The 142,880-nt window shown below is 34.4% G+C and overlaps 5 protein-coding genes and 1 long non-coding RNA gene across 6 annotated transcripts; 4 read left to right on the top strand and 2 right to left on the bottom strand.

The window, feature by feature from the left end:
* Positions 1–317: 317 nt before the first annotated feature.
* LOC123705476 (protein obstructor-E-like) lies at positions 318–59,044 on the top strand. Its single transcript, XM_045654263.1, has 6 exons — positions 318–444; positions 19,531–19,572; positions 45,438–45,677; positions 47,761–47,949; positions 55,142–55,371; positions 58,053–59,044. The coding sequence occupies exons 2-6, from the start codon at positions 19,539–19,541 to the stop codon at positions 58,122–58,124; spliced, it is 765 nt and encodes a 254-aa protein (XP_045510219.1). The 5' UTR covers positions 318–444; positions 19,531–19,538; the 3' UTR covers positions 58,125–59,044.
* LOC123705485 lies at positions 41,087–54,186 on the bottom strand. Its single transcript, XR_006753310.1, has 3 exons — positions 54,172–54,186; positions 43,289–43,292; positions 41,087–41,157 (listed from the first exon to the last, which is right to left on the bottom strand). It is a non-coding gene; the product is annotated as an uncharacterized LOC123705485 (long non-coding RNA).
* Positions 59,045–63,572: 4,528 nt separating the features above from the next.
* On the top strand, positions 63,573–71,276 carry LOC123699051 (trypsin-3-like). The gene is made up of 4 exons (XM_045645913.1): positions 63,573–63,624; positions 64,224–64,404; positions 65,120–65,375; positions 71,087–71,276. The coding sequence occupies exons 1-4, from the start codon at positions 63,573–63,575 to the stop codon at positions 71,234–71,236; spliced, it is 639 nt and encodes a 212-aa protein (XP_045501869.1). The 3' UTR covers positions 71,237–71,276.
* A 22,103-nt stretch (positions 71,277–93,379) lies between these two features.
* LOC123705470 (chymotrypsin-1-like) lies at positions 93,380–98,469 on the top strand. The gene is made up of 5 exons (XM_045654252.1): positions 93,380–93,576; positions 94,963–95,137; positions 96,226–96,469; positions 97,153–97,311; positions 97,904–98,469. The coding sequence occupies exons 1-5, from the start codon at positions 93,525–93,527 to the stop codon at positions 98,048–98,050; spliced, it is 777 nt and encodes a 258-aa protein (XP_045510208.1). The 5' UTR covers positions 93,380–93,524; the 3' UTR covers positions 98,051–98,469.
* A 4,260-nt stretch (positions 98,470–102,729) lies between these two features.
* On the top strand, positions 102,730–105,279 carry LOC123699068 (chymotrypsin-2-like). The gene is made up of 4 exons (XM_045645936.1): positions 102,730–102,896; positions 103,505–103,751; positions 104,005–104,163; positions 105,130–105,279. Exons 1-4 carry the CDS (start codon positions 102,730–102,732, stop codon positions 105,277–105,279), a joined length of 723 nt encoding a protein of 240 aa, XP_045501892.1.
* Positions 105,280–108,439: 3,160 nt separating this feature from the next.
* Positions 108,440–112,948, bottom strand: LOC123699078 (chymotrypsin-2-like). Its single transcript, XM_045645948.1, has 5 exons — positions 112,897–112,948; positions 111,422–111,842; positions 110,959–111,205; positions 110,635–110,790; positions 108,440–108,667 (listed from the first exon to the last, which is right to left on the bottom strand). Exons 1-5 carry the CDS (start codon positions 112,946–112,948, stop codon positions 108,518–108,520), a joined length of 1,026 nt encoding a protein of 341 aa, XP_045501904.1. The 3' UTR covers positions 108,440–108,517.
* Between the last annotated feature and the right edge of the window lie 29,932 nt (positions 112,949–142,880).

Genomic DNA, 142,880 nt, shown 5'->3' on the forward strand with positions numbered 1-142,880 from the left:
TACAAAATTCCTGCATATACTATAAAAAATCCCTTTATTATTGCGTCAAGTAAGGTTCATTCTTGTAGAAACAGTTTGTTTTCCTTTTACTGACAATGACAGGATAAAGTGGGCCGGTCTATTTTTACCGAAGATGCTTCGCGGAGCCGTTGAATAAAAATGAATTTACTCGCGACGCATAACAATTCAGACAAATAGACCGCGAAGTTCAACGCACAATAACCCAGCCAAATTAAGGAGTACGGGTGTTATATTAATGGTTGAATGGTAGCAGTGTCTGCGCAATCAGCCGGGTAATGCTAGCGAAACAAGAGTGGTAAGTGACGTTCACATTCACCTGCGCCGGCGACGATACCCCAGTCATACTTGGTGTATCGAGCAAACCACTTCTATACTTTGGAATTACTTTTTTTTTAATTGTGTTGTGCCAGTATCCTAGCAAATGTAAGTTTTTTTTCTGTATCTTCTGAATTGACAGTTCCAAATTTAAAATTTGGCGGTTTATTTGTAAATGGCTTTTTCTCAGTTTTCACGAGAGATTTCTCCTCGAAGATAAATCAATGCATATATTATGTCATACGTTCGTGCATGGATAGTGAAAGTTGTAGATGACAAAAGATGTAAGAACATAGTTGGGATAATTTGCAGTCACGACATGTGTAATCAGTGAAAATACATCAATAATTATTGCTCTATATTATCTTCGACATCTTAACAATTTGCTAATTAGTTTTTTAACCGTTTAGTAAAAGTTTATTTATTCAAACATTTATTGTACCACACCATTTAACATTACAATAAACAGTATACATATTATATAGATGTATAGATGCGAGGTAAAGTACAAAAGGTGACCTTATCGCTTAAAAGCGATTTCTTCCAGGCCACCTAAGGTAGGGGATGGATATAAATAATACGTTTATAATTAAGATAACTGTTTTATTTATAAAGGAAAATTTATATAGTTGTTTTTATAGAGTCAATAAAAACACAGGTATAAACTATACAAGTTTTTCGCATATATTAGCAAATAATTACAAAAACGAAAAAGGGCAGCTTAGACCTTTAAAGCCGGTTTCTGTTATATAATCTAAATAATTGTTATTATCGCTATCAACAACCTACCTTTGCTTATTTGCAACTATTTTATATAAACAGCTTACTAATAAGTTTACAAACTAGTTTTCTGTATGTGTGTACACTCGCGTGCAATTAATGATAGTTTTCTGTAAAATTTGTCGTCCCCTATTTAACCCCCTTCATAAAGAGCTATAATATATTTATATTTTTATAACTTTCGTTCATTTAATATTTTAAAAATCATCTGAACCTGATCAATAATTATTCAAACATTATTAGACATTGGACATAATAATTATTTTTTGTAAGCCATTTATTTAAATATCCGAACAATTCCATTTTACATTTACTAATAATGTAGAAATACAATTAAAGTTATGACAACATTATTCCTAGCTTTGCTCATATCATTTATTCCTAGCTCAATTCGAAGTCGAAATTAGTACGAAATCTGCTCTTCCACCCTTCATAAATAAATTAAAACATTGTACAACTCCAACTAGCCTCAGATTAATTGAGTTTGATAGAAGGTTCCAGACTCTCCCTAGAGAATAATTCCATATGAAGAATTTAGAGATTCATAAGCGTATAATTGTTTTTTTTTTTATTTTTTTATTTGTTGTATTTCGAAACAAAAAAGAAGGGATACTTTTTTGTTAAATGTCATTTGTGAAAATATTATTTAACTAGCGGTCTGCCCCGGCTTCGCCCGTGGTACATTTTTACGTTTTCTCTCCATAAGAACCATCCTCGTACTTCAAGAAATGTAATAAAAAAAAAATTAACGAAATCGGTTCAGTTGTTCTCGAGTTATGCGCTTACTTACCAACACATTTTGCGATTCATTTTTATGTTATAGATTTGATATTTTTGGTTTAATGCAATCAAATGCTTTATAAATATAATTTATATAGCATATAGGGTTCGAGTCCCGCCTCGTGATCGAATTTTTAACATATTTTAGTCGTTACTTTTAAAATAGTGTGAGTCTTATCCAGAAATTTTTTTATCTCTTTTGACTTTCAGAATATTTGATCAAATAAAGAATCAAACACAAGAATTCCAAATAACGATTTAAAAGTTTATAAAGCGCCTACATTAACAAAATGATGTATTATACCTACAGTTTATAATATTTCTAGACCAAATTTCAAACATATTTTATGCGTACCGGTTTTCCGTATTGTAAGTAAAACACATTTAGTACCTGCATTCCTAAATAAAATGAATATTTTAGTGACATCGGCGCGCATTCTTTTGTGTCCCTGAACGTTGACAAGTAAAATATATCGTGTTATTTGAAATTATTTGTTTGCCTTTTCATAAAATAATGGATTTATTTAGTAAAAATATCGTCCTTGAGTTTGATTTATTTTCGCTATTTTTGAAAAAGTTACAAAAAAGACGCTTACACAGAGAGAGTAGCTTAATGGACAGATAAACAATGGACAATTAAACTTTACCGTAATTTTAAAGATTACGATTATGCTAATAATAAACTAAAACGATAATTATTATTCGTAGCTCTATATATCCAATTATGCCGAAACACATAGGAACGAACAAATATTTTCCCCACACTTAATTACTGTCACAAAAAGTTTCCGACATTTGCTGCTATTGGCAATACATACTTTCATGGGTAGTTATAAAAAAAACTGGTGTATGTTTCCCAAGTAAAAATATTATGAAAGTTAATTGTAAACCGTTTCTTTAAAAAAATAACAACGACCTCTGGCAGAACCGTAATCGATAATTTAAGCTGAACTCAAACTCAACAGTTAGGTATTTGAATTGAGGGTAAAAAATAACTGTGCTATTTCACTTGCGAATAATTAGGTATTCAAGTTTGAACGAATATCAATGTCATGGTTGTTTTTAAATATTGGTAACATTCTAATGTTAAAGTGATATTGCTAAAGTTACGTATTTTTTAACATTTGAATATTATAGCCATTGTCAAAGTAGGAATATTTTCAATTTTTCTTCTTATGATAATATGAGAAACTCCGATATAAATTAGTGGGAAATCCAAAGACTTGTTACCTATTTTGCATGCTTTTAAACCTTTTTTAATATGGCCATTCATAAAGTAATAGATGGATGATTTAAAACGCACCGAATGCATATTATAAACGGATAATTAATTTACAAGTTTATTTTCTTAATAAGCGAACTAAGTTACCGTTCATACTTATTATATTGCAACTTATAAGTTAATGACAATATAGATACTATTTATAGGACTAGATGACGTCATAATTAATGACAATAATATAAATCCTATTTATAAGAGGACTAGATGACGATAAAACCCGCAAATCTATATTTAAACGTGGCTATTAATGTAAATACAGTAATACAGATTCTCACGCCTATTAGCGATAACATTCTCTAGTATTTTATAAGCTATCAACTGATTGACCTTTAAGATATAGACTGGAATACATCTAGTACTGCGTCCTGTTTGTAAGGCCTGGGATAAGGCTGCGTTTACAACTATTATTTTTCATAAATCTAACCATGTTGTGCATAATATTTTAAGTGGATTTTAAATTGAATATGAGATAATTTAAAGACACGATTGATGATACAAAATTAATTAAAAAAACTTTATAACTATCGTGTTGACAGGAACATTAAAATGCGTGTTTTTAAATCAGTTCAAAAGCTTTAAACAAAAAATAATTGTTAATATTATGTACACGGGCTTATTTATTCGATACTAATCTTAGAATTCATTATCTCATTGTGTAGGTCATGGTACAAAAACATTACAGCATGAACTGTAATAAGACCTTTTTCCATAACATGTTAAACGCCCATATACCTATTTAAAGAAAATGGAATATCTTGAGCTATAATTTTCATTATGCTTAAACTAGCTTACCGCCTGCGGCTTCGCCCTCTTTGCTAAAACCTAATAAATTATATACTAAAACCTTCCTCGTGAATCACTCTATCTATTAAAAAAACCGCATCAAAATCCGTTGTGTAGTATTAAAGATTTAAGCATACAAAGGGACATAGGGAAATAGGGACAGAAAAAGCGACTTTGTTTTAACTTTGTAGTGAAGAAAAGAAGATCTGACAAGTCTTAATACCCAACATTTTTCTTTAATAAAAGCCTCATATTAATTCAGTTGTATTTTAAAGAGTTACCTCTACGTATCGCGATGATTCATCTTTTCATATTCAAGTACTACAGAAGATTTATCGAATGTATGTTTCATCGCGATACGTGCAGTGGAACGCAGGTGATGGCTAAGGTGATGGTCGTTAATATTTATTTTATTTATATTTTACAAGCTGCTCCGCGCCGTTTCACTCCCGTTTCTCCACTCCTCTTGGCCGTAGCGTGATGATATAAAGCCTTCCTCGATAAATGAGCTATCTAACACCGAAAGAATTTTTCAAATCGGACCAGTAGTTCTCGAGATTAGCGCGTTCAAACAAACAAAGTCTTCAGCTTTATAATATTAGTAGAGTTGACTCAGTAGATAATTATTGTATTATATTTTATTATACACCATTAATGTAATTGTCTTTTTTATACTTATAAACCATTATTTTTGTAATTTCATAATTGTAATGACAAAGGTTGACATTTCTTCCACCTGTTCATTAGATCATCTTCATATTATAGAGCATTAACAATAAATACCACAGTATAAAAAATCAATTAAATACACGTACAGTAGGTAACATCACTAGTTGACATTTTACAGTATAATTATATGAAGATTCCAATGTAATTATATTTCTCACGGAAGTAATGTTTTGCGGTAGCAATGCATTTATCGTTTATTGGTTAAAAAAATTATCAATTAGACACAAATGTATGAAATATTTGTAGAATTGCAATGGTTTTTAGAGCTTCGAATTGTGCAAAGAATTTAAAGGCATGTGTAATACGTTTGGATAATATGTTCTAGTCTCCGCATTTCTCTGAAACTATTTTGAAGTTTCTTTTTAATTATTGTAAGTATTAACACTATTGAGATATTTTGTAAAATATAACATAGTAGAGAATGATTGCGTATCTATCAATTTAAGAATTTATTTTTTACTAGCTTTCCGCCCGCGTTTTCGAAGAAAAACCCGCATAGTTCCCGTTCCCGTGATATTTCTGGGATAAAACTTATCCTATGTATATATTATCTTCTATCTGTGTGCTAAATTTCATTGTAATCGGTTCAGAAGTATTTTCGTGAAAGAGTAACAAACACACACACATCCTCACAAACTTTCGCATATTTATAATATCAGTAGGATAGGATAGGATAATAGGAAGGATGTTTTTAATTTATATTTATTCCAGAGTACTTATTGAAGTTCATGGAATAATTTAATATTAAGAAAAGATTATTAGCGTTGCTATTAAATAAAATGATTGCAGATCATTAGATTGTAGATTAAACCTTTAATAAGACTAGATTCACAACCGGTTTTTGTACCAAGAGCAAGTGTTTGTTTCCTAAGAAAATTAATATATTTTAGATTTCTGTATTTATGTTATAAATAAATTTTATATATAATAATCAAAATAAAAGCAAATTTTTATTCAGAATACAAATATAAATATATCATAATAAATAGTAACTCCTTTAGAAGTTCAACGTAACGTAAAATATTTAAGCTTTGTCCTTTTTATCAAAGAAGCTTTTTTGAGAATTTAAAATTGAACTGATTTGAAATTATATTTTAAACATTATTGAGAAACGTTTATAAATAAATAATAACAACATTTTTATTCAAATAACATAACATACTTTAAAAAAAAACTCTATACAAGAATACAAAATAACACAAATAAATTATTAAAAAAATAAAATTGTGTTCTAATTAAAATTTATTAATATTTCTACCGAAAAATATGAGGTCATCTTCATTATATTTTACTCGCTAAATTTGTTACCCGATTTGGCTAAAGGAGGACAAACGCATTTAGAATAAATATTGAATTCCGTAATGATTTCACGACTGTTATACTTAGACAAGCATTTGAATTATTCAAGGTTTGCCGGACTTCATTAAACTTTTAATTTCAAAACCTTTTTTTAAATAATAAAGATATTGTCTTCGGTGCTGGATTCAAAAATTATTTTTTATTTTGAAATAACTTTTGAATTATTGCAAACAATAAGAAATAAATAGAAATAAAACTAATATATAATCTTTCTATTTATCACAAAAAAAATATTCAAAAACCCAATTCTAAAAGCAAACACAATACTTATTCCTGTCCACAATGTAATACGACACACTTGTTAAACAATTTATTCCATACACATATTTTGGATGTAAATGCTATGTGAACGCTCGTTACATTTAAATATATTTTTTATGGGGATCGTGCCGTAAAGCCGGCTACTCACGTACCTGCCGCAGGAGCAATATTAGAATAAACTCGGTTGCACGGCGGTTGGAGCAATTTCAGCTTTTCTCTAAATCCTGCTTCTGACGCACCTGCCGCAGGGGCAATGTTAGAACAATCTCGGTTGCACGGCGGTTGGAGCAATTTCAGCTGTTCTCTAAAGCCTGCTACTCACGTACCTGCCGCAGGAGCAATATTAGAATAATGTCATTTCCACGGCGCGCCGGTCGGAGCAATTTCAGCTGTTCTCTAAGTTGCCTATACACATCACAATTAAGAGTGCAATTCCAATATTGCCCCTGCTGTAGGTACGTGAGTAGCCGGCTTTAGTTACATCGTGATGTCAAAAAGTTTCTAATGTATAATATCGAAATGTTACTTTTTAATTTTGTTAGCTAGTTGCGTACCGTGCTCACGTAACCAAATAGGAGTTGTTAAAAACAATAAAGAAATAGCATGTGTTTGTTGGGTTATTATGAAATTTTGGATATTTACTTGGGAACCGAGCTTTCACTTATACTTACTTACTTGAACGGCGCAACGACCCAAAGAGGATCTTGGCCTCCGACACCAAAAGCTTCCAGGTATCGCGCCTTAGCGCCCTGGTGTTGAGGTCTTCTACTTGAAGGATGTCCAGATCTTTTTGGACTTCGTCTCTCCAACGGTGACGAGGTCAGCCGACGGAACTTTCACTTATATGAGCAAATATTATATCCTAAAATATAGGAAACTTTAGTTTTAGTGTTAAAATATATTTTTTTAATAGGTTTGCTAGGCCGAGTTCTTTTGTTCGAATATAATGAATAAATTACACCCATCAATAAACTGACCGCGCCTAAAATTGCTTAACCCGCAAATCATTATACCGTTTATGTGTAAAACAATCGTTAAACAATAATATGTACATAACAGTAAATACTTAAGTGCTTTCTATGAATACTAATTATTAGGTTTCAACTTAAGCTATTTGAATTCCAGTTATTTATTTTTAGAGTTCCGTAGCTGAAAATTCTTGATCGTAAAATCTTGCTCTTCTGTTTTCTGTTAATTCACCGTTTTTCTCAAAACGCACGGAAGTGAAAAAGTTTAAAAGTTGTAAAAACGCTCACTAAGAACTATGGAAAAAGTTTTTCGTCGGTTCGATTCGATTAAAGTTTTTCCGAAATACGTCAGTCGACCAAATAAATAATACAACCGTTTATACTCGTATGAATAAAATTAGCAAGTTCAATAACCTTAGACGTTGCTAAAAACATTTTGTAAAAAGTACTATAAGTAAAGGAAAAAGTAAAAGGATTATATGCGAAAGTAATACATTTGAGTTGGTAAAGGTGGACTTCCGACCAGCGCGGCTCTATCGCAACGGCCGCAGCGTCTAAGCCGCTGCGTCATTGTCGCAGCGGCTTAGACGCAGATTGGCTTCCGAGCAGCGCGACTCCGGCGTCAGTCACAGTTATTAGTCCATACCTGACGGTTGTGTGGTACAGTAGGAATGAACCGATCAATTAAAAAAATATTATTAGAAGAAGAAGTGGATGATGATCTTTTGCTTCGTTACTACTATAGTATGGAGCGAAGCCCAGCAGACCCAATTTTCAAAAGTCGAAAGGAGCCCGTTTCACTTAAAACTTACAAAATTGCATGTTGAGACACTAAAAGAGATTGCTCTGCGCCCATACATTGTTCGCCCTGGAACCAAGAACATCCGAAAATTATATTTTGTGTTGTCGATCATTAGTAAACTCCTAAATGATCTTATTTTTATAGCGGACTAGCTGCAGAATAGATATATTCCAAAAAAAGAATCAAATTTTGAGGTTATAATGGAACCATAACAACGAATATTAGATATTAGTTTTTCATAGCTTAGTGATTTTTAAGAAACTGAAAAGCAATATCATAATATTATATTTAGCTATTTTAAGCACCTCCCTAGATAATTGGGTAGGTACCTATGCAGTTTTTTTTCTAAAGCCTAAGTGTATAATGTAAGTTAAACGTTTAAATGCATAGAATCTATTAACAGGTACCTGTATTCTAAGAATTCGTTTAGGAATGAGAAAAAATAGTAAATAGAAGCGGCGCATGCTTGAAACTTGAAAAATAAAATAGATTTTTATAAATCGATCTTTTAGACCACGATTTTTTGTGAGTCGATACATTGGCTTACGATTTGAATCGATTTAAAATCGATTTAAATTATACTTTATGGAAATTAAAAATTCAGTCGGACGATTACAATCAATCGTCCATCCCTATTCTTTATCGACACGACATGACGTTTGGTGAAGATGGCGGCCATTAATGTTATTAATCGCGTAAAATACTTTTTATTGTTCATTTTGGCATACAGCTAGTCCGTGTTACAAATGTATTTGCAACTAATATAATAAAATAGACAGTTAATTATCGTGTATTCCAATCCATTTTGTTGCATAGGGCCATTCCGGACATTGTCCTTTATTAGTGCCTCGTCTTGCTCATCCGTAAATATGTTACTAACGTCCATTTTTAGATATTCTCTCGAAAATAACTCGATAATAACCTAAAAACAACGTGCTTTCGCAGCCTGCCACGCGACAGTGCTTGCGCGTAGGGAAGTGAATAAATAATCGATTATTACTTTAATCGATTTTTTTTTTTCCATTTTCGATTTTTTATAATCGATTTTAATAATGGTAAAAATCGATTTTTAATAAATCGATTATAAGAATTACACAGTTTACATCGATTTTTGTAAATAGTGCTATCCTCGCCGAAGGTGAGTAGTATATTCTTTGGTGCTATCTGTGCGATGGATGACAAATTATGACACTAAAGTTGACAGACTAAAAATATTAATGATATTTGATGGCAATTAAATTATTATAAAAAAAATGTGTGCGTGTACTAGTGTACTAGTGTACACACGTAAGAAGTGAAACTTCTTTATGACCTTATTTTTCAAAAAATAATTTACTATATTATGCAACTTTACTGAAATACATCGAATCACGCGTGGTAGGGATAAGAAAAAGATCGCGCGTAACGGAAAAATGTCATGCGTAACGAAAAAATGTTACACTACATTTTTTTCCAACCCCGATAAAGAAGTTTCACTTCAAAAAATTAATTCAAAAATTTCACATGTGAAAATTAATAAAAATTACAAATGAAAATTTTTAGAAGCTTTTTTTTACTGTAATTAATTTGTGATAAATTTTAAAATTTACACGTGACAGCTAACTTCAGTATTATGAAAAAATTGGTAAGTAAGTTTACTGAACAAGTCGATTAAAAATCAGCGCCATCTGTACTCCATGTATTTGTATATCTATATTCACAAATATATAGGTATATATATTATAAATGCATGGAGTGTTCTGGTACTGGTACATGGTCCGGTATTGGGGCTTTTACCTTACATCGAATAGGTTTTTTCGCATAAAAAGTCGAGGTGAAAAGAAAAATCGATTTTTTTTTTTTTAAAATCGATTTTTCACAAATCGATTTATTTCTAAACAAAAAAAATCGATTATTGAGTAATCGATTTTTCTGAATCGAGGTCACATCCCTACTTGCGCGAGCATTGCACGGCCGCTTAAGTCGCAAAATATATATTTAACTAAGTAGGCACTTATATATATTTGCATACGAACATATTATTTTAAACGCGCGAATCGCACTTGACTGGTTTTAGTTGAAAACGCATCACTTGATCCAACAACTACAAACCAATACAAATATTAGCTTGTAACTCTAATATATAGATATTATATAATATTAGCTGTTAGCTCCGGCTCTTCTCGGAATTATAGCTTATGTGAGCAAAGCATATATAATAATATATATAGCCGCTTTCTGTGTAGGTCGCGAAGGAAGCCGCGGGCTTACGATATCCCTAGAAATGATAACAATTATAATAAACTAGCTTTCCGCCCGCGGCTTCGCCCGCGTTTTCAAAGAAAAGCCCGTTCCCGTAGGATTTCCGGGATAAAAACTATCCTATGTCCTTTCTCGGGTTTCAAAATATCTCTATACCAAATTTCATGCAAATTGGTTCAGTAGTTATGGCGTGATTGAGTAACAGACAGACAGACAGACAGAGTTACTTTCGCATTTATAATATTAGTATGGATTTCAATTTGATAGAAAATATAGTTTGTCTTCGAATAGGCTAATGAAATGAGAAGAAAAATAAAAATCAATAAATGTAGGTATCAACTTTATAATGATTTAAATGTAGGTAAATACTAAATTATGCAAAGCTACGCCCAAACCGAATTATTCCTAAAGAATGTGAAAAAAACAATATAGGTATTGAAGCAATAACTTCATTGATAAACATTATTCGGTATAATTCTTTATTTTATTGTAATGTAAATACATTATAAATTTAAAACGCGTGTGTAATGCCGTTACTATTTTTATTGCTTGGAATTAACTGGTGCGTTGCGAATCCATTGAGAAAGAGGTTCAAATATATTATGCAGTATATGTATTAAGTAATATACTAAGAAGAAGTTAGGTAAACAGATTTTTGAAGTGAAACTTCTTTAGCCGGGTTAATAGTAAAATTTAAAGTTCATGGTAATGCCATCACGTCATGGAGTAAGGCGACGATTTTGGTATCTTTGAATCTTGCCAAAGAAGTTTCACTTCCGACACGATTTTTCCTATTTTAGTAGGTACAGGTAAATCTCCTGATTGTTTAATTTTAACTTTTGGCCCGCGGTAAAAGTTTTTACGCAAAAAAACAGCTTTCACAAAACATATTTGTAAACGTGTCAACGTCGTATTATTTTTCATAGAGATGCATACACAATGGATATGTCGCAAAAAACGGGCTTTTTTAGAGTAAATGATGCCATTTATTTACCGGCACACAGCAAATTTAAAAGCTTTTAAAACATACAAACTCCAACCAAAAATTTATGACTAGCACTCTGATATGACAATTATTTTATATGCATGTATTTTACTTAAGAATAATTTTACTACGGCTTCGACTGTATTCTGAAGAAGATTGGTCGTAGCAATGTCTCTAATGGTCTCTATGTATTCTGAAATATTTATAACTACGCAATGGATTTTGATGCGGTTCTTTAATAGATAGAGTGATTCGAGAGGAAGGTTGGTTGTAGTTTTAGACAAAGCGAAGTTAGTGAAGCCGGGGACGGAAAGCTACTTTATATGTATAAATATAAGATAAAAAAACACCAGGAGATGTGACATAACAGCTGCTAATTGCCTCGTTTTCACCGCAACCTCGTTTTTACTGATGCAACAGTGTGAACAAGCTCTTACGAGAATCTTCGCATTGTCTTTAGATTCGCAGTCATTGAACTATGATTGTAACATGGGTTTTTGGTATAATTTTTTATGCAATGGTAGTTGGTACACGCAAATTGTTTGTTGTTTGAAGAAAATGTTATAGGATACGAAGCTTATTGTAATTTATGCTGGGCAAAAGCTTCCCCAAGACATATATCGCAATTTATGCGATTCATGTCATTTCGTAGGAGAATCTTCATTACTACCTAGTATGAAAAATTCGATTTCCACTGTATGTCTGTCTGTAAACGGTACGCATGCTTAGTTCTCTAAAACAACGCAACGGATTAGGATGCGGATTTAATTTTAATAGAGGTAGATAGAGCCATTCAAGAAGGTTTATACATCATCCGTGCGCAGCCGAGGCGGTTCGCTAGTGAAGTATTTTAAACATTTCTCCTAAATTTTTATATGTATGTTTAGATTTTGTTATAATATAAAGACCGCTGACCTACTGAATTAAATTAAAATAAATTTCGCACCCACGTTAAAATGAATTATGTCATAAACAGACCGCTTCTTAATACTCATTATTTTTTGCTAATTTGTCTATCAATTTAAACCCAATTACTATGATCGTAAATTGTTTGTACATCCATTTACCTAATAATTAATTAAATGAACTAGATAATACAGTTCTAGAAACTTTATTTACGAGAATGTGTAAATAGTTGACTAAAGATGTAGTTACTGCCAAGCGAAAAATGCGGATTGAAATCAGCATTGAAGCTTTTGAAAGAAGTAACTTTTATAATAATTTTTTACTTAATTGTAAGAAACATTTAGTATGGAAAAGAATAAATGTGTTTGAAATGTTTTATTTATATAGGCGTTATAGTTCCTTTCTTATTCTTCGGAAAGTTAGTGTAAATACCAACGAAAACACTCAAGGAAAAACAATAAATATGTTATTTGTCCAATAGTTTCGGAAGAGATCGGTTACACGTGGAAAAATATATTTGTATATATAAATATAAATATATAAATGAAAAATATATGTATTTGTATATGTTACAGTCAAAACCCTGAACCAGTCAATAACGTTATTGACCGGTAAAATCAGTTAATAAGGATATTGACTAAGGGCGTCGGTTAATATCCTTATTAACTGATTTTATCTGATTAAACCAGTTAATAACGTTATTGACTATGGGCATCGGTCAATATCCTTATTAACTGATTTTAAGTCGAGACATCTAGTCAATATAGGTTTTAACCGACGTGCCCAGTCAAAACTCATAAAAAGTTAAGGACGTTAGTGAAATTATACTAGAAAGTCATTTAAAAAGGTTCATAAAACTTTTTAAAGTGTAATATTTAAGAGTTTTATGTTTTATTAATTAATTCGGGGTATTGTTTATAAACTGCAACCACGCGAGAATACGTGCTCCAAAATATTTTTGAAGATGGCAATTGTGTTTTAATAACAACTAGGTTTCCGCCCGCAGCTTCGCCTGCGCAGTCAAAGAAAAACCGAATAGTTCCCGTTCCCGTGGGATTTCCGGGATTGCGTTAGTTTCTGATTTGATGGAGTGACCTGCAGGTGTACTTCGAAGACTGCTACTGGATCTAATAGATCTAATAGACGAGTAGAGCTAGGAATGCCGAGTTTGGGCTCGTTTTGTTAGTTATGTCGAGACCTTACCTCCGGACTTGATGGAGTGACCTGCAGGTGTACTTCGAAGACTGCTACTGGAACTATTATACGAGTAGAGCTAGGTGTGCCGAGTTTGGGCTCGTTTTGTTAGTTATGTCGAGACCTTACCTCCGGACTTGATGGAATGACCTGCAGGTGTACTTCGAAGACTGCTACTGGAACTAATAGATGATTAGAGCTAGGTGTGCCGAGTTTGGGCTAATTTTGTTAGTTATGTTGAGACCTTACCTCCGAACTTGATGGAGTGACCTGCAGGTGTACTTCGAAGACTGCTACTGGAACTAATAGACGAGTAGAGCTAGGTGTGCCGAGTTTGGGCTTGTTTTGTTAGTTACATTGAGACCTTACCTCCGGACTTGATGGAATGATCTGCAGCTGGTGTACTTCGAAGACTGCTACTGGAATTTATAGACGAGTAGAGCTAGGTGTGCCGAGATTGGGCTCGTTTTGTTAGTAACGTTGAGACCTTACCAGACTTGATGGAGTGACCTGCAGGTGTACTTCGAAGACTGCTACTGGAACTATTCTACGAGTAGAGCTAGGTGTGCCGAGTTTAGGCTCGTTTTGTTAGTACCTGCTGGTCACTCCATCAAGTCCGGAGGTAAGGTCTCAACATAACTAACAAAACGAGCCCAAACTCGGCACACCTAGCTTTACTCGTATAATAGTTCCAGTAGCAGTCTTCGAAGTACACCTGCAGGTCACTCCATCAAGTCCAGAGGTAAGGTCTCAACGTAACTAACAAAACGAGCCCAAACTCGGCACACCTAGCTCTACTCGTCTATTAGTTCCAGTAGCAGTCTTCGAAGTACACCTGCAGGTCACTCCATCAAGTCCGGAGGTAAGGTCTCAACATAACTAACAAAATGAGCCCAAACTCGGCACACCTAGCTCTAATCATCTATTAGTTCCAGTAGCAGTCTTCGAAGTACACCTGCAGGTCATTCCATCAAGTCCGGAGGTAAGGTCTCAACATAACTAACAAAACGAGCCCAAACTCGGCACACCTAGCTCTACTCGTATAATAGTTCCAGTAGCAGTCTTCGAAGTACACCTGCAGGTCACTCCATCAAGTCCGGAGGTAAGGTCTCGACATAACTAACAAAACGAGCCCAAACTCGGCAATCCTAGCTCTACTCGTCTATTAGATCCAGTAGCAGTCTTCGAAGTACACCTGCAGGTCACTCCATCAAATCAGAAACTAACGCAATCCCGGAAATCCCACGGGAACGGGAACTATGCGGTTTTTCTTTGACTGCGCGGGCGAAGCTGCGGGCGGAAACCTAGTTGTTATTAAAACACAATTGCCATCTTCAAAAATATTTTGGGGCACGTATTCTCGCGTGGTTGCAGTTTATAAACAATACCCCGAATTAATTAATAAAACATAAAACTCTTAAATATTGCACTTTAAAAAGTTTTATGAACCTTTTTAAATGACTTTCTAGTATAATTTCACTAACGTCCTTAACTTTTTATGAGTTTTGACTGGGCACGTCGGTTAAAACCTATATTGACTAGATGTCTCGACTTAAAACCAGTTAATAAGGATATTGACCGATGCCCTTAGTCAATAACGTTATTAACTGGTTTAATCAGATAAAATCAGTTAATAAGGATATTAACCGACGCCCTTAGTCAATATCCTTATTAACTGATTTTACCGGTCAATAACGTTATTGACTGGTTCAGGGTTTTGACTGTAACATATATATTTTTCAACGTGTCGAATAAATAATCAAAACTATTTATTCTAGTGTCACTCCACATTCATAGATTCAATCATGGTAGCAATTATTATTATTAATACAATACATTTATTTCAACGGCAAATATGTACCTAATATACAGGGTGTCCCACTGTTGGTATACTAAGCTCAAAGGAGGTTATAGTTTTGCATACGCCGAGTTCGTAAAAAATACTTATAAAATCTCTTAAAAATCTATGTGTACACCCCTAACAAACAACCCGCCAAACTTTGCCACCAGCACGTTAGCTATCGTTTAAGATTATGTTTTCATAGACAAAATGCTCACATTAGCGAAGCGGTATAGGTATGCCGGCTACGCGAAGCTAGAAAACATGGATTTTCAGGAAAAAATTAGCAAAAATTTTTGACGTAATTTTGTTGTTTAAGTAATTTTTACGTAATCAGTGTATGCAAGACTACAAGTCCCTTCGCGCTTAGTATACCAATAGTGGGACACCCTGTATAGTACTAGTTTTTTTGCCCCAAGCCTCCGCCCTCATGATCAAAGGAATTTCCCATAGGAAATGAGATGTTTCATTGCGGTAAAAAGTAGCCGATGTCTAGTCTCCTCACTATTTCAAGACTCTTGACTGTTACGACGTGAAGACAAACAAATAAACAATAACACTCATAATTGCTTCCAATATTCATGACAAGTTACATAAGGCGAGTTAATACCAATACAAGAAAAACAAATAACCAACGAAAGAACCTTATTGGATACAATCAATATAAAACTATATTCGGCAAACTTTCAAAGTCCAACAAACTGTATCAATAAACCCACATAATAGTTTGATCTCTCATTATTATTGTTTGGAAAAGTCCTGATAAATAAGTATATTTTTCTGATATATTATTACCATTTTCAACCGACTTAAAAAAAAGGAAACAGATCTCAATTCGATTGTATTTCTTTGTGTATGTTACTTTAGAACTATCGACTGGGTGAATTGATTTTGATTATTCTTCATAATTGTAAGCTAGTGCCTTCTGTTTGGTCCTATAAAATGTTGTCCAGTTCCATCGACCATTTGAAGATGATAATATTATATTGTTTAATATATGTAATTATTGATTTAACATATATTTATTATAGGTGCTTTCCACGTTTTATCAATGTTTACGAGAAAGCTGTGCTAATTTCTCATCTTGCTAAAAAATGTTATATGCCCTTGTAAGGTACGCCTTTCACGTCTTCACTCAGCAATTAGGTTCACGGCAACTAATTAATGATCCCCTTTAAGACTAATTAGTTTTTGTTTGTCTGGGGATTGAATCTTCACTTGGAACGTTTGGTAAAATATTCACGCCTTTAGCACTTAAAGGGGCATCAATCTGAAGTTAAAAAATATTTCTAAAAATTACGTAATTTTAAATAGCTGTTCTTCAATGGAAATGTACTGAAGGTATTATGCCACTAAATTCAAGAGGTATGCACAAACAGATCCTATCCTTCCTACTTATTATAAATACTAAAGTTTGTGAGGATGGATGTATGTGTATGTATGTAATATGTTTGTAATTCTTTCACGCAAATACTACTGAACCGATTACTATTAAATAATACACATATGGAGGGTAACTTGGATTAACATATAGGATAGGTTTTATCACGGAAATCCCACGGGAATGGGAACTATGCGGGTTTTTCTGTGAAAACGCAAGCTAAGCCGCGGGCGGAAAGCTAGTCGTTTTATATTTGAGTGTTGTATTTTTTATTATGCGTTACTTCTTTCTACAACTTCCTTTACATTCACGTCATAAAGCCTACCATTCAGACACATTATTATGTCACATGGGCATCCAAAATATATAGTAGGTCAAAGTCGTATTGAATTATGTATGAGAGTGAGTGGAGGTCAAATAACAGACTGGTGAAAATTGTATAACGTAGCATAACTCTTACAGGCTGGGTTTTGACCTGTTACTTAATAAGTTACTTCACGATTCGGGGCGTAAGTAAAATAACTTAGTTATTTTATGGTGCCTCTAGCTCCGGTTTGCGACTTTAGATTCGTATAGATAGAATAATAATTAAATAAAGTATATCTTACACATAAATAAAGCTTACTAGTGGAATAATTTATGAAATCCATCGAAAAATTTGGACTTTCTTCATAAATTTTTTTGAAAATACGAGTCGACCCTTTTTGTAATTTGAATAAATTATTAACTTGGTTTCCTGGTAAATTGTTCTACAAAGAGAATTTCCACCTATTTATCAGCTGTTTAGTACTTAAAATCTTGAAAGCATTATTTCAAATAACAAAATAACCTTTTTATTCTCTATCGAACCTCACGCGGTTTCATCGATACAAATATACCTACAGGATGTCCCACTGTTGGTATACTAAGTTCATAGGAGGTTATAGTTTTTCATACGCTGAGTTCGTAAAAAATACTTATAAAATTCCAAACACGTTTTTTTTTTCAAAATTAACAAGCAACCCGCCCAACTTTGCCACCCATGTATGAGCTATCGTTTAAGATTATGTTTTCATTGACACGGATATATTCCGGCTAAACATGGATTTTAAAGCAAACATTTGCAAAAAAAAATTGATGTAATTTTGTTGTTTAAGTATTTTTACGTGATATCATGGTGATATATACTAAACTATACTTATCTACAAGTCCCCTCGCGCTTAGCTTGCCGATAGTGGGACATCCTGTATAACCTAACTTCACTAATTATTCCGTCGATCTAGACTTTCAAGTGTGTAACAAATATTGACTTTGTAAAACATGTTAATTAAGCCATATAACTAAGGCTAACCTAAATATTTACAATATATAACTTACAGAATTATTGATTTTCTCCGTTTATATTGGGCCTTTGTTGATCCTAAATGCTATTCGAAATTTCTTGGCGGAGATCTATCTATAGTCAAGAGGTTGTTCACCTCTTGACTATAAAATGCTCTTATAGTCCTGTTTGTTCGAGAATATTCTAATTTTATATACTAGCTGTTTCCTACGGTTTTACCCGGTTGTCTCTGCTCTGGTCTTAGCATGATGATAGAAAGAGCTTGTAGCGTTTGTTAAATGGGCTATCTACTAAAACTATAAAAGAAATATGTTTTTAAATCGGATAAGAAGTTTCTGAGATTAGCGCGTTTGAAGCAAAGAAACAAATTCTTTAGCTTTAAATAAGAATAGATATAGATGCGAAAGTTTGTCTGATTCTGTGTGGTTTTCACGGATAAAGCAAAACACCGACTTCAACGAAATTTGAAATGAAAAAAGTCGAAGCATTAATTTGGCTTCAACACAAATTAAAAATAGCATAGTTCAATACCTAAGAAATGTGTTATGTAAATTTATAATTACCGTTGTAAACAGGGTTTTTGGGTTGTTGTTGAACTAACAAAACCCAAATATAATTAAGTTGAGCCCTAGTTAAACTTCCGGGCGAATGTAAACTAATCCTTAGCTTGTTTACGTCTAAGCAGAAACCATGTAATGAGAGAAATATTTTCTGACTATATTTATTAAATTAAGATACACTCGTAAGTGACACCGACTTTGTTTTATACTATGTAGTGAAGTATATTAATATTAATTTAATAATACTATTCACCATCACCTAATAATATTATTCTTGTAGTTTGTTATTGGTACGCGGGGGGGGGGGGGGGGGGCTGGTGACTTGTACTCCAGGTTCCTCGAAACCTATTTCAGGCACTAGTCTCTCACAATACTAGTTGATAAGCTCACTCACTCACTATTAAAATGAATGACATTAATATATTCGGTTCCTATTAAATGATAAGAACTGAGCTTAAAGCTTTAACATAAATTTCTCTTTATCGTTCGAAATCCCTTTATCATACTTTCCTATAGCCTCTTAAAATATGTTGATAAGAAAAGAACGATCTCTACAATAATTCCATCCCTTATGATATTATGAAAAACTAAGTAATAGGTAAGTACATTGAACTCTTACATATTTGTTTTTATGATTTTTTTTCTATTCTATCATAGCTGTGCCCCGCGGTTTTACCCGCATTTCTCCGCTCCTATTGGTCGCGAGATGATAATATATGTATAACAGTGATTTAGTTTTTCAACTCGGACCCGTGCTTCCTGAGATTAACACGTTCAAGTAAATAAAGAAATAAACAAATAATAAATTTAAAAAAGCTCATTTAATTTTTAAATAATTCAATAAAGCTCAAATTAATATGACATTGTAATTATAAATAACACATTAAACTGAAACCTTGTTGCTGTTAAATAAAGCATTAATTAAATTAATGACCACTCTTAACATCCATGAAAACAAATTAATTATATATTATATATCATTTTATTGTAACGTTTGTTGAATACAAATTATTTTGTTTCAGAATTCAAAATGGCGACAGGGCGGCATTGGGTGAATGTTTTTGGTAAGTGGAAGTTTTTAATTTGTATGTTTTTCTTATACGAAATGAAATTACCGTTGGTAAGAATGCATAATTATATTTATTTATTTATAAATATTTATTTATTTATATTTATTTATTTATAATTCAGGTAACAGACAATAAATTGTACAGACCCATATAATAAATACCTTACAGACTAACATACATATATAATAATTTATAACTAAAACTAAGAACTTATAATGGTGATAGCTACAAATAATATACTATCTGTTTCACTCGAAATTGGAAGGATAAAAAACTAGTTTTCCGCCCGCGTAGTCAAAGGAAAAACTGCATAGTTCCCGCTCGCGTGGTTTTCCGGGATAAACCTATTTTATGTCCTTTCTCAGGTCACTAACCCTCTTAGTACCAAATTTCATTCGAATCTATTCAGTGGTTTAAGCGTGAAGAAGAGACAGTCACTTCATTTATAATATTCTTTAGGATATAATAGATATGTACCTATTATGTATGCCATAATGTAGTTTTTATTTGAATAGTGCAGATAATATGAATATTAATTTGATTGTTTTATTCAAATACCACTCGATTTTAAACCGTGATACGAGAAATTCTAGAACAATGTCAAAGGAATTCATAAAAAAAATAAACGTACAATATTTCAACGATTCGTTTGAGCAAATAAATTTTCAGAGCACTCGGAAATATTAGTTTTCACGGAACATTCTGGAATGTACGTTCACTTACTTCTATTAAATATTTTTTTAATAGCTATAACAATTTTTCCGGATTATTGCAGTTTTTATTTGGCTTTGTTTATAGAACTGTCTTTAATTTTATTTGTATAGCATAAATATATACTATTTATTTTCTATAGGTACTTTGCACTTTCAATTAATTTTTGTATCAATTGTACATACTTATATTTAAAAATATACGACAGATTCTGTTACATTTTCACATCTTAATCACGCAACCTATTTTGATGAAATTATTACTGAAAATAGTTGAGAATCCGGACACATGTGTAAACACTACACTACTTTTACAAAAATTAACCACTTTTGCGTTGAAATAGCGTATTAAAGTTTTCGCCTGTGATGCCGCTTGTAAAATAAATAATAAAAATAAATATTCAAAAATAAATAATTCTATTAAGTTGATTTTAACTTTTCCTGTCAGAAACAAATAACTAATTAGCAAAAGGAATTAATTAAATGTGGTTCACGGTAAATTAATCTGTACTCATGATGATATTCAGATTTGATCGTTCATTGAAGAAAGCTTTGAAGAAAGTGGTGTCTGAATATGGAAAGTAAATTGTCTCTGACATAGGTATTAGCGTATTATGAAATCAGTGAAGCAAATATAAAATAATTTAACTTATACTTTGTGGATTGGTCAAAATTTTAAAGAATTTCATATTGACAAAAATTAAGAAAGGTTTATTAGAGGTAGGTACTATTCAAAAAACCTTGATAAAACGTTTTATTACATTAAGGTGACTAAGTTTTTACCATATCTACAATAATTATTATTACTGTTAAAATAAAAACTACAATACATCTAGATTTAAACCACTCGACCCAATTTTCACTGATGTCACTACTATCGTCAAATGCAATAATAGTTTATGACTGGATCATAAACCCATAAAACTTTTATTTTTCAATTCATTTTCGTATCCAATCAGGGTAATGTAGGAAGAGTTAGTTTACGGCCGAGCTGTATAAAATCTAGGACTATTTGCTAAAGTGCTTTTACAGTTAAATGTGGCTATATTTAGCATTTATGATGGAAAACTTTGATAAATATTGAGAAAAATGTAATATGACACCGTAGTATGACACAATATTATTATTACTATATATTTCATTCAGAAATTAAATATTATTTATCTATTTTATTTAACAATTTTATGTAAAATAAAATGAATTTATTTAAGGATTAATTGCAAAGCTATTAGGCACTTGATTTGATTTTCAGATATCGTTCTATAAAGAGATTCAAATAAGTTAATATTATCTGTAATGTAAAATAGTAGACACATTCATAGACAAACATTGAAATTTTTTTCCTCAGTCATTAACAATACAATGAATAAATTTAAAAAAAGGCAAATTAAGATAAACACGAAAACTTACTAGCAAACTTCTCGTAAAAATAATCTAACAAACTTAAAGGAACATTAATTAATCTTACATTCAATGCACATATAATTATATAATGCACAATTTTTATCCATTGCCCTATTTTTTTCCAAAACTTTTAAAGCACTTCAACAACTCGCAAACTATCCAATCACGACCATTCTAAATCCAAACCAAGCTCCTATATTATATACTAGCTTTCCACCCGCAGCTTCTCCCGTGCAGTCAAAGAAAAACCCGCATAGTTCCCGTTCCCGTGGGATTTCCGGTATAAAACCTATCCTAAACCTATCCCGGGGTAAAAAGTAGCGTATGTCCTTTCTCGGGTATCAAAATATCTCTATACCAAATTTCATGCAAATTGGTCATGTAGTTACGGCGTGATTGAGTAACAGACAGACAGACAGAGTTACTTTCGCATTTATAATATTATTATGGATAGTATGGATAAAGCATCAATCCAAGACAATTATCATTAAATAAACCGATTCGTAGATTACTCTGAACAATATACACTCACAAGGTCATGTGAACATACATCACCTACATACATTGTTGTATCACAATGGTCTCTGTTTTAAGTGGATTTCGCAAGGCAGATTTATTATAGTTGGTGCAACTAAACTTCTGTTCGTTGTGTGAATTAAAATTTATGTGTGTGTGTATCGGGTTTTATGTTTTTGTTAATGGTAAAAGGTTGATATGTGTTTAATTTATTTGTATGTGTATCGGTTTGTTTTATCGGTAACTCTATTTTGCGAAAATATTTTTTATTAAAATTATCTTTTTAGACCTATACGTATCTTATTTATGGGTATGAAGTTTCATTAAAATTGGTTCAGTCATATCGAAGATAAGAACTTGAGAAATTTATGTAAAATAAGTGCGACGTAAAAGCTCTAATCATATTATTATACATTTGTATTTTTGATGCCATGCATTTTTTTGAAAGTTGATTCATTTATTTCATCTGCGTACTTTACGTAATCGTTATGTAAAGCTTAAGTATAATTGTTTTAATAATAATTATATAATAGTTGTATAGAAATGTCTCATCATTAGTCTAAATCATAAAAGAGAAGGAAGGCCGCTATATATCAATTTAAAACATCAGTTTCTACATTAAACGTAAAAGCTTTTAGTGTTGATAAATTCACGTTGTAATTTATTAGGTTATGTTTGACAAGGAGAGCTTAATCGTATTATTAGGTTATATTAAATCGAGCTAAATAAAGTAGTTTTGTTAAAACTTTTGTGTGGAATCTTCGGAGGTGATCCGCCATGAAAATGATTTCACTAACAGAAAGCTACAGTGGTTTAATTTATGGTCATTCTTTCGAAGCTTTTTAGTAGGTATGCAAAAAAACAAGCACAGAAAAAAAAGAGCGTGTGTGCCGAGCACACGTGTTAGAAGTGAAACTTCTTTAGCAAGATTAAAATCGTCAGATACTGAAATCATCGTCACTCCGTGACGTAACCTTGAAATTTTATTCTCAACGCGCCTAGAGAAGTTTCACCTTCTTACTCTTTTTAGTACTGTAACTTTAAATACTTCGATCTACAACAATCAACAATTTATGATTAATCATCAGTATTTAATCCTTTATTTTATTAGTGACATTGTTTGTCTCAGTCATTGAGATAATAGTACTACGTATGGAGAAGGCACCACGAACAAAATCTATGCGCCATTTTTTTGCTCGAACTAAGTTTTAAAAATTATTATCTAGTTAGGTACTTACCGATGAAAGTTATTCCTTTGCACTTTTCCGTATTATTTGTGCAATATCGTAACACACACGAAGGCATATTTGATGCGTTTCACTTTAAAACAAATAAAAATGAGCGTGCAGTTACGCCTTAAGGCGTATGTTGAGCGGAACATAAGTGATGTAGGCGGTGTCGTCTGCATATGTATATCTCAATTGCCTCAGTGTACCTTAATATAGCTCTAGGCTAGATTATATTGAAGATTATATTTAGACTGACGATTGTATCTTAATTTGGAACACATTAATCTATTTATAGATACAATTATATGCTGAAATTGACAATATTTGTATTCGACACATTTCTACCTAATTAACTGTCAGTATATGTTCGATTAATTAATTTTAGGCAACCTAGGCGTCAATATTATTCTATAAATAACTTTTCAATACAGCGTGTGGTTTTGAGCTATGTTTGGTGATTTGTTTATAAATATAAATTTATAAATATATAGATGTGTTTATAGTTGATTTTGCCCTGAGATTCCATATAATAAAAATGAATCGCCAAATGTGTTGCTAAGCGTAAACCCGCGTTTTCAAAGGAAAACCCGCATAGTTCCCGTTCCCGTGGGATTTCCGGGATAAAACCTAACCTTTGTGTTAATCCAAGTTATCCTCTATATGTGTGCTAAATTTCATTATAATCGGTTCAGTAGTTTATGCGTGAAAACCATACATACATAAAAACCTCACCTCTTTATAATATAAGTACTTAAAGATAAATAATCATAGCTTTACTTCCGAAGATTACCTTATATACAAAGAAGGCTTTCTCTAAAATATTATACCAAAATGTAGACTACAAACATACGTGGTCTATAAAATGAGGAAAATATCTTCCATAATCATGTGGGAGTAATGATGCGTAATTAAAATGGATGTTCCACAAAATTCGTTGATTTAGAAACCGATTATACAGATCGTATGAAAGAGTCATCACTCGAGTCGAAAATCGATTAGACTTCAAGCGATTCGAATATGTCCGATCACATCCCGTTCCAACTACATTAGAGAGATTGCGCAATTTATAGCAGTATAAGTGATGAGCAAAAGCGTTTTTAACATTTTCCTACTTTAAAGATGTTGCATAAAAATAAGCGCTACTTAGGTACAGGTCAGGAATATTATAGTCTGTAAAAAAAAAATACTCATAAATTTGCTGTTTCGTCTGCAGTAGCTGAGGTAGAAGGGTGGTTGTGTTTGTATAGCTCTTTGACAGATTCATCGATGCTGTCGTTAAATGTGCTTCAATTCTGAGAATGAGATTTGATGATCTAAAACTATTAACTAATTTAAATCAGGATTTTAATATTAGCCCAAACATTTTTTTTTCTATTTTTTGTAGCCACTTTCGTTATTTGACAACAGATAGTGATAATAATGTGTAAAAACTGAATACATAACTTATAAAACTTAATGTATTTAAATATAAATCATAGCAAGTTAAATAATGTTTGTGTATTTAGATATGTTATTAGTAGGTATGCTAAAATGTTTAAAATGTCATTTATCTAATGGAGAAACATCTCATAACTTGGACCCAACTATAGGATATTTAAACATAACATATTATTTTATAAGGCTTGAACTGGCTTCCTCTCATGGTAATGACTATGTAATTCGTTACTCAACATAGAAATGTGGCACACGTAACTGGAAAATTGAAAAGAAAAATAACCATTTAATTGTGATGTAATATGTAATTCTTCAAATAATTCGTTTTATGTAATACTAACTATCCGCCCGCGGTTTCGCCTGCTTAACAATCTTTCTTACAACCTTCGTCTTGAATCACTCTAGCATACATAAGGACAGAAAAAGCGACTTGGTTTTATACTATGTAAAGTGGAAAAAGCGAAGAAAACAGATTAGCTTTTATTATTTCAATTATATTTGAATATACCTAAGATTGCTTCTAATCTAATCTTGACACCTGATCAAAACTACTACAAAAACAAGGGTGCCAAAATGACGGTTATTATTTATCTGTGCCATCAATATTATCTGTTCGCGCCAAAACACATGACCTTTTGAAAATGGAACACTTTCTTGACCATAAACTTGTTTTGCAAATGCCGGCGTTTGTGTAATCGTTGAGTAAAAACAAAGAAGACACGACTTCTAAATAAATTATATAACTTAGGAAGTCTTGAGTAATGTACCTGTTTGAATTAGATAATTTTATGAGGATCTTATTTCAATAATAATAGTAATGTTAAGTATCTGGTTATTTTTTACGCACTGTTTTTTCGATATTGCTCAAAATATAATAAATGAAATTGTATTGTATTACCTACCTGCTTTTGGATTTCAACACATATAGAAAAATTGCGTGAGAAACTATGTTTGTCTTGTCTCAATGTGAGAAGTTACATATTATTTCATAAATACAACAGTACAAGTTGATAAAGAATAAATATATAATTTGCTGTGACCAGTATTCTGGCAAATTACTAACAAATTGATTAACAAACAATCAAAAGGTAAGTTTAATAACATACGCGTAGTAAAGTACCTAATTATTTGTAAAAATTTAAAACAGTGCTAAAAAGCGCAGTGTTAAAGAGCCAGACACTTCAATTTTCTTTTTATGTTCGTATATATGTATGTTCATAGATATATAATAGCTTGAACATTACGCAAATACCTCTGGGAGTACAAAATCGTTGCTCGGCTCGATCATAAACCTAATAACTTAAGTGAATCCTTAAGTAAAGTGCGCATACAATGATTAAGTTGAGTGCGACCGCTTAAGCCAATTTATTAGGCATAAAATTAATAGAACTGACCTTTCACGAATACGTTGCATTCCGGGGTATTTTAGCTAGCTTTTTGTGTTATTGGATGTTCAATGTGACCTGGTTGTTTTACGTAATGTAGTAATGAAAGTAGACTATATTCTGTATTTATAATCGTTTAGTTTATTAATAATATTGGGTAACTAATTGGTCTACAATATTTAGTTATAGTTTTTATAGTTTTGCGTACATTAATAGTTGGTAAATAATATTAAATATTTCTCATGTGTATCGTGTAAATACACGATTGGCCAAAAATGCATGTTATAATATTATGATCTTCTAGTGTTTGATTTTACGCGAGTATTATACATGTAGAAATTAAAGATTTTTTAACGGATTTTAAACGCGATTACATTATTTTATTTTTATATTATTATTTTCCCGACGTTTCGAACACTTCAGCGAGTGTGGTCACGGGGAGACCGATATAATGGGTATAGTAATATAATGAATAAATCGCGTTTAAAATCCGTTAAAAAGTCTTTAATTTCTAAATATTATGATCTTCAAATTTTTTTTTAGTGATCGTGAGAGTTTTCTCCATCTAGATATCTTTAAGACGCAATAACATAGCAAAACTCTGCCCTACCCGGGTCGACCACTTACCTACGACCAAACATTTGTACATTGTACGAATGAAGGCAAAAGCAATTGTCTTCCTACATCTGTTTCATACTTCCTAATTGCTTGTTGAAGTGAAACTTCTTTATCGGGGTTGGAAATAAATTTAGTGTAACATTTTTTCGTTACGCGTGACATTTTTCCGTTACGCGCCATATTTTTCTTATCCCTACCACGCGTGATTCGACGTATTTCTGTAAAGTTGCATATAGTAAATTATTTTTTGAAAAATAAGGCCATAAAGAAGTTTCACTTCTTATGTGTGTACACTGGTACACGCACACATTTTTTGGATTTACGTATTACCAATATGACTGACCGGTATTAGGATATATAGGATGTTATATTGATAACTTTTCCTCAAAACTACGGATGCAATTATGTATGTAATTCCCGATCACCAATGTCATAAAGTTATGTAAGTCGGAAGAGCTTTCACCTGCTCCATACATTCATTTTATAGTAATCATACTGCGTGGATAATTCTAAATTATGTTATGTATTGGTTGTAGAGATGAGTGAATTAAATGCGGTAATCCATACTGTTCGGGAGAATTTTACATTATTTGAATTTTTGTTGTGTATTGACTTTACATAATGATCTAAGTGTATTGATAGATGCGATGCGATGAATGTAAATCCAGTATGAAATAAACAGTCAAAGTGAATACACGTATTTTACTTCAATATCCCTCTGCTGAGCTAATTTGAACCTTAACACAATAAACATATGGACCATCGATGCCGGATTATATTGAACGGAGGGATTAGCGAGCTCGACCAGCGAAGACAAAAGACGACACATTCCTTAGATAACGCAGGTGTTCTTTGCATCGGTATTGCTGTAAACAAGTTAGAATTGGATAATTACGTTTTTATAACATTTGTGAAGATTGATTATTGGAAGATTTACTTACTATTTACGAATATAAAAAATGTCGCCGCCTACTATGGAACAAAGTGGATATTTAAGCACATTGGAAGACTTAGCTAGCACTTTACAAAAAACACAAACTAATTTAAAGAAGTGTCCTAAGCAGCGATTAACGGAAGGGTATATCACAGCGCGATTGCAGACAATTGAAGAATATTGGGCATCGTTTAAGCAAGCTCACAACGGTCTTGTTAAGTGTACGCCACGCGAACAGAAGGGAGTATTGACATACTTCCTGAACGAAGAATATTACTTATATGAAGATTTGTATCTAAACTTAGAAGCCGACTTACGGGATTTATTAATTAAATTGAAACAACCGAATCAACCCGCTCCGCCGTGTGATATGTCAATAGCATGCGTAGAAGGTCAACAATCGGTTTCTAAGTTACCCAGGATACAATTGCCAACTTTTTCGGGAAGATATGAAGACTGGCCCTCTTATCAAGATTTATTTAAAGCGCTCGTTCATGACACTTCATTAGGGGATGTACAGAAATTACATTATTTGAAAACAAGTGTATGTGGTGAAGCCGAGATGTTGTTAAGAAATATACCTATTACCGGGTCGAATTATAAACAAGCGTGGGATACATTAAAGGGGCGATTTGGAAACAAAAAGATGATAGTTACTTCTATTTTAAAAAGATTATTTAACCAAAAGAAAGTAGTGAACCAGTCTGCAAGTCAAATTAAAGCGATATTAGATACAACAACAGAGAGCATACAGAGCCTTAATAATTTGAATATTAACACCGATTCTTGGGATCCTATAATTATATTTCTGGTGGGGCAGAAGTTGGATACAGAGTCGTTAAAGGACTGGGAGGAACTTACACACAAGGACGGAAGTGATGAATTATCTACATGGTCAGAACTGAAGAAGTTTCTTGAAGCTAAGTTTCGTACACTTGAACTTGTCACGCCAGTAACAACATCTACTAGGGAGAAACCTTCAACATATAAGTCACATCACGCCACAGTCCAAGACGGCCGCCGGGATATTTATCAAACACCACATGTTCATGTTTCAACAGTATTATGTACATATTGCAACGGTGAGCACTACATATTCAACTGCAAGGAATTTGTGAATCAGTCGGTTGATGCGCGACAAGAGTTTGTGAAGAAGAATTATCTATGTTACAATTGCCTTCAACCGAATCATAATGTATACCGATGTAAACAAAGGAAAACATGTCGAGTTTGCGGAAGAAAACATCATTCACTTTTACATAAATTTAGACTGACACATACGGACGAAGATGAACAACCACAACCAGAACAAAACATCACAACAGCACACTTCTCTAGAGAACAACCCGATCAACAAGTATTGTTAGCGACAGCACAAGTTATGGTTAAAGCGAAGAACGGTTACACACACATGCTTCGTGCTTTAATTGATCAGGGATCAGAGGCCACATTCGTTTCTGCGAGAGCAGCGGCACTTTTGGGTTGTACAAAATCCAAAATCAACGGTGTAGTCTCAGGAGTGGGAGAAGGAAATCGTATACAAATACAACATCTAGTCGATCTCGCAGTTTCGTCAAGATGGAAAGAAGAAGATGAAGTGAATATTGAAGTCAGGGCTTACATTCTTAAGACTATTTCAACAAGTTTGCCCTCAACACACATCAAGACGAACTGTTCAGAGCTCCAAATGTTACCATTGGCTGACCCTACCTATCATACACCAGGAAGAATTGACATGTTGTTGGGAGCGGATGTCTATTGCAAAATTATAGAAGAAGGATTGGTAAAATTGTCAGATGGGTTAGTGGTGCAGAAAACACGTTTGGGATGGATTATATCAGGTCGAAGAGATGAAAAGATTATGGATAACAAACACAATATAATAACACTACATATAACAAGGATGGTTGAAGAAGATAATGATTTACTTAGAAGGTTCTGGGAAATAGAAACAGATGTCTACAAAAAGAAGAAGATTCAAACAAAAGAAGAAGAACTATGTGAGGAGATTTACAAGAATACAGCAAGAAGAGATTCAACAGGACGATATGAAGTACATTTACCGTTAAAACAAAGTATAGAAGACACGATTAAATTATGTGGAAAAACAAAAGAGCAAGCTATGAGAAGATTTACACAACTAGAAAAGAAATTCGAAAGAGATGAGAAGTTGAAAATAGAATATACAAAGGTTATACATGAATACAAGGCAATGGGTCACATGAAACAAGTAAAGAATGTCAATGTCAATGCTATTTATCTGCCGCATCATGCAGTAATACGTGATGACAAAGAAACGACGAAGGTACGAGTCGTTTTTGATGCATCGGCTAAAGGTTCTAATGGCTATTCATTAAATGATTGTATGATGATTGGACCTGTGTTACAGCCAGACCTCAGAAGTTTAATTATAGCGTGGCGAATGCATAAGATATGTGTTGTGGGGGACATCGTTAAGATGTATAGAATGATCAACATGACTGCTAAACATACACCTTTACAACGTATCTTATGGCGAGATAATCCTCATGATCAAATTGAAGAATATGACCTAACAACTGTAACCTTTGGTACAGCTGCAGCTCCTTATTTGGCTGTGCGAACTTTAATACAATTAGCAGATGATGAGGTGCATAATTATACGGACACTGCTGTTATTAAAAGGGCTTTCTATATGGATGACCTCATGACAGGAAATGAAAATATTGAGAAGACAAGGAACATGTGTAAAGAAATAACAGAAATATTAGCTAAAGGAGGGTTTCAAATGCAGAAATGGTCTAGTAATTCAGAAGAAGTATTGAACTATTTACAAATAAATGATATTGATACAAGGGACAAGATAAATATAAAGTTAGATGATGTAATAAGAATTCTCGGATTAACATGGGATAGAAAGGATGATGCATTCAAAGTATCAGTCAACTTACCAGAAATGAAGCTTCCTGTAACAAAGAGGACAATTCTATCTGATGTGGCTCGACTTTTTGATCCTTTTGGGTGGCTTTCGCCTGTAATTGTTACTGCGAAGATTTTAATACAAAGATTATGGTTATGTAGCCTAGGATGGGACGATCAACTAACTCCGGATTTACGCGAAGAGTGGATAAGATACAGAGAACAACTTACACATTTGCAAAACCTCAAGATACCACGTTGGTTAAAAACTACACTTGATAATGACAAAGTTGAATTGCACGGTTTTGCAGATGCATCTGCTCAAGCTTACGCTGCTGTAACATATCTGAGAGTTTTTCATGATGACAAAATACATGTAACTATACTTGCATCACGAACCAAGGTTGCACCATTGAAGCAAATATCAGTACCAAGATTGGAACTTTGCGCTGCAGCCCTACTAGCGGAGCTGATTGAAGATCTTGTGGAGGTGCTAAAGATACCTAAAAATAGAATATTCGCCTGGACGGATTCAATGGTTGTACTTTCATGGTTACAATGTCAACCGATTCACTTGAAGACTTTTGTTGCAAATCGGGTTGGAGGTATAACACGAGTCTTGGATAATGAATGTTGGAGACACGTCAAATCTGCAGAGAATCCTGCAGATATTGCAACCAGAGGCATTGACGCATGTGATCTAGTAGATTCTGAGATTTGGTGGATGGGACCGGTTTGGTTACAACAAACAAACCTTCAACTTGAGAGATGTGATGTTCCAAAAATAGATTTAGAAATGAAGAAGCTAAAATGTAATGTTATTATAGAAGAAAAGCCAATTTGGGAGAGATTTTCCACTATGTCAAGAATGAAACGGGTACTCGCATATTGTAGAAGATTTGGTAAGAAACGGACAACACAAACACATCATTATTTAACATCACATGAAATGGAATACATATTAGAAGAATGCATAAGATATTATCAAAACTTGGTTTATGAAAAGGATATAGAAGCGCTAAAGAAAGAAGGAAGAGTGAAGAAAAGAAGTACACTTATAACACTAGCTCCATTCATAGACGAAAGAGGAATTTTGAGAGTAGGGGGCCGGTTGCAGAATGCATCACTGTCAGATACAACTAAACATCCTATTATAATACCGAGTCATCAACACATTACAAGGTTGTTAGTTAACGAAGCACATACAAAAACGCTCCATGGTGGCATACAACTAATGTTAACTTACATTAGAACAAAATATTGGGTGATTGGAGTGAAGTCGGCAGTAAAGCAATGTATTCGTAATTGTAAGATATGCATTATAGACAAGGCTAAAGTGAAGAGCCAGTTCATGGGTCAGCTACCAGCAATGCGAGTCAATCGATTTGTTATTAAAGAGGATAATATGCCTCCCGCTAGATGGCTAATGGGACGAGTGAAGGATCTACATCCCGGGGCAGACAACCATGTCCGTGTGGTGACAGTACAGTGCCAGGGTAATCATGAGTTTAAACGGCCATTATACAAATTGATAGCGTTGCCTAAAGATTTTTAGTTTATTTGGTTTACATTTATACACAATTGTTATTTAGAATTTTACAGTCCACTAATATGTTATTTACAGTTGTTGTATAAAATTTATTTGAATGTTATTAGATGAGTTCATGTTGATTTTACTACTGTATAAAAAACTATTGTTTTTTGGCCGCCGGTATGTTCGGGAGAATTTTACATTATTTGAATTTTTGTTGTGTATTGACTTTACATAATGATCTAAGTGTATTGATAGATGCGATGCGATGAATGTAAATCCAGTATGAAATAAACAGTCAAAGTGAATACACGTATTTTACTTCAATATCCCTCTGCTGAGCTAATTTGAACCTTAACACAATAAACACATACTATATTAATTTTAATATTTTAATATATATCCATCCATACTAATATTATAAATGCGAAAGTAACTATGTCTGTCTGTCTGTTACTCAATCATGCCTTAACTACTGAACCAATTTGCATGAAATTTGGTATAGAGATATATTGATACCCGAGAAAGGACATAGGATAGGTTTTATCCCGGAAATCCCACGGGAACGGGAACTATGCGGGTTTTTCTTTGACAGCGCGGGCGATGCCGCGGGCGGAAGTCTAGTTTGTTTATAAAATTAAATTGTAAGTGTATGTTTTGATACTTGAAGAATAAAGTTGTTATTTGTAAGCTCTATATAATTAATATTAATAGAACTTACAAATAAAAAAGCAGTCATAGAAGAAAGTTGAAGTTAGAGCTCTCATTAGTCTGCACAATAAAATGCTGTTTCTCTACCTTCGATAAAAGGGTTGATAATTTATTTAAATAGAAATGGTAGAGTGTGAGCAAATAACCGAGGCTTTCGTGGGTTATCGAGGGTTTAATTCACGGAAGGTAGCAATAAAAAGGCAAAGCCAGGTCACAGAAGATTGATCACCTATTTGTCAGTACAAAAAAAATCGATCAATGAAACACACGTGTAAAGCCAAGCTCTTGCCACGGATTTTTATTAAACAAGCATACTTTCACTGCCTCATTTTATAGCTGCAAATTGGCGGCAAAAGTGAGGCATAGCGAGCCATACCATAAAATGTGCTGAATTTATTAGGAAAATTAACGTGAAAATTGTTCAGCCACGTGTAAAATATGAACTGGCCCAATCTCAGTGATTGACCCTCAATAATTCGAGTTTAAAAATTTTCGGCACATGCTTCATAGCGGCCATTTTGTAATGGAATACACGAACACGTGGAAATAATTGGCAGTTATTTCTTGTACGTTATGTTGAAAATTTGTTGAACAAATAGGTAAGTATATTTGTACGGGCTAGCCGTACATCCTGACTCAGCGCTTTACACGATCCTATTTCATTACGGTGACAAGAACATCGTCACCCAGTTAGTGTGCACTCGCGGTTCCTGTAAAGCGTTCGGGGTGTACGCGCTATATCAACTATCAATTAATATCATCAACTATCAAATATCAAATTATATCATATTATCATCATTAGTTTATATTAATCAACAATAAAGTAGTGATCAAAAGCTATAACTGCTATAACTGGTTTTACATCATCCTATCAAACTATCAATCATCATATCAACTCATGAGCCGGGATATCATATCAACTCAGCAGCCCATACAATATTTTTACATTTAACAGTTTATTTTTCTGTCAATCATTCTTTGATATTGTGTAAGTATCTTACTTATATCTCTTAAACAACTGGACTAATATATTTTATACGACCTCTGTTCTCAGATAGTTCGTATTATATAAAGTTCTAAAAAATTTTACAATCTTTACCTACTTTTTCAAACTTTGTACGCTTAAATCTTTAAAACAACGCAACGGATTTTGATGCGGTTTTTTTAATAGATAGAGTCATTCAAGAGGAAGTTTTTCGTGTGTAATTTATTAGGTTTTAGACAAAACGGGCGAGGCCGCGGGCGGTAAGCTAGTAATTTATAATAGATATCACACCCCATATATTAATACAAAATAAACAAAGAATTTCCACCTCAACCATTTTCCGAATCTTCAAAATTAATTAATTGAATTTTATCTTGAACGTCATCAAAATATTAATAATAATTTTATGCTAATAGCCTGTACAAACATTAATTAATATTTCATAATCATGAATGATCACGATTTCATTGAAATCTTCCGCTCCATAAGTTCAAATTTAACTTTGACAATTAATTTGTGCCAAAATAGACGGGATACGACATTTTTGTTAAAATATCGGCAGTCATTTCAGAAGTACACAAATAATTCAAATTAACAATATTATCTTTTACAACTTCTCTTATAAAATGATGCCGCACATCTATATGTTTCGTACGAGCATGATACATAGGATTCTTACACAATTTTTGTGCTGATTGGTTATCATTAAAAATCGTAACAGAACAATGCCTACCTAACAATTCATACAACAGAGTTCTTATGAATAACGCTTCTTTACAAGAATCTGATAGAGCCATATATTCTGCTTCTGTGCTAGAAAGAGCGACTGTTCGCTGTTTTCTACTTTCCCACGATACAGAACAGTTCCCAATTTGAAACACAAACCCAGTGTACGACCTACGATCGACCTCACACGAAGCCCAGTCAGCATCAATATACCCATTGATGTCTAGACCACTTCTACTAAAAACAAGTTTGTAGTTTACAGTACCCTTTAAATACCGTAGTACGCGTTTCGCGGCCTTCCAATGACGCTGATCATAACAATCATTATACTGGCTCAGCATGCTTACCGCGTGCGCGATGTCTGGCCTGGAGCTAACTGAAATATAATTTAAACAACTAATTAAATTTCTATATTCCAAATTCTCCTCCTTTTTATCAGCCTTTATAAGTTTCAATCCCGATTCCATTGGAGTTTGAGCTGGCTTACAGTCAGTCATATGAAAACGGTCTAAGACATTCTTTATGTAACTAGACTGATCAAGATAGATATTATCTTGGTTTCTTGTGATGCGCATACCAAGTATATGGCTGGCTGGCCCTAAATCCTTCATTTCGAATTCTTGCATGAGTTTCTTCTTTATTTCAACTTTAATTTGTGAATTTCTGGTTGAAAATAATAATATATCGTCCACATACAACCCAATGATGACTAATTCTTCACCATTTGATTTAAAATACACGCAGGGCTCTGAGGACAGTCTTCTGAAACAAAGTTTTGTAACCAACACATGGTTTATCTTTTCATACCAAGACTTCGAAGCTTGCTTTAGGCCATAAATTGCTTTATGCAATTTATATACTTTATGCTCACTAACCTTTACTTTATAACCTTCCGGTTGTTCCATGAAAACTTTTTCTTGCAAATCTCCATTTAGAAAAGCAGTTCTTACATCCAAATGATCGATATCCATCTGCTTTTCAGCTGCTAAAGCCAATAATATGCGAATAGTGGAATATCGAACCACTGGAGAAAAAGTTTCCTCGTAATCAATTCTATAGCGCTGTGTAAAACCTTTAGCTACCAATCTGGCTTTATACTGCTTTAGATTTCCATCAAGATCTTTCTTTTTCTTAAAAACCCACTTGCACTTAATCGGTTTTTGATCTTTAGGTGGATCAGTTAATGTCCAACATTTATTTTTAATAAATGATTGATACTCATCAGCCATTGCTTTCTTCCAGTGAACAGCTTCAGCCCCTCCTAGAGCTTCTTGAACTGTCTCTGGTTCATCTCCAATGCAGGTCAGCATTGCAGTACACGCACTGTCATATTCCGATGTATCCATCGCATCTTCAAGTGTCGATTCACCTGGAATGTAAGTGACATCGGAAGGATCAACAGAACTACTGCTGTCAGAGTCATCTAACTCAAAAATACACTGTCTTCTGGGATTAGTTACAATCTCATTTTCTTCCCCTTTTTCTGGTGATAGTGAATTTTCAGACTGTGCCACTTCAACATGAGAATCATTTGAGTTTAAATTCTCATTCTGTAAATTATTTATCATCATGAAAAAATCACCATTTTCACATTTTTCAGTGTTTTTTGTATAGAATTTGTTTTCAAAGAAAGCAACATCCCTTGATTTAATAATTTTGCTGAGATTCTCTGGATCAATCAATCTATAACCCTTACTATTTTCACAATATCCTACAAAAATGTAAGGTTTACATTTTGAATCTAATTTCTTACGATTCTGTGTCAAGGCATAAACCACACAACCAAATATACGTAAATGGCTAAGATTCACCTTCTCATTAGTCCATTTTTCCTCTGGCGTGCTACCGTAGACTGCTTTTGTAGGGGACCGGTTCTTCAAATAAACAGCGGTATTGACCGCTTCTGCCCAGAACTGCCCATCTAAGCCTGCGTCTCGTAACATGCTACGAGCCTTCTCGACGATTGTCCTGTTGGCCCGCTCAGCAACACCGTTCTGCTGAGGCGAGTGCGGTATGGTAGTCTGGTGAATGATGCCGTTATCCTTCAAATATTCCTGGAATATAGAATTGACATATTCGCCTCCATTATCCGTCCTCAACAATTTTATTTTTCTATTGGTTTGGTTCTCCACCATTGCCTTGAAATGTTTGAAGTTATCGAAAACTTCACTCTTATTTTTCAGAAAATAAATCCATGTTTTCCTACTACAATCATCAATAAACGTGAGGAAGTAACTAGCACCACCGAAAGATTTCACTGGCATAGGCCCGCATAAATCACTGTGTACAACACCTAACAGTTCATTTGACCTACTTTGTGCCTTCTTAGGAAAAGGTAATTTGCTAAGCTTCCCCTTAACACAAGCTTCACATTGACTGAACTGTGATTTATCATAAGTAATACCACTAGCCATACCTTTCATTAACAAATGCATACTCCTCATATTGAGATGTCCTAGTCTCCTGTGCCATGTCTCCTGCGTAACAGAGTTAGCAGCCGCCTGGAAACTCAGCTCAGTTTCTTTCTTACAGCTCTCAGATGCTTTCTTCTGCACTAAATCTTGAGCTTCTGTATTTACCTTGGTAGTTGCAGATTCTACACTATTCCCTGAAAACATAGAACAGCCACCACATCCTACCACACACAGATCACGCTCTCTAACAGATTCTGCAGTTTCTATAGGTCTACCAGAATCTGATGGCATATTTATATTTATGAAATAAAAGATTTTCATGTGGCAACTTATTTGACAACTATCAAATTGGTTGTCAAATTATTTGTCTTTTTTGCAGTTGATGAATAATTTATAGGATTTTGTCTAAAAAATCTTCGAAAATGTCGAAAAAGCCGCTACGATCACAAGCAAGAGGTGTTGTTTATAATGTGTATAGAAAAACATTCGATGAAGAAGGGTCAAACACATCACAATTTTCAATTTTGAAGATTTTATTGGTAAATTTGACTTACCCGTTTTGATACTTTAAATTAAAAAATATTATATGTAGGTAACTATAATATTGTTTGTTGATTAGAATATAATTTTATGAAAACTTATTACAGGAGTTTCCAATACGGCTATTCGTCAAGTCCAAGCTGTCCAAGTCAATTTTATAATGTGTGTATCTGTTAATACTTACGAAAATAAACATAGTTTTATTTTATTTTATAAAAAATTATAAGCAGTTTTGATCTATGTTATCATTATATCAATATTTTCACATGGCATACTGGTAATGAATATACAAATATAGGTATGTGTAAATAATAATATGTATTACCTGTATAAAAGTAATATGTACAATTGTATATTAGGTATACATGTAAGTATGTACCTACATAATATAGTGGATATCTCATTATTAAGTACAGTATTGTCCACTTATGTAATGTGACTAATGATATTGAGGACAAAATAAAAAATAAGCAGTATCAAGATCATTCAGTCCATTTTCCCTAGGGTTGCACACTCAAAATTTTGATTTCCCTAATTGCCATCAGATTCTGGTATACCTATAATTGATAAACACCATTTTTATGTACAGCTGTAGCTGCTAGCTTTTTACCATAGAATATATTACAACATTTTTCATTAAAAATAATTCTAAAACCCTTCCTAGTTAACGCACTGACTGACAACAAGTTTGTAGCTAAGTTCGGTACATGATAAACTTCACTGATTGTTTTGACGCCTAATTTTGGTAAAACTGTACATTATAGGGCGTGGAATTTGGAGGTGGTGGGGGGTGGAGGGAGGGGGGGTGGGTACTAGGAACTTCCCCTATTAAGGGGGGGGACCGGAAATTAATAGTTTTCGAGATATTTACAAATGTAGTTTTTGAGGTTATGTTGGATTGTTAACACTGTTTAGTTGGCAAGGATGCAAATTAACATCCAATTTATAACTAAAGCACTGTTTGGGTTTTAATTTCGGTTCGGGTCTGTTCGGTCGGTCGGTTTAATGTCGGTTCTAGCACTTTTTGAGAAGCTACGCTCGCTACGCTCAGTCAATTAAAAAAAGCTAACCTAACCTAACCTTGTATGTTTAGGGTTCGGAGTGTTTATTTATTCAGCCCTCCCCCCCCTACCCCCAGATTTTTAATGTTTCGGTTATATACATATTATATCTATCATAACAGTAGGGTAAAAAAAAACTTGTTTTAAGTAATAATTTATTAATTCATTTATATACATACAAAATAGCTTTAATTAACTCTTCAAAGGTGTCTTTATGACTTAGTTTTATCTTTCTTCTAAAATAGTATTCAATCAACCAGTCGTTGAAATCCATTTTATTGTGTTCTTTTCGAAATTGCTTTTTTAAATCTCGCCAATGACTCTCTATACGTTGAGTGTGTGTCCCATCTGGTGCCACAAACTTATTAATAGGATCACTGTGGTTCACACGTTTGTGAATGAAACCATGTTCAGAAAGGCTTGAATATGCTTTCCAATAATCTGTGTGTATTATTGAACCTTCCCGAACATGTTTTTTTATGAGTGGCACCAATATATCAGCCGATCGCTCATTATCGGGACATACCTCTAGTCTTAAATCATCTTGACCATCCTCTATCATTCCTATGACCCAATGTCCTTCTATATTTCGGCCTCTATTATACTTACGTTTGCCAAACTTAGATTCGTCTATTTGGACTACTTTGTTTGGTCCACCGATTTTCTCAAGACCCGTTTGGTGCTCTAATTCATAAATAACGATCGTCTCTCGGCAGTAATTAAACCAATCAGCTATTGTTTTTGCTGAGAGCACCGGGTCATTATCGGTGGCCAGTTGAATTTGGGTCTGTTCGTAAGTTAATCCAAGACTATACGCATACATAATTTGCAGCACAAGAGAGATATTTAGGCGCACATTTTCGAAAAAAGTCCCTTGCGCACGGGCAACAGGTTTGGACCTGCAGTTACTCTTACGGCAGCGAAACCTTCCGAATTGCCCATTAGCTTCCAGACACATAGGAGTTTTGTGAAAATGGCATTTTTTATTCTTGGGAATCATTCCTCGCTCCTCAACAAACTGTAAACATTGTTCTTGAGTCCCAAGTTTACTGTGTATTTTTTTCCAGTTCCACATTGATCTGAAGCAATTAATATTAAATTATTACATTAAAATAATAGTTTTTAATTCTAGTAATATTGCATTAGCTCTTTGATTTGAAATATGACAGATTTAATGTAATAGATATTATGAATTTCATTATTTTAGATGTCTAATCGATAAAGGGTCGTCACTTTTCATAGTAAACTGCTTTTCTTTTTAGTTTCTTAACCTACGTAGTTTTTTTTTTTTTTTGTTTGAGTGAGAATCGCCCTAAAGTCGCTTCTGGCACTCGCCGGCCGCTGCCGCGGCACGCTCGCTTCGCTCGCTCGGCTCGTGCGGCAGTTCAGGAGTTACCTAACACGCTCGTCGCTTCGCTCCTCGCTACCTATTTCATAACTAAAACTAAAAGTTTAATAGTTTTTAAAAACTGAAGCAAGTGAGCTATAAAAATAACATTAAATGTATCATTTATACTCTATGATAAGCTCTATGACTAATTAATAACTTTTAAGCTATACCTTATTTCATCAGCGTAAAGATGAACACGTCTGCCAGAGGAACCTGTCTGTTGTCGCTGTTCGTTGACATCGTCAACATCGTCAGGCGAAGATGTATCTCGGATAGGCCTAGGCGTAGCAGAAGCTAACCCACTAGGTCCAGGCATAGCGATAGCTAGCCCGCTAGGTCCAGGACGCGATGAAACTGGGAGCACAAGTGGCTCGTAAGAGTCCAACACTTGCACTCGCGGAGTTGTAGCCAACAGCGGCTCACTAGAGTCCAAAACTGATGCACTACTCGAAAGCAATGAAAAGGAGGCCGTGACAAGCGGCTCACTTGAGTCCAACACTTGCACTCTCAACTTTTCAGGCGAAGAAGCGGAACTGGAACATTGAGACTCCGAGGACACCATGGTAGCTACGTTGTTTTAGGGCTTAACAGGAGTACGCACGAAACGATCTCGACTGAAAAGCGGCAAACGAACGGTAACTGAAAATGGCGCCATTTTTTTTTTTTTTTTCACGGTACAAAGCGTACAATTAATTTGTTAAATTATAAATTGCGAATATTAATAATTTTATTTAATTTAATCTATTTTACAATAACTATACTTAATAATAATTATTTTTAATGTTGTTGTTAAAAAATATACAAATTTCATAAATAAAATTTTAATTATATTATTTTTCTGTTAGATAGAAATGTTTTGCCTGAAATGAAACGCGTTTGACAATCGCTGTATGTCAATTTGACACTGTCATAACAGTAAGTTCGCGTTTCAAAGCTAAAATGGAGTAAAATTTTCCGATTTTCAAAAATTCGTGACTCAAAAACTAAAAGTTTTCGTAGTGTGAAATTTCAGATTTAGGTTCCATAGGATAATAGCTAACCACAAAAAAATTTACGACTCTCAACTCCACGCCCTATAATGTACAGTTTAGCCCTAATTTTAAATTTACTTTTACATCACCACGACCAGCAGTAAATAATTTTTCACCGTTAGCCACCTTGACTTCAGACACATAACCAGGAACAAAGTTATTTAGTATATTCTTGTCATGACACATATGACTACTCGCACCAGAGTCTATTAACCATATATCATTCTGCACACAAGCTGATAATGCTGTCAATAGTAACTGGTTTGTTGAGCTCTCCGCCTTAACTGGTTTCACAGATTTACAGTCCCTCGAGAAGTGACCAAGCTTCTTGCACTTAAAGCATTTGATTTTCTTACGTGCCGCCACCAAAGCTGTTGAACTCGTGTCACCTTTTTCATCACGTCGTTGCTTCTCCTGCATGAGCTTCGTTTTGACCACTTCACTCGACAACTTGATATTAGAATTTTCAAGTGCCATTATGAGTGGATCAAAGTCTTGCGACAAGCCACTCAGTAAGAGAACTGCAACGAAATCATCTTCCAGAGGTGAACCAATATCGTTCAGCTGTTGACTTAGGTCGCTAATCTTCGCAACGTAAGCTTCCATGCTTTCACATTCGCATAATTTTGTTGCAAACAAAAGACGAAGCAAACTCAGTCTCCTTGACAACCCCTTGTCTTCGTACGCCTTTTGCAAATTAATCCATGCATCCCGCGCCGTCTCTGCGTTCCTTACATGCGTAAAAACCGAGGGCTTTACTGACAAACAGATCTTAGCAAGAGCTTTCTGAGATCTCTTCATATGAGCCGCATCTTTGACATCTTCAGTTTTATCTTCCGAAACGACGCGACGTCCCATAAGTCCTCGTGAATGAGTAGCATTTTCAGTTGGAACTTCCAATTACTGTAGTTTTCTATGCCGCTCAACTTCTCCACAGGAGTTAAAGTCGAAACCGATGTCGATGTCGCCATTTTTACATGTATGGACGGGCGTTTTAGTTTATTTATAAAATTACTTTTATTCTGCCAAAACTCAAAAATAATTATATACAGAGCAAAGATAACGTCCTGGGCCCATAACCTGATGGGTTTTGGGCAGGAAAAAGCAAAGATTGTTAAATAAACTTAAGATTCTTTATTAGACGATGCGCGTAGTACGAAGGGTAAAGACGGAAGAGAGAAATTATAAGATGACACATAGGTATTTGACATACACATTTGTTTATACAAACTCTTTTCACCAACAGTTATGTGGTGTTATGCAATCATCTATACATATAATAAATCTGTAGAAGGGTCAATTCTGTACATTGAAAATATTGAAAAAATAAATAGCAGGGGGTGTTACTGGATCGATATTCGATACCAAGCCCAAATATGTGATTAAAAAAATTTTTGTCTGTCTGTCTGTCTGTATGTTCAGGCATCACGTGAAAACTAACGGTTCGATTTCGATGAAACTTGGTATAAGTATACCTTATTATCCTGGGCATAAAATAGGATACTTTTTATCCCGGAAAAATACGTAGAAAAAAAATAAATCTTAATTTTTCTTAATTTTTCCGCGCGGACGGAGTCGCGGGCGGAAGCTAGTTATCACTAATTACAATATGCAATTATAAATAGAGAGGATATACGAAGAAGAAATAGATTTGTTTTTGACGTGAAACCTCTTTAGGCGTGTTGATAGTAAAATTTCAAGGTCGCGTCATGACAATACTGTCACATCATGGAGTAAGGCGACGATTTTGGCATCTTTGAATCTTGCCAAAATAGTTTCACTTTTTACACGTGTGCTCGGCAACACGCTCTTTTTTATATTTAAAGACAAAGTCAAATCCCGTGTAGGGGACTTAACTGGGAAGTGCGGGGCATGGGTAGATGTATATGTTACAGTCAAAACCCTGAACCAGTCAATATCCTTATTGACGGGTTATTAAGGTTATTGACAAAGGGCGTCAGTTAATATCCTTATTGACTGGTTTTATCTGCTAAAATCAGACTCAGATTAAAGAGCAGACATTCAGTCAATATAGGATGGAATAGATTTTAGCACTTAAATCTTTCTGTAATGGGCAAGTAAAACTCGCTATTGTTTTTTTATATAAGAGATATATGAGACATTTTTTTGTTTGTCTCCGGGGGAATAACAATAGGTACCTAGGTACGGAAGAAATCGACCACTCAAAGTCACAATACTCTATCTATCACACACGATTCTCTGAATATACTTTGCAAATAATCGATTGTCTTTAAAAACACGCGATCAAAGGTCAAACTCATCAACTATTGGAGTACTTTCTCCATTGTTACAAAGATTACAATCATGCGGTTCATTGAACTTTCATATGATTTTCAGTAAAAAGTTATTTTAAAATATTACTCAATTCGTAACACATTTTGAAGCAAAAACTCTCATCAAGCATTTTATTGTTTTAGTCGTTAGGGTAATCCTCTCCAACCACCTTAATTACAAGCCAGATGCTAACGACTTTTACTCGATTGTTTAAAACATTAATAAAATATAATAAGTAAAAAAAACGACGTGTGGCACTCGGGGACTGACGCGGTAAAGCTATTGCATGCTATGCCTTCAAGCCACACCTCCGCCCATCGGAGTGGGGAGCGTGAGGGTTTTCGTTACGGAATTTCTCGATTCGGTCCCCGCGCTCAAGGCCCGCGATAGAAGCTATGCAATAGCTTAAAAAAAAGACACTGTAATAAGATAAAATCATGAAATTATTGTATTGTTACCGATTCTTGCTAAGTGTACAAAGTTTGAATTAAATCTGTACTTTTAAAGTGGGTCAAAATCGAGTCTTAAAGAGTCGGTTACATACAAACATACAGGTAGCTAATATAAAAGCTTGATAATAAAGTCTACGCTAACCGGTAAGGATCTTTCATTTCATAATATTTCATTTATTGGATTTTAAAATAGTGTAGTTGTTGTCGAGTTAAATTGTTATTTACAAACAAGAGACCAAAACTGTACTTTTTAAAATATTAATTACTAGCGGTCCGTCCCGGCTTCGCCGTGGTACATATTTTGCAATAAAATAGTAGCCTATATTCTATCTCAGGGTCTAAACGTTGTCTGTGCCAAATTTCATCAAAATCAGTCCAGTAGTTTATGCGTGAAAACCATACATACCTACATACATAATTACAAACCTTTCCTCTTTATAATATTATATATTAAGTATAGAAGAAAATACCCAAAATACTAATACATACATAATTGTAGTTTTTATTTTATTTTATAAAAGTTAAAACTTTACTTCTCGCCTCAACTAAATTTCATTAAATTCAAATTAAATTCAAATTCAAATTGAAATTAATTCATGTATAATTATTACCTATTTCTGTGAGTTTCGAAACAAACAAATGTTGTTTAGGGTTCAAAAATATTACCTCCCTTATTAGAGGAGGCGGGAAAAATTAGTCAAGGGATTTATATCTCATTATTTTTGTATTTAATGAAAGGGCAAGGGAGAGTGAATTACAAGATCGAAATTAAAATTGGGATATCACAAATTGTTTCATTATTTCGAGGTTTACATCTCGTTCCTTTTGAGCATCAATTACATTTTAATTAGTGTTGTAATAAGTTGCTTTTATTGAATTATATGAACATGAATATTATCTATGTCGTATAATAAATTGGAAAGATTGGATTATTTTTTGACATCAGGCAGTTTAAATAAAATATTATATAGTTGCACTACTTCCTTCTTTTTTTCATTTCATAGATTTAACTACCTAAAATAGGTCAAATTTAATTTTTTGTAGGCATGTAAGTAATCAGTATTTTGTCTCCACTGGGATCAAACCTAAGGCCTTTCGGTTGTTAAACACGCGATAAGATATCAATACCTTAATGCATACAATATTATATTATATGAAAATATAAATACAAAAACAAAGAAACAAAAATATCCTGTAGCTTGGGTGTTAGTAAAAAATAATTTTGAGTTTGTGAGAATATGCTTCTAAAAATATTTAATTACATAATTTACTATAATAATGTAACATTATCTAATGATATACAGCGGGTTTAAAATAAATAAAAATATTTTTTAAACCCGAAGAAATTGCATATGCACGAAGATATTTTTAATTTTCTTAGTATCAATTTTTTGTTTTTATTGGGTGATTAATTAATATGAATAAAATGAAAGGCAAGCTTAAAAGTAAATTAAAAATTTCTATGTCAGAAGCTTTCGGATTACGTTGTGTGGAATATCCAGGGTTATTTATTTATTTAATTTATATATAGAGTGGTCGTATGTATCTCTGTGGTCTTCCTACTTTTCTTACTTATTTGTATCTTTTTTTTACAGCACTATTGGCCACCATCACAATCGTCGCGTCCGTCCAAGTAGAGGATCCTTGCAAGCTGAAATCCCGCGTCACCGCTGATGATAAGTACTGTGACAAATACTGGGAGTGTGAGAACGGTCAAGCGGTGCAGTATGATTGTCCAAACGGTCTGGTCTTCGCGGGCAAGCACAGAGGAGTGACGGAAGGCTGTGACTACCCGTGGAGGTCTAATTACTGCGAGTACCCTAAAGTACAGATAAGTGAGTATGCTTCAATATATACTAGTTTTGTTTAGTGTTTAGTTTTGTTTGTTCAGTAAAATACAGATGAGTAATGCTTTTTAAACTGCTTAAAAAAGGATGTTCTCAATTCGACTCTATTTTTTGGCTTTGTTAACTCAGAGCTTTGACTGGGTTTGCCGATTTTGATAATTCTTTATTTTATTTGAAAGTTTTAAATTTTTAGTTTAAAGATGGATTATTTAAGGAAATGGTTTTTTCTAATATACAGGGTGTTTGATTAAAATATGTTTTACTTTGACTTGTGATACAAACGGACCACTGAATAAGAATGCCCGTGGTTATCAATGACGCTGGACGTTTCAGTAGAGGTCGTAAAAAGGGAAAAATAGTAATTATTGTTACTATTTATTGTTTCCTGCTGAATTTATTAAGTTTGTTCATTGACTTACGCTTAATATTTTTACCATTTTTATTTCAAAGCGAAGTTATATTTATTTATATAATATTCACGTTTTCAAAGTAGTGGTATCATAATTCGTAGAATATAATATAACTAATAATATTTAACTTTACCTAGAAATTGTGGTTCATTGAATCCACACGTAAATTTGTTGGAAATGTGGTTATCGACCGCAGTATTATTTTACATATCTGTCTATGACATATACCTATAATTTTGGCGTATATGACCGTAGTATTTGACTCGTTAAGAACTCGTTTCATTTAGTATTGATCCCGAAATTCGTAGAAAAAAACGACGTGTGGCACTCGGGAACTGCCGCGGTAAAGCTATTGCATGCTATCTATGCTTTCAAGCCACACCTCCGCCCGTCGGAGTGGGGAGCGTGAGGTTTTTTCGTTACGGAATTTCTCGATTCGGTCCCCGCGCTCAACGCCCGCGATAGAAGCTCTGCAATAGCTTAATATTTCTATTTAAATTAGGATTACAAAGTTAGCTTATTTAGAAATCCGCCTAGCGCAACTGAAGTCTCAAAAAGTCGTTATGCTATAGAAGTACCTGTGCCAAAAATAGTAGAGAGCGAAATAGACCATAGTAACTCGCCTAGATTATAACAAATAATAATTACCATAAACTATTCGGTTTATTCACAGACTATACAACTTGTTCTAATAATATTACGTCATACCGATATCTAGTTAATTAATTGTTATCTCAATTGGGAGGCTATTGATGGATAGCTATCAATAATTATCCAAAGATCTCAACTATCTCGATCGTCTCCTTGAAGTAATTAATAATTAAGCGTAGAACTGAGGGGTTCTGAGTTTGATTCCCAGTTGGAAATACAAAAAATAGTGTATCTTCCCCATATGTTACCAGAGAAAACTAAACATCCCCTGTCGATCTAAAGCATTGAAATGTTATCTACATTATAATAATGGAGAGCATGTGATGGGGACGATATTTATAAGCCTTTAATTTAATCTTATTCATTGTCAGTATATGTACACAAAAGCTATCTTAAATTCAAAGTCATAAGTCATAGTCATTGTATACCCAAGTTGGTAAGGCTTGTAACCTTTAAATCTATACATCTATACATATATAATAAATCTGTAGAAGGGTCAATTCTGTACATTGAAAATATTGAAAAAATAAATAGCAGAGGTGGGTCGATACCAAAACCAAATATGTGATTAAATAAATTTTTGTCTGTCTGTATGACGTGAAGGCATCACGTGAAAACTAACGGTTCGATTTCGATGAAACTTGGTATAATTATACCTTATTATACTGGGCGTAAAATAGGATACTTTTTATCCCGAAATAATATGTAGAATTTTTCTTAATTCTTCCGCGCGGACGGAGTCGCGGGCGGAAGCTAGCAAATACTATTTTTACACCAATTCGAAATGTACAGTCGGTAAACTATTGAATTATATAACAGCTTTAAACCCTTGGTCATAAGTAACATTTCTCCTAGCTAGCATAATGTCTTTGCATTTTTTATGTTCAACCAAATAAATGGGTAGGACATAAGTATCATGATCATCATCACCTTAACACTAGTAACACTGGTGGTGTAGTTACTTATCCTGTAATGGTCCTTCCAAATGCTAAGTTCTCAATCTCTTGCAGATCCACCTCTCGGCACTGAGCACTGTGACTGGTTATACGGCATCTTCGGGCACGAGACCTCCTGCACCAGATACTGGACCTGCTGGAACGGTACAGCAACAGAACAGCTCTGCATTGGCGGTCTGCTATATAACGAGAACGCTCATTCCTGCGACTGGCCAGAGAATGTAGACGGCTGTCAGAAACATCGTAAGTATTTGGATCTGTTTGTGGAAATATACTGTAAAGCGATACGTATAAGGTTGATATTGGTTTGTTGCAAGACTGGGAGATAGGGTTCTCACGTAACTGTGTATCCTAATGGTGGAGGTGAAACAATAATACACCTATAATATGCAGTAATTAAATTGATAGATTTATATATTGAACATGGAAATATATGTATACTGGTAACAAGCTGGTATAGTTATACGAAGCAGTGCTAAAAATTGGAATATATATTTTGCACAAAGGCTGAATGTGTGAATATTTTTGCAAAGGATAGAGGCTTCTCAAATACATGAAGACTTTGAAAATATTGGTAAGAGAATCTCAATGAAGATTACTTTTGATGTTTACAAAGCAATGCTTGATAAACAACTTAGAGGAAAGTTGATCATAGTTCTTTAAGCAAGAAGTTGTAATTCTCTGCAGTTATTTACCGCAACTCTCCTAAAAGTTTGTTATACTGTACTTATATAATAAGTTATAATGATTAATGAGTTGAAAGAAACCACAAAAGTTGGAAATAGCAGTCGCAGCTAATTAACTCTGTAAATGAGAAATTAAATGGGGAATAGTTAACCGAAAGTTGTTGGTTTATTTAAAAACATGATGTGAAACATACTGGTAGAGGTATGTTTCTCAGTTACTGTTTATAACACAAGTACGATACGGCTCTACCAATTTTCATGATATCCAAGTTCCTTTATAGTTCAGGATACATCGCCCATTTTTGCAAGTGACTACTATCAAGCTAATTTTCCGTTTGTAGCTTTATTTTGATGAGACGCCCAATAATTTCGTGTACGAAAGTCTCGATTGTGGTAGCTAACAGAGATAACAAGGATAAAAAATTTTGATTTGATGGTTCTCAAATATTTATTACTAACTGAATTTTTTTTTTGTTCAATCTCAAGATAATTACCTAAATTATTCGAAAAAATATTTGTCCTACAAAATCTATGGTTTGTTCAAAGAGTCCCCCTTTCCAAAGTGTATCGATAACGAGGTCATCATAAATGATTACTAACAAGCTGATTTTTTTGTTTTCACTTAGTTAATGTTTATATAATTCAACAGACATATTGTCCTACAAATTGCGTAATAAATATTTGAGAACCATCAAATCAAAAAATTTTATCCTTGTTATCTCTGTTAGCTACCACAATCGAGAGTTTCGTACACGAAATTATTCGGTGTCTCATCAAAATAAAGCTACAAACGGAAAATCAGCTTGATAGTTATAGTCACTTGCAAAAATGGGCGATGTATCCTGAACTATTAGTATTTTTTTACCTGTACGACTCACAAATTTAACAATATAAATAAATTTAAACAACCTGACGACACAATTTTTTTATGTTTACAGAAAATAAAAAAAAGCTGTGCAAAGGTGTGACGGGTCACCTTGTAAAAAAATAAAACTACCTATCATAAAGGTATCACTACTATAAATAAACTTAGGTACCTTCTTTATAATATAATACTTATTTAAATAAATAACAATCAAACACAAAAATACCCATTGTCTCAGAATTATAATAATAAATAATAATCTTTATTTATTTCTTCCTTTTACAATACATATTATACATACAGGCAACATATACAAGGTGTAGAAAGCTGGTGCCTGTGGTAGGTGTAAAACCTGTAATACAGGTCACCAGGTCTCCACCACTCGGATGAACAGAACATTATAATTAAGCCAAAGAAAGAAACTATGTAGCTTAAAAATTAAATTACTTTAGTTACATTAGCAAAAAAATATAAAAAAAAAAAAAATAATACAAAAAAAAAAATAATAATAATAATAAAATTAAACATGCAAAAGTCTACCCGGATGAAGTGTGAGTGATTGTGACGAGTGAGTGAGTGTGTAGTGTGAGTAAGTGTGAGTGAGTTTGAATGCGTGTGGTAAACATCTGAAATCTTAATTTGAACGAATTAGATAAATGAGTCTAAAAAGGTCTCAGTCTCAGCGTATGAAAGTCCCTGTAGCCAGTTATCAAGTAAAATTTTCAGTTTGTGATAGTTTAAAGAATGTACAGATAGAATATTTTGGAGTTTATTATAAATGTAAGGGCCAAGAAATAAAAAGAATCTGTGACTGAAAGAAGTATTTAGTCTAATTGTCGGAGCTAATAAATAATTGCGACGCTCAGTAAGGGGATTGTAAGGAGTAGAACTGTGTTGTTTTAACGCGATTTTAAGAATAAATAATTGGCGAACTGTTAGTACTTGAGATAGTTTGTATAATTCTGCTGTTGGATATAACCGAGGCTTATGAAAGCAAACCTTTAAAGCTGCCCTTTGGGCACGTTCAAGCTGAATTAGATAAGATTTATATGTACCACCCCAAGATTCAATTCCATACAATATAACAGACTGGCACAGCGCTATATATACCATTTTCATAATTGAAATGTCAGCTGATGAGCGTAGTTGCTTAAAAATGTACATAAGTTTTCGTATCCTATTACCAACAGTTTCTATATGCTCCTTAAAAGCTAGCGAAGAGTCAACAATGATGCCGAGATATTTGATAGATGATACTCTTTCGATAACAGCTGGACTCGATGGATTCATGATAGAAGGAACTAAAATTTGGAGGTGATTAATATCAGATTTGTCATTGCGTATTGCAAAATTTACTAATTTTGTCTTTTTGACATTTAAGGTCAGCACATTTTTATCTAACCAATGTAAAACAGAATTGAAGCCTTGCTGTGCAAGATTATAAGTTTCGAGCCAGGTTTTAGACGAGAAAGCCAATGCCGTATCATCTGCATAAGAGAATATAGCACCATTTTGCAATTTAATATCACACAAATCGTTCACATAAATTAAAAATAGACTCGGGCCGAGGATGCTGCCTTGTGGCACGCCATAAGAAATAGGGTGCTCGGAGCTTGTAAGAGATCCAATTTTAACACATTGAGTTCTGTTAGTGAGATACGACTCAAACAGCGATAATTGAAGATCTCTTATTCCAAGGGCCTCCAATTTCGTCAGTAAGATTGGGATCGAAACTGTGTCGAAAGCTTTAGCAAGATCCAAAAACAAAACCATACATTTATTATTTTTGTCCATTTGTGAAACAAGGTGATTAACTAAGTTGTGAACGGCGTCTGTGGAAGACCGATTTTTACGAAAACCATATTGATTAGGCGAAAGAAGTTTGCGACATTCTAAATAATTTACGAGTCTATTGTTTATAATCTTTTCTAAAATTTTGGACATAGCTGGAAGAATGGAAATAGGTCTATAATTTTCGACACAGTTCCGGTCCCCAGACTTGAAAATCGGAAGCACAAGGGCTTTTTTGAAAGCGTTAGGGAAAGTACCGGTAGTAAGGCATAGATTGAAAATATGGGTAAGTGGGGCAAGAAGAACCTTAACATGTTTTTTTAAAAAAAGCAGACGAGATACCATCCCATCCAGGGCAGGAGTCACTCTTGATACAATTTATGATATTCTGGACTTCATTGTCATCCGTCGCTAAGAGAACAAAAGATTCAGAGTGGTGAGCAGGAGCAACGTAGCTATGTTGAGAAGACGGGATTGCTTCCGCTAAGTTTTTTCCAACATTGGCAAAATAATTATTAATGGCGCAGATAGAGGTATATTCATTTTTAGATATTAGATTGTGAGCTGTAAGTTGCGGTTTATTAGAATCAATAACAGATTTAATGACCTTCCACAATTGTTTACAGTTTTTGCCTGCCTTAGCAAATTCAAGTTTCTCATAATCTATCTTAGCTTTACGTAATAACGCGTTACAAAAGTTGCGATATCTCTTATAGGTCAGCTTTAATAAATCATCATTTGGGGATTTTTTATGTTTTTTGAAAAGATTATCTCTATGACGCATGCATCTCAATAATCCTGGAGTTACCCACGGTTTGAGAGGCCTACGTCTACGGGGTAATGAAAGGACAATAGAGCAGGATAAAATAACAGAGGTGATAATTTCTATAAATACGTCTGCTGCCTGATTGGCATCTAAGGTAGAAAGAACAGGGTGAAAGTCAATTGAGTTTAGAGCAGAAGTTATTTTATCTTCATTTATTTTGGTGCAAAGAGAGTCATTCGCTACTTTCCGTTTTTTTTGTGATAAGCATAATACAATAGCAAAGTGGTCGGTAACCGTTGATTCCAAAACAAAGATCTTTGCCGGAGAACGGGTCTTAATGTTGGCATGGTCGAGGCACGTTAGTCCGTGAGTAGGAAAAGAGTGGCCCGGAATAAGACCGTGGTGCCCAAGAATTTCGAGGTAAGACGATGTGTGATTGGATGTATTATTAGGCCTAATATCAATGTTAATATCACCAATCAACACAATATTCCGATAAGATTTTAGGTCAGATAAAACTTTATCCAACGAGACTAGAAAATTTGAGGGATCTAGAAAAGCATAGGGTCTGTATAAAGCTAATATAACTAAATCACAGCCAATATATATAAGCAAACAGTTTGCTTCGTCAATATGAAATTCAACGATTTTTACATCTTTTATTGTGTTTTTATAATTTGTGATAATATTGTAAGGTTAAGATGATTATTATCAGAAGACAGTAAGTGGGAGCAATCCTCAGGGGAGCAAGATATAGCTTCACAAAAGGAGGTGTCGTCCAAATTATTTATGTAGTCATTAATCGCCGCGAATTTGAAATAAAAATATACACAATGTATCTACAACAAAAACCTCAAGCCAAGACGCAATAATTTTAATCAAAATAAATAATGTAAATCGATATACAATATAAGTTTTAGTTAGCGGTGTATTATAAATGGTTTTAATTTTACGATCCTTAAAAAATAATACTATATACGTTACATAAGTGTCAAACACAGTAAAAAAGCAGATGAGCATTAGGCCGGAATAAAAATTTGTCACCAGAAAACAATAATTAATCCTTAGTGAGTTTATGACGGAAATTTGATAAAATGCAATTTGTGTGTCAAATAAATAATTTGGACATAAAATTAAGTTATTCGAGTAAGATGAATAAATACTCACAAACAGGTCCAATAACTTAGATCGATAGATTTTTAACATAAACTGTTTTAAGTTATAAGTATAGTTTAAGTCATTTTCTGGTACCAAAAATCTAGTGAGACGACATTTATCTTTATGTAACTGAGCTTTGAATAAAAAATGATAAATGAGGTTATAACTTGACTTACCAGAAATATCATGATTTATAAAATTAAATCTCAAGGCCCCGTAACCGTCGAACACACATGATGAAGATGACTGAATTTTAATTTCCACCAAACACAAAGCAATTGAAAAATCTATAATTATTGTATTTAGTATCAAATAAAAATCCATAATTAACTTCGTTGATTTTTTGCCAAACATATTATACCACAGTATTAGTGAAGAGACCGAAATCTGTTTTAGATGTTTAACAAACTGCAATTCAAATAAATGATTTAATAAGACTTTAGTGTAATATATATGTAATGTCACCACAAAACTATTGAAGGCTATAAAGGCTACAAATAATATTATAATGCACTCAAACTGTAATGTTAAACGCTTGTTTTGAATGATGAAGAAATTTATAATTTTACGATTTGTGTAGTTAAACATGGTAACTGTATCTTCTGTAATTGCAATAGGGTACGGAATGTAATAAGTACCTATGTGAGTTAGTGCGGGTAGACGTAAAATACTTTTACAATGTTGAAAGATTGTGGTAAGGATTTGGATACACTGAGAAAAGTACATTAAAAATATATCAAAGACTTTAAAATACATTATTGGAAAACTAAACACTACAAATGTAAATTGGCACAAGTGATATAGTCAGGTTGACTTTAACTTTAACAAATCAGAGTCCGTTTTAATTTCATAGCGAGGGTTACCTTCAGATTTACGCACAAAAATTCTTCCCTTATTAGTCCAACAGAATTTGAAACCTAATTCTTTACTTTTGTTACGCGCTACAGCAAATAGCCTTCTGTCTTTGTCTGTTAAACTCTCAGATACAAATATTGGTGAGCTTGGACCAGGTAGTCCTATAGACGAGGAGGTTAATTTTTGTGAGTTATCTTTGTTATACTGTTTCACTGCACTTAGAATGTTATTTCTAGTTAACACGGATGTAAAGTCTGCAATAATTGTTGAATTACCAGATTTTCCCTTAATTCGAAAGATATCCTTTATGTCATATTTTTGTAATTCGATATTTAATGCATTACTCATTCTTTGAACAATATCAAATAAATCTTGTTGTGTCTCAGACTTTATTTGTTGTGCTTGAGGTAAGTTACGAAACTCCAAAACTGTGAACTTCGCCTTTTTTGCATATCATCAATTCTATTATCTAAAGTAGAAATGTGTAGCAATTGTTCACGCCTTTCTTTATCCATACAACTTACAAGAGAGTTTTTCTTTGATATCTTCATACTGTTGTGACAAAAAATTGATAGACTTTTCTAATTCTATATTTTGGTTTTGTATTCCAGTTAACTGTTGTTTCAACTCAGCAATTTCAGTTCTCATAGCTTGGAATGTCGTATCTTGATCCTTTTTCCAAGTAGTAAGCATAGCAAGTAGTTCTTCTTTCAAAGATTTCTCCTCGGAGGAGTGAACATCGGTACGAAGCCTCTTTTGCCTTCAATTCCCTAAATTCTTTCCACGCACGCCGCATAGAATATTAAACAACATGAATTTTAAAATAATGCCCTTTACATGGAACTGTGGAATTTAATCATTTTACATGCTAAAAAGTCTATCCATTATAAAAATGGAATAATCACATATGACGTATTGTAGATTCTGTAAAAAGTAGTCAAGGTTCAAAGAAAGGCTTTTATGTTAATTGCTTTTCTTCTAAAGGTCGGAATATTTTTTAGGTTTTTAAGGTATTAGATTGATGAGAATAAAGGTTGTTTACTTAGTTGAAGTGATGAGGTGATAATGGTCTAACAAAAGATTAATGGTCTTTTCCCATTAGACATGAACATATTTATGAATGGGGTACATTACATATTTTATGGAATTACATTTAATGAATATTAGCGGAAATATTATCATTGTGGCATGATCTGTTCTTGGGCTGTGTGCTGATAGATCAATCAGTCACCTATTCGTTTTATTTATTAAAAAGTTAAATGAAGATTTAGCCCTTAAATAATTTAGATTTAACCTTAACATATAATATTTCAGCCCTCTGCAACGAGGACCCCAACGGCAACGTGCCACTTGGCAAGTCCTGCAACCGCTACTGGCAGTGCCAAGGCGGCTACCCTCGGCTGCAGCGCTGCCCCGCTATGCTGGTGTTCGACCGCCGCTCGCTGCGCTGCGTAGTTCCTCCCACAGAAGAGTGTGACATTCCAACTACCACCGGACCACCACCAGAGGAGGAAGAACAGCGCCAAGCGCAACGGCAAGAGCAGGTTCGTTATTTAGATATTGAGTAGACTTGGCAATACTTGGCTAGTTTTAAAGCTGTCCTGCAATGCTGATCTTCGACCTCCACTCGCTGCGCTGCGTGGTGACGTGCCCACAACCACTGGATGTCCATAGCTGCCGCACCATTCTGGTATTTGGACGCTGCTCGTAAATATTTTAAATATAATTAGTATAGCATATATGGAAAAAATAAAAATGAACAATACAGAAGTTGGGAGAATAATTTAAAAAACTCATACAGGTATACTCGAAAATTACTATTTTTGAGTAAAAACAATCATGTGAACATATTGTATTAATCCAGTATTTCAAAATGCATCGTTAAATAAAGCAAGTGGATTGCACTTTGATTAAATTCCAACATCCAATTCTACGTAATGCAATATCATTGAGATAATTAAATTTTCTTCTCGTATTTTTCTGAACAAAGAATAAATCAAAAACAAATTACGAACTGTGACTTTTTGATTCGTTTTTTATTAATACATGCAGAACCCTCTTCTGGCTTTAGATTTTATTAAATCTAATAGAAATCCATGACGTAGGTACTGAATAATCTAACAAGACATTTAAAATTTATAGGTACCTATATGCAGACCTATCGTGTCTGAATCAGAGATTACCTCTTTCAGAGATTAAGATAATGAAAAGTGCCAGAGTAAAAATGAACAGAGACACTTTTACAACAGTGATATATAAAATACATAACAAAATGTTCAAATCGGTTAATCCATTGAGCCCCAGCGGCCCGATCGGTGCACGACACAATAGATTTTCTATTGTGTCTGTGATTCCGGGGGCTGAGTTATTAAAAAGAAATCGTGATAGGAGTAGAACCAGAGCACAAATCAAAAATATCTAAGGAATACCAATAAAACCCGCCACATCGTCAAAATAAGGTATCGTTCCAAATCCGTCCAGCCAATTGAATATCCCATAAAGCCCTTTTAAGGCACGTAATCTATTACGTATTAATGTTTTACGATTCCAGATATATTTCTTTAAGGACCAGAAGAGGATTTATTGTCCCTTTATATAGTTCCCTTATCACAATGAATGTGGGTGATATCTTTATTAATTTTTATTGCTTTAATGGTATGTAGGTTCAACTTGATTTTTTTCATAGAAAAACTGTACAATATCAAAAGAAATTGAGAAATAACACTTTCTCCCTTCTTGAGCTGTTCTTTTGATAACTAAATTGAAGACAACTTTACAAATGTCTAGATTCATAGATTTTTTATAAGTAAAATAATCCTTAGTTTCTTTATTACATACTTCATGCCCGGTGTGTCGAAGCTAAGGAGTTTAATTTCTTCAAGCGAAGAAATCGGTACCTTCCTTCTAGGGAAGTGCGCCATCTTAGGCCACATCTCAGCTTACCATCAGGCGAGATCGTGGTCAAGCGCTTCCCTATCATACAAAGAAAAATAAACAAAATAAAACCTATGGACTTCCCTCAGAGATATTAAAATTCTTACAAACAACGACTAACCTAAAGACTCAAGACAAACTCTTGAAACCAAAGACTGCAAAACTTGTCGACAAGTTTATAATACTTGAGAGTACTCTGTTAAGAATTTCTAGAGCTATTATTATATTATACTAGCGGTCCACCCCGGCTTCGCCCGTGGTACATATTTACGTTTTCTCTTCATAAGAACCATTCTCGTACATCAAGGAATATAATAAAAAAAGAATTATCGAAATCGGTTCAGCCATTCTCAAGTTATGCGCATACCAACACATTTTGTGATTCATTTTTATATTATTAATAGATGAATGCTATAGATGTATGTTTGTAACTGTTTAAATCATGCAAAAACTGCTGAACGTATTTTGATGAAATTGCTGACTTGTAGCCTATCTACGAAAGTTTTAAAAGCTATTCAAATATAAACATACGACCCGTAGCAACCAGCCGTAGTAGTAGCATTGAGAGCTTTCAAAGTAAAGTTTATTTGTTACTAGTGGTCCGGCCCGGCTTCGCCCGAGGTACATATTTCGCAAGAAAAGGTAGCCTATGTCCTTTCCCGGGTATCAAAATATCTCCATACCAAATTTCATGCAAATTGGTTCAGTAGTTTAGGCGTGATTGAGTAACAGACAGACAGACAGACAGACAGAGTTACTTTCGCATTTATAATATTAGTATGGATTAAATGGGTCAAAAATTTTAAACTGATAGAATATTTCGTAAAATATAGAGGTTTATTAAAAGCAAGGCTTGTAAAGCTAATTAATAACCATCTTTATAAAAACCGGATTTAAAACGTATCTAATTCATGGTTTAAAGTCTAATTACAAAACATGATTTACCGTTAAACCATAGACAAGGACTATTGTCCATCTTAAGTTTACTTTAAGTAAACTTATCTATTGCTAAGAACAAGATTAAACCTCTGTATTAAAGTTAAACCATGACTTTATCGACTGGGCTTAAACCAGGTCTATTTAAGTTTTGAAGTGAAACTTTAGGCGCATTGAGAGTAAAATTTCAAGGTCACTTCATGGAGTAAGGCGATGATTTTGGTAAATTAAATCTTGTCAAAGAAGTTTCACTTATGATACGTGTGCTCGGCTCTTCGTTTAATTTAATTATGTGTTTGTTTCTATTAAAATATCCTGAAAATATGTATTCTTATAACATTTTTTAATATTTCAGAACCCGCACAAGTCCAACCGGCCAAGCAAGGAATACAACCTGGACGGCCAACGCCCGAGACCCAGAAACTAAAGATTATCCAAAGGCATCGTATTTATTGCCAAATCTAATTTAGACTTTAAATCTATCTCCAATAGATATAAAATACACGAGCAATAGAGTTGATTGAGATGTATTGAGAATGTGAGGTTATTGGTATCCCTTCTATTTTTAGACTTCTTTATTTGTAATAGAAATGAAGGTATAATTGGCTATTTAATATTATTTATTATAAGACCAGATCAGGACCATTATCTTACTTTGCTGATTACTTGGAAATTGATCGAGCCTAGTTTCTTAAAACACTAGTTCTAGAATTTTCTCTTAAAATAAACATTTGTAAACCCTAAAATATTTTGAGTAGGAACATTCCAATATGCAAAGTCTATTAAAAGTCTTTTATAGCAAACTTTCTTTCATCTTGGTGATTAATAACGAAGTATGCTACTCCAAAGGCTAAAGGGAAAAGTTTTATCGTTTCTCCCATCTTTACTTTCCAACTTCTCATATTCCATATGTTAATAAATTTCCCCACCCGTATTTGTTTAGGCGTTTTATCAACGTGCGTTTGAACCACAGTTTGAACCGTGGCGGTTTCATTTCCAAATAGTTCAAAGACCAACAGTTTCATTTTAGAGACATTTTTTCACATCATTTCGGGTCAAAACGTTGTTGAACCTTTTAAAAGAAATACAAACACACATATTTATGAAATATATCTGAGTTATTGATACGTTACATACACGAAATAAAAGTCATTTTCAATGATACTAATGAAAAAACCGAAGCGATTCAAACGTTCGTTCTTGAAACGAAAATGCTGTTTAGGCTATCTAGAGTATATGTAAATTATCTTCTTAATGATTTGTCAAAGAAATACTCAATTAACGGACAATATTCATTAGTTAAGAGTAAGTTAATTTTAAGTTAAATAAAAGTACTTTATAAATTAATGATTGGTTGTTTTATTTTAGAATAAGCTTTTATTAATTAACTTGACTAGCTCTGCTCCTGCGGCTACGTTCGCGTATTTAAATCTCCTATTTCACTCCCTCAAGTTTATTGAAGTGAAACGACTTTAGGCGCATTGAGAGTTAAATTCCAAGGTCGCTGCATGGTAATGCCGTCACGTCATAGAGTAAGGAGACAATTTTGGTATCTTTGAATCTTGTCATGCTCTTCTTTTATTTAAACAAGTAGTTCATATAGAAGTAAGTTTTATTCTAAGGTCAAGAGGTCTATCTTTGCACTAAATATCATCAAAACGATTTACTAGTTTAAGTGTGAAAGTCTAATAAACTGACAGAAATACTTCTGCATTTATATTAGTCTGTAATTAACCTTAAAAAAATAGTTTTTCTTCGATGGAACCAAAATATACTTTTTAAAGGGTGTTCTTCTATCGACTGAAAATCAAATATACCTTTTTAAAAGTGATTTCCACGCCAGTATCGGTCTAAATTTGTTTTGCCATTATTTTTAACTTTCGTTACTATGGATACTATTTTGAAGGTGAAATTATTAATTGCTTGTAAACAAAACATAATTAAATTGCGTTAATGGGGCATTAAGGCGGGACTGTTCTCTCTCGCTTATTCTTTATTAAATTATTTTGTTTCTTACAAAGACTATGATTAAACCCGAATGGCCTCTGGGTTATTAAGTTTCTTCGTTAACGAGTAATTTAATAAAAACTTTTTGTTGTCCTCTATCTAAGCGGTAAAAAAATCCTACTAGGTAATATTAAAAATGTTAGATGTATGTTTGTTACTCTTTTACTAAACCGATTACAATGAAATTTAGCGCACATATAGAGCGTAACTTGGATTAACACATAGGATAGGTTATCCCGGAAATGTCACGGGAACGGGAATGGGAATAGGTTTTTAGCCACGGGCGGAATAATTGAACAATATTTTAAGAAACGTAAGAAAGTTTGTATGACATATTAACTACCTACAACAGAGGGAGTGTTATGTTTTTCAATGTACATATTACCACAATATACAGATACATACAGTAAGGAAACTTCATACAAAATGTTCGAAATGGCTCCCCCCCCCCATAAAGCGTGTTTTCGAGGGTATTGAGGGGGATCGATAGTAGCGGGTGACACATCCACAGATTTTGAATATAGTATGGAAAAAAGTTTAAAGTGATGTCATTTCACATTAAATAAATATCGATTGTTTCAGTTTGTAGCCCTTTCAATAAATATATTTATCTGTATCGTATCTGACTACAAGTTAAAAAGAGACTATTTTTTAATTTCTATAGATATGGCAGTATGAGTTTTAAATTATGTTGACATATTTTCTACCAAAATGATAGCTACAAATAGTACCTATTAGGAGTCCAGTCTGCTTAAAGACCGCATCTATTTTTTACGCAATCTAGAAGAGCACGAAAATCTAAAAAATGGAAACCTTAAAAAATCTTGTTTAAATTTATGTGCATAATTACGTAAATATTAGGGAAGAAAAAGATAGATATTATAATAATTATTGTATTTTTATCGATACGTGACTTTACCACTTTGTCAAGCACTAAGCCTGTCAAACTATTTTCTTTTTCATCCTAAAACAAAAAGGTTATATATAAAAGGAGGTTCTATGTTCGTATAATAATAATTTTAATTTATTTTTGCATATTTTGTGTTTTTTAATTTAATTTAATTTATCGTTTTAAAAATAATTTAGTAGGTATACCTACATACAAGTATTGTTAATTCTGGTTTAAAATAATTATTGAATACTTATATGTATCATACAAATATCAAGCATTATAAATAATTTAGGTAGGTACCTACATTAAAATAGCCTTCGGCGTCCAAAAAAGACAAGATTTCGAAATATAGCACTGAAAAAAACGTACCTATTTACTTTTACAAGGTATATATTTTATTGAGATTGTTTCTTCTTGTAAATTCATATGTAGGCTACACCATTTTTTAATTTTAACGGGTTTTAATCTCAAAATTACCACAAAGTCAACTGTGAAAAAAAGCAAACAGAAATATACAGGCCGAATTGATAACCTCCTCCATTTTTGAAGTCGGTTAAATATCAAAAAGGTAACAGCCCTATAGCTATACGTCATAATTTCATCGCAGGGGCTTAGTTTCCTAACTGTATGTACGTAGTATATAATATATACTACGTACATACAGTTAGGAAACTAACTAAACTAATAATATCACAGTTGACAGATATATACTACATACAGATATATATATATACTATATATACAGATATATATAGTATATATCTGTCAACTGTGATATTACCATCCATTATTCTAAAACATCTAAAGCCATAATTTAGCTACAGACAGTTTTTTTTCAAGCCTTGTTTAGAAACAATATGTTCTTCCAATAAATAATTAGGTACCTTCTAATAAAAATATAAAATGTCACCTGAAAATAGCGCAAGTGAATTAGAACACATTCATGAAATGGTTTCCACGGTATTCCACGAACACACGTAACCAATGTCACTTGAAACACAAAACTTCATCCAAATAAGGGTTAACTTCTTTTTTTAGAATACTTCCTTAGAAACCGGCTGAAGGGTCATTTAGGCCTAAGTAGCAACGTAATATGGTCTCCCGGGCCCTCTACGTTCACGGAATCAGATTAATGCTATAAGGGTAAAAGGGAATATCAAGGGTTCTCTGAGACACGAAAACCGCTGATACTGAGGAATTGTTAACGTTATCACGATGATGTAAAAGTAATGTTTTTTTTAAACTAAGTACTATGCGCTAGTCCTGGCTTCATTCTAGTCATTTTTCGTAAGATGTAGATTTGTAATTGAAGAAAATTTTTCAAAATCGGTACCGTAGTTTTTGAGGTAAATTCACATATTATATTTTCTTACTAAAAATGGTGAAAGCCCATACGAGTATTGGGCAAATTACTTGGGAATTGTGATCAATGAGCAAAGTTTATATTTTACAAAAGGAAACCAATTAAAATTAAAAAAAAATCTAATTTTAAATTTATTTGCGTGTGATTAATGAAGAAGTAATTAATGCTCTTCTTTAATTGAATATAAATGGTACCTAATTCACTCAAACTTTCATCAAAATAATAAACATAATATTAAATATTTGTAAGGTATCAATCAGTACAGATGATATAATATTAATATTATTTTCATGAAGCTCAATATCAAATCTATTGAAAAATGTGTCATTTTGCGCCTTCTTTTGAAAAATGTTTGGTACCTACTCTTCACACTTTCAAGGGCGATACGCTCTCATGGTGAGATTATGGTTCCAAATGTAATTCTTCATTTATGGGTGTCATTGTATTTTGAAATATTGGTAATCAAGGGTCAAAACTTGACGTCTATACTAAAGTTACGTTATTAGACTAAAGTTTAATAGATTTTAACCGCTCATATGCTTTGTGCAACCACAGTTGCAAAAATGAAATACGCTAAATTGCTTCCGAAAAAAATAAAGGTAGCCTACTTTGCTAGTGCTCTGGAAAGTGCGCCGCGCGTTCGACCCACCGCTATTAAAACTTAATTTATGAGTTCCGCGTGAGGAGTACTTCAAATATATTGATTGTAATCGATTGCTATTGAAATAATACTATACAAATCTGTGTTATTTTAACAATATATGATTACCATATACCTTTAAAAGTTATGAAATCGTCCAAAGTCTACTAACTTTTAAAGTCGTCTTAATTACATATTTATTACAACGGTCACTAAAATATTACTTTATAACAATAAAACACATGTTAGAGAATAATTTGGTAAGTAAACACGAGTAGAAATCAATAAAATACAACAATTACGGCATATTTTAACACTTCCTTTTAAGACACGTAAGATACAAACTAAGATATTCTCAAAATTCTGTTTGAAAGGTTGGTAGTATTGGATAGCAATAGATGAATCAATTAGTTGTCTTTGGTTTAAATACGTAAAAATTAGACTCTGAGAGAATGAAATAAGGTTTATAATCAATTGAAATAAGAGAGTCGCTTTGCAACCACAGTTGCACGAAACAAGATTTGCGATCGTGTTATTGCAACTGTGGATGCACGGAACAAAGCAAGGGGTCATTTTTTTTTTCTGAAGCATATGAGCGGTTAAACAATATTAGTTTTTCCTGATTAGATCAGTTGTAAATAATTTCGAATAACATCCCATTATACTCGTTCGTTTCCATTTATGGCATAAGAATGAATTTTAATTTTAGGTCGCATTTTAAACATTAATTGTAGTAGGTAGTGAGCGTAATGATGTACAATTTTATTTGACCTCTGATAAAAATAAATAACAATTTAATTCTTAAACTACAATTATACATTATTAATTAAACTGTAAGTAATTCGTATAGTACTTACGTCACTTCTAAGTCGAGAGAGTTTTGTTTAAATTAAGCCAACAATTTAAGGTAATTCAGTCAAGAGAATACGAAGCATTCGAAGTGATCAAAAGTTACAAATAACATTTAATTACAATGTTTAAAAATTTCATTTTATTCCTTCTTTTTGGTCCTTGGGTCGCAGAAGGTAAGGCATATTTTCATTTGTAATTTTATGATTTATTTTAATAATATAGTTATATCTTATGAATGCATATAATATGATAAACATAATAAAATAGAAATAAAAATTAAAGATTTTAACGAATTTTAAACGCGATTTATTCATTACTAGCGGTCCGCCCCGGCTTCGCCCGTGGTACATAGTTCACAATAAAAGGTAGCCTATGTCCAAATTTCATCAAAATCGATCCAGTAGTTTATGCGTGAAAACCATACATACGTATACATAATTACAAACCTTTCCTCTTTATAATATTAGGTACTATAGATATTATTTTCCCGACGTTTCGCACACTTTGCAGCGAGCATCGGGAAAATAATATAATGAATAAATCGCATTTAAAATCCATTAAAATTTTTAATTTCTAGAAATAAAAGTTCCATAGAAACCTAAACATATAAAATTAGTATGTTAATACAAGAGAGTAACATTGTTTAACATTGGTTAACAGAAAACCTTCCACAAGCTAGAATGCAAAAATACAGACTATAACACTAATTCGCTTACTGATTGTTGCTAAGAAATAGTTTCAATAGAGGTTAAATAAAAATTTGGAATTACAGCAGGAGCTTTTCAAGCATCAATTGATCCCGATACTAAAATAATAGGTGGAGAAGACGCACCAGAAGGAGCTATTCCATCTCTAGTATCATTGAGGTTGAACATCTACGCTGAGTCCCACTTCTGTTTCGCCTCCATCATCAGACCGACTTGGGTAGTGACAGCTGCGCATTGCACAGTCGAGTAAAGTATTATTATAAATACTTTTTATGAGACATCATTTTAGTTACGACGGTTCTATTATTTTTTAACCGTGCTATAGTTTTATGGTAACCGCTTTCGGCTCATCACTACATAGTATAAAAAAAAGTTGCTTTCTCTGTCCCTATGTCCCTTTGTATGCTTAAATCTTTAAAACTACGCAATGGATTTTGATGCGGTTTTTTTAATAGATAGAGTAATTCAAGAGGAAGGTTTTAGTATATAATTTATTAGGTTTTAGACAAAGCGGGCGAGGCCGCGGGCGGTAAGCTAGTTTAGAATAAAAGTCAGGCCAAATTTTTGCAATAGTTTTATGGCAACCGCTTTCGGCTCATTTAAGGGCTAGAATAAAAGTGAGGTCAAATTTTAACAAGACTTAGAAATGAAAGATTTGATAGTTCCAGTATCTCCTAACATTTAAAAAAACGCATCAAGTTATAAAAGAGACCCCCTTAGAGCTACATCACATATTAATTATTAACCCTTTTTTACTCAATAGTATGGCTTAATCATATAATTATAAAATAAATTAACAGAGGAATTAACATGTAAAATAGAAGTTTATAAATTAACATTTAAATTGTTTCCACTTGCAATAAAAAAAGACAATTATGGCGGATAAATGCATGTTTATAAAGGATTTTTTGTATGTACAGGAAATTTTTGAGTAATTTTCAGATATCAAGTTTTTTTACAGTCTCCGTGACGCCAGAATAGCGGTATATATAACGGTAGTTGGAACCAACAAACTGTCGTCAGGTGGTGATACATATGCTGTGAAACAAATAATAAACCACCCGAATTTTAGTGACACAACTTACGTAAATGATATCGCTCTTCTTGAAGTAGCTGAAGAGATTCAATACTACTCTAAAGTAGCTCCCATGGCCTTGCCTGATGAGGATACTCCTGCTAACACAACCTGCGTAGTTTCAGGATGGGGATTTACAGATGTACGTTATGTTTAGTATCGTTATCTTACCTATATAATAAAAATTAATTGCCAAATGTGTTGGTAAGCGCAAAACTCGAGATCGGCTGAACCGATTTTGTTAAATATTTTTTATAATATTCCTTGGAGTTCAAGGATCGTTCTTATGGAGAGAAAAATTAAACATCTAGACCACTAGTTCTCCATAAAACTTTGCTATCACCAGGAGAGAGATTTTGGAATATTTATTTAGGAACAGGATCACATTCAAAGACTTCTTAGATCATTTGAACGAATTGTTTAGTATTACCCTATTCTGTGGTATTAATAATAATCACTCCTTGCCGATTTCGGCTACGGCGACTGCTAACTATTGTCAAGTTTTCTGCGGGTCAGCCCTTTCATGGCTCATGTAGCCACTTTTGGCTAAAAATGTGCGGTCACATTTGGGGCACGTCAAAACACCACCGCAATAATTATAATTGATTGCCGCAGTTGATCGGGCTTTGAGCTCATCGCGTTTGGCGTCTAGCTCTCTGCAACGTATCTCCTCAAAAGCGTTGATGTTTTGCTTAAGTAGGTGTCTCCATTCAGATCGATCATTAGCCAATGCCTCCCATCTGGAGGAATCGATCCCACATTTTTTCATGTGCCGCTTTAGCACATCCTTGTATCGAAGGAGTTGACCACCACGTTTTCGCTTGCCTTCTTGTAGCTCACAGTAGAATATGCTTGGCTACTCTTTCGTCAGGCATCTGGAAAACATGGCCACACCATCGCAGCTGTCGTTGCATCAGGAATGCTTCTATGCCAAAGGTGTTAGTGCGACGAAGTATTTCCGTATTTCTGATCCGATCCGTCCACTTGATGCCCAATATATCCCGCAGGCATTGCAAGTGAAAGCGATCAAACATGCGAATTTGTTTACGGTAAAGACACCAAGTCTCCGATGCGTATAATAGGTTGGGTAGGACTATAACCCTGTAGACCGAGACCTTTGTTGCCATTTTCAGGTCGTGAGAACAAAAAACCTTTCGTCTTAGTTTGCCAAAAGCAGCCGATGCGGCGCTAATTCGAGCATTTATTTCGCCTTCAAGGTCACATTAATACTGCGAGCTTGAACATAAAAATAATAATTATTGACTGCCAATTTACCGTGTTGTAATATTTCAGGATTATCGAACAAGACCTGATAATCTCCAAATACTTTCTGTAAGAACCATATCTGTGAAAATGTGTCAACAAAAGTTAAGATATTATGAAGATATAGGTCTTATTACGCAAAAACATATTTGTGCTGTAGGAGAACGTAATAGACGAGGATGTCAAGTGAGTATAGAAATAATAATTCACAACAATGCATATTTTTTTTGTTAAAAAACAAATTTTAACAAAAAATTTAACCGCACGTTTTGCATTTTGTCAATCTCTATATTTTATTTCCGCAGCATCGTAATAATTTCTTTTCATTTTCATGACAAATTCGAGATCAAAATATGAGTTTTGGAACACAAGAATCCCAATTATTGTCATCAAAAGAACTATAATAATTTGCCAAATCGCGATCGCATATTAATATATAATAGTACTAGCAATGCCCTGCGGTTTCACCCGCATAGATAGCGATAACGTGACAGTGAAAAGTCTACTATAGGTCGGACTAGGTTTAATTTTTATCATAATATGAAAATCACCTTCACCCCATCCCGCACTACGCCTGCTCATTGTATTAAACAGTATACTTACCTACTATTTTCTGTATAGATTGACACTTTTAAAAATTCGTTACCTATATCTTTTGAATGGAATATCTATTTTTTTTAATTTAAAAAGTATTTGCTAGTATTGAAACAGTCTATAATAAAACATCATTTAATGGGATAAGGATTAATATATTATGTGTAAAAACAGCCAAACACATTATAAAATTTATCTTACAATTAGGCAAACGGCGACAGCCTCAGCAAAATTTGTGTGAATGAGTTCAAAAAGCAAGTATATAATTACTATTTATCTTTATGAAATGTATATTTGTGTGTATATGTATATTATTTTAATATGTAGTATACTCATTTATTTAACTATGTATAGTATATTCTTATGTGTATATATGTATAATTTTATTATAAATTGTGTTGTGCACCATCGACCTCAATATATTACGTAATTCTCATGATCCTTGACCTAAGGTTGCCTGGAAGAGATCGCTGTATTAGCGATAAGGCCGCCTTTTTGTACTTTTTTTCTATTTTCTGTGTTTTTTTGTTATTATTTTGTTACTGGTGCAAATAAAGTATTCATTCATTCATTCATTCATTCATTCATTCATTCATTCATTCATTCATTCAAAATGCTGCACAAAAGCAGCGCTGATTTTCAGGCTGTACCGGCGATTGCGGTTCGTCTTAATATTAAAAAAGAATTAAGTCTAGGTACTTAAAATAAATATATAGATAAGGAAGTATATATAAATATTAATAATAAATAAATAAATGCATATAATTTATATTACGGCAGAAACATATAAATAAGAATAATATAATATATTAAAAGGCATATAATGTGTCATATATATACATATACAATAAATCTCAGGAAAGTCAAAACAGTACAACATGTGATACGATATGGAAGCCAAGGTTATATAGGTATATCATCACGCTTCAGCTATTGGGTTGAAGCACGCCAGTCTTCAATTTGCTTCTTTAACAAAATCTCTTTTAATTTCCTTTTAAATGTTAAGAAGGAGATATCCTGTTTCAATTTTAAAGGTGGCGGTAAGTCATTTCAAATTTTGGACGCGGCGTACTTAAAACTACCCTTGAAGCCTGAGGTGTTATGCTTCGGTATTACCAACTGACTGGTATTCTTACTACGCGTATTGAGAGCGTGATAGTCGTCTATCCACGTAAGTTTATCGTAGAGGTATGCAGGTCGTCTTGCTTTAATCAGTCGAAATGCGAGTGCCGCTAGATGCAGTGTCCTTCTTTCTTTCATCTTAACAATTTTTTTGTCGTTTAGATACGGTGTGATGTGTGCTCGCCTGGGTATTTTGAAACAGAAACGAGCGCATGCATTTTGTACTCGCTGAATGGCTTCGTTCTGTTTTCCCGTAAAGGCGTGGACCGTACACAACGTCACAATTATTGAAGAGTGAAAGAATTAGGGACTCTGTAAGTAATATTCGCACTTCTTCTGACAGATGCTCCCTGAAGCCATACAGAACCTTAAGCCTATAAAAAGCATTTCTAATTAATCCCTCAACATGTTCCTGATACCTTAGTTGGGAATCTAATAAAATACCTAAATTCCTCGATACATCTGCCCTACCCACTGCATTATTGTCAAGGACGATAATATGGACATTGTTCATTAGTATTTGTTGGCATTGTTGCTTAGTTCCAAGTACCATGTATTTTGATTTAGCGGGATTTAAGACTAAGGAATTCTTCTTCACCCAGGAGGAGATCAGTTGCAGATCTTGGTTTACCTGATCTATAGTCGGTTGAACATTTTTAGGATCCACATCGTAATATATTTGTGTATCGTCAGCGTAGAGGTGCACCTTGCCATATTTAATTTCATCAACAAGATCTATTGTGTAAATAATAAATAAGAGAGGACTTAATATCGAACCTTGCGGACATCCGCGGTTTACCTCCTTTATTTCCGACTGTTTCATTTGGCCCTGCGAATCAATACTGACGTATTGTTTTCGGTTAGATAGGTAAGAAGTAAACCAATTGCACGTTTCTTCGTTTACACCATAGTGCATAAGTTTCGCAATCAACAGGTCGACGTCTATACAGTCAAAGGCACGAGTAAAGTCGAGTAATATTAAGAAGCTGCCCCTACCCTTATCACTATTTGACAGTATGTCGTCGGTAACATGGGCCAAGGCCGTTGCAGTCCCATGCCCTCGCCGAAAGCCAGATTGAACCTCGGGAAGAATACATTCATCCTCCATAAACTTGGTAAGTTGCCTACAAACTACCCTTTCTAATACCTTCGACAGAACGGGGAGTATACTGATGGCTCGTAGATCGCTATAGTCACTTACCGTAGACTTTTTAGGCAGTGGTTTAATTTTTGCTAATTTCCAGGTGTCTGGAAACTTCTGTTCTACGAGTGAGGCGTTTACAATTGAAGCGATTATTGGTAATGTTACCGGTAGTGTCATTTTAATCATAGCAGATGTTATTGTATCATGGCCTGCAGCATTTGTATCAATATCTAAAATAATTTTATTCACTTGATCCGCTGTGCAAGGCTGAATTTTAAAGGTGGCATCACTACGTCGAGAATGTTTAAAGTGATTGATATAGTTATAGTCTTTTTCGGTTTGACTTGGGATCCGCGTAAAGAAGTCTTCAAGTTTATCTGGGTCGCTCACATGATTCGGTAGCATGTAAGAATTTGAATTGCCTTTCACCGCAATCTGTTTTAGATATTTCCACAAAAATTAAGATTTTTTATAATTGTCGTTGATGCATTGAGAAAAAAATGCTGACTTTTCTCGATGTATCGCAGTATTCACCGTATTTCTCAAATCTTTGTAGTATCTGTAGTGTATTCCTAATTTAGTGCGACGCGCTTTTGCCAGAGCCTCATTACGGAGATTGATCATGGCTTTAACTGTCTCTGTAATCCAGGGTCTAGGCGATACGTTAGCTATTATTTTATTAAGCGGTGCGTGCTTATTAAATAGCGTAACAATGAGACTGTTGAAGTTGTTCACCATTTCGTCGACATTTATTGCGTATTGGACGGTGTTCCACGGAAGAGTTCTTAAGTCTTTGTCAAACTCTTCTTGGTTAATTTTGTTCAACAGCCTTGCATATCTGTATTGGGGTTGAGGTTTTAGTTTTTTTATTGAAAATTCAGTTATAACCAATGCATGATCACTAAGCGATGGGTTGTGAATAACATTTAAACTTTTACATAACTCCGGGGCATCAGTTCATAACTCCGGGGCATCAGTTTACTGAAAACGTAAAAAAGTTGTTATAGTAACATAACTACTGAAGATGGACATATTATGGTGTTGCGGACTTTCTTGTAGGTATTGATCCATTCTATAATACCGTAGAACATTTTTTTGTTCTATCTTCAATAGATTCCGCAGCGCACGCGATGACAGAAGTTTTATTTAGGAATTTTTTACACCTTGGGTTACATTATTGCATTTTTGGTAAGGATCTCTATTTTTTTTGAAAATGCAATATAGTCTATGTTGCTCAGTGAAGAGGCAGCTTTCTAATGGTGAAAGAATTTTTGAAATCGGTCCAGTATTTTATGCGTGAAAACCATACATACATACTTACATAATTACAAACCTTTCCTCTTTATAATATTAGCATAGATATAATTGCATATTTTACTTGCAGTGTAACGTGTTGAGTATCATCGTGTCTCTATAGTTCAATAAATGCAACGTTTTTGTAACGGTTCATCCAGACCAAACGAATATAAAGCTAGAGAATTATTTCGTGATCTTTTAGTGTAGATGAAAATTCGTATTCAGTTTTGTTCAGTACATTCAACATGAGTACATGAGTACATTCAACAACAGTACATTCATAGAATCTTTTCAAACGCACTAAGAACAACGAAAGAACGCTCTACGCCTGTTTACACTAAAAGAATTTGACACAGTGGGGTAAGAATGAGCATTCGCTCGTTTGGTCTAAATGCACCGTAGTAGAACATTTGCTCATTGGATTGTTATTTCAGAGTGATTCCGGTGGTCCATTAGCAGCTGATGGAAAGCTTGTCGGCGTCGCCTCCTGGGGTGTAGGCTGCGCTTCTAGGTACCCGGAGGTATATACAAGAGTGTTCTCCTACCTAGATTGGATTTTGGGCATAGTGGACTCAAATGAATAATATTTTGTTTCTTTATTGAGCTCTTGTGGTAGTTTATTATCAACGGTAGTTTATTATTAATCTTCAGTTGTTGTATTCACGGGAGTATTCTTACCGGGATTGAATTTTGGGGATAATGTATTTTTACCTTATTTCCTTGTATTTTGTTTTAGTTTTAAATATTTTTTGTTTTTGATACAAGAATAAATTATTTCTTTCTTTTGGTAGTCTATTATTAACGTTTTTCGTGTATCTTATTATCAGTTTGCCGTTGATGAATTAAATGTTTATTGAGCAAATGTGCAGTTTCTTTAAAACCCTGAACCACCCAGCCCCTTTAGCCAAACGTCAAAACGCAAAGGAATAGAATCCGCTAGCGATACTTATTATTGTCATGTACGATATTTCGCTAAGGATTTGTTCACCCTACCAACGACGAAGACGACCACTAACAAAATTTTCATCCAATTGTGAAAAACACACTTCAAAATAAAATATTAAAATTTCCTGTCGTTCTGGTGATTGGAATATTTTTTTTTTGAGATCAACGAACGAAATGATAGATTTTTCGTAGAAACGGTGGCTCCTAGATAAAAATGTATTTGAAGTTTTTTATAGATAATTTTATAATCTACAATTTTGGTAAATGGTAATTATATGATTAACTTACCGTCTCGGCGAAAATTGCAAAAAACCTATTTTTATATTAACTGTACTCGAATTTTTTTTTCTTTCCGAGTACCTGCATGACGGGAAATTTTAATATTTTATTTTGAAACAATTTTGTCAGGATGAAAATTTTAGTCGTGGTCGTCGTCGTCGTGAGTAATGTGACCGAACCATTACTAAAATATCATGACCGTATGTCAAAAATTAGCGATAGCAGTTTCTATTCCTTAGCGATTATTCTATTCTCTGCTGTTAGTCCAATGACTAAGGAATCCTATGGACAGGGCATATTGTTCTATACAAACAACTGATTATACAAATATCATGCATTTCGATACCGAAATAATAAAACTAATACTGTCTCTTTCTAACTAATGAATATTCTGATAAGTGAAAAAATATGACTATACGTCAGTCAGTGCTAATTCTATACCGCTTGACATTTGAAGTTAGCTCAAATACCTACTGTGGCCGGGCGCCATGTTATGTTCTCGTTATTATGATGTACATGCTCTGTCATTGCTCCGTAGTAAACATTGAAAAATATTGAATATTTTTGTGATTGTGACAAATATTTGTGTCTAAAACATATAGAGTGGTCAAGGACAAATAGTGGCATAATGCCAAAGCGCAGTATTGTGGGATGTGGCTCCGGAAAGAATGAAAACCAGAAAAGTTTGTCTTTGCACCGGTATGTATACGTTTTGACTGAAATATTAGTTATTACTTTGCTGATTTAGTTATTTTCATGTATATTGAATTGAGGAGTATTCACAGACTATGTTCAGTGCAAAATTGTTACCAAATATAGCTTTACTAGATTTCCGCCCGCGGCTTCGCCCGCGTTTGCAAAGGAAAACCCGCATAGTTCCCGTTCCCGTGGGATTTCCGGGATAAAAACTATCCTATGTGTTAATCCAAGTTACCCTCTATATGTGTGCTAAATTTCATTGTAATCGGTTCAGTAGTTTTTACGTGAAAGAGTAACAAACATCCATACATCCATACATCCATACATCCACACATCCATACATCCATACAAACTTTCGCCTTTATAATATATATATATATATATATATATATATATATATATATATAAATACCAACTTGGGCACTAAGTTGATCCAGCCGGACTGCCGTGCATTCCTTACTCCACCTTTTCCCCCTTATTACTCGACTCCGGTTGCATAGATCTTGCCCGGAGTGGCAACGGCGCAAATATTTGAGCGACGTTGCCAAACGTATTCATGGAGAAATTGTTATACTCAACATTTTTATTGCTAAGATCTTGAACTGAATCGACTCCGTAACGGCCGAAATTCAGAAACCCATAAACACTTGTTGACTCCGTTTTATATACCAAATCCAAAGTCGTATGTTGATCAGATCCATTTATATTATCAAAATTACAGCTTAATTTGATCCGACAAAGCGAAACTGTATATTAAGTAACGTAGATTAATTTTTCGTAAACACTACAGTATTTGTTGGCTCCGTACACAAACATATTATAGATAGGTAATGTTCCATACATTGCTAAATCCGCCTAGACTAGACGAACTCGACTTCGTAACGGTTCAAATTTTGAAATGCTCAAATACTTCTTGACTCCGTTTTATATACCAAATCATAAGTCGTATGTTGATCTGTTCCATTTATATGCACTTGCATGACATTGACATGGGGATATGAAATTAGGGCTACCAAAAAATCTCCAGAGTTTTATGGAAGTTGAAGAAGTCGACCGTAATTCAATTGAAACTTATAGAAAACGTTGTGAAACTAAAAATACGGAACCCTAAAAAGATAGATTTGGACGAACCTTTCGTCATACAGTGACGGTGATAATTCTCAAGTAGTATGCAGCCTACAAATAACAACCTACCTCTTGAATCAGGGCAACTCTTTGGCGAACGCTACACGTAAGATCCATATTGTGATCCGTCAATATTTACTATCGGATTACGATATTTATTGACGTGTAGGGTAGTGTATTGACAGATCACAATACAGGGTTAGTTTTCAATGACCAGCCAAAATTTAAAATTAAGATCTAGATATTAAACCAAAGGTGCATTTGAAACATTATTGTCGAATAAAATTAAATAAAAATAATAGCATTCATTTGAAAATGTCTTAAAAATTTCCTAAATCGTAAACACCCCCAGAATCAATGCACTTGTGTGCGTGCGCGCATTGCCAAATTTATGTGTGTGCTAACTTCTACCTATCTAGGTTTTTGAACTGAATTGTTGCTTTTGTAATGTCCACACGTTCGCTTTTTAGTGGTGGACAGGAATGAAATCTAATTTAAAAAAAAAAAAGTTTTTTTTTTTCATTAGTTCTAAAATGTTATCGATTCTGAACCATTTCTGAAAATTTGGCCGGTCATTGAGAACTAACCCTGTATATCGCTGGATTTCTGGAACTCCTTGTGATCTGATCCCAGGACCTACATCGCAATATTTATCTTGCCGTCATCACGTCTGGCTCATACAAAGAACGTTTCAGTACTGACGCGATACGTATTGATGGTGTAGGGTGTGCTGTGATCCCTCCCAAGATACATCAGTAAATATCAACATAATTATCATAATATTTATTGATAGTAGCATTCGCCTTTGCCCTGATTCTGATATCAATCTGATAAAATAATTAAAATGTTAGATTTAGGTCAAAAACAAATGACGACTCATATTCTTGCACAAATTATCCATTGCGGAGTAAATATGAGTGTACGCAGATCGCCAACACGTTTAACCAGCAGTGGTGCAGTGGGTACTGCCGGTGGATCGCATCCCGATCTATCGAAGCTAAGTTCGTTTTCTACGAGTTCTACGCCAACTGATACTTAAATTACTTACAGAAAACGGAAACAACCGCTAGAACAAGATTGCAGATGTAATGATGATATGAAGGATATTCGGTCGGAGTTGAGCCGTATTAGTATATATTTGAAAAATATGTATGCTCAAATGAACAAATAGTAAACAAAATTCATTCAATTAAACATTCATTTCAACATTTCATTCAATTAAACAAAATCATTTCGGCGGTATGGCGACCATTTAGAATCGTCTGAAAAGTATGGCGATGCATGGCGATTTTCGTAAATGGCTGCACGACGATGGTTACCTGTGCAAAAGTTAGCCTGGTACCAATAAAATAGTAAATAAAATAAAATTTATTAGTAACTTCAAATATAACATTACAATATTGCTCTGCCTTCTGAACTAGGTAATTCCTATATCTCAGAAGGCAGTGCCTTCCCTTGCAAATTCCATGTTACATTATATTTGGCAAGTTAACAAAATAAATTTTAGTGACTAATGATAAAGGATACAAAGTAAATGATTAAGAAAATAAAAGTATACGATTTGAATTGCACAATACAATGGTTGAATTGTTTTTTTTTAAATCAACGCATTCGCGTCGGTATGGCGGGCCTTATGTCACACCGGAAAAGTATGGCATGACACTACCGTCTACATCTTTTTTATGGGCTATCGGTAAATTCTAAAATTTTTGTGTTACAAATCGTTTGACTTTCGCTATTTTTCCGACGAGTTTGACTAACGCCCACGCGACTAAGCCGCCGGTACCAGCGTTCACACCATCATTTTTCTTTCTGTCATTGCGTACTAAGACCCCTGTAGAACCGCCATCCTGTTACAAATGACTCGAAATTTTGTGTCAATGACTCCCGATCTACTAGGTTTGCGAATCGACAGCTCTCTAAAATGGAATCATCACATCGACCACCTAAAAAATAAATTATCAGCACTTCTTAGATCTCTGCGTAATATTACTTCTTGCATTCCTCATAAATTACGCCACACCATCTACAACACGTTAGTAAAGCCGCACCTAATGTATTTAATAGAAGTATGGGGGAGTGCTTACAAAAATAAATAAGCGCCACTCCAAATTTTACAAAATAAAATCATTAAAACTCTCTTTTACTATCCTTTTTTAACTAAAAAAAATCTACGATGACACTAAAATAATTAATTTAAAACAATTATACTTTTATAATACGTGTATGTTCATCCGCAAAGCGCTACATAAAAACATAAATACAAATATTATAATCTCAACATCAAATCGCCACTATCCTAATAGACGAGCTAGCTATCTTGCCCTCCCAAAGATCCGAACAAATTATGGAAGGCGAACGGCACCATACGTTTCTATAACGGGAATAAATGTCTTTAAACCTTCAAATGGCTAAGGCCGCAAGCGACCAATGGCTGAGCTCGGTGGGCTCTGATTGGCTCATTTGAATCGGATCAACAAGAGCTAAAACGCAAAAAAGGTGGATTTGTATAAAAAGCACGTAATTATTATTATTACTGATGGTGACACTTGTGGCTCCGTTCGGATCCACATACGGACGGTGGTGTGGCAATGGATCCACAAATACCAACCGGATCAACAAGTGAAAACGGATCAAATAATTACTAACTATATGGCACGTTTGATCAACATAGTGCCCGTGGAGATATCTATATATATATATATATATATATATATATTTATATAAATACCAACTTGGGCACTAAGTTGATCCAGCCCGACTGCCGTGCATTCCTGACTCCACCTTTACCCCAATATTACTCGACTCCGGTTGCATAGATCTTGCCCGGAGTGGCAACGGCGCAAATATTTGAGCGATGTTGCCAAACGTATTCATAGAGAAACTGATATACTCAACATTTTTATTGCTAAGATCTCGAACTGAATCGACTCCGTAACGGCCGAAATTCAGAAACCCATAAACACTTGTTGGCTCCGTTTTATATACCAAATCCAAAGTCGTATGTTGATCAGATCCATATATATTATCAAAATTAAAGCTTTATTTGATCCGACAAAACGAAACTGTATATTAAGTAACGTAGATTAATTTTTCGTAAACACTGCAGTATTTGTTGGCTCCGTACACAAACATATTATAGTTAGGTAATGTTCCATACATTGCTAAATCCGCCTAGACTAGACGAACTCGACTCAGTAACGGTTCAAATTTTGAAATGCTCAAACACTTCTTGACTCCGTTTTATATACCAAATCATAAGTCGTATGTTGATCTGTTCCATTTATATGCACTTGCATGACATTGACATGGGGATATGAAATAAAATTAGGGCTAGCAAAAAATCTCCTGAGTTTTATGGAAGTTGAAGAAGTCGACCGTAATTCAATTGAAACTTATAGAAAACGTTGTGAAACTAAAAATTCGGAACCCTAAAAAGATAGATATTTGGACGAACCTTTCGTCATACAGTGACGGTGATAATTCTCAAGTAGTATGCATCCTACAAATAACAACCTACCTCTTGAATCATCAGTAAATATCAAGATAATTATCATAATATTTATTGACGTGTAGCGTTCGCCTATGCCCTGATTCTGATATCAATATGATAAAATAATTAAAATGCTAGATTTAGGTCAAACAAATGACGACTCATATTCCTGCACAAATTATCCATTACGGAGTAAATATGAGTGTACGCAGATTGCCAACACGTTTAACCAGCAGTGGTGCAGTGGGTACTGCCGGTGGATCGCATCCCGATCTATCGAAGCTAAGTTCCTTTTCTACGAGTTCTACGCCAACTGATACTCAAATTACTTACGGAAAACGGAATCAACCGCTAGAACAAGATTGCAGATTTAGTGATGATATGAAGGATATTCGGTCGGAGTTGAGCCGTATTAGTACATTACTTGAAAAATATATATGCTCAAATGAACAAATAGTAAACAAAATTCATGAAAACATTTCCGAAATTAAATCGTCCAACGAACAATCCTTGAATTTAATTCGCCAAAATACGAATCAAATCAATGAAATAAAGTCATCAGCATGTATGATAATTACTGAACAAAACATATTGAAGAGTACTATTTCTCAATTAGAATCCCAGATAAACTAGGGTGAGAGTAAAATAAAATCACTGGAATTAAATCTTTAATCAATAAATCAGTCAGCCAATCCATCAGGTTTTACGTCTAAAAATCAACTTCATATAAATTATAACTTAATCAAGGAACTACGCGACAGAAAGAGCCGCGAAAAAATGTAATTTTTACTGGTTTCCCAGAATCGACATCTTATAATTCAAAGGAGAGGAAATCTAAAGACAACTACGAAATTTTAAAAAATTACCTCACTAATAAGTTCAGACCTACCGAAGCCAGTAAAAAAATATATAATTATAAATAACCTTAATTCAAACTGTAGTACAGGTCTTGATGGTATTACTACAAAAACAATTAAATACATCAAAGAACAAGTAGATAACTGCGTTAAAAACAACCGACTTCAAACTTGCACTTGCAACATTTACAAATACAGACAAAAATGCCCATAAAATAAAAACTACTGGGCCTATCCGAATAAAATTTTTATGGGACCAATTCGACACCATCCTGCATCGAACAAAAAAGAATCACGTAAATCGGTTCAGAAACCTCGGAGTAATCGGTGTACATACATAAAAAAAAACATACCGGCCGAATTGATAACCTCCTCCTTTTTTTTGAAGTCGGTTAAAAATTAAATCATATACCTTAAGCGACTGTTTTAACCAAGCCATAAGTCAAAGACGTTTTCCGGACTCGTTAAAAATAGCGAAGGTAACTCCTATCTATAAGAGTGGCTCAAAATTTGAACCTGGTAACTATAGGCCAACTTCGGTTTTACCAGTATTGTCAAAAATATTGGAGAAGATTTTACACACGAGATTAGAAAAATATTTAGACTCATTTAATTTTATTTCAGTGCGTCAATACGGATTTAAGTCAAAAATAACACTCTGTCAGCGACCTAACTATTAAAATAAAACAGAACATTGACGCAAACAATATAGTTTTGGGAATGTTTATTGACCTACAAAAGGCCTTTGATACCGTTTCTCACGAACTTTTAATAAAGAAATTAGCATCCATTAACATTAATGGTAAAGCACTAGATATGCTGAAATCATATTTAAAAAATCGATCACGAATAGTTAAAATAGATAACCATGATAGCATTCCCTTACCTACATGTACTATATACTTAATTACATGTGGCATACCACAAGGTTCGATTCTAGGCCCATTGCTTTTTTTAATTTATATTAATAATTTCCAAGATTTAAAGCTAAATGGTCACCTAACACTTTATGCGGATGACACCTGTCTGTTTTATTTTGGTCCCTCTATACATGACATGATAGCGCAAGCACAAAATTATTTAAATAAATTAAATAAATAAATGCAATCTACTAAAAATAAATGTATCTAAATTCAAAGCTCATAACAAAATTATTCCACCACACGCTCCACTTAAAATTAACGGTGTTGTATTAGAACATAAAACCCACGAGAAATGCCTAGGTTTGCGAATCGACAGCTCTCTGAAATGGAATTATCACATCGACCACCTAAAAAATAAATTATCAGCACTTCCTAGATCTCTGCATAATATTACTTCTTGCATTCCTCATAAATTACGCCACACCATCTACAACACGTTAGTAAAGCCGCACGTAATGTATTTAATAGAAGTATGGGGGAGTGCTTACAAAAATAAATTAGCGCCACTCCAAATTTTACAAAATAAAATCATTAAAACTATCTTTAACTATCCTTTTTAACTTCTACAAATAAAATCTACGACGATACTAAAATAATGAATTTAAAACAATTATACTTTTATAAAATACGTGCATGTTCATCCGCAAAGCGCTACATAAAAACATAAATTCAAATATCATAATCTCAACAAAAAATCGCCACTATCCTAATAGACGAGCTAGCTATCTTGCCCTCCCGAAGATCCGAACAAATTATGTAAGGCGAACGGCAACATACGTTTCTATAACGGGAATAAATGTCTTTAAACCTTCAAATGGCTAAGGCCGCAAGCGACCAATGGCTGAGCTCGGTGGGCTCTGATTGGCTCATTTGAATCGGATCAACAAGAGCTAAAACGCAAAAAAGGTGGATTTGTATAAAAAGCACGTAATTATTATTATTACTGATGGTGACACTTGTGGCTCCGTTCGGATCCACATACGGACGGTGGTGTGGCAATGGATCCACAAATACCAACCGGATCAACAAGTGAAAACGGATCAAATAATTACTAACTATATGGCACGTTTGATCAACATAGTGCCCATGGAGATATCTATATATATATATATATTATATATATATATATATAAATACCAACTTGGGCACTAAGTTGATCCAGCCCGACTGCCGTGCATTCCTGACTCCACCTTTTCCCCGATATTACTCGACTCCGGTTGCATAGATCTTGCCCGGAGTGGCAACGGCGCAAATATTTGAGCGATGTTGCCAAACGTATTCATGGAGAAATTGATATACTCGACATTTTTATTGCTAAGATCTTGAACTGAATCGACTCCGTAACGGCCGAAATTCAGAAACCCATAAACACTTGTTGGCTCCGTTTTATATATCAAATCCAAAGTCGTATGTTGATCAGATCCATTTATATTATCAAAATTACAGCTTTATTTGGTCCGACAAAACGAAACTGTATATTAAGTAACGTAGATTAATTTTTCGTAAACACTACAGTATTTGTTGGCTCCGTACACAAACATATTATAGTTAGGTAATGTTCCATACATTGCTAAATCCGCCTAGACTAGATGAACTCGACTCAGTAACGGTTCAAATTTTGAAATGCTCAAACACTTCTTGACTCCGTTTTATATACCAAATCATAAGTCGTTTGTTGATCTGTTCCATTTATATGCACTTGCATGACATTGACATGGGGATATGAAATTAGGGCTAGCAAAAAATCTCCTGAGTTTTATGGAAGTTGAAGAAGTCGACCGTAATTCAATTAACTTATAGAAAACGTTGTGAAACTAAAAATACGGAACCTTTCGTCATACAGTGACGGTGATAATTCTCAAGTAGTATGCAACCTACAAATAACAACCTACCACTTGAATCAGGGCAACTCTTTCGCGAACGCTTCACGTGATCCGTCAATATTTACTATCGGATTACGATATTTATTGACGTGTAGGGTAGTGTATTGACCGATCAAAATATATCGCTGTATTTCTGGAAATCCTTGTGATCTGATCCCAGGACCTAGATCGCTATATTTATCTTGCCGTCAGTATTGATGGTGTAGACTGTAGGGTGTGCTGTGATCTCTCCCAAGATACATCAGTAAATATCAAGATAATTATCATAATATTTGTTGACGTGTAGCGTTCGCCTTTGTCCTGGTTCTGACATCAATCTGATAAAATAATTAAAATGTTAGATTTAGGTCAAACAAATGACGACTCATATTCCTGCACAAATTATCCATTGCGGAGTAAATATGAGTGTACGCAGATCGCCAACATGCAGTGGGTACTGCCGGTGGATCGCATCCCGATCTATCGAAGCTAAGTTCGTTTTCTACGAGTTCTACGCCAACTGATACTCAAATTACTTACTTACAGAAAACGGAAACAACCGCTAGAACAAGATTGCAGATTTAGTGATGATATGAAGGATATTCGGTCGGAGTTGAGCCGTATTTATTACTTGAAAAATATGTATGCTCAAATAAACAAATAGTAAACAAAATTCATGAAAACATTTCTGAGGTAAAAATACAAATTACCGAAATTAAATCGTCGAACGAACAATCTTTGAATTTAATTCGCCAAAATACGAATCAAATCAATGAAATTAAGTCATCAGCATGTATGATAATTACTGAACAAAACATATTGAAGAGTGCTATTTCTCAATTAGAATCCCAGATAAACCAGGGTGAGAGTAAAATAAAATCACTGGAATTAAATCTTCAATCAATAAATCAGTCAGCCAACCCATCGGGTTTTACGTCTAAAAATCAACTTCATATAAATTAAAACTTAATCAAGGAACTACGGTACAGAAAGAGCCGCGAAAAAAATGTAATTTTTACTGGTTTCCCAGAAAGACATCTTATAATTCAGAGGAGAGGAAATCTAAAGACAACTACGAAATTTTAAAAATTACCTCACTAATAAGTTCAGACCTACCGAAGCCAGTAAAAATATATAATTATAAATAATTATACTTGACTTAATGTCCTGTGGCCCCTATGTGGGGCAGAGGGCGTCCACAGTGCGCCGCCATCGCGTTCTGTCTTGGGCTACGCTCTTCACCTCCTGCCACGTCAACCCAATCGCCCTAGCCTCCGCCGCCACCGATCGTCGCCAGGATTGCCTAGGACGGCCACGCTTCCTTTTTCCTTGCGGAGTCCATTCCAGGGCTTGCCTAGGTATATGTGAGGTATTCCTTCTGAGGGTGTGGCCGATCCAAGTCCATTTTCGACGTAAGATTTGACGGGATATAGGAGTTTCATGGCAGCGTTCCAATAGATTGTCGTTGGATATCTTGTCTGGCCAGTGGATTCGCAGTATTTGGCGGAGGCATCGGTTGACGAAGACCTGAAGTCTATGCGTGATGTCTTTGGTCACCCTCCACGTTTCACTCCCATATAAAAGGACACTCTTTACGTTGGAGCGAAATATTTTAAATTTCACTCCACGCGTTAGCTTCTCCGATTGCCATATGGGTCGTAGCTGCGCGAAGGTTGCCCTTGCTTTGGCGATTCTCGAAGTGATGTCCTCTTCGGTTCCACCGGAATTAGACACAATACTGCCGAGGTACGTAAATTGCTGGACACGCTTTATTTGTTGTGGGCCTAAAGTCAGTGGTTGTGGATTTCTCCCCTCAGTGCGCATTTCCTGGGTCTTTAGGGTGTTAATTTTTAGTCCACAAACAGCAGCTTCACGTTGAAGGTCATCAAGCTTGGACTGCATGTCAACGTGTTTATGACTGAGCAGACACAGGTCATCAGCGTAGTCCAGGTCATCCAACTGGTCGGTCAACCCCCACTCTATACCGCGTCGCTTACCTTCGTTGACTTTATGCATTATGCCATCTAGTACCACCAGGAAAAGCAAGGGGGATAGCAAACAGCCCTGTCTCACACCTGCACTCACACCAATGTCATCTGAGATAAGTCCGTCATGTGTGACCTTACATACGTAACGCTTGTAGATAGCTCTCAGCAAGTTTATTATTTTATCTGGGACGCCTATTTCGCTGAGTCGGCACCAGATGCTGGACCATTGAACTGTGTCGAAAGCCTTTTCGAAATCGACGAATGTGAGGTAAATATCACGTTGCCATTCTGATGCTTCCTCCAGTATGATTCTTAAAGTGTTGATCTGGTCCGTACATGAACGGTTAGGGCGAAATCCAGCCTGTTCTCTTCGCAGGATAGGTTCTACAGCTTTCATCAGTCTATTAAGTAATATCCTGGTAAGAACCTTAGATGGTGTAGAAAGCAAAGTGATACCCCTCCAATTGTTACATAGACTGAGGTCCCCTTTCTTCGGGACAGTAATCAGAAGACCCTTATTCCAATCCTCAGGCAGGTCTTCGGCAGCCCAGATTCTCTCTAACAGAGGCGTAAGCGCCTGTACAGAGACTTCAATGTCAGCCTTTAACATTTCCGCGCTAAGGAGATCGATTCCTGGAGCTTTGCTGTCCTTTAGGGAGAGAATAGCCTTCTTCACTTCTTCTTTCGATGGACTAGCCGTGTCAATATAATTATAAATAACCTTAATTCAAACAGTAGTACAGGTCTTGATGGTATTACTACAAAAGCAATTAAATGCATCAAAGAAAAATTAAATCATACTTTAAGCGACTGTTTTAACCAAGCCATAAGTCATAGACGTTTTCCGGACTCTTTAAAAATAGCGAAGGTAACTCCTATCTATAAGAGTGAGTATTCGGTTTTGCCAGTATTGTCAAAATATTGGAGAAGATTTTACACACGAGATTACAAAAATATTTAGACTCATTTAATTTTAATTCAGTGCGTCAATACGAATTTAAGCCAAAAAGTGAGCTCTGTGAGCGACTATGGACCTAACTATTAAAATAAAACAGAACATTGACGCAAACAATATAGTTTTGGGAGTGTTTATTGACCTACAAAAGGCCTTCGATACCGTTTCTCACGAACTTTTAATAAAGAAATTAGCATCCATTAACATTAATGGTAAAGCACTAGATATGCTGAAATCATATTTAAAAAATCGATCACAAATAGTTAAAATAGATAACCACGATAGCATTCCCTTACCAATTACATGTGGCGTACCCCAATGTTCGATTCTAGGCCTATTGTTTTTTTTTAATTTATATTAATAATTTACAAGATTTAAAGCTAAATGGTCACCTAACACTTTATGCGGATGACACCTGTCTGTTTTATTTTGGTCCTTCTATACATGACATGATAGCGCAAGCACAAAATGAATTAAATAAATGGTTTCAATGCAATCTACTAAAAATAAATATATCTAAATTCAAAGCTCATAAAAAATTATTCCACCACACGCTCCACTTAAAATTAACGGTGTTGTATTAGAACATAAAACCCACGAGAAATAACCTAGATTTGCGAATCGGCAGCTCTCTGAAAAATAAATTATGAGCACTTCTTAGATCTCTGCGTAATATTACTTCTTGCCTTCCTCATAAATTACGCCACACCATCTACAACACGTTAGTAAAGCCGCACCTAATGTATTTAATAGAAGTATGGGGGAGTGCTTACAAAAATAAATTAGCGCCACTCCAAATTTTACAAAATAAAATCATTAAAACTATCTTTAACTATCCTTTTTTAACTTCTACAAATAAAATCTACGACGACACTAAAATAATGAATTTAAAACAATTATACTTTTATAATACGTGTATGTTCATCCGCAAAGCGCTACATAAAAACATAAATACAAATATTATAATCTCAACATCAAATCGTCACTATCCTAATAGACGAGCTAGCTATCTTGCCCTCCCAAAGATCCGAACAAATTATGGAAGGCGAACGGCAACATACGTTTTTATAACGGGAATAAATGTCTTTAAACCTTCAAGTGGCTAAGGCCGCAAGCGACCAATGGCTGAGCTCGGTGGGCTCTGATTGGCTCATTTGAATCGGATCAACAAGAGCTAAAACGCAAAAAAGGTGGATTTGTATAAAAAGCACGTAATTATTATTATTACTGATGGTTACACTTGTGGCTCCGTTCGGATCCACATACGGACGGTGGTGTGGCAATGGATCCACAAATACCAACCGGATCAACAAGTGAAAACGGATCAAATAATTACTAACTATATGGCACGTTTGATCAACATAGTGCCCATGGAGATATCTATATATATATATATATATTAGATTTTGTATATTTTCGTTCTAGTAAAATAATGAATTTGGGTGCTAGTGAGTAGTGATCTTAAGAATAGTTGCTTTGGTGAATACACTTCCAAATTAACAAATTAATTTTGCCAAGAGCAGCAGAAGGAAAAATAAAACACTTAAATTTACCTATTATATGAATTTTAACTTAAGTAAGATTAGTCGCTTTTATAGTACTTTAAAAATGTTTTTATAAATAAGTCAGGTCAAGACTAAAATTATAATAACCTAAAAATTCATTTTTTTAAGGTTACCAAGAAGTGAAAATAGAAAAGGAAAATGGTTAGAAGCAATTGAAACTGAAAATATCAAGCCAAATGTAAAGGATATATCATAGTATGTTCCCTACATTTCCCCGAAAGTGCTTTCAATAGAACAATGGATGTGATTAGTCTGCACGATGATGCTATACCAGTATGTTTGCCGCTGCATTCATACAGGGTGAGGTTTTTATCTGTAGACACGTGATGTCTTCCAATTTACTTTTGGTCTTTTTATTTAGATTTAGGGCTGTCATTTATATTCTAATGTTTCTCCTATTTTGAAGAGGGCCTGTGAACAAACTGAGATGGTTTTATATGATTTTTTGAGTACAAACTTGGGTGATATTTGGTTGTTGAAATGTTATTGACTGAGGGAAAGTGCAATTTACTTTAAATACATGGGGTGTTTTAATTTATTTTTCTATTCTTTATAAATTTATATTTATAAAGCATTTGAATGCCATAAAATAAAACCAAAAATATAAATTCAAATTCCGCTATTGTAAGCCCTAATGTTAATATTAATTTCAAACCATCAGCATTGCCCTTTTAATTAAAATGTATTGCATGTTAGTTAAAATGTAAAGTGAACAATGTTAGTTAATGTAAACTGTGACATTTCATTTCCAGGTACCGGTTGAGCCTCAAATCCCGAACTCAAAAATGAACAGAGTGAATCCGAGTTCATCACAGGCTGCACAAAATAGTTTAGTTCTATAATTTTCTCTGTTATTAAGTAATTATTGGTTTTTTTTCTATTACTGTATATTGTGTTGTTCATCGTAATAAAAAACTATTATATACCTATATTAGTATTTATTTTGTATCATTATATTACATTCCTCAAAACTGAAATTAGTTCAGCTAAAAGGTAACAAACAGCACATTCAATGACTAGGTGGTACGAAGTTCACCGGGACCGCTAGTAATGTAATAAAACAATCGAATACTAAATTATTCTGTTTTTCCGGAGCATGCGCCATCTCGCATGGCTGTAATACCATAGCAGCAAAATGCATACAACAGATTTTATACCGCATTCCCGTACCACATTTGCTCTTTACTGGCATGCTTCCGTTAGTTCCGTTAATACTACATTCCAATAATATCTGATTTCAAAAACACCAGTCAATCAAAACAAAACGTCCAATAAACCAGTTGGTCAATTTAGCAGATAACATAAAAGCCAAATTGTAAGTCTACCGTAATCCTTATATCGAAGTCAAAATTGAACTGGATTTATCAAATTATACAGGGTTAGGTATCTTGTCCTGCGAGGTTGCTGGTGTTTTACAAGTAACCCTGTATAGGTGTTACCGTCACGAGCACTCATCGTCATACTTAATTTTATTAATTGGCATTGTCATTTTTTCCATTTGTAATTTTACTTCTATGTTTTGTAAAGTTTAAATAAATAAAAAAGAGTGTGTGTACTTATGTACACGCGTTATAAGTTACTTCTTTGGTGAATGGACAAAATACTAGAATATACAACTTGAACATAGTTATCAATTTTCATACCACCTAGAACTAACTTCATGCTGTTAAATTTAGGTGTCGGTGTGCGCGCGCATCGTAAAAATTCACTCTCATTATTTTTCTCCATCGCGCCAAAAGAAGTATAACTTCAAAAAAAAAATATATAAATATTATTTTTATATCGATAAACATAATAATGTTCATCGATATATTCTCGGCACTAAACACCGCCATGTTTTGTTACATTCAATATGGCACCGGCCACACTTTTTTTGTAGGTATGTCACTTCCATGTGATTCCTTATTCATTGTGTTAGTCTCACCCCCCCTGAACTGTCAATTGTAAGGTAACAAATCGTTTGTTGGAAGTTGCATACACGAATGTGATAATTCTAATGAACTTCATCAATACAATTAGCGTTAAAGATGAGTTTATCGTTGTAACAGTATATTAAATACTAGCTGTGCCGCCCGGTTTCACCCGCGTAGCTCCGCTCCTGTTGGTCTTAGCGTGATAATATATAGCCTATATTACTCGTGGATAATGTAGCTTTCGAATGGTGAAAGAATTTTTAAAATCGGTCCAGTAGTTTATGTGCCTATTCATTACAATCAAACAAACAAACAAAGTTTTCCTCTTTATTAGTGTAGATAGATTTTATTATATTAAATATAGATTTTATCATGAATATGATTTATTATATGATGCTACACAAGCTTTACAACTAGAGAAGAAACATGCTATTATTTTTTTAATAATTAACAAGACCAATGTTATTCCCAAAATACATGACTTCATTACAAGCTAACTGATAAGAGAATGTATTTGTGTTGTACTACTTATTGTTCCATAAAAATACAATTTATTTTTATTAAGCTATTGCATAGCTTCTATCGCGGGCCTTGAGCGCGGGGACCGAATCCAGAAATTGCGTAACGAAAAACCTCACGCTCCCCAATCCGACGGGCACGGAGGTGTGGCTTGAAGGCATGTTATGCAATAGCTTTACCGCGGCAGTCCCCGAGTGCCACACGTCGTTTTTTTTTTGTGTTGTACTACTTATTTTTCGATAAAAATACAATTTATTTTTATTTTGTTTATCTAAACGATCATGTTGATGAAATGTTGATGAAAGACACTTCGTCATTACAATGTATTTATCTCGTGTATAACTATTTGAGATAATTAGGGCTGATTTTTTAATCCTCGGTTAAAACTTATTCGTCGAATAACGTATTAAACTACCATTTCAAATGTATTCTTATTGCATGCAATTGACAGTTTACAAGTGACATTTTAATATTATCGTGTAATACTTTATTGGACGGGTAATTTTAACCAATGATTGAAAAATCGCCCCTTAATCAAATTAAGTTGCAGACCGCCTCCTTGGTACAGTGGTTGACGCGTGAGCGTAGAACCGAAGGGTCCTGGGTTCGATTCCCGGTAGAGACGAAGAAAAAAAATGTATCGGTCTATCAGGACACAGAAGGGTGATCACCTACTTGTCCCTAAAGAAAATCAATCAGTGAAACAGATGTATGAATAATGCATCTGCCCCTTACTCCAATACACGGGACTTCAATTCACAACCAGATTAATTTAACTCATATTTCATTAAATACCTACTGAAAGAATAAGATTCTTGAGTTTTAATGCAAAATCTTACCGACAATGAAGAGGGCCTCAGAGTTAACAATAGAACAAAAAAACAATAGTACAGAAATACATAAATAAATTGTAAAATAAGGAACTGAGATGCGAACCCTGTAGTACAGTCCCCAATTGATATAAAATTCATTTCCGTGGGACTCACCTCCGCCATACGGACAACTGATATCCACTTAATCGGCATGTTTTTCTGAACACAAAAAGTGCGGTTGTCACTTCCTAGGGGTATGGAGGGGGGAGCTATGACGTAGCAAAGGAGGCCGTCGGGCCGTTCTATTGTGCGGTATATCTAGATAACTACTGTACCGATTTACTTAAAAAGGGTGTCAATTGAAAGATAATTAAATAAACATTATTTGATTCCTAAGATTCATTAATGTAAAACTAGTACCAACTGAAATATTTTCAAAAATCAACATTTTCTGAAATATATATTTTTTTTTAATGTAAAAATCTCGGTAACCGTTAGAATTATGAGAATTTAGCTTATTATGAAACATGTAGCTACTTTTATCACCTTTCTAATGAACCTTAAATAATGACAATCGAGCAGTAAACAACGAAACTACAGCCTATTAATTGAGCGTCGGTAGCGCCAAATTAGCCCTTTTTTGGTATGAATCATCTTGAAATTATCTTTAAATATAATAAAATCGTAGGAAAGTTAAAACTGTACATGGAATATTTGTTTAAAATAATACTCCGGGTGTGATCTACAATATATACCGAAGCCAAAATTATATTTTTTAGAATTTTTGTCTGTTTGTCTTTATGTCTGTCCGGGCTAAACTCAAAAAGTACTGTATGGATTTACTTCAAATTTGGAACAGAGATAGCTTGAGACATGAGGAAGGTTATAGGGTTCGTTTTAACCCGGAAATTCCATGGAAACGGGAACTATGCGTGTGTTTCTTTGAATATGCGGGCGAAGCCGCTGGTAAAATCATATAATTCTGAATAAAAAGTAGTTAGTTACGTCAATTTTATTTATTTTAATTTCCTGATAATATGTGAGCAGAAACGTATTACATAGATAGTATTTACAGTGTTTTTTTCTATTGTGATCAGCATAATAAATAGCATAGGACAATGGTTTTTAGTAAACTCAATACAAGGCTAAAATTAAATAAAAATGTTTTTATCTAATTATCATCGTCATTATTTTGATCAATATCTTCTACATAATAAGACTGGTTAAAACATTTGTATCGGACGTGGCATATCCCTTCCAAGCACTTTTGTTTCATGTCACTACATACAAAACGGGATGAACGGCAACCAGCTTTACATTGTCATGATAATATCACTTCGATAAACTGACTTTGCTGATGAAGTAATTGGCAACAGTTTTTTGTCCTCAACCTTTCAGCTAGAGTTTTAGAGACTAGAGGTTCAGAAAGCGTGAGTCTTGCTACGTTTGTCAGATAACCTCAACGATTTGCGTTTCGCCTGCATGTACATGCATAAGAGCCACCTTCCAGGCATTTTAGTGGCAGAATGCAAACGTAGCAAGACCCACGCTTTCTGTACCCATAGACTCGCTAGCTGAAAGGTTGAGGACAAAAAACTGTTGCCGATTACTTCATCAGTAAAGTCAGTTTATCGAAGTGATATTATCATGACAATGTAAAGATGGTTGCCGTTTGTCCCGTTGTGTATGTAGTGACATGAAACAAAAGTGCTTGGAAGGGATATGCCACGTCCGATACAAATGTTTTAACCAGTCTTATTATGTAGAAGATATTGATCAAAATAATGACGATGATAATTAGATAAAAACATTTTTATTTAATTTTAGCCTTGTATTGAGTTTACTAAAAACCATTGTCCTATGCTATTTATTATGCTGATCACAATAGAAAAAAAACACTGAAAATACTATCTATGTAATACGTTTCTGCTCACATATTATCAGGAAATTAAAATAAATAAAATTGACGTAACTAACTACTTTTTATTCAGAATTATATGATTTTACCAGCGGCTTCGCCCGCATATTCAAAGAAACACACGCATAGTTCCCGTTTCCATGGAATTTCCGGGTTAAAACGAACCCTATAACCTTCCTCATGTCTCAAGCTATCTCTGTTCCAAATTTGAAGTAAATCCATACAGTACTTTTTGAGTTTAGCCCGGACAGACATAAAGACAAACAGACAAAAATTCTAAAAAATATAATTTTGGCTTCGGTATGTATTGTAGATCACACCCGGAGTATTATTTTAAACAAATATTCCATGTACAGTTTTAACTTTCCTACGATTTTATTATATTTAAAGATAATTTCAAGATGATTCACACCAAAAAAGGGCTAATTTGGCGCTACCGACGCTCAATTAATAGGCTGTAGTTTCGTTGTTTACTGCTCGATTGTCATTATTTAAGGTTCATTAGAAAGGTGATAAAAGTAGCTATATGTTTTATAATAAGCTAAATTCTCATAATTCTAACGGTTACCGAGATTTTTACATTAAAAAAAAATATATATTTCATAAAATGTTGATTTTTGAAAATATTTCAGTTGGTACTAGTTTTACATTAATGAATCTTAGGAATCAAATAATGTTTATTTAATTATCTTTCAATTGACACCCTTTTTAAGTAAATCGGTACAGTAGTTATCTAGATATACCGCACAATAGAACGGCCCGACGGCCACCTTTGCTACGTCATAGCTCCCCCCTCCATACCCCTAGGAAGTGACAACCGCACTTTTTGTGTTCAGAAAAACATGCCGATTAAGTGGATATCAGTTGTCCGTATGGCGGAGGTGAGTCCCACGAAAATCGTTATTTGAAGACTTTTTTACAAATGGGTCTCCCACTACTGCTCCTTCCCTATAATTTCCTATATTCTAGACTAGCTGCGCTTCGCGGTTTCACCCGCGTGGCTCCGCTCCTGTTGGTCTTAGCGTAATGATATATCGTCGTGTCAGCCGTGGGTTGTCCACTGCTGGACAAAGGCCTCCCTCAAGGTTTTCCACCACGCCCGGTCACCGGCGGCCTGCATCCAGCGGCTCCCTGCCACTGAGTGGTCGTCTGTCCACCTTGTGGGTGGTCGTCCCACGCTTCGTCACCCAGTTCGTGGTCTCCAATTTAATGTATATATGTATATGCAATGCATGTAATGATATATAGCCTATAATAGCCTTTCACGATAAATGGGCTATCTAACACCGAAATAATTTATCAATTCGTTCCAGTAGTTCCTGAGATTAGCGCGTTGAAACAAACAAACAAACTCTTCGGCTTTATAATATTAGTATAGATTACAAAAGACATTAAAGCTTTAGAGTTTAGATTTAGTCCACCCTAACATTCGCTTTTCGACGCTTTTCGATCCAAGACCGGACTAAATAAACTAAAATGGTTTGTTATCTGAATCTCCATAAGGTCCTAAGAAATCAGTAGTAGGTAGCCCAATCAATATATTGAAAAGCGTTAAGTTTCCAGTAAAACTAAAAAATGGTCAAGTGCATGTTGTGGTAAGCAACTGGTAAAGTGAAGGGTGTTCAAATTGTATTTGCCTTTCTCTACATATTAGGTACTATGGAATCTTGTTCACTTACCTTCTTTTTATAGATCTTAATTAACTTCTGCTTACTTGTGACAAAATGTTTTATTTTAAATTAAAAAGTATTTGGGAGGCTCGTATATATTGACTTATCTTTGTTCTAAACACATGTGTGTGTGATCTTACTTTATTGGAGCAAACCTTGAGCAAACTCACCTGCTTTTTATTGTACATTGTGACAATAATTTTATGTACCATCGCAATGTATGCTAAAAATACTCTTATCTCCAGACAAAACAACAACTCAAAAAAGGGTTTATAATTAATAAAAAACCCATTATATTTTCTATTTAAATTTAAATGTTGTGTTTGTCTTTACGTTTTATAAAAAACTTTAATTAAACTTGCCATTTCCGTCGTTTTTCCATAGAACAGGACTAAATAATTGGCTAATTTCTTTATATTAAGGGCGTTTTCACAAAGATACATAAATTAAAAACATATCTAAAAATGGATCGTTGGACAAAAATGTTGAGATTATGATTGCATATTATCGTAAAAATTTTGCGACTAAGAAAAAATCTAATTTAGTTGCTAAATTGTATGTATGCCGATTCGAAGAGTCTATAAACAGTAGTAGTCTGGGTTAGGTACCATGATTCTTTATTATTTCCAGTTTGAGAAAGAGATGGCGTCACGGTAGATTTAAATCAAACGAACACAGAGCGAGCAAGAGCATTCGTTCATGATCTTTTAGTGTAAACGAAAAGTAGTCTGTGTTGTTCCATATTATATTATATTGCATAGAATCTTTTAGAAAGAACAACATACAAATGCTCCATAATACTAGGCCTGTTTACACTAGACATAGTGGGGTTAGAATGAGCATTCGCTCGTTTGATGTAAATGCACCGGACGATGTTTGTTACTTGTAACTTATAAAATATAAAAAGATTAAAAATATGGAGCTTAAATATTTAGTCTATCTAGACTTAATCTAGAAGTTAATTTTAACTTGTTGATTATTGTAAGAAAGTAAAAATAAATATAGATTTTACTGTACCCTACTGCAGCTCCGCTCAGCTGAAGCTGAGCTGAATAAATTTTAAGCTATTGCATAGCTTCTATCGCGGGCCAGGAGCGCGGGGACCGAATCGGGAAATTCCGTAACGAAAAAACCTCACGCTCCCCACTCCGACGGGCGGAGGTGTGGCTTGAAGGCATAGCATGCAATAGCTTTACCGCGGCAGTCCCCGAGTGCCACACGTCGTTTTTTATATACCTCTGTTAGACGTTACAGTGTGTAATGATCTTTATTTGGAAAGTATTTTCTATATATAAATCGAAAATATATCACTAATTTATAAGTACAACATTAAACAAACTTATTACAACATGCTGAAGGAATACGCGTTTGTATTACTGTTAGTGGCTTGGATTGTGCAGGGTAAGTTTTTGTTCTTTTTTTAATATATTTTTTTCTTTTATAACTTTTATATAAGTATACTTTCCGTCTGCGGATTTTATCAAGATACGACTGATTCACGAGTCCACATCCGAGTTCAGCTTCTCCTAATCCCTACCAATAAATGTATCAATTGCGTCCTCTGAGAAACGCACGCTGGCTGCCACACACGCTACGTTTCACCTGTACAGGTATACCTGCGAAGTTCCACCTGTACAGGTATACTTGCGCAGGTAGACGTGTACGAGTGTAGGATTAGATCTGTGCAGATTTATGAATATCTACAAGCGACTCAAGCAAGATTAAGATCAATTCTTTTGAGTGCCGCCGTACGGTATACCCACGGTATACCTGAAAGTGAACGTCACTACGTCAGGTGACCTGCTCAGGCATGCAGGCAGGTACCGTAAACCTTTACGGTAAACGTTAGCGTGTATGGTTTACATTAAAAAAAATAAAAATGTATTATTAAATTTTTATTTAATAGTAGCTTTCCGCCCGCGGCTTCGCCCGCGTTTTCAAAAAAAACCCGCATTGTTCCCGTTCCCGTGGAATTTTTGGGATAAAACCTATCCTATATCCTTTCCCGGGTATCAAAATATCTCTATACCAAATTTCATGCAAATTGGTTCAGTAGTTAAGGCGTGATTGAGTAACAGACAGACAGACAGAGTTACTTTCGCATTTACAATATTGTATTAGTACATTATGTTAGTATAATTAGTATATTAATATTAGTATGGATTAAAATTAATATTTACTTTATAAAAAAATATATTTTAGGGCGGCCGTACACGGACCGCTTCAAGCAGTTGAGACCGACCGCTTGAAGCCGCGACCGCGCGGTGAACACGCATTCATTCACCGCCGTACACGTGACGGCTCGAGCCGTCACGACCGCTTCAAGCCGTCAACTGCATGACGAAATTCCACCGTGCCGTTGACGGCTCGCGAGCGGTCGTGAGGCATACACTGACTGCTCGAGCCGTTAACTGCGCTAGAGCCGTCGACGGCTCCCTCCTCCCCTGAAAATCAATGACTTGACTAGTCAAAAAAATCAACCGCTCGAGCGGTTGGTAGCGACGGCTCGAGCGGTCAACAACCGACGGCTCGAGCAGTTGACGCCGACCGCTCGAGCCGTCCGTGTACGTCTCTCAGCCGTTAACTGCTCGAGCGGTCCGTGTACGGCCGCCCTTACAATTATTAGTACAATTTATTACAGTGTGACTCTGTCATCCTAGCTAGGAAAATCCTGTGTTAAGGAAGACAGTTCCTTCCCAGAGAGCATGTTTACAACATTAGATCTTTAAATGTAACATTTCAATGGACTATAAATTAAGACTTGTCGTAAATTGTTATCGTTTACAGGTTCATTAGAAGCGTCTAATCCTGCCACGAGAATAATAGGAGGTGAAGACGCGGAAGAAGGTGCTTTTCCGTATCAAGTATCCTTAAGGCGAACTCCTGATCTCTCCGAACACCAATGTGGTGGAACACTTATCAGACCGACATTCGTGCTCACAGCTGCCCATTGCACATACGGGTATTGTTTTCTTTTATTTTTTATTATTATTGACTGCCCGCCGCTTCATCCGCGTTTTCCAAAACATAATACCCGACAGACTTTATTTATTTTATTTACATTTCATAAATAATTTACACATATAGTTAATATCACTTTGTCCTGTCTTCGCGAGAACTTTAAATAGCCGTTATGTTTTCTTAATTATTGGCTTTTTTGTGTTTTCTCTCCATAAGAACCTTCCTATTGCAAACCTTCCAAACAAAAACGTAAAAAAATGCCGAATTGGTAGAGCCGTTCTCGAGTTTTACGCTGAGAAACTCGTTTGGCGTCATTTTCATTAGGTATATAGAAATCATATTCACGACAATAAACTATTGACGGCGATTTACAGAACCATTTATAGCATACAACAACTGTATCTATTACATCTACATGTACTAATATTATAAAGCAGAGAAGAGTTTGTTTGAACGCGCTAATCTCAGGAACTACTGGTCCGTTTTGAAACATTTTTTCGGTGTTAGATAGCCCATTTATCGAAGGTTATAATTCATCACGCTAAGACCAACAGGGGAGGAGCAATGTGGGTGAAACCGCAACCGAAATGGTTAGGGAGCCAGGTGCAAATTTGGTTAATTATTTCCTCTCAAGAGATAATTCGTCAGACGCATCAGAGTATAGTATTATAAAGCCTCGTGAACGTCAGCTGGCGCTCGGTTGGGGGGGTGAGCGGTTGTAGCCTTATTTTATTTTTTTCATGTTCGAGACACCAGCTGACGTATAATACACCATGCTGTAACCAGCTGATTATTATTTTTCGTTGAGATATTGGGTTAGCTTCAATTTGACAAATTTTTAGCTGAGAGGAAATGAATGAATATACTTTTTTTTCTTACATGCGTGGGAGGCTACAACCGCTCACCCCCCCAACCGAGCTCCAGCTGACGTTCACGAGGCTTCATAATACTATACTTTGATGCATTTTACTACCGCTTGAGAGGAACTTGGTCATAAAATCTGCTTCTGGCTCTGGACAAAAAAACCTGAACAGCTAGTATAATTTAAGTACATAATATAATAATAGAACATTTTGTTTTCTCTTACAGACTACCAGCTAATCGGGTACGAGTGGTCGTAGGTACCAACACAATATCATCAGGTGGTACGATGTATACCGTTACTAAAATTATAAACCATGAGAATTATAATAGAAGGACTGTACTGAACGATATTTCGCTCATCCAAACAACTGAAATAAGCTTCAACTCCAAAGTAGCTCCTTTACCTTTGACGAATGAGCCTACTCCAGATGGAACTCGGAGCGTATTAACAGGATGGGGTTGGACAAAGGTAAGTATTTAGTTTATTATCAAAATAAAATCCAAATCCAATCCAAATGGACGCATCAGCATCGGCGTGTGCTCCCATCTTCTTCGTATTAAAATTGAAATTAATGATGCACTCCGGGAGTGCTGGCAGAAGTGAAAACTTGATAATGATGATGAAAACGTTCAGCATGTTTGATATTTTGGAATGGTATCCGTCTTACGCATGGAATATAAGGGCTAAAAAAAAATCCGTCTTACGCTTTTTCGATCAGGCCACGTGTCCTGACGCGAGTTTAAGATTTTATACCCAACGCCGCTAAAGAAGTTTTCACTTCAAAAAAAAATCATGTACCTAACTTTCCACACATATTTGCTTTATCGAGCATGAACTATTACTTCTTGGTTAGCCTATTCTTCTTGCAAGTTACATAGCTTCTATTGCGGGCCTTGAGAGCTGGGACCGAATTGAGAAATTCCGTAACTATGGCATGCTATGCAATAGCTTTACCGCGGCAGTAACCGAGTGCCACACGTCTTTTTTTATTTCATAAAAAAATTATTAAATCATTATTAGCGAAGCGATTCGAATTGTAACTCTTAACGTTATAGACATAGAGTATATTATGCAATATAACATTATTTTTTTTAAGATAATGAAGTTCTTATGAAATATTACAAATGAATAATGGATATTCTATGTTTCAGCCAAATCGAAGCGGGAAAACTGATAAACTGCAAGTTCTTTATGTAAATACCTTTCCGATACAAGAATGCATAGATATTTTAAAGAAAGCTTTTCCAAGACAGCCAGTAACAACAAATCACGTTTGCGCTTTCGATAAAAACGGAACAGGTGCATGTTTAGTAAGTAATGTATTATATATCTATACTAGCTTTCCGCCCGCGGCCTCGCCCGCGTAGTCAAAAAAAAACCTACGAAATTAATTTTTCAATTCCCTGGCCTAATTAATGGTATTTAAAAAATATCCTAGGTCATTTATCAGCACAGAAATATCTCTACGTCAAATTTCATAAATATCGGTTCAGTTAAGGCTTGAAAAAAGGACACACAGACAGACAGACTTTTAAAAACAACGATATCCTACTAATTCTACTTATATTATAAACGCAACAGTTTTTAAAGATGGATTGATGGATCTTTGTTATTCTTTCACGTAAAAACTACTTAACTGATTACAATGAAATTTAGTATACAGGAAGCTGAAGACCTAGGATAAGACATATGCTACTTTTAATCCTGGAAACCCATCAGGAACAGGAACTATGCGGGTTTTCTTTGAAAACGCAGGTGAAGCCGCGGGCGAAAAAATCTAGCTACCTACATACCAATTTTCATTGTAATCGGCGTATTTGCGTGAAAGATTTACAAATATCTATAATCACAAACTTTCGCATTTATAATATACTTAAGTACATTCACACAAATCTGTTTCAGTATGATTCTGGTGGTCCATTGGCAGCTGGTGACGAGCTGATCGGCATCGTATCCTGGGGATATCCATGTGGAGGGGGAAACCCAGATGTATACACAAGCGTATACAAGTATCTTGCCTGGATATTAAATCACATTGATTCAGCATAGTGGAGACCTTTTTGACGAGGGCGTTACTATGGTGTCCTAAAGCATTATAAGAGCTAGCGCGCAAGAGCAACTTTTGTCTCCACAACTATTTTTTCTCTCCCATCAACTCTATTGGCTAGTAAGAAAGTGCGCGAACGTAGCGATGCAACTCCCGGGAGACTTTTTTACTATCCCATAGAGTTGATGGGAGACTGGGAGAGACAAAACAGTTGCGGAGACAAAAGTTGCTCTTGCGCGCTAGCTCTTAATTCCAGGGCCATCATATTCCCACACTAGAAATAATACTACTTTAATATATTATGGTAACCTCCCTGAATTGCGAGTGGCTGAGGCATCAGCTCGTCACGCCCAATTATTTGTAGTTAAGAAAAATCCATATCTGTGTGCATGTATCTAAAGAAAATAAACGTTTATTTTAAAAAAAAGTGTACATCAATAATTTCCCATATCTTGATCTAAAGCCTGATTTTACTACTAAGAAATAAATGTTACTGTACAAAATATACCGGCTGAATTGATAACATCCTACTTTTTTGAAGTCGGTTAAAAATGATGGGTCATGGTGTCACGTCGTGGTCAACATTTAGGTAATCTTCGTATTGTAATACGGATTATAAATTATTTTTTGTTTTTGGTTAATATTATTATTATTATGAGCCATGGCTGTCCCACTGCTGAGCAAAGGCCTCTCTTCCCTCAATCCATTTCTCCCTATTTTAGTCTAATTTTAATCTTTCAACATTTTCAAAATGAAATTATCAAATTTATCATGTTGATTGTGAAGTCCCGTGTCTCCAAGTGGGTTAAAGGGCAGATGCATTGTGAATACATCTGTTTCACTGATCGTTTTTCTTTGCGGACAAGTTACAAGTTACAAACCCTCCTGTGTCCTGCCAGACCGAGGCTTTTGTTTTTCTTAGTCTCCACCGGGAATAGAACCCGGGACGCCTCAGTTCGCTCACGCGTCAACCAATGTGCCAAGGAGGCGGCCTAGTTGATTGTACAGGGTGGAAATTTACAATAGGCCTTGTAGGGGAAGTACTTGAAATACTGGAGATAGTAAATTTTGTGAAATGAAACATTCCATTATTTTAAAAAAGAAAGAAAATTGCGTTCAGTTCAGAAAGATTCACTTACCATGAAAATTCACTTACCATGTCCGGAAATGTGACTCACAAAATTAAACAAAATCTAATCCAAATTGATGCTCACAATACAGGCCACGAGTCTAGTGTGGGCATCTTGGTTCAAATAATGTATACTCAATTTACTGTGTTAACAGCCTTATTGACATAAGTATCCACGAGATTGTATGCTTGATTTTTTAATAAATATTTTTTACTTCTTTTTCTTTTTAAACAATTTAAACCTACCAGAACAGAACCTTCTGTTGTGTTCTATGTGTTGTGTGTTCTGTTTCAAACTATAAATTCGATTAAATAGTTAAAATAGAAAATAAGATTGATTAAATATTATTTGATTTTGTATAAAGTGTCAGAAATTAATTTAAAAAGGGCTTTTTCATTAAAGGGATTTTTCATTAAACTACCATTTCAAAAATGTCTTCTAATTTTCCGTATTTGACAGTTTACAGGTGACATTTTAAAATGTTCGTGTACTACTTTATTGGACGGTTAAATTATAACCAAGGATTGAAAAATCAGCCCAATTAATTTATTTGTAAATCAATTTATTGTTCAAGTATTTATCATATTTTTTATGAGAATGTCAGTAGAACAACAACATCAGAACCTGATATGTTTCAAAGAAAGGGTACATACTTGGTACATACACTACACCCTAACTTCTAGTAATTTGATTTTGAATAAGAATAGTAACATAGAATTATTGGAACACCTGATCGTATGTGAACACCATAATATGAAATGCCTGCTTTTTCTAAAAAAAAAAAATTGTTCAACAATCACCATGCAGGGACCAGCCATAAATTGGAAAGCATTCACTTCAATCATCGATATAGATTCTAGACGATCATTAATGCATGACTCCACGTAACGCATGTCATGTTGCTTAATCATAATATATCTTTAAAATATATAAATCTCGTGTCACAATGTTTGTCCTCAATGGAATCCTAAACCACTTAACCGATTATAATAATATTCGCACACCATGTGCAGTTCGATCCAACTTGAGAGATAGGATAGTTTAAATCTCAAATCGTTTTAGAAAAAGCGGGCGAAGCCGCGGGCGGTAAGCTAGTTATTATATAGGGACCACATAACATAACAATAAGTTGTTTGACCTCTTAAATATATAAAATAACTAGCATTCCGCGTGACACTGCGCCCGCGTTCTTAAGAAAACCCGCATAGTTCCCGTTCCGATGGGATTTCCGGGATAAAACCTATCCTATGTGTTAGGTAATCCAAGTTACCTTCTATAAATAAAATATATAATATAATAAACAATATATATAAATAATTATATTAAGAAGCATAGGATAAGATAGGATAGTAGCATATGTACCTAGTTATGAGAAATTATAAATTTTAAATTCGATTAATTAATATTGATAGAGAAAATAAGTTTACCTAATTAAGTGTTAAAAATTAATTAATATTTAAATTATTTTTTACAATAAATTAGTTAATTTGTGAATTTATTCTTTGTTCAAAAATTTATCATATTTTTTATGACAGTGTAATTAAAACATTAAATAAAACCATTGGTTTCTGTGCTAGAAAAGGTGACTTCACCTAACTGCTAGTAATTTAACCCGGCGTCATTGAGGTTGGGTCAAAATGACCCGGCTTGCTTATAATTTACAATATCTTTGTAATTACGTTCACGATTGTGCTGTTTTTTGTAGTAGCTGGAGCTAATAATGTACATTAAACGTTTTGGAAGTGAAATCCTTTCTACGTCAAGTGTACTGGGAGCTACACGTTTGTATTTTCGAAAAAGGTAAATATGACCCGTCCTCACAATTGATGTAACAATTTCGCGCCATGGCTAAGTTAACGATTTTTACTGTTGTGTGTGATTTCTTGGTGTCTGCAAACATTTTTTTTGCTTGTTTCTGTGAATTTAATGTTTTTGTTTGTCCAACAGGTACTTATTATAAAATAGGTACTACAAACGGTTAGAATAGAAAATATCACGTATCATGGCGGGTTTAGACTCTTGTTTGACTCAGACTTACCTTATTATGATGATGAAGTAGAAGAAGAGGATCATGTTAGAGTGCGGAGTGTGAAAAGCGAAAACCCGAATTCAATACCTTTTACAATAAAACTAAATATGGGGTTGACGTCGCTGATGAACTTTGTGCCTCATATAATGTGAGTCGTAACTCCAAAAGGTGGCCCCTGACAATTTTTATGCCATGTTGGACACACAGGAATTAATCTTCTTATAATACGTCGCATAAATAAAAACAAACCAAACGATAAGCGAGGTAATTTTTGAAAAACTTAGGTCTTGCTCTGGTCTTAGAACATTTGAAAATTCGCCAGGAATTGATCGATTGCAATGACAAATGGGCAAAAGAATCAGAGTATTTATTGGTGGATCATAAGAGGAGCCACCTGCAATTCCCGCAAAAGATATTGTTAAGTGTGTCCGGAAATAAAAATAGTAAAACAAAACATTTTTGTCAAGCTTGCCCTAAATTTATTTGTCCTGAACGCATCATGGCTTTCTGTATTAATTTTATTTACAATGAAGATTCTAAATAGCTTTGTTAAAGTTTTTTTTCTAATATATTAGACTTAAGTTTATAAAAATGCTATTTGTAACCAAAATTACTGGTTATTAGCGTAGTAATTACATGAAAACGTAAGAGGTCTATATTTTGTTCCTATTTTTATGAGTTTATGTCAAAGTTGATTAAAGTGAATAAAACATTGGTTAATTACTATTTTTATTTTATTTTATCAAAACCAGAATACCTATAACCTATAATAATAACACAGAATACTAATTTTCTCAAAAAGTTTAAAAATAACAACTATAAAATATATGGGTAATATTGACCCACCTCAACGTTCGCGTATCTGTTTTCTACCACAATGACGCCGGGTTAAGCACAACATACACAGAAATGTAAAAGTGTCAAGGGACACCCGGATGGAACGAAGTTATGAGAGAGAGAGAGAGAGAGAGAGACAGACAGAGAAAACTGCGTACACGAAAAAGTGACGTTACAACTTTTTGTCTTAATTTTTTCCGTCTAGCCCCCTTTCGCAACGCGCGATAAAGTACTTCGTTCCAATAATATCCATACACCTTATTCGTGAAGTTTTCATTGTGTAACGATCTTTATTTGGAAATCTAATATATAAAAATCAATGCCACTTTTCGTTGTAATTCCATAACTCGAGAACGGCTGAACCGATTTCGATAATTCTTTTTTTATTATATTCCTTGAAGTACGAGGATGGTTCTTATGTAGAGAAAACGTTAATATGTACCACGGGCGAAGCCGGGGCGGACCGCTAGTACTCTATATAAATTGAAGACAATTTTGACTTTTCTAGATGTTTAACTTGTCTAGTGTCTACTAGATGGATTACAATATGTTTAAGAAATACTTTTTAACACTACTGTTAGTGATTTGTTACCCCCAGGTTTAGTCATTTATCTTTAGCCATATCTATAAACGTATTACATGAACATACTATATTAATTTAAGATTTGTAGGTACTTTGTCGGAAATGTTCAGCGACCCTTACACTAAAATCATTGGAGGGGAGGACGCGTCAGATGGAGCATTTCCCTATCAGGTATCATTGAGGTCGATATATAAGAAGGAGAACCACTTCTGCGGTGGATCCATTATCAGACCGACATGGGTATTATCAGCTGCTCATTGCACACAAAGGTATTGGAATTGCACTTGCTAGTAATAATTATAAATTATTTACTAAAACCTTCCTCTTGAATCATTCTATCTATTAAAAAAACCGCATCAAAATCTGTTGCGTAGTTTTAAAAATTTAAGCATACAAAGGGACATAGGGACAGAGAAAGCGACTTTATTTTATACAATGTAGTGATTTAGCATGGTGTCTGCCCGCTACATATCAAATGGTGGGTCTGTGGTGGTTTCACAAATCACATTTAGGTACGACGATCAGATGAAAAATCCATCTCTCTACTCAGCTAATTTTTAAAATTCTTCAAATCTATAATTTATAAAAATAATAGAATCAGAAAAGGTCTTACTTATTAAGTAATTTTAATAGAAAACAGTACTTAATTCCATTGTATAAAAATAAGTCGGGTTTTCCTTCCTGATGCTATAACTCCAGAATGCACGAACCGATTTCCACGGTTTTGGATTCGTTGGAAAGGTCTCGGGCTCCGTGAGGTTTATAGCAAAGAAAAGGTGTATCTGGTGGCGAAACGGAGTTCACACGGTTTGCTAGTAATTGATAAATAATTTTTTCTTATCTTTAAGATTTGGATACATACACTCTTTTCTTCTAGAATTCGTCCAACATCGATAATAGTAGTTGTGGGATCTAACTTAATATCTTCAGGTGGTACGGTATATAATGTGACTAAAATCATAAATCATGAGGATTATAATCCAGGGACAATATCTGATGATATTTCGCTTCTTAAAATAGCAGGTGAAATCAGTTTTAACTCCAAAGTGGCTCTCATAGCCCTGCCAGACGAGCCCACGCAACCTAATACTGACTCTGTATTAACAGGATGGGGAGCATTCAATGTAAGTAAATAAGTGTTTTAGCTTATAAAATGGAACAAATTTATTTTAAAGATGACAGTCTTGAAAATGTGCTTGCTTCTAAAATAAGTGAACTGTCCTTCTAGCATTTTATCCCGTTAAACTTGAAAGTTTCATCCCAAAACTCGTCCTGATTCTCTCTTAACACTTAACATTAAACAGACGTATAAAATGCATGTTTTATTAACTGCATTGAATAATAATTTGTAATTAATTGTTATTTTTTATATTTAAGAATGCGCGAACAAAACCTGATAAGCTACAAGTGCTTTACGTACAGATAATACCGGTTCAAGAGTGTAAAGAAGTTCTGGAGAAACAGTATAGAAAATATCCGGTATCAACTAAAAATAATGTTTGCACTTTAAAAGAAAGAGGGAAGGGTGCTTGTTTTGTAAGTAAAATATAATTAATTGAATAGTATTAAATCGTTTTTGCCCTTAAGACGTTCACTGTTGGGCTTCACCCAAAGATGAAGACGAATAGTAAAAAACCAAGTTTTTGGTCTTTTATTTTTGTCTACTTCAAAATTTATTTATTTTCTACGAAATTTGGTGGAAACTTACTTTATTATGTCCCAAATACACTGTAATTTATTTGATTGAAAATATTTATTTTTTCGCCTTATTTTGAATTAATACCAAAAAAACAACCTAATTTTCAATCGAAAATTCACCCGTCAAAATATCAGCTTTTTTCAAAAACTTGGGAAGCCTTTTGTTCATTGAAATCTCTACTTTCATGTGGTTTAAAAAAATAAACATTACCATAGTAAATGTTCTCAGAAAATGCATACAAACAGTGTGATAATGAGCTTTTACTAAATTAGGCACCTTCTCGAACTCTATAACTTCTCTTGTATCGATTTTCGGTAATATTTCAAAAGAAAAAAATTGGTTTACTGACGATAGTTGACAACGTCCGATTGTGCTTCTTTGTCGCTCGTTCCGCGCTCTCGCTCGCACTTCAAGCCTAACATCACAGCTTACATGGAACGCCTCAGATGAGTCAGAGCGAGGTAACGCCGCATGAGTCATGTTTTTTCGTGCGTGCAGCCGACTTTATCGAATTATGAGGCTGGTTTCAGAGCTTAACCGACCATCAGTGCGTACGTCAGTCGCGCTTGTCATATGTATGGAAATTCATAAACCGGTTCATAGCTAGACCGACCATACGCACGCGTATTGTCATGCGCATTAGTGTCATAGTCATACAATAGTTGATGCGTATCGCAGGACCGACGGTACGCACTGACGTTCGGTCGAGCTCTGCAACCAGCCTAAGTATAATATTTTTCAGCATATTCAAAAGCAAAATGTTGTCGATAATAACATTTCAGGTAGTTCCGTTATATTTTCAGGGTGACTCTGGTGGTCCACTAGCAGCTAATAACAAGCTAATTGGTGTCGTGTCGTGGGGAAGTCCTTGTGCCAATGGATTACCTGATGTCTTCTCAGGCGTTTTCGCGTATCGAAATTGGATCCTTACCAACATTGCTAATAATGAATAATCAAGATGGATGTTGTGAACATTATTGAAATAAATATATTTTAAATAAATAAATAGATATTTTTATTGCGATCATTTTGCATTTTGAATCTATTAAACTGATTATTAAATTATTAACTAATTGTGTATGTAATTATGTATTTATGAATCAATGTGTGTGTAATTCTTTATTTATGAATCAATAGATGACATTATCAGGACGAAATAACACTTGTAATCGAAAATAATTAAAATATGAAAACATTTAAGTATTGAATAAGATAAATGACGCACATACATAATATAAGACAACTTTATCTTTCTCAAATTTAAACTACTAGCTATGCCGTGCGGTTTCACTCGCGGACGAACTCGCAAGCAAAATCAAGTATTGCTATAATATTATGTGTTATTCTTATGTAAATTTACCTACCTATATTAATGTAAAGTTTCATCCAATCCAAATCCGTCCAGTATTTTTTTAAGAAAAAGTTTGTGAGGATTAAGATATTTATATTTTACAATAAAACTTTTTTTTAATCATTTTACGGAGAAATGATATCAGACCATTTTTGTAGGTTGTTTTCCAAGGAACAACTTTTAGCTAAAACATTTTTTCATTAAGTAAATAGCTAAGGTTTTACAGCGCTCCGAAGTGAGTACTATTTTTCAGTACTCTTAACTATACAGTATACATGTATTATGTGTGTACTAATAATAATTTGTCATCAGTAATTGTTTTTTTTTTACTTTATTATTATTTTTTTAATAATTAATTTTGCAATATTATTAATAATTAATTATTTACTCCATTTCCCCACCACCTGGGAGGTAGAGTCTGGAAGCGCGTTTTTTTTACTTCGAAAAGCAGGGCTGAAATGTTCTTCAGTGTGCTTCCATTGTTCTGGAGTCTGGGAGAAGAGTCAATAGCCAATATATTATGTATAGTTAAGAGTACTGAAAAATAGTTCTCACTTCGGAGCGCTGTAAAACCTTAGCTATTCACGTAATTAAAAAATTTTGTATATAAAAGTTTAAAGTTGTTCCTCGAAAACCAATCTGTAAAAATGGTCTGATATAATTTCTTCGTAAAATGACAAAAAAAAGTTTTATTTAAAAATATAAATATGTCTAATTTCTGAACATTTTCGCTTATAACTTTTTTATTTGTAGTTCTACGACAAAAAGTTACTGGACCAAAGTTGTGGAGAATTTAATTTGCAACAAATATTGTAAACGATTTTTTATCAGATAAATAGTTTAAGAGATATACAGGGTTAGTTGTAAAACACCGGCAACCTCGCAGGACAAGATAGCTAACATCATAAGCAACAACATTTGTTCTACGACTTTTGATAATTTGTTAGATTTTATTTTCATACAAAAATAAATATTCATTTAATTTTCCGTTTGAATATTATAAACTCTACACCTCCCAAAAATTACGTAAACAAGAAGCGAACGAGAGGGGCAAGGGGGTGTCGCGTCGTCCATCCGATAATGAATAGAACATACACAAATGAACATAGACAAATATTAGGAGAGTAGGTACAATAAAAGTTTAAAAAATCATTTAAAAATAATTAATTGCGTTATGCCAAAAGTCGTAGAACAATTAATGTTGTTACTTACTTATGATGTTAGCTATCTTGTCCTGAGAGGTTGCCGGTGTTTTACAACTAACCCTGTATAGTAAAAACCATTTCAATCGCTATTTGCAAGATGGCGGCCGTGGCCGTGGGACAAGGGTGGTGACCCCACAAACTTGGTTTATGCTTCACACTGACCTCCTCTGCACATCAAAACAATAAAATTACGTCCTCTAAAAAACGGAAGGTTAGGCCTAAAAAATGTAACATTTCAATGGACTAGCTGAATATTGGTAAATCCATACTAATATTATAAATGCGAAAGTAACTCTGTCTGTCTGTTACTCAATCACTCCTAAACTACAGAACCAATTTTCATGAAATTTGCTATGGAGATATTTTGATACTCAAGAAAGGACATAAGCTACTTTTTATCCCGGGAAAATGACGCAAACCCGGAAATCCCACAGGAACGGGAACTATGCGGGTTTTTCTTTGACTGCGCGGGCGAAGCCGCGGGCGGAAACCTAGTACTCTAATAAGTAAGTATAACTATTTAGTCCATCTGTGGGATTCTGTGACGTCACATACTTATATCAAGTGCAAAGTTATGTCAAACATACTTCACGGGATGTCAAGGATCTTTTATATTGTAAGGGCGTATTCAGAAAGAAAGCTTGAAACTTGTAAGCGCTTATCGGCGCTTGTCAATGCTGGTTCGTTCTACACAAATTTTATATGGCAGCCACCAGCATTGTTGAAGCTTGTCGGAACTTGTCGGCGCCGATCAGCGCTTATAAGCGCTTATAAGTTTCAAGCTTTCTTTCTGAATACGCCCTAAGTTTATTCTACTATTCACTTCACGTACACGTGAATAGTTTTATCCAAGAAGCTTATCAAATAACTACAATGAATAACTATAGAATTGTAAACGCTTTGACTTTTATATTAATAAATGTGATAAATGTGAGTCACTAGTCGATAAGTAATTAAGTAAAAAGGTTCATTTTATTTATTAAAATGTTCAAATAAATTACGAGTATCTGCATATATTATTATTATTAAAGCTCGCGATAAGCTTTATCATGTAGATAAATTGTGTCCGATGAGCAGTAAAAGTTTTACTGTAAAAGTTTATTGAAGTGAAACTTCTTTATCGGGGTTGGAAAAAAATTTAGTGTAACATTTTTTCGTTACGCGTGACATTTTTCCGTTACGCGCCATCTTTTTCTTATCCTCACCACGCGTGATTCAACGTGTTTCTGTAAAGTTGCATAATATAGTCAATTATTTTTTGAAAAATAGGATCATAAAGAAGTTTCACTTCTTACGTGTGTAGGTACACTAGTTCACGCACACATTTTTTATTTTTGTCTCTTAGCGCACATAAGTACAGTTTTTGCTTATGGCTCTTTCACCGTCGGTAAATAAAACTACAATAGCATTTCTAGCAATAGCTCATATCTAATTTTAGGACACTGATATCAGGTACATATTAGAAAAAAATAAGGTCAAAGTCAACAAAGCCAACAGTTTAAAGAAAAAGAAACAAATTTCAGGTCACCTCGATATCAAGAAATAAAAAAAAAAGAATTAAATGATAATATTTTATTCATTCATTAATATAATATAATGGCTATTATAATATCTTTATTTTGGTAAAGTCATTCATTATTCTGAACCAACTTTATCTTTTATCCAATCGACGAAAGAATACACCTTAGCGAATACATCTGGATAGTCTTGACCACAAGGTTTAGCGTTAAAAGACACAATGCCTATGATCTCATCATCAGCAATAAGAGGACCACCAGAGTCACCCTGGAAACAGAAAGTTATACAGTAAAAAAGAGCGTGTGTGCGAGCACACGTGTCAGAAATGAAACTTCTATGACAAGATTCAAAGATACCAAAATTGTCGCCTTACTCCACGTATGTGTCGACGTGACGGTATTTCCATGACTTAAAATTTTACTCTCAACGCGCCTAAAAAGTTTCACTTCAGTAAAATAAAGCTCGAAGTCGTGAAAAATTATTTGAATAATAAGTTTGAAGAAATAATTTTAATTATGCACCCTCATAATTTTTTTTAATTAATTGTTTTGGGACCGGTTTCATCGTTTGCCATATTTCAGATAACTTGTTGAGTTTTATTTTCATCCATTATTTATATTGAGCAGTGGTTTAGTGCCTTTTCACACTACCCGGTTGCCGGGTAGCCGGCGCCGGATATCCGGTGTCAAATAAGCTTTCACATGTCCCGGTTGATGCCGGCAGTATCGGCTGGCTAGAGAGCCGACAAGAGTACAGTCTCATTCTATAGTTTCAAAGATGGACCGTGAACAAATAATAGCAATGTGGCTTTTATATCGAAGACGAAATTATCTGCACCGGAAAGAAAAATCAAGAAATTATGGGGTTCATCCAATTAATATGAAAAGAGAAGCATTAGGTGCATTCTATACATTATTCCCAGATCTACGAGCACATGAAGACAGGTTTTTAAAGTACTAACGTACTCTCGCAGACTGTACCTGTACCGCCGGCTAACCGATGCCTCGTGACCGGACGCACAGTGGTGGTTCCGGCGCGCACACGGCAACCGCCTGCCGGATAGATTACGCCGGTACATGTGAAAGCTATGTACCATGCCCATACACTTCACCACGGGTAGCCGGCGCCGGCTATCCGGCAGCCGGGTAGTGTGAAAAGGCGCTTAGTGTCTAGGACCACGGCCTTCAATATGGATAATATTATAATATGATGACAATGATGATGATAATATAAATTATTTTACATATCGATACAATGTAGACTAGTCATAATGGATGTATTTTATAATCTAAAAAATGGGCGTATTACCTGTGGTCCCCCCGCTATGACCCACTGGTGGGTCTACGGGTAATATTTTTTCCCCGTGGACCCACTGCTATAGAATGATATGACAGTGGGTCTACGGGCACTTGAATTAAAAGTTATTTTTACCCGTGGTCCCCCGCTGCCATGCTTTGACCAGTATAGACAGGATTTCTACATTATCTGCACTTTCCGGTTTACGACCTGCGTAATGCGTTAAAAATTATTTATATTGATATCAGACTCTCACACATTGTCAGCTAGTTTCGTTTATTTTGTATTTGTTTTATTGCAGTTTGGAATATAAATTTTAGCTTTACAATATTAGTATAGATTTTAGTTAAATCTGATATCTACAACGGAAACTATTCGAAACTAACTGTTAATCCATACTAATATTATAAATGCGAAAGTAACTCTGTCTGTCTGTCTGTTACTCAATCACGCCTTAACTACTGAACCAATTTGCATGAAATTTGGTATAGAGATATTTTGATACCCGGGAAAGGACATAGGATAGGTTTTATACCGGAAATCCTAGGGGAACGGGTTTTTCTTTGAAAACGCGGGCGAAGCCGCGGGCGGAAAGCTAGTTCTAAATAATTACGCAGGTCATAAACCGGGAAGTGCAGATAATGTAGTAATCCTGTCTCTATACTGGTTAGCATGGCAGCGGGGGACCTCGGTAAAAATAACTTTTAATTCAAGTGCCCGTAGACCCACTGTCATATCATTCTATAGCAGTGGGTCCACGGGGAAAAAATATTACCCGTAGACCCACCAGTGGGTCATAGCGGGGGGACCACAGGTAATACGCCAAAAAATGAGGTATGATATAACACTAACGATCACTGTTGTTAAATTGGCAGTATATCTGTACAGATCACGTCACAATTTTTACTTATCTGAAAAAGGCAAAATAAACTATTCACCGAACATGTAGTTGCTCCTGGTCTCAATTGTGCGCATATTTGATCCTCTGATAACGGATATTTATACTGCCATTTCTTGTAGGCTTCTTTACATTCATCCAAAGATACTGTATACATAGTTAGCATTTGTAAATCGTCCGGTAACTCATTTCTGTTCTGAAAGATTAAATATTTATTTTATAGCGTATTAAAATTTGACGACCCCCGATTTGACGACGTCTTTAAATAACTGGTTAGGAGGTTTTTCTTGAAAAGAGAAAATTACGTGTTTAAAAATATGTAAAATTTTATTGCAATTTGGTATCGATAATATGAGCGACTCACACGAATGACTCCCCATCCAACCGCTGTTGTTTCTGTTCCAACGGGGGTTTCCTTTGATGCCAAGGCTATGGGAGCGATTTTCGGGCCGAACTCGAATTCATTTTTTGTCTTAAGAAGTGCGATATCGTTAGCCAACGATGATCTATTAAATTTCTCATGTCTTACTATTTGGTCCACTTCATATCTGGAGCCGCCTGACGAAATTGTGTTCGTTCCAGCTAGTACTGTTATATCTTCAGCCTGTAAACTACAGAAATAATATGTATAAGAAATGAGATAACCATTATTTTTTCTTATTTTAAAATTTCCAATCGCTCCAGCTTTACTATGAAGAGGTTCTAGGAGAGGATATTATCTACTGTATTATTTATTTAGATGAAAGTTATAAGTATGTATATAGCATACAATGGGAAAAAATGATTTCATTTCCTCTACATAATATTTTGTTATTCATGATATTTACTCTTTCGTGCAATGGGCAGCTGTTAACACCCATTTTGGGAAAATGATGGATCCGCCGCAGAAGTGGAATTCCATCCAAGTGCTTGCCTTTAGCGATACTTGGTGTGGGTACGCTCCGTCTGATGCGTTTTTCCCTCCAACTATTTTAGTGTCGACTTCATTGTTGCTAATTGAAGGTACTTCTTCACCGTCTCCTTCTAGTGAAGGCAACGGAGCTATTTCATCGTCTTCTTCAGCATTAGCTTCAATTGAACGTATTTTTCTAATTTCACTGTTGTCTTCAAATGCAATTTCTTCATAGCCGTCTCCACCATTGTCGTCACTAAAAGGTGCTACTTTATCGTCGCCTTGTAGAGTCCCTGCAATCAATTTAATTAATTTAAAATACAAACCTTTATATACTTTTTTAGTATATCTGGAGACTGGAATGATGTACACTAATACTGACTGAAGAATTAGTGTTATAAATTGTTTGAATGCCCCAATCTCAGGCAAAAGTAGATCTAATTGAAAATATGTTTTGGGTTGGATAGTTCATTTGTAGACGAATATTTTATACATATTAGGTTATATAACATCACGCTTCAACCAATAGAAACAGACGTGAAAATTTTTGTAATAATATTTAGAGAGAGGTATAAAAAAGCTATAGAATTCTACTGGTGCAGCGAATTTCAAAATCGGCTTTAGTCTAGAAATAATAACATCTATAATATAATTAACTAGCTTACCGCCCACGGCTTCGCCCGCTTTGTCTAAAACCTAATAAATTATATACTAAAACCTTCCTCTTGAATCACTCTATCTTTTAAAAAAAACCGCATCAAAATCCGTTGTAGTTTTAAAGATTTAAGCATACAAAGGGACATAGGGACAGATAAAGCGACTTTGTTTTATACTATGTAGTGATAGTGATTATAAAGTATCCTAATTTTGGGGAATAGTTAAAGTTTTGTTTACTTTAACATGGATATTTTAAATGTGTTTCAGAACAAGTAGCAAAAAAGTTGCCATAAAAATAAGATCGGGTTATAAAATCAGCATATTAAAAAGTTAACAGATTTTTTGTACGTAGCAGTAGGTATACGTAGCACGTAATACGTAGCATCTAGGTATCTGTTTCTATTACCTACTTTATTACTTTGTGCTAAATGAGGCGATTGAAAGCAAATTAAATTTTATCATATAAAGTAATTTAGGTCATAGACTTATACGAGTACTAGTGGTCCGCCCCGGCTTCGCCCGTGGTACCTACATGTTTAAACTATCCTATCCCTCAAGTTGGATCGAACTGCACATGGTGTGCGAATTTTATTATAATCGGTTGAGTGGTTTAGGAGTCCATTGAGGACAAACATTGTGACACGAGATTTATATATATCAAAGATGGTGAATATCTCCAATGTTTAAATACAATAAACAATAAAAGCAATATATTTAATAAAATCTAGATAATTCATACAAAATAAGACTTACCATTTGCTATCCAAGCTGTTAATAGCAAGAATATGACCAAAAATTTCATCATGTTGATGTCTGCTTGATTAATAGTATAAAGTAATGGAATTTTCTGCTTATTTATATGATTAATGAAAGTAAAGAAGGATCCACACGACGTTTTGATAAATTAATATATTTTTGATATATAAACGTTTCTTAATTTATCTAATCATTATTTCTTAGTTGTTGTTAACTTGTTAACTTAAATTCGCTGCAATCAGTGGCGGAAAACATGTTTGGATAGGGGAGAGGGGGGCAGTTTAGAACAGGGGCAGTTTTGAATTATTCGATTTATGAACGCATCCTTTACTGTTTTCGACCTCCATCACCTTTTTAATACTGGTAACACCGAACTACACATCTGTCAGTTGTCAACTAACGTCTATGTCAGTGTCATTTTGCGAAAATATTGCCGGTTACTTTGACGGAGACGAAAGTAAACAAATATTTTTTTGGTTAAATGAAAATTACTGAAAACGTAAGTATTATATTCGAGTTGTTATTATTTTATAGTGTTTCACGTATTACAGACAAAGTATTTACAAATATGAGATCATTGAACACAAGTTACTTTCACGTCCAAAATTTTTTATTTGTGAAGGTTGGTATTGGGGCAGATTTGATCAAAATAACTGGGGCACTTTTGAATAAAATGTTCAAAACTGCCCCATACACATATACATGTAAAGCTGACCCTTTTACTAAGTAAGTAATTACATTTTTTACTGTCTTTACTTTACAGTCATAATGGTAAGAAATTATAAAAAGAAAAAAGAAAGTGATGTGATCGAAGAAGATGCCCAACGAGCTGTTTCATATGTTGTCAATGATGGCATGAAGTTGAGGACCGCTGCTACGATATTTAACATAAAACCGTCAACTTTATTTTATAGAGTTAAAAAATTTAAGGAAAACATAACGCCAAAAACGAAAACTATAGCAGCAAACACACCATGCATCAAATTTTTACCAATGATGAGGAGCGTATGCTGGAAGGTTACTTTTTGAAAATGTCCAGTATGAACTATGGCTATAAAAAGAAAAGATGGAAATATGTTTTTAGTTTCTTTCATGAAAAAGAAGTTCTGTTATAAATTCTTTTTCCCTGAAAAAGAAGATCAATCTTTTGTGCCTATCACGGATGTTGTAAAGAAACTTCCGAAGCCATGCCCTACTGGAGGAACTTCACGAACAGCTGCTTTATTAACTTTTAATTTTGACTTCAGTAAATTTAAGATGGGTTAGGTACTTTAACCTATCTCATATTTATATTTAAATTTATTTCAAAGTCCAATATTTTGGTAGTATTAACCATCAAAGTATTGATGTGGTTTGCATTTTTAATAATTATATTTTGTGGTCATTTAGTTGTCATGATTGTTTATTATAGATTTAAACGTCTTTAAAATGTCACATTTGCTAAGTTACTTATGAATATTATTTTTGATATTGTTTCGCAATGTCCAATTTGATCTCGGTTAAAATAACGTGTTCTTTGTTCAAGACTGCCCCAGGCTGTTAAGAGTTTTATATAAGTTTATTTAATTAATAGTTATTGTAAGACATAAATGACAGTATACTATCATAAAATTTGCTACAAATAACATAAATATATTGTTGATTATGTTCTAAGTGACATGGTTTCCATTTTATTCCAATTTGTCAAAACTGCCCCTAGGGGTTTCAAATGTGCCCCATTCGCGGGGCACATTTCAACAAAATCGAGCTTTTTAAAAATTGATACTGTGTAACTATAGCAAGTCAAAATAACTAAATATAATTTTTTTTATGTAGTATAAGCCCCATATCTTATATTAAAATAAAATAAATCTTGATTGGTCATACCATACGGGACAAAAAAATTTTTATTTAAAAAGTGTTCAAATGTGCCCCCCTCTCCCCTACCATCAAAATGTATGAAACGGAGATATTCCATTTAATTCAAAAAGTCATTTTAGAAGAAATGGACATTTATTTCTATCAGATTTATTTTCAACGTAACATTATATTTTTTCATTATTTTTATTGTATTACATACCTACCTACTAAAAATCTTTGAGATACAAATAAATAGATAGTAGCGTCCTTTCCTAAAAGAAATAAACCACTTTAAATTATTCATATCACTGTAGTATACTTAATATTAATTAATATCTATAGATATTCAAATTTACCTAAAACTTAAAAAAATATCTAAACTTATATTATAAAGCTGAAGAGTTTGTTTTTTTGAACGCGCTTATCTCTGGAACTACTGGTCCGATTTAAAAAAAATATTTCAGTGTTAGATAGCCCATTCATCTAGGAAGGCTAAAGGCTAGATATCATCACGCTAAGACCAACAGGAGCGGAGCCACGCGGATTAACCTCCTGAGACCCAGGATTTTTTTTTTCTTTCTTTTTTAATAAAAAGTAGCTGTATCTGTTCTAATGCAATTATAGATATTCAAAAAAATGGAAAAAAAATCTTTTGTGGAAAACTTGGATTTTCTTTATGTCATTTATATATTACAGGGGGTCCCAGTTCCAAGTGTAATAAGTTTATGAAAATGAAGAAAAACTACATGTTTTTTTAGTTATTATATATTTTTAAACTTGAAACCTAATATTTATTATTCTATCTATTGTTCTGTATCTATTTTTTGTAACTTGGTTCAAAGATAGGTATTTTTAAGGGTGAGAAATAACCAGTTCAAGTATTTTGCACCGGCGCCGGCGCGGCGGTGTATTTATATTGTCACGTCCACCCCTAGGTCTTATTTCTAATCCATCCTCTTGTTCAGCCTCCTCTAATGCTTGGTCCACGTCATGTGCGTACCCGAAATGGTCTGCCAACAACTGAAGATGACATACATAGTGACGATTCTGTACTGACGTGACTCATACTCATTGGACGAATGGAAGAAGACTCATTTTCTGGTGTTTGGGCGGCTTCATCGGTATCATTTGGGGGATTATCTTCATCTCAAACATTTATTTATTCAATTAGACTTCTTCTAAAAGCACTTTTGAATCGTCATAACAGTATTAACATTTACCACCGATTCGGAAAGCAGTATCTATGGAGAAGAACCGGCAAGAAACACCATAGGTCCATCATATAGGTCAATATTTGACTCATCCAGGTGTTGGTAGATCTCAGTATCTTATAATCCTTGAAAATTATAATGAAATCTGTAACATAAACTAAAGAATGTCATATAGGTAATACATGGGACTCTTGTAACCAATACCAAATCGGCAAGAATTGAGACCAAATGTCTTACCAGTATGACATAAAAGAAAACATTCATATTTTTCACAAGTTTTAGATTTATCTTTCAAAATAACTATTGCGGTTGCAGAAATAATATCTTTTATAATTAGATATACAAAGATATACTGCAATATACGAATGGTACCACTAGAAAATATGTAAGATTACTGACCACGTGTTTGCCGTCGCACAGCCACCGTCAACTTCGAAATGAGAATACTTCAAATCACTGTCACTTATATAACCAAAAACCGTTTAGTATAGCGGATGACATACCACTACATCGATTAGAGGTTGATTAGAGGTATTATTCCCGCATATACGCAAAAGATGGCGTTGAAATATTTTTTTATTGTCTATGTAATATATATATGACCGCAGGCCCCAGGAGGTTAAACCGCGGACGTAGCTAGTAAAGAATAAACATTCGTTTATAACTTAATTATCTCTTCATAAAAGTATGTTTTTATGATTTATTAAAGTGAAACTTTTATTATATCGTCTCAAACTTTTCGGTCTGTGTAGCGCATGTCGCGTGACGCACGATACGTACGATAATTATCGTACAAATACGATAATTTTTAGTTATATTATGTCTATAGTGTGAAAAAAAGTTTCACTTTTACCGTGGTTTCATAAAACCACACAACATTTTTTTTTATAGATTTTAATAAATACCTCTTCAAAACGATTCATGTTTGTTTTTGATAAAATTTTCCATGATGTATAAGCCTTGAGGGCGCATATACATTGAATTAAATAGTAAGATAATTACACATTTTAATATTATTGTAATCTTGAAAGTAAATGAAATGGAAAATTAATTGTTGGAATAGGTGTTTTTTTACTTTATAATTAACTCGAACTCCTGAAACATCATTATTCAATTTGACTTCTTCTAGAAGCACTTTTAAATCCTTATAATAGTTTTAACATTTAAAGCGCATCACACATGGTGAAGATCAATGACCTATTATACTAGTAGACGCGGCATACGCCAACATCATTGCACTAAAAAACAGCGTAATTAATACATACCTACTTACTAACGCATTATCACCAATACAGTTGTTCTCTCTTTCACTCTGACGCACTTCTTCTGTTGTACTTCGTAATAACAACTGCCGATTAAAATATAAAAAGAACGTCCAGCCACGACGCTGAATGGTGCGTGACTAAGTGAAACTTGGGCACTTAGCTGAGTTTTTTCTTGCCAAAATAGAGAGCGGGTAACGTATCTAGCTTTTTTATATATCATAGCAGAAGATACTATAATATTTTATGTTAAGATTCTATAATATAAAATATTACAGTATCATAGGCTGGTTGCAGAGCTTGACCGACCATCAGTGCGTACGTCAGTCGCGCTTGTCATAATGTATGGAAATTCATAAAACCGTTCATAGCTAGACCGACCATACGCACGCGTATTGTCATGCGTAGTGTCATAGGCATACACATTGTTGATGCGTATCGTCAGGACCGACGGTACGCTTGGTACGCACTGATGGTCGGTCAAGCTCTGCAACCAGCCTTATGGTATCACACACGATTAAGATGCGCTAGCGATACTAATTGTCATTTATTTTAATTGTCAATTGTCGATATTTCGCTAAGGATTTGTTCACCCTACCAACGATGAAGACGACCACAAATAAAATTTTCATCCAGTCGCAATTTAACAATATTGTGAAAAACACACTTAAAAATAAAATATTAAAATTTCCTGTCGTTCTGATGATTGAAATTTTTTTTTGCAATTAATAAATGAAAACATAGATTTTTCGTAGAAACGGTGGCTCCTAGAAAAAAATGTATTTAGATAATTTTATAATCTACAATTTTGGTCCCAGGTAATTATACTTATGATTAGCTTACCGTCTCGGCGAAAATCGCAAAAAACCTATTTTTTTATTAATTGACCTCGATTTTTTCTTCTTCTTCGTAGGCAGTAAAAAAAGAAAAAGTGCTGCCATACTTGACAAAACTAATTTATTCGTCACGCTTCAAAAATACGACTGTACAATACGTAAAATATTTTTTTTACCGTATGGGATCGTTATATTCTCTTTGTTTGTATACAATTCTACCAAAAAAAAAATAACGCAGATTGCAAACATGGGGCGACGATTGTAAGACTTAATTATTTTTGTCATTGCGTACTAAGACCCAGCTGTAGAACCGCCATCCTGTTATAAATGACCCGAAATTTTGTGTCAGTATCTCCCGGCCTATAGATGGCTTATAGCTTGGTATCTTAAGATATTGAAGGTAAAATATATATTATCTTCGTCGTGTGTTATGGCTTATAGGATTTGTATGGCGAGCGATAATCGGAAATATGCTCTAAGATATAGATAAAACATATTTTACATTATCTTCACCGTGTGTGATGCGCTTTACATTTACAATTTAAAGTCTAACCTTCGATATACTAATTGATTTTCTTATTTAGAGGTTTGTCATATCTTTTGTGTTTTTAACATTATCCTTAAAACAAAAAAGAATCGCTGTAATGGTGTTAACTGTTAATCATCTTTTTTCTCCATTGAATTGATCCTAGAGTCTAGACAATTAGACATATTGTAATAAGAGCTGTTGTTTGGCGATTTCTATAGCATTCAACACGTGTTTTCTCCAAACGAGTACATCCTACTAAAAAAACACAAATTTTCAAAATTGATCTCTGATAGGTTCAGTTTGACCTCGCAAGAATTTTGAAAAATATTTTTATCTACTAGGTATCTATTCATGTAATACTTTACAACATACTTTATTACAATTAGGGCCGGCGCAGATACGATATTATTTTAATGAGGACAATGTCGATAATAGTTTGACAATGATGATTTCTGCGTCGATCCGTTGGGGGCCGTTGGGGTTGCGAGAAAGATGCGCATGTCGAACAATGCGATGTATCAAATAGTAAGCGCCGTACATAGGTTACACCACTCGTGACAGCACCCATTCATGGCACGCATCCATAGCCCGCATCCACAGCACGCATCCATAGCACGTAGTAATATCCAAATATCCTTCCATATAAAAAACGTATCTAACTAAACTAAGCTATGTATATCAATTAATATTATTGGTGGATATCAAACGCATCCACAGCAACGTAACATAGCACATCTCTGGTGGAAAAGCAGCCTTAACCCTTAATTTGGCACCGATAAAAATATTCAAAATATATGAATTTGACAATTTTGTGGTTTCAGGAGTATGTCATAAACTTAGGTCATAAAGTTCTGGAAAAATAAAAATAAAAAATATACAATAGCCCACTGCTGGGAAAACTGGTGTCCGTGACAGCGGACCTTGCCAATTACTGTGAAATTATTAATGGTTAGATTTATATGTTCTCTTAGGCGGACACTGCCAGACTACGGAAAATAAAAACCACAGTTATTTTTATGTTTTTTAACTAAATAAAAATACAGAAATGAACATTTTAGAACTAATAATTGATACCGAAGTACAGTGTATTTTGTATGAAAATTAAAAAAAAAAACAATTCAAATTTATATTGTATGAAAATTTTAAAAAACTTCTCTAAATAATTCTTCGTCTGTTAGTTGAATTGGCTTGCCGGTCTGTTGAACTGAATATAAGTTTGTCTGCTCTACGGTACTAGTAAAAATATCTCGAGAAAAAAAAAGTGAAAGAAACTCAAAGGCGAATCATCTTCTGGCAGGTCTATGTAATCAATTAATCATCCTCCTCACCTTCTTCTATTGTCGCTTGGTGACGGAATTGAGCTACTCTCCAATTGTAAGTCAGCTGAAATTTTTTTAAGCTATTGCAAAGCTTCTATGGCGGGCCTTGAGCGCGGGGACCGAATCCGAAATGAAATTCCGTAACGAAAAACCTCACGCTCCTCACTCCGACGGGCGGCGGTGTGAAGGCATGCTATGCAATAGCTTTACCGCGGCAGTCCCCGAGTGCTACTTACACGTTTTTTTTTTTTGTTTTTTTTTTTTGGTCTTTTGGCTTTGACTGTGAGTGGTTTCTTAGATCTTGTTTTTCGGTGTCCTAATGAAGAATGTTATAGGCGTTGCAGGCAATGAAGGAATACCAGATACGGATGGAACATTTTCATAAATGGGCTCGCCAATTTCACGCACGATAGAATCTGGTATAATGATATCAGCATCTTCGGAGTGTAATTCTGCCCTGATAACAAAGAATGCAGTAATCGACATTTTTGGGATTTTTACTTTTTGCAAGAAATGGGATCCCAAGGGGTTTATTAACATGAAAAAAAAATAATTTCATAAAAAAAGTACCCGGAAGTATGTTTTTTAGCTAACGATTTTTGCAGTACTTACATGAAAACTATATCAATGATAAGAAAAAGCGCCGTATTAAACATGTGCTAAAAATAATGCAGTTCTTGTTAAGATACCCTAAAACAAAGTGCAGTAATAGCCATTACTGTAGCATTTTATTCTAGTGTCTGTAGACCAATTGCTACGTCAAAACGCAGTTCTCCACATTACTGCATTTGTGTGTAGTAAAAGCACAGGTAAAAATTCGCGAGATCGTAACCGTACGATACAGTGCTGCGTTTTGTTGAAGCAAATCTCTGCGTCGTCGTCGTTCGGCGAAGTGAGACGTGCGGCACGTGTGCTGCTCCTGCGCGCTGTTTGTCATGTACATGTCAGTTTAACTGATGTTAAAATAAATGTTGTCTTAATAAAACTTAATTTTCTTCTACAAATTGTTTAATTTTAATATCCCCGCAGTAGGTTTCAACCGTAGAGCATTTTTTTTAAATCTGTGTAAAAGTGAGAAGATATTATGTGTACATCTACTTAGCCCCGGACATTAAAAACCTGTATCAAATACTAAAAAATAACGCAGTAATCAACATGCCCTAGAACATAATGCAGTAATGAGCGCAAGTACTGTATTTAGACTTAGTGTCCTGTGATTTTCACATGGCCTGATGCTAAACCTTAACGCAATAATACGCATTATTAATGGATATACTAATTTATGAAATATAAGATAATTATCTTTGTAAAGCTTGTATTTTTTCCAATTTTATTGATAGATTTCAAGGGCTATAAAATATAAACGTCTTCCTCAAATATGTAAAAATGTCTTTCCCGCGTTTATCTCAAAACCGCCATTTTGCGATTACTGCATTCTTAGTTATCGCGGCAGAATTCTTCATCGTCGGATGTATCTATTGTTACGTTAGCAAGGGAAGATGCAATAGATGGTGCAGGAGAATACAAGGGGTGGAAGAATTAGTATGTGCATCATGCAATTTAGTTTCAGAATCTGATATATCGCTAGCATCGGAAGGAGCATGTTACTTGCGCGATGCAAAGCAATAATTTTACTTGCGCGAAGCAATAACTCAGAACCATAACAGAACCCGCCCAGTCAATTAATATCGTGTTACCTTTGGGCTATTGGGCTTGGAACTAATTTAGGCTTTGTTGAATGGGATACAATGATACAAAATAAATAAAGATATATTACAACAGCATTTTATTTCGATGAATAACATAGGTATAGGTAAATAGAATTAAAAAAGAACAATAATTAGATCTAGACACGCGGCAGCGTGTCAAGCCGAGTTCAAGCGAAGAGAACTGGTGAGCAGCAGCCGTGTGTATATTTACACGAACCATTTCGAGCCACTTTTCACCCCCTTATAACTCGAAAACTATTTAAGTTAAATAAACCAAATTTGGTACATATCAAGAGGACCTCAAGATAAACAAGAACCTTAAATTTCATATACCTATACAGATTAAACAGTTGCGTAGATATTAATATCCAAAAATCGCATTTTTTAAGACTGACTGACTTATAGATATATATACAAAACCTAACCCACTTCCAGATGACCTAGAAAGTTCAAATTTTGTAATCAACTAGGTAATAGTGAGTGTACAAAGGAAAAAATCAGAAAATACTGAATTTATTTGTATTTAATTTTTTTTTCAATGACATTAATTTTGTTTGTATGGAAAAATGGAAAAGTTTAAAAAAATAGAAAATAGTATATTCACCTTACTAGTCTTAAAAAATAGATCAAAACTAATCAGTGGCCGAAAAAAATTTTGAAATCCATCAATAAATGACTGAGTAGCTCATTAGGTAAAGGGTTTTCGATATCAGTATAAAGTTTTTTGATATCTGCAATAGTTACGGAATAATCGCCTGTGCACATTTGGATTAACAAATAGGATAGGTTTTATCCCGCAAATGCGGGAACGGGAACTATGCGAGTTTTTCTTTGAAAATGCGGGCAAAGCTGCGGGCGGAAATCTAGTTTACAATAGTTTCTTATTTTACATTTCATTTAAATAAACAGATTAGAATAAATATATATATAATGATAATAATATTGGGAAATGAATTAAAGATAGTTGCGTTTTTTTTCGTTGTAATAAAAAAAACAACATTTAAAGCCTTTAATCCATAAAAAAAAGTTGACAATCAGAGAAATCAGAAAATACAGAGAATACAGAGCCTCAATGTCACTTTAAATGTCAAACACACACGTCACAACACACAACAGATAATAAATAGCACAGAAAAAACAAATGTAGGTATTCTTTACATATATAATACAAAACTTACCATGAATTAAAAGATAATTACAATTATATCATCATCACATTAATTTCCTTATTTTTTTATATAAATTAACATCGATAAGCTTCTTATTTTTCAATTTTACAATAAGGCTTCTTCACACTGACAAATAGTAATTTTAATTAATTCAGTACTTATGCAAAACAGAAAGTTTTAACTTTCCGCAGGTGGCTCAAACCTTCCCCAAGAAGCACTCTTACCTATTAAAAAAGCCACTTGAAAATCCGTTGCATAGTTTTAAAGATTTAAGCATACATAGGAACAGACAAAAAGACAACAGAGTAGAGCAGATCAGTGGTCAAAAAAGGGTGATGATGATGATGATGAGGAATAGACAGTGACTTTGTTTTACACTATGCAGTGATTATCTATGATATAGGAAATTCCTAACAACCTTATTCCTGTGTGAGGTTGAAATAAAGAACACTTTCTGATTTTAATTATCTGATGACTTTTTATTGAATACACTACCGACTAACGTATTATTAAAAAAAACGACGTGTAGCACTTGGGGACTGCCGCGGTAAAGCTATTGCATAGCATGCCTTTAAGCCACACCTCCGTGGCCGTCGGAGTGGGGAGCGTGAGGTTTTTTCGTTACGGAATTTCTGGATTCGGTCTACGCGCTCAAGGCCCGCGATAGAAGCTATGCAATAGCTTAAAAAACAATCTGTTCAATGTGTCACGGAACGAAAAAAAGCAATTAAAATTGAAGCATTGGGAGCAACAAGGGCGTTCGGTACCCAAAGTCCGTTTTGATGTTATTACATCAAAACATGCACAGAGCCATCTAGTTTCGTATCCCAAAAACTTATTTAGATCAGCCACTTTTTGATGGCGTGAGAATCAATAATGTCAAAGGTGGCACTACGCCCTTATTGCATAGATATCAAAAGTGCGTTTAAATTCGAACACTTTACGACCTGTCTGCAGTTTGTAAAAACTTATTGTGTAAAAAATGATTGAAATGAGTGATTCAAGTGACTTAAGATCAGATGCTGACCAGAGCGAACATGAGCCCCTCAAAAAAAAGGGGAAGAAAGAAGGTGAAGAATGAAAACATGTGAAAAAAAAACGTGCCGAAAGTTAGAGAAGTTTTGGTGAAGAATATACATCAGCTCAAGGAAGGAAGATACCTAGAAAAGTTTGTAAACATATTACCACGTGTTGTTCCAAAAAAATGCACAGAGAAGATTTTTTTGTAACTTTTGAAACATAGGTGACAATGCGCAGCAAGATACCCTCATTATGTCGTGTTTAGAAAAAGTGTTAAAGTTGAGAGAAACTGTTGGGCCTGATAAGTTGAAACTTTCAATGGAAATACTTTTTAACAGTAGACGGATTAAAGATAAACATTTGCAGAAAGTAAATTACTGTCGCTACTAAAAATCTCGGAAAAACGGCCAAAGTCCATTTTGATGAATCTGATTAAAACCACGAAAGTCAGAAAAAATGATTAAGTTGAATATTTGAACGGTGGTTGTAATAAATACACATTAACTTACATTTCTTATTTTATTTTCAACGCAAAATCAATAGCAAAATTAACGTCCTATCTGTTTTACCAGTTGGGTGCAACAAGGGCGGATAACACAAGTTAAAAAAAATTGATTTTATGATATTTCTGATTTTTTCAAAATAATCATAATACCTTCATCTTTTTGCTAAATCATGGGTCTAAGAAATTATACAGTAAATGTAAGTCAAATTATAAGTATTAAAATAATGTAAGGCATTACAACTTTCATTATCATTTTTCTCGAAACTCTATTTTACAACATACGCCCTTGTTGCACCCAATGCTTCAATTCTATATTATATTTTATATTTCGTGTGTAAACAGCCTTATTTGTACAGAATAATGTATAAAAGGGTATTTTTTTTAAATATATTATTAGATATTTTCAAAGGTTGCTTCATAATAGACATCATGTATAAAATATACGTTTCGTCTTTGCTTCTATTATCCTGGTATGCATATGGTAAGATGTTCGTTTTTGCTGTGTTTTATTTAAATATTCCTTTTAATATCATTATCAGCACAAACCACATATTTTTAAGCTTTATTATACCTTAATATACCACGCTGGAAAAATAAAGGTATGTAGATATCACATGTTTTTCAATTAAAAAAAAATTGAAATGCCAATAAATTTTATGTATGCATCGTGCAGTTTAGGGTCAACTCACACCAAAAGAGCGGCGAAGCGCGGCGAAGCGGAGCGCACTTTCCGTGTCATATAAATTTTAACTTTATTTTCACTACTATAATACTTATTATCGCATGAGAAGCTCGAACGAGTCGCGCGGATGCCCGCGGCGCCGCTGGAATTCCGTGGAATTCCATTAACGGAGCCGTGCGATTGCGCGAGAAGTCGCGGGAATTCCCGAGAATGTTCGAGCATTCGCGAGCGGCCGCTGGCAATATCCCGCCCCTCGCGCCCGCTCCCCGCACGCGTCTGTGCGCGCGAGCATTCGAACTGCGCAAAGAGCGACCCGTGAATTCATCGCGGGAAGGCGCGCGGATTCCCGCGACTGCTCGAGAAGTCGCTGGAATGCTCGAGAAGTCGCGGGTCTCCGCAACTCCGCGCTTCGCCACGCTACGCTGCGCTTCGCCGCTCTTTTGGTGTGAGTTGACCCTTTGTCTCAAATTTCTATTGTTTTATATATTTTTTTTAATCCTTTAATCGACAAAGGAGTGGGCAGTGCCCTGATGAAGGTGATCACCGCCGCCCATGAGCAATTGAAACGTCAGGTAACCTTGCGATTTTTTGCCAGCCCTTGAGAGACGCATAGGCTCTTTTTTTGAAGGCATCCATATCGCAGGCAGATGGAAACAACGAAGATGGCAAACTGTTCCACAATTTTTTAACTCGAACGAACGTCAATTTTCTCACCTTTTTAGATATCTTCTCAATATTACGGGTCAATTAGTCACCTTTTATTGAATAGGTGGTCATTAATTTCATATTTTACAGGTGTACCCAATGAAATTTACAGTGATCCCGATACTAGAATAATCAGAGGGAGAAATGCACAAGAAGGAGAATTTCCGTATCAGGTTTCATTGAGAAAAAACTATGAAAGCGAGTACCACGTCTGTGGCGGATCCATCATCAGACCAAAATGGGTGTTGACTGCTGCCCATTGCTCAATCGAGTATTTTAATCATGCTTATTATGAGATATCTTATCAAAAACCCCTTAAATTTGGTACTCCAAGGATCTTAAATCCTTTAAGTAAAATATTTTTTTTTCTAACCCAAAACTAAACCGCCTTCAAATTGTCAGAACTAGACAAAATGTAAATCGGACCCGCATTAAAAATAAAATATAATAGGCATTTAAGCTTTCAAATAAATAAAAAAAATAATCATCCAAATCGGTTCACCTAGTCAAAAGTACGGAGTTAGAAAGTAAAAAAAAAAAACCGGCCAAGTGCGAGTCGGACTCGCGCACCGAGGGTTCCATACAAACCTGCAAGGTTTACAATTTAAAAAAAAATATATTATGTGATGTAACTAAAAATTTATGGTTTTCGTAATTTTTCCTTTATAAGACGTTGCTCCTGCTATAAGACGTTGCTTCGTACCAAATTTCAAGATTCTGAGTTCACGGAAAGCACCCTGTAGGTTTTGATTCCCTTGCAAGTGTCGAAAATTTGCGGCATAAACGGCTGTATCTTTTGATTGCGTTGGCTTAGAAGTTTGATATTTTCACAACTTCAAGGGACAGTAAACCTGAGTAATTGATATAAATTTCAGCTTCATACCTCCACGCGTTCCTGAGAAAAAGGGTCTTGACAGACGGACGGACGGACGGACAGACGGACAACAAAGTGATCCTTTAAGGGTTCCGTTTTTTCCTTTTGAAATGAAATGAAATGAAATGAAATGATAATTTATTTGTAAGAATTGTGGTTACAAAGTTTTTATATAACAAGTTTCACATCCGCACAATTCACCAACAAATTGGCATACAAATATTTAAGTTAAGTTATTATTATTATAGATATACATTATAATACAGCAATATTACAATTTTATTTATTAGTACAATTTGATTATTACAATATAATAATTGATTCTTAACGTTATTATTTTCTCCATTACAAAATTCGGGAATTATAATCTAAAAAATTCGTTTAAGGAATAGAGACAGTGATTTATAAGCCACGATTTTAATTTTTTGTGCATTAAAGTTTTTGGCAGTTCCCTTATATGCTTTGGTATATGGTTAAATATCCTTATACACATCACACTGGCATTCTTTTGGTAGAGTGCTGAACGGCAGTTAGGCATCATTAGACGTGTAGGATCTCTTAGTCCCAATCTAGAGTTATCTTTCATGTTTTTAAAAAGTTCACCGTGTTTTTTTACAAATAAACATATTTCCAAAATGTATAAACCCGTGAGTGTTAAAAGATGGTGCTTTTTGAATAATGGTCGACAAGAATCTAAGGGACCAATATTGCACAAAGCCCTTATGCACCTCTTCTGTGCCAAGAATACATTTGTCACGTCTGTCGAGTTGCCCCAGAATATAATTCCATACCGTATCACAGATGTAACGTATCCGTAATATGCGGTAAGCGCAGCATTAAAGGACACTGTTTTTCTTAATCTTCTTAATGCGTAAACGAACTTATTTATTTTTCCAGTAATCATGAGGTACGGTACGGAAGGTACATTGAGGTACGGAACCCTAAAAAGGTCAACAATGACAAAATCAATTTAGAAAAAAAAAATCTTGAAATAATAAACAATTCGCTAATATTACCTTAATTTTCTTGTAGCGATCAGCCTGCAGATATAACAGTAGTCGTTGGGACTACATCATTATCTTCAGGAGGCGTTAGGCACGAAGTGGAAAAAATTATAAATCATGAGAATTATACCGCATCAACCGTAGAAAATGATATTTCCCTACTTAATAATAATAATAATAATAAGGGCGTAGGGATGTGACGACCCCATCGCCCACGATTGGAATATCTATTGTCTATGTGACAATAGATATTCCACCCGTGCAATCAGTCAACCCGCAGGACATCTTGTGGCGGGGTGTCGGGGAGTAGCGACCCCGCGGGAACCGAGTGCTCCCGGGGGAGGCCCCTGTCTTCATCTGCGGCTTGCCTTCACCGGCCGGCCGGAGTGAAGCCTGACGAGGACAGGACCCCCACCTCTGGCTTGCCTTAACCGGCCGGCCAGAGTGGAGTCGCGAGAGCTTTTAGCTCGAAGGGTGGATGCGAATCATAAGTGGCGAGTGGGCACGTGATGCTGGACCCTCAGGGAGCGCGTGATCGTAGTTTAAAGTCCAGGGACGCCTCTCCACCCTTAGCTGCTCACAATATGTTGCCCCCTTGTCGCACTATTGCAGCGACTTATTTCGGGGGCCCATACAGTGAGAGGGCGAGTCACCACCTGCCAACAATTTTTTGCTATATTTTAGTAGAAAGGCAGGTGACATAGTCTTCCATAGTCCTAAATTCCGGTCCATTAACATCCCTTTCCATAGCCCAGTTTATTTTGTTTCCTTATCTTGCAATAGTCCTACATCGGCCGCGGACTGCCCAGGGCTGTATCTCTATAGTGCAGTCATGGGCAGGCTGCGGCTGGTGTCCCAAAACACAGTAAAGTTCTCGAAAGGGCCTCTGCGTGTTGGATCCGTGTCCCCACGTAAGCCTTCCAAAGGACCGGGTACCTTCCTTATGATGGTACCCGAGTATTATGGAAGTGAGATACACATAATAATAATAATAATAACCCCCCCAGGGGACCACCTTGTCGTGGTGGGGGGGCTTACAGGAAGGCTTGTCCCTGGATACAATCTGACCAATAACATCATGGTTATAACCCCAGTGCAAAGAAGCATAGTATGGTGAAACGATACAGCTACACAACATCTCAGCTTTTACCCTTCCTAAACCAACGGTCCCAAAACAACACTATACAAACAAAAACATTTTCTGAATATTTATAAAAATGATGAATACAAGAAGTTCTAAAAAATGGCCCCAAGTTCCCGGCGGCCCTAGTTTTAGTTCCGGTACAGACGGTAGCCGGCCTAGGACTGGGACCAGGGGTGCGAAGAATCTCCGGGTGGCGTCGATTTCCCGTCAAACGACTTCAGCTATGAATATGGACACCGAAGAAACAAGCGATATTAGTATTACATCAACACGTAGTCTTTTTGAATCACCAAGATCTTCACTGCACTCGTATGAATGCCTATCAAACTGCTCATCACCCACATCTACCTCTTCTCAAATTACCTGTGATGTTGAACAAGAGGCTAATAGCCATCAGCTTGCTCCCATCATAGGCAAAAACCAACGTACGCGTCAAAAATGGAATATTGAAATGTATAAATTCATTTGGCGTACATACCTACTAATTACTCAATTAGAAACGAAAAAACGTTATATGACTGAACTACATCTTCAGTTTAAAGCAAAATATAATCATATACAGGTCACTAAACAAAAAATAGGTGAAATTAAAAGGGCTATAATACGAGACAATCTACTAAAGGATGATACACTCCGCGATATAAGAGAGGAAGTAAAAAATATATTAAAATCAGATTCTCAAATACCCAACACCACACAAATTACACACATCAATAGAATAGATAATAATATACACATAATAGAATCTTCATCATGTTTACACAACACATTGAATGTAACAGAAGAACCTACCACAAACCGACGAACATGGACGGAAGAAATGAATAAATTTATATATCGTAACTACTTAATTATCACTAAACTAGATACGGCTAGACAAGGATATCTTGAACCTTTGCATAACCAATTCCTTCAAAAATTTCCGGATATGAATGTTTCAAGGCAAAGATTAGGCGATCAATATAGAGCTATAATTAGAAATAAACTACTTCCAACAACTGTTCTCAATGAGATTAAAGCAGAAGTTACAGCAAATCTAAATTCCCTCACTCAAGATTTGATAATCCCCAATAGTACCTTGCAGCCTGGTCGTCGAATGAGATGGACTACAGAACATAATGAAGCAATAATGAGATCGTATTTTAGAGTAACTAATCTTGAAACCAATCTAACAATGTACAGAACAACCATGTATCGTGAATTCATTAAAACGTTCCCCCATTTAGCTGAACATGTGACTGAACAAAGAGTAGCAGATCAAAGACGACTCATAATTAACAATAAAGGTAGATATATTACAGAAAAAAGGTTAAACGAAATTAAACAAGAAGTAAACAAGGAGTTACAATCTCAACAAAGACGTTCTAATAAACCAATCGCTCAAAATCAAACAGAAATGGTTCACGAATACAACTCATCATCTAACATCGAAACACAAATACCAGATATAGAACAAGACTTAACACAATCAAACAATATAGAAACATTTAGCCATTCTGAACCTGAAACAAGCCATAATGTGAATACTAATATTAATGCACAAATAAATTTAACAGATCAACAGGATGAAGTAACAGTAACTGACCATGATCAATGCTCTGATATAAATAATACTTTCAATACAGCATTAAAATACTTCCTTCAACTAGAACCCACTAAAAGACAGTATATCCCCAAACAGAAAACGTCAAAAAAATTTGCTTCTATTGTTAACTATATAAACACAAAAATATTACCAATACATATAAAATCCGACACTACATACGATACATTTCAAACAATCTTGTATAGTGCAGCTTGGACGGCTGCAAAATTAAATGGCAGTAAAATAACTATCCCTTCTGGTACACAAACACGTAATTCTTACTCACACCGTAAACCTAAATGGCAAATCAGACTTGAAAAGAAAATAGAAGACTTAAGAGCAAAAATTGGGAGACTTACGCAATATATTAGAGGACATAGAAATACCAAGCTGAGTAACCACGTACACAATATTTTAGCTTATTATAAGATACATACGACTCATGAAGATCCTAACACAGAGTTAAATCAGTTTCTAGATACTCTCAAACAGAAATTGGCGGTGGCTTGTAGTCGACTAAAACGATATAAAACTTGTACACAACGCAAGAATCAAAATAATCAGTTCAACAATAACGAAAAACAATTTTACCGAACACTTAAAGCAACAACAACTAACCAAGGTCAACAACCTACAGACATACACATGCAAACACATATAGATGAATTTCATCAATTTTGGTCCAAAATTTGGGAATCTCCTACACTACATAATACAGAAGCTGAATGGATAGTAACAGAAACAAATAATATCAATGCGGAACCGATGTCATTTGAATCTATAACTTTAGAAACATTCAATAGCGTTATAAATAAACTTCATAATTGGAAAACATCTGGTAGTGATAATATTCACAATTACTGGTATAAGAAATTCACCCATATTCACCCGTATCTACATTCTTACATTAACAATTTTATTACTAATCCAGAAACTATACCTAAATATGTAACTGAAGGAATCACATTTCTGATTCCAAAAGATCCAAATGATCTAAGAGACCCTGCTAAATATAGACCAATTACGTGCTTACAAACTATTTATAAAATCATCACAGCTTGCTTATCACAAGTAATTTATAAGTTCATAGAGAGAAATAATTTACTCACCGAAGAACAAAAAGGTTGCAGAAAATTTAGTCGCGGCTGTAAGGAACAACTAATTATTGATTCTGTAATTTTGAGACGGGCGCAGCAGAAAAAACAAAATCTTTTTAGTATGTATATTGATTACCAAAAAGCTTACGACTCCGTGCCTCATTCTTGGTTAATAGAAGTACTTAAAATATATAAAATCCATCCAACAATAATTTCATTTTTAGAATCCACTATAACAAAATGGACAACACGATTACGACTAAATACATCTGATTCTACTATAGAGACTGGTACTATAAAAATCCAACGAGGAATATTTCAAGGAGACACATTAAGTCCTTTGTGGTTTTGCCTCGCTCTCAACCCATTATCGAATCTCCTAAATAATGAAGATGCTGGATACCCTGCTATATACATAAATACCGACCAACAGACTGACATACAAATAGAACAAAAACATAATATTAATCATTTAATGTATATGGACGACATCAAACTATATGCTTCAACCCAAGAAGAATTAGACCAGCTGGCTGAAATTACTGAACGTTTCTCAAATGATATCGGAATGAAGTTTGGAATTGATAAATGTAGGATTAACTCGATACGCGCAGGACAATATTATGGACATCAATACGAACTACAAAATGGACAACTAATAGAACCTTTAAAAGAAAACGAGATGTATAAATACCTAGGATATCATCAGGCGAGACAAATACCACAGAAAGAGATTAAAGACCAACTGAAACAACAATTCAAACATAGATTAAATTCAATTTTAAAGACAAATTTAAATTCAAAAAATACTATAAAAGCAATCAATATGTATGCCATCCCTGTGCTCACTTATTCATTTGGTATAATAAACTGGTCAAAAACACAACTTAAATCTCTACAGCGACTTATTAACACAACAATGACTTATAATAGGAAACATCACCCACGATCCTGCGTACAAAGACTTACTTTACCAAGATACGAAGGCGGAAAAGGACTTATAGACATTATCAACTTGCACAATAAACAGATAACAGGCCTCAGATCATACTTTCATCATAAAATAAATTCATCTAATCTGCATAAAGCGATAGTCAAAAACGATGTAAAATTAACTCCGCTGAACCTCAATAGTCAACTTACTCAAACTAACGAAGTACAAGTAAACAAAGCTACAAAACATAATGACTGGTCTCGCAAACCTCTTCATGGAAGGCACTACCACGATCTGAACCTACAGCATGTTGACAAACTAGCGTCAAACGAATGGCTAAGAAGAGGAGAACTCTTCCCAGAGACGGAGGGGTTTATGATAGCCATCCAAGATCAAGTGATAGAAACACGCAACTACCGAAAGCATATAATGAAAATACCAACTACACAAGATATTTGCCGAAAATGCCACAACTCCACAGAAACCATCCAGCATATCACAGGTGCATGCAGTGCAATAGTTCAAACAGATTATAAGCATCGACATGACCAGATTGCAAATATAATACACCAAAAACTCGCTATAAAACACAACCTTATAGACAAAACACCAGTGCCATATTACAAATACATCCCCGAGACAATTTTAGAAAACTGTAATCACAAACTTTATTTTGATAGAGCCATACTTACAGACAGAACAGTACATTATAATAGACCGGATATCACCCTGATTGACAAAGTAAATAAAGTAGCATACCTAATAGACATAGCCATCCCTAACACACACAACATCCAATCAACTATATCACACAAAATTAATAAATATCTAGAGCTAAAAGATGAGATTACACGTATGTGGAATCTTCGTAAAGTGTCAATCATCCCCATAGTTCTATCTACGACTGGAATAGTACCAACTCAACTTCATCAAGCCGTAAAATCACTCGATCTTCCAAAATCTTTATTCATTTTACTACAAAAAGCCGTCATTTTAAACACTTGCAGGATAACGAGAAAATTTCTACAAACGGACCAATTTAGCACACCGATACACACAACACATATAGTAGACGAAAATGATGCTCACTTGGCCTAGGCCCGTGAACACATTAACCCCGGCGACAATTGGAGCCGAGATCTTTAAACAGAAAGATAAACATAATAATAATAATAAAGCTCATTTATTCTGTGTAATAAATCAAAATTTACATTTCAAATGTTTTGTTAGTTGTTAGTTTAACTTAATTTATTTTAGTATCTAATGTTAGTTTAATTTTTTCTTATTTCCACGGACCCCTTATTGGGTAAAAGCCTCCTCTCTCCTCTTCCATGTAATCCTATCCTGTGAAATTTTCATCCAGTTTTTGCCCACCGTTTCTATTAAATCATCAGCCCATCGCTTTCTTGGTTTACCTTTTTTCCTTTTTCCTGTTGGTCCTGCCCATTTAGTTGTCAGTAATGTCCATCTGTTATCTGTATATCTCGATATGTGACCCGCCCATTGCCATTTGAGATGTAGAGCTTGGCGGAGAGCATCTGTTAGTTTAGTTTTATTTCTTATGTCTTTGCTTCTAATCTTCTGTATTTTTTTTATTTTTAATATACTTCGTTCCATTGAACGTTGGCATGTGGTAATTTTGTTTTTAATTTTCTTTGTATATGTCCATGTCTGGCTCCCGTATGTCAAACTAGGTAAAATACAAGTATCCATCACTATTCTCTTCAATCCTATGTGGTAGTCTCCTTTTAAAATTTCTTTTTGAGCCCAAAATTTTTTCCATGTCCCATTAATTCTTCTATCAACTTCTTCTTCATTACAGTTTTCGTTAAATGATACTAGCTTTCCTAGATATATGTAGCTGTTAACATATTCGATTTTATTACCGGATATTTGTATTAATTTAGTTCGAGAATTGGTCATTATTTTAGTTTTTTGAAGGTTCATATGTAGGCCTACTTCCTGGCTGGAGTTCGATAACAGTTGTAACATTTGTTCTAGTTCGTTGGCTGAGTTGGCAAATAGAACTATGTCATCTGCGAATCTTAGATGACTAAGATATCGGCCTGAAATCCACAGCCCTTTGTTTTTCCAGTCAATACTCTGGAAGACGTCCTCCAATACTGCGATGAACAGCTTTGGCGATAAGGGGTCGCCTTGTCTAACTCCTCGTCCGATTTGTATCTCTTCTCCTTTGTTTTCTAACCGTATTCTGCTTACACTATGAGAGTAGATGTTCTTTAGAATGTTTATATATGTGGTACTTATTTTGCATGATTCGAGCGCTTTCCAAATTGAACAGTGAGTAATGGAGTCGAATGCTTTTGAGTAGTCAACAAAAGCTACATAAAGCGGGTGATTGAACTCTTTATATTTCTCTAGTACTTGGTCTAACGTGTGGATATGATCTATAGTTGAAAAGGCTGAACGAAAGCCTGCTTGTTCAATTGGTTGTTGGGAATCTATTAGTGGTGTTAACCGACTCAAAAGTATGGATGTGAAAAGTTTATAAATACTAGATAGAAGGCTAATAGGTCTATAATTAGCAATATCTAATGGATCACCTTTTTTGTAGAGCAAAACTATCTCTGAGCAGTACCATTGTTTAGGTACATTTTCGGTTTGAAGTACTAAGTTATAAAGTTGTGCGAGATATGGAGTGAGTACTGGTGCACCTATCTTTAAAGCTTCATTGGTAATATTATCTGGGCCTGGACTTTTGTCAGATTTTAGTTTTTTGATATGTTTTAATACTTCGTCCTCACTAACAAATTCGTTTACAATATCTACCTTATGTTGCGTACTCAAGGACTTTTTCTGTGTATTTTGTATCATTATTTCTGGTTTCTTATATAATTCTTTATAAAATGAAGTTGCGTAGTTAATAATATCCTGACGTGTTTTAGTTGTGTCTTGCTTTTTGTTTAGTTTAAGTATCCAGTCTTTATGTGTAGTAAGTTCTTTGTTAGCTCGTTTGATGCTTCTGTATTTGTCTAAGTTTTTCTCTATAATTTTGCTTCTATGGTTTTTGTAATCTCTTGCTATTTCTTTATTTGATAATTTAAACAATTTTTTAAGTTCCTCTTTAATTTCTTTTGTTTTATTTTTAGTTTTTAATAATTCTGTTCGCCTGTTTAGTAGTTTTATTGTTGATTCGCTTAGTATGTGAGTTTTATTGTCTCTGTTATTAGTTGTAGGTTTTTTAATAACGCTTGTTGAGATTATGTTTTCTAATTTGTCGTAGAAATATTGTATGTTTTTTGTATCATGATTGAGATTTATATTATTTTCTAAATTTTGTTTCAGTAGCTTTATGTAGAACATTTTTTCTTGGTCAGTTGAAGGTAACTTATGTTTCGATCTGAAAGTTTTCCTGCTCAATTTCGGTATTTTTAATGAAAGAGATGCTCGTACTAATCTATGGTCTGACGGATAGGACAGTTTATTCAGAACTTCTACATTATTTATAATTTTAGGTTCATTACACATTATAAAATCAATTTCGTTTCTCGTTCTATGGTCTGGCGACACCCAAGTCCATCTCCTATTGTGCCTCTTTTTAAAATATGTGTTCATTATAAACAGTTTTTGTTCGCAAGCATATTGAATTAATCTTTCACCTCTAGCATTCCGTCTCCCATATCCAAACTTACCCATTACAAAATTTTCATGACTAGATGGTTGTCCTATTTGGGCGTTGAAATCTCCCATAACGAATACGGTTTTGCCTTCAATTTCCTGGGCCGTCCTAAGATCGTTGTAGAATCTATCAAGTTCTTCCTCGCTCGCTTTTTCGGTAGGTGCGTATGCTTGAACAAGTGTAAGAAGTTGTTTGTTTAGATTAAGTTGTAATACCGCTACTCTTTCAGATATTCCACTATAATTTACTATGCAATTTTTATAATGCTTTTTGATTAAAAATCCTACGCCATATAGTCCCTTTGTTTCTCCTGTATAGCAGAGTATGTATTCCTGTAATTCTTCGATTTTGCAGCCCATTCTCCTTACTTCACTCAGTCCTATAATATCGAAGTCTACGCTTTTCAGTGCATGCAGCAGTTCAATTAATCGTTCTTGTGATGCTAAGGATCTTACGTTGTAGGTGCAGATTTTTAACAGATGGTTGCGCTTCATTTTTGAGGGGTGAGGGTGTTGGTCGTTGTCCCCACGGTGACCAACCGGCTTGGGGAAAGTATTTTTAAGTTCTTCTATTGTGGTTTGTGTTATATTGTTCCGGTGGCTGATAGGTATTTGTTGTTTGTCTGTGTAGAATAATCTTTAATAATAAGTTTATCGTAGTTAATAGTCGCATAATTCCCTTTATCTCGTTCTTCTTTGACCCTTTCGTGTAGTTCTCTTCTTTTTTGCAAGACCTCTTTAGGAAAATCTTCCGATACGTAAACATCACCAAGTTTCTTCTTATTCTTCATAATTGTATTTTTCAACCAACCATTAACACATGCCATGAGTATTGGTCTAGTTTTCCCTCCAACAGTATCTTTTTTTCCGATTCTATAAATCTTATTTACATCTTTAGGTTCAACCGTAATGTTCAGATGGGTAGTAAGTTTCTGGGTTACTTTTTCCAAAAGATCTGTTTGGGATGATTCTGTTTCCTTAAGACCATAAATAATAATGTTGTTTGATCTGCTGTTTTTCTCCAAATTCGCTATTTTTTCTTTTAAAATTTTATTTTCTAATCGTAATTCTTCAATTTCTCGTGTGAAAGGTGCTAGTTTTTCATCCATTTTATTTAAGACTTCTTTAGTTTGGTTTTGCATTTCGGTTTTAAGTTTGTCAAAAAGTGCTTCATTATTCATTTTAAAAAATTTAGTTTTAGTCTATGGTCAATATCGTGTCACCCGACTTTTATATTATCCCTTATCTTTTTCGAATGGCAACTCCCGATATTTTCCTTATGTTGGCAGTATGTATTTGACACTTGTCAAATATGTGACATCTGTCAATAACGGCTGTTGGTTATCGAAATGCTTTGAATTATGGAATTATTAATTAGTAAATTCAATTGTTGAAAACTTATCTTTTCTTAGTTCCCGATGATTTTTGTGCAGTTTCGATGTTTATTTATGAATAATTACACTTTTCACTGAATATGGATAACTTATACAGATGATTGAGGTTTAAATAGCGGAGCACAACAATTGTACGTATTACTTTGACAGTCACTACTTAAAGTAGCAAATGAATTCAACTATGACTCCAAAGTGGCTCCTATAGCCTTGACAGATGAGCCTCCCCTTCCTGGTACCGAGTGTGTAGTGACAGGATGGGGATATACTAATGTAAGTGGTATTAAAAAATGAATAAAAAAAAGACGTGTGCCGAGCATACGTGTCAGAAGTGAAACTTCTTTAGCAAGACTTAACAAAATCGCCTTACTCCATGACGTGATGGTATTGACATGACGTGATCTTTAAATTTTACTCTCAACGCGCCTAAAGAAGTTTCATTTCAAAAATTCGAATCTTCATACAGAATTAGCACTTCTGTTGAAACTCAAGAGTCATGCGATGGAAAGATGGCGTGGTTCACAATGTTGATAACAAAAAAAATTGAGATTCAGACCACCTCATCAAAATACCTAAATAAATCTATTTTTAGAATTATAGACGGGTACCTGATAAGCTTCAAGTGCTTGACGTCAAAACAGTATCGGTGGAGCGGTGCATACAGGTATTGGATGAATTTCAAGGCAGATTTCCTATAACTGATGAGAATGTTTGTGCTGTTAAGGGAGAAGGATCAGGCGCATGTCAAGTAAGTAGTATGTTCTTAATATTTGTTGTAATGAATAAATGCACTCATGTGTAAAAAAAGAGAACTCAATGATTTATTTTCTTATTCACACCTCAGCTGTGACTTTGCTATGCTATTGGCAAAAATGTTTATTACCTGTAGGGTTTTTCCCTGGAAACATTTCGTCAGTTTGAGAGCTTTTAAATAAAAATTGGTTGAGAATCAGAAAGCAAGTATTACTTATAAATAATGTAAAGAAGCAATGAATATTTAGTACGTATATTTTTATCGTGCGCAGTGGTTAGGGGTCGGACTTCTATTCAATGAAATTTTGTAATCTTGACAGCATTGAAGTGCGCAAAAAATTAAATTGATTTTTCATAACATAGTATTTTCCATATTATGACCTTTCACCTTTGCTACAATATCTGAAGGAAAATCGTGAGGAGACCAGCGTGTCTAAGAAGAGACAGTTCAATAAGTTCTGTTTTTTTTTTCAGGGTGATTCTGGTGGCCCATTGGTGGCTAATAACACGGTTATTGGTATTGTGTCGTGGAGTTTGAGTTACTGCGGTCTAGGATACCCAGAAGTATATGCAAACGTTTACACATACCGCAATTGGATCTTAGATAACATAGAATACGACGAGTCATCACGATAACTATACATATCTTGTCTCCTGCATTTTCTTTGATTTTATCTACGCTTATCAATATTATTAGCGCATCGGTGAAGGTAAATGATCGGTAGAATTAAGTTTTTAACAATTTTGTGAATAGATTACTGTAATAAATTGGTGTGGAGAATTTTGTTTTTTACATTTATTTATTGTTATAAAGTCGAGAATGCCTTACTCATGGATCAGATTATTAAAATAACCCAACCATCACAGACATAAATATCGTAAAGAAAGCACTGCTTCTGATTAATCAAATTAAAATAAACTCTCTTCAAATTGTCAAAATTAGATAATCATATTGAAAGGAAGGCACCAGCTATTAAATAAAAAAAAATCGTCATAATCCATTCACCCCGTCAAAAGTTTTCTGCTAGATTATGTAAACCTAACTAAAACCAGGATTTCTATATTTCATTGCCAACACGATACCCAGTTTACCAATAAATTGAGATACATAAATACACCCAAAGGACCTTTAAACTACTGTTAAAGGTAATTAAAATTTGGGTCTAGTTTATCAATATATTGGGTCAGTGTCGAAGCCAAAATATAGGGTATATCAGTCAAGATCAAGGGAAGATAATTAATCTCGGCATTATTATCAGCTTTTCTGGGAATAGGTGAATTTAATTTGTTATCTATGATGGAAATATATAGTAGTACCTTAATACTTTTATTTTAATTATCAAATTCAGTTTAGAGATATTTTCACGGATAATAAGTATCTTTTTATTGATCGGTGTACTGAACAGTAATTTAAGGATACGAATGATACAAGGGGTGTTTATTACTAATAAATACCCCTAATATTATACAAATGTATTATTTATTGTATACAAAATATGATTCCTGAAGCATAGTTTCTATTTATACAAATCCTTTTCTGGAGAGTAAATCTTACCTATGCTGTAATATTATGATTAGAATTAATATTTAAGTTGATTATAATTATTACAAAAATTGATCAGTTAATTGGTATGTACTTACCTATTTTTATTTAAAATCCTGTTTAAAAGCGTGAAGTTTCCAAAAATAAGATGGTTTTACGATGATGAAAATTAGACTGGAAATAATTCCGATATTCTAAACCTAAATTAAGATTGTGAATCCATTTAATCTGTACATACTAAAGCTATATTTACAATAACATTGCTATTGGGTTTGATAGAAAGTAGGTCAATGTGAGACCTTCCCACTAAATAAGGTCAGGGGTAGCATTGGAAGTTATCATTTCGTATCATCCAGAGTGCACTTTTCTTTCTAAATTATTTATAGAATAAAATATTAAAGAAATTCTGTTAAATAAGCATTATTGTATAATCAATGGGCCTTTTAATTGTGTCATAATTTTTATCCCTTGTCATCTAATAGTTAGCTCATAGGAAATTAATGAGACGAATACTCCAGTCCTATCCTATAAGGAATGAAGTATTTCATCGCCTTAAAAAGAAGTCTATCCACCTACATTGTTTGTGTTACTCTAACATCCTAGATAATAATATCTATTATGTACAGACGCAAAAATCATAACATAATCGCTCCTTTGCGAGAAGGAACAAGGCCATGGGCGTAGCTAGCCATGGGCTCAAGGTGGGGCAACAATAAAAAATAATATGTAACTAGGAACTGTATGTACCAAGTATGTACCCAAAGTTATATCCGTCTTCAGAAGGCATTCGCGAAGGCACTCGCGAAGGCATTTGCGAAGGCATTTGCGAAGGCATTTGCGAAGGCATTTGAGAAGGCATTTGCGAAGACATTTGCGAAGGCATTCGCGAAGGCACTCGCGAAGGCATTTGCGAAGGCATTTGTGAAGGCATTCGCGATGACATTCGCGAAGGCATTCGCGAAGGCACTCGCGAAGGCATTCGCGAAGGCATTCGCGAAGGCACTCGCGAAGGCATTTGCGAAGGCATTCGCGATGGCATTCGTGAAGGCATTCGCGAAGGCATTTGCGAAGGCATCTGCGATGGCATGGCACTAGAAAAAAAAAGTGCAAAGTAAAAAGTATCAGTGAGTTGTAGAACGTGTAACACAACAAAAGTGAAATTGGATAAGTTAGTGGGGTAACTAATTGTGGTACTATACTCATTTTTCTTACAGTTCATGTAACATAGAAGCCTCAGCTATTTTCTTTTTTCATGTGTAATTCGTTATTCGAATTATTCTTATTCAAAAAACCTTATACCTTATACCTCACCTACCACACCACGAAATAGATCCAAAAATCTTCAGCCGTTTGGTCGCTGGGAGTATGACACTTGTTAGTTGTTAGTCAGTCAATTTAGAGGTAAATAATACTAATTATAAAGGTCGCATTTTCTGTGTCGCTTGTCGACTTTCGAGAATCGAGTGTGAATTTTCTTACGGATATTAACCTTAGTAGTTAGTAGGTACTTCAATTTTTAGATGTGGTTAGGTATCTACCTACCTTCCAGGTCAAAGCTAGAGTGGGGCAAGCGGCCCACCCTGCCCCACCGTGGCTACGCCCATGAACAAGGCTAAAGAAATAAACACACAAACAATAATTATATTATTAGGTGTATCATATTAAAAATCTTCTACTGAGAACTGTGGATTAAAAATCCTTGGAATTTTAGAGAACACGTTTTTTATGTGTAGATAATATCTCGCAAGGTTAAAGAAAATGTTACACAGTACGAAAAAAATTAATTAACAACTCTATTATATCCGCTCATATGCTTTGTGCAACCACAGTTGCAAAAATGAAATACGCTAAATTGCTTCCGAAAAAAATAAAGGTACTTTGCTAGTGCTCTGGAACGTGCGCCGCGCGTTCGACCCACCGCTATTAAAACTTAATTTATGAGTTCCGCGTGAGGAGTACTTCAAATATATTGATTGTAATCGATTGCTATTGAAATAATACTATACAAATCTGTGTTATTTTAACAATATATGATTACCATATACCTTTAAAAGTTATGAAATCGTCTAAAGTCCACTAACTTTTAAAGTCGTCTTAATTACATATTTATTACAACGGTCACTAAAATATTACTTTATAACAATAAAACACATGTTAGAGAATAATTTGGTAAGTAAACACGAGTAGAAATCAATAAAATACAACAATTACGGCATATCTTAACACTTCCTTCTAAGACACGTAAGATACAAACTAAGATATTCTCAAAATTCTGTTTGAAAGGTTGGTAGTATTGGGTAGAAATAGATGAATCAATTAGTTGTCTTTGGTTTAAATACGTAAAAATTAGACTCTGAGAGTATGAAATAAGGTTAACAATCAATTGAAATAAGAAAGTCGCTTTGCAACCACAGTTGCACGAAACAAGATTTGCGATCGTGTTATTGCAACTGTGGATGCACTGAACAAAGCATGGGGTCATTTTTTTTTCTGAAGAATATGAGCGGATATCATCATCAATACATATAATAAAATTCTAGAAAAGTCGTGTCTGTACAATCAAAATATGTAAAAAAAAAATGAGTAGGTGTTATTATTAAATCGATCCCAAACCCAAAACTGTAGTTAAAAAATTTTTTGTCTGTTTGTCTGTTTGTCGGTTTGTCTGTTTGTCTGTTTGTCTGTATGTTTGAACACGCTAATCTCAGAAACGGCTTATCCGATTTAAATGCGGTTTTCACTAATATATTGTGGTAAGCTTCATTTAACATTTAGTGTTTATTTCATGTTAATCGGTTAATAAATAAAAAAGTTATGACCATTTAAGTAATCACGGCGAACATTTGCTAAGGCATTCTATTGATACACTGTACAATGTACGATAATAATAACACATAAATAAATTTATTACGTCCAGGTTGTCATATCGAAAGTCCCCAAGGGGGGGGGGGGTAAGCTGAGGATGCAGTAGGGGGGGAGGAGTTCAAAGGACCTTTATTTAGATTTTTGCTCAGCCTAAAACCTGCACAAATTGCATTATAGTATATTTAAATTATAAAATTGTAGAAAAGTGATATCTGTACAATGAAAATATGTAAAAAAAAATAGCAGGAGTTATTATTAAATCGTTCCTGAACCCAAAACTGAAGTTATTTTTTTTGTATGTTTGTCTATATGTGTATGCATGCTAATCTCAGAAACGGCTTATCCGATTTAGATGCGGTTTTACTA

Source organism: Colias croceus, chromosome 2, assembly GCF_905220415.1.
Source record: "Colias croceus chromosome 2, ilColCroc2.1".
Taxonomy (NCBI): Eukaryota; Metazoa; Arthropoda; class Insecta; order Lepidoptera; family Pieridae; genus Colias; species Colias croceus.

Excerpts from the sequence above, each read along its gene's own strand:
- LOC123705476 (XM_045654263.1), top strand. The coding sequence starts at position 19,539 with ATGGCGACAGGGCGGCATTGGGTGAATGTTTTTG. Across the intron at positions 19,573-45,437 it reads GCATTGGGTGAATGTTTTTG|CACTATTGGCCACCATCACA; the intron begins GTAAGTGGAAGT and ends TTTTTTTTACAG. Across the intron at positions 47,950-55,141 it reads AGACGGCTGTCAGAAACATC|CCCTCTGCAACGAGGACCCC; the intron begins GTAAGTATTTGG and ends ATAATATTTCAG.
- LOC123699068 (XM_045645936.1), top strand. The coding sequence starts at position 102,730 with ATGTTCAGCGACCCTTACACTAAAATCATTGGAGGGGAGGACGCGTCA. Across the intron at positions 103,752-104,004 it reads CAGGATGGGGAGCATTCAAT|AATGCGCGAACAAAACCTGA; the intron begins GTAAGTAAATAA and ends TTTATATTTAAG. Across the intron at positions 104,164-105,129 it reads GAGGGAAGGGTGCTTGTTTT|GGTGACTCTGGTGGTCCACT; the intron begins GTAAGTAAAATA and ends TTATATTTTCAG.
- LOC123705470 (XM_045654252.1), top strand. The coding sequence starts at position 93,525 with ATGCTGAAGGAATACGCGTTTGTATTACTGTTAGTGGCTTGGATTGTG. Across the intron at positions 95,138-96,225 it reads GCTGCCCATTGCACATACGG|ACTACCAGCTAATCGGGTAC; the intron begins GTATTGTTTTCT and ends TTTCTCTTACAG. Across the intron at positions 96,470-97,152 it reads CAGGATGGGGTTGGACAAAG|CCAAATCGAAGCGGGAAAAC; the intron begins GTAAGTATTTAG and ends TCTATGTTTCAG.
- LOC123699051 (XM_045645913.1), top strand. The coding sequence starts at position 63,573 with ATGTTTAAAAATTTCATTTTATTCCTTCTTTTTGGTCCTTGGGTCGCA. Across the intron at positions 64,405-65,119 it reads GCTGCGCATTGCACAGTCGA|TCTCCGTGACGCCAGAATAG; the intron begins GTAAAGTATTAT and ends GTTTTTTTACAG. Across the intron at positions 65,376-71,086 it reads CAGGATGGGGATTTACAGAT|AGTGATTCCGGTGGTCCATT; the intron begins GTACGTTATGTT and ends TTGTTATTTCAG.
- LOC123699078 (XM_045645948.1), bottom strand. The coding sequence starts at position 112,948 with ATGATGAAATTTTTGGTCATATTCTTGCTATTAACAGCTTGGATAGCA. Across the intron at positions 110,791-110,958 it reads TTGGATGGGGAGTCATTCGT|AACAGAAATGAGTTACCGGA; the intron begins GTGAGTCGCTCA and ends TTAATCTTTCAG. Across the intron at positions 108,668-110,634 it reads CAGGAGCAACTACATGTTCG|GGTGACTCTGGTGGTCCTCT; the intron begins GTGAATAGTTTA and ends TTCTGTTTCCAG.